At 33.2% G+C, this 121,104-nt stretch overlaps 3 protein-coding genes across 10 annotated transcripts; 1 reads left to right on the top strand and 2 right to left on the bottom strand.

Annotated features, from left to right (window-relative positions):
- Positions 1–1,540: 1,540 nt before the first annotated feature.
- LOC128246689 (claudin-10-like) lies at positions 1,541–21,081 on the bottom strand. Of its 2 annotated transcripts, XM_052965039.1 has the most exons (5): positions 19,787–21,079; positions 13,636–13,795; positions 12,709–12,858; positions 10,086–10,312; positions 1,541–3,231 (listed from the first exon to the last, which is right to left on the bottom strand). In XM_052965039.1, exons 1-5 carry the CDS (start codon positions 19,853–19,855, stop codon positions 3,157–3,159), a joined length of 681 nt encoding a protein of 226 aa, XP_052820999.1. In that variant the 5' UTR covers positions 19,856–21,079; the 3' UTR covers positions 1,541–3,156. The 2 variants fall into 2 exon arrangements, with proteins under 2 accessions (XP_052820999.1, XP_052821000.1); XM_052965040.1 differs by lacking the exon at positions 1,541–3,231 and having other exon boundaries at positions 9,428–10,312; positions 19,787–21,081.
- A 7,977-nt stretch (positions 21,082–29,058) lies between these two features.
- LOC128246688 (forkhead-associated domain-containing protein 1-like) lies at positions 29,059–76,355 on the bottom strand. 7 transcript variants are annotated; one of them, XM_052965032.1, is made up of 31 exons: positions 76,001–76,355; positions 69,891–70,097; positions 68,444–68,476; positions 64,771–65,030; positions 64,070–64,134; positions 63,807–63,827; positions 62,888–62,920; positions 58,610–58,725; positions 58,054–58,161; positions 56,618–56,746; positions 54,726–54,905; positions 51,317–51,481; positions 50,790–50,885; positions 50,225–50,341; positions 49,492–49,731; positions 49,076–49,274; positions 48,374–48,562; positions 47,902–48,029; positions 47,371–47,478; positions 46,775–46,994; positions 45,013–45,142; positions 44,434–44,540; positions 43,638–43,797; positions 42,796–43,067; positions 42,250–42,479; positions 41,661–41,881; positions 39,995–40,046; positions 38,455–38,568; positions 37,783–37,995; positions 36,353–36,378; positions 29,059–31,880 (listed from the first exon to the last, which is right to left on the bottom strand). In XM_052965032.1, the coding sequence occupies exons 1-30, from the start codon at positions 76,106–76,108 to the stop codon at positions 36,364–36,366; spliced, it is 4,236 nt and encodes a 1,411-aa protein (XP_052820992.1). In that variant the 5' UTR covers positions 76,109–76,355; the 3' UTR covers positions 29,059–31,880; positions 36,353–36,363. The 7 variants fall into 7 exon arrangements, with proteins under 7 accessions (XP_052820992.1, XP_052820991.1, XP_052820997.1 ...); XM_052965031.1 differs by lacking the exon at positions 36,353–36,378; XM_052965037.1 differs by lacking the exons at positions 36,353–36,378; positions 54,726–54,905 and adding an exon at positions 53,817–53,879.
- Positions 76,356–76,537: 182 nt separating this feature from the next.
- Positions 76,538–81,915, top strand: LOC128202907 (Parkinson disease protein 7 homolog). Its single transcript, XM_052904081.1, has 5 exons — positions 76,538–76,733; positions 77,030–77,191; positions 78,868–78,937; positions 79,455–79,538; positions 80,952–81,915. Exons 1-5 carry the CDS (start codon positions 76,575–76,577, stop codon positions 81,110–81,112), a joined length of 636 nt encoding a protein of 211 aa, XP_052760041.1. The 5' UTR covers positions 76,538–76,574; the 3' UTR covers positions 81,113–81,915.
- The last annotated feature ends 39,189 nt before the right edge of the window (positions 81,916–121,104 follow it).

Here is a 121,104-nt window from a genome sequence, read left to right as displayed (position 1 = left end):
TCGAAGTGTTTGAAGAAACGAATGAACTCATCAAATTTCGGAAACAAAACAATTGTGGGGCTCTTTAAGCGGCAAAGACTCCCCGTTGTTTCATTTAAAATGGTTTTGTAAATGAACAGTTACCTTTGATTTAAGTCTTCGTTTTAAGCAAATTATTGCCTTCCGACGCAGCATATATAACGTCATTTATCACGTGGTATACAAACACTGTGTCAGGGGATATAAAACATGATTTAAACACGATTCAAACATTTTCCAAGAGTTACATTAAGGTCTGATATCGCTCACCTGTCCTCAAACCACTTTGGTCACACCGCGAAGATGTACTGGGAATGATACGAATGAAGGGGGGTGTATGAGCACATCACAATTCAATAAAAAGAACACTCTTAGGCCTAAAAATAATTGTTTGGTTAGGGTTACATCCTTTTAAAAAATAGGTAGGGTAGGTAGGCTTATTTTTTTATTAGGCTTTATATAAGAATGTCATTTCATCATTGGAGAATGGTGTTAAAGTAATCTTCTGTATAAGCATTTAAGGTTTTCAACAACAAAGTGGAAAGCAATTTAGAAAAAATATATATACATTTTTTTTTTAGTTTTTTAATTTTTTTTTAAACTTACTATAAAAACGGTAGGGTCGGCGCCTATTCCGTAAGTATGGTCGGGTTACCCGAACCAAATGTATTTTTAAGCCTTACTGATATTCAAGAACTTAGTTTTTATTAAGTGGCAACGTACTGAACTTGTTCGTCTCGACTTGCGTAGTAATACACGAACATGCATGTGTCTAGCATAAAAAGCAAAAATCCTTTTCTACTGATCCAAATATTTGGCCTTGCGGTAAAAAAAATCCCATCTCAGATAAGCAGATCCAAAAGTTTGGACATGCTGGAAATACTTTACTTATTCACGGGCAAGTACCTGGTACTCCATTTTTATTGTCATCACAAAACTACCTCCCTTGTTGAAGACCGTCGTCTGTAGCATCATGGAAACCTTGTCTTGTGTCAATATTTAAAATCCAAACTAATTATTTCTCGCTTCAAATGGCACCATAAAATAGTATCCAAGCACTATTCAAGAAATAATATTGCATTCTTCTCAGAATTATTTAAAGAACGATTTGAGTATTTACATAATCGGAATCACTGCACGCATATCCATGACAACCAGGAATGGTCACTCATAAATATATATATACTCAAATTATATTCACTACGTACTAAAGATTTCCAGCGGAAGGAAAACCCTTTTCACGTTATTTTGTTTAACTGAAGTGTGAGAATAAAATATTTCATGGCCGAAAGTGTAAGATGATTCCATTCAAATCCTCGTACAGTTTGTCCTGCGGAAACTCGGGAAACCTCTTTTCCGCCAAACACCATAAGCTCGGGCTGGTATGTACCTATCTCTCATCCTCGACCGTAATGGGCAATGAAAGATACCTTTTATCCTGGGAGTTGCTGGTTTGTTGCTTTATTTTATTTTGAAATTTTATAATAAAATCGAATGTTGGGAGTAATGATAAACTAGGTAATTGTTTAATAGCTATCCAGTTTATTTTGTTTAGCAAATGAAGGCAACAATGGACATGAAATGAAACAGATCGCTTTCATGTTGTTTTCTGTTGAAAACAACTCTTTCATCGGGATGAATGCAATGGTCTTATATTTATATTTCATGAAAATGTCAAAAATACTTTTTTAAATATTTCCAAATCTCGCTCATCACACAATCAATAAATGTCGATATAAACTATGATATAAAATCCAAGAAACTGTTAGCGTTACATAATAATGTACTAGCGTACATATTGTTCATGTTTAGCAATGCAACTTAAATATTTACTTTGTTTATATATATATATACATAAATTGTCAGGAGAGTTTTAAAGCTCCACTCTCGCAGATTTCCCGTTTTTACAACTTTTCTTTATTTTTGTCTTGGAATGAGTGTATATATCTGCAAACCAGTGATAAAAGACTGTTGGTCAACAGTCAGATCACAGATTGTCATATTTCCGTTTGAAAGTTAATGGGTTTTTTATTAAAAGCATTACTAACGGTTTAAGAAAATGCATAAAACAGCATTTTTTTCAACTGAAATATAAAAATTGGCGATCCATTTTTGTCAGCAGTCTCATGCCACTGGTTTACATGCATTTTCACATGAATTGGCTCGTTCCAGGACAAAAAAATAAAAGTCAAAACATTCAATCTGTGAGAGTGCAGCTTTAAGGGATGACCCTTTAATAACACTATTTACATAACACTTCAAAACGTTCATATATCGAGTCCACCAGAACTGTTTATAATAACGGCCAGTGACATTATTCATTGGCATTTCTGTGTTTCCTTTAATATAAAAATATAAATAAACATGTTTAACGAATGGTGGTCAACGATTCATTCCCATTCTGTCAACGATATATTCCAATATGGTTACATATTTTTAATCATTTTCTTTTCATGACGTCACAATCATTGTCCAACATTCCTGTGTTTTCAGGTGTTTCAAAAATAACTTGACCGGGCCTTGTCGATGTACACATGTTGGTGCCTCAAAAATAACTTAAAAGAAGGAAGGTCTACCCTTGACCGGGCCTCGTTGTTTATAAAATCCTTGTCGATGTACACATGTTGGTGCTTCAAAAATAACTTAAGAGAAGGAAGGTCTACCCTTGACCGGGCCTCGTTGTTTATAAAATCCTTGTCGCTGTACACATGTTGGTGCCTCAAAAATAATTTAGGAGATGGAAGGTCTACCCTTGACCGGGCCTCGTTGTTTATAAAATCCTCGTCGATGTACACATGGTGGTGTTTTAAAAAATAATTTAGGAAATGAAAGGTCTACCCTTGACTGGGCCTCGTTATTAAAATAAAATCCTTGTCGATATACACATGTTAAGAGAAGGAAGGTCTACCCATGACCGGGCCTCGATGTTTATAAAATCCTTGTCGATGTACACATGTTGGTGCTTCAAAAATAATTTAAGAGAAGGAAGGTCTACCCATGACCGGGCCTCGATGTTTATAAAATCCTTGTCGATGTACACATGTTGGTGCCTCAAAAATAACTTAGGAGAAGGAAGCTCTACCCTTGACCGGGCCTCGTTGTTTATAAAATCCTTGTCGGTGTTCACATGTTGGTGCTTCATTTGAAACACTCGTCCGCATAAGCAATGTCGGATTCAGTCTCGGATCTGGCAGAATCACTCTCAGTCAGTTTCTGAAGGTAAACAAAAAACTGGCATTAATTTTTAGAAATTGAATCATCAAATTTCAAATATTGGAGTAGATTTTTTTTTAAATATTGACTTTGAGGACTTAATATTTTTGTCTTAAAATCGAATTTCCTACAGAAACACCGAGAGTGATTTAACCAGCCGTCGTGAAACCTTTGTTTCTTTGTGCAATCTTACCAGCAGTTTTTTAAGCATTTGGTAAAAAAATCCTGACGAGGACTGAAGTAACAATGATTGGACGTTTAGATAATTTAAGACAAATATAAAAAGAGTTTTTAGTTATTTTTGGACAACAGTGTAATAACTTAGTAACTGTATAAAGAGTGATTCGGATTTGGGTTCGTAGACAGTTCAGTTTTGAATGATATTTGCTTATTAAAGTTCAGCTAATTTGTAGTGTTATGAATTATGTTCTGTCATTACATTGATTTGTTTTATTTGAAATTAGAACAGTGTTAAGAGCTTTTTCTTATCAAACATGGACAATTCTTTATAGAAATATCCACAAAACATAACCGTCTACTTTGTAGATTTCATTCAAAACATTTCATTAAATGGAAAAGGAAAAAAACAGACAATTGGAGTAGAGGTTCATAGAAATAAACTTCAAACGCATGTTCATTTTAACTATTGGTAGCAGAACAATTTAAGACATAACCATACATTCGAGATATAACAGTTCGACATAACGACTCATTCGAGATATGAGAGTTCGATGAAACGAAACATTGGAAAAATAATAATTCGACATACCGATACTTTCGAGATGTGGGGGTTCGACAAAACGATGGTTTTCGAGACACAAGAGTTCGACATAAGGAGTATCCATTGTATTTTTATTTGAATGATAATACTCAAACAATCTTTGAAAGCAAATCAACGGTAAACATGGAATACAATCGAGGTAGTGACAAAATGCATTGGCGCCGGAGTAACAAACTTCCAAACGTTGTTTTTGAAAAAAAAATCTTATTATTTCCAAACAAATATTACAATATCAAAAATATAAATCATTATAAAAAAATATGTTTTTCATAAAGATACAATGGTTCTGTAATTGGCAAGTAAATATAGACAGTAAAGGGAGTAAAAGCAACATGTCTATGTATTATAATATAGTCGAAACCCCGTTGGCTCGAACTCGTTTGGCTCGAACTCCTCGTTGGCTCGGACTGTATGTTAAGGACCGATTTCTTTATTCTGAAGGTGAGCATTTCTGTTTGGCTCGATGTATTTTCGTTGGTACCTGGGAGCTCGAGTCAACGAGGTTCGACAGTATTTTACATTTTTGATGTTGTAATTTTTATTCAGAATTTTTCAATATTTTTTTTAATAATATTTTGACGTTTTTTACTCTGGTACCATTGACAAACTGGAATCAAACACGTCTGCAAACATTCAACTGAAATAAAACGTTAACTTCTCCAACATGAGTTATTTATACGTATATATTCTATCGTTTTATGACAAGCGTTCATATGTCACGTTCTTAACAATAAATTGCATAATTAAAAAGAGTTTAAACATATGTATATATTTAATATATATAGCTCTAATTAATGTCGGTTGTCACTCAAACGTGATAAAACTACTAGAACCAAAATAGAAAACATTTCAAGCAAAACCGGTTTAGATAGATCGTATTTATTTTTCGAACTTAGAAGCCGTTTTCTCAGAAACAGAAACATTCGGCTTGCGGAAATAAGCCGATGATGTGTTTTGGAGCGAATGAAAAAGGGCCATTCTTACATATTTACATGAGGCCTAAAAAAATGTCTGTTTCGGGTAACCCGACCCTACCTATAAAAATGCGCCGACCCTTATTATTTTTTTCCGTTTCTGAGCAAAAAAAATATTCGTTAGCGAATAGAGAGTTACAAAGGGCGGATAAACGCAGATTTTAATCAGAATTATTGTTTATATGATAAAACAAAGTCAGGCAATGACAGTAATGTAGAGAAGACTGCCATGTGCAAGAAAACACTCTGAACTTAAGACAGATTTTGAAAAAAAATAATCCCTACCTAACTAGAAATTTTGGGAAGGTTACCCTAAACAAACAATTATTTTTTTGGCCTGATGGAATTGTAAAACTTATGTTCTTGAGCAAGCAGGTGTACCTACATAATAAATTACATAAATATAACACAACAAAGGCTCATGATTGAGAACAAAAAGATATGATACATGAGTATATTGTAAATAAATAAAATAAATGAAATTAGGCCTGGAGTAAAAGAAGTTATATTGTGTATATATATATATGATAAATGAACTAAGGCCTGGAGTAAAAGTAGTTCTAGTGTGTATACATATTATAAATGAAATTGACCTTGGGTAAAAGTAGTTCTATTGTGTATTAAGATGGTAAATGAACTTAGGCCTGGAGTAAAAGTAGTTCTATTGTGTATAGATATGAAAAATGAACTTAGGCATGCAGTTAAAGTAGTTCTAGTGTGAATAAATATAATAAATGAAATTCGGCCTTGGGTAAAAGCAGTTCTATTATGTATAGATAAAAATTATAAAAAATGAAATTAGGTCATGTGTAAAAGTAGTTCTGTTGTGTATAGATACGATTAATGAACTTTGGCCTGTCGTAAAAGTAGTTCTAGCGTGTATAAATATAATAAATGAAATTCGGCCTTGTGTAAAAGTGGTTATATTGTGTATAGATAAATAAATAAAATTAGGCCTTGGGTAAAAGTAGTTCTGTTGTGTATAGATATAATAAAAGAAATAAGGCCTTGGGTAAAAGTAGTTCTCTTGTGTATAGATATAATAAAAGAAATTAAGCCTTGGGTAAAAGAAGTTCTATTGTGTATAGATATGATAAAAGAAATTAAGCCTTGGGTAAAAGAAGTTCTATTGTGTATAAATATGGTAAATGAACTAAGGCCTGCAGTAAAGTAGTTCTGGTGTGTATTAACATAAGAAATAAAATTAGGCCTGGAGTAAAAGTAGTTATTTTGTGTATAGATATGATAAATGAACTAAGGCCTGCAGTAAAGTAGTTCTGGTGTGTATTAACATAAGAAATAAAATTAGGCCTGGAGTAAAAGTAGTTATTTTGTGTATAGATATGATAAATGAACTAAGGCCTGCAGTAAAAGTAGTTATTTTGTGTAGAGATATCATAAATGAAATTTGGACTTGGGTAAAAGTAGATCTACTGTGTATAGACAGCATACGTAAATTCAGGCATTCGGTGAGGAAGCTCCAGCAAAATGTTATTTTGGCAATCTGCTTGGAGTAAAATTATTCCTTTGGTGTCTTGCTTTTATTAAAGAATTAATATTTCTTTGTTCGTTTTGTTACTTGCTTTTAGTTGAAGTAGTTAGTTTGGCAATTTGTTTGTAGTAAAAGTATTTCGTCTGGTAACTTGCTTGTATCAATTTTGGCTGTTTGCTTGTAGTAAAAAAATATTTTGGGAACATGCTGGTATTAAAACTTATCTGCTGTAAGTGATAAAAAGAGTTAGTTTTGCAACTTGCTTGTCTTAAAAATTGTTCTTTTGGCAATTTGCTGTGACTTAAAAGTGTACAAGATATGTCTGTAACACACAAATATTGCAGAAATATCAGTACAAATCAATGCAATTATCGTTTTCAACAAAAAATATAAATCATACGACGGCACCCCATTCAATCTGTATATCAAAACCAACATAATTTTAAACAACAAATATGAAAATCAAATGGCACTTGATTTCGTGAATTGTGGTGTTGTGACAACCATAGGCGGCAGTATAAGTCATACATAATAAAAATTATAGTTGAGGATATGATAACATTATGTTATAAGAAGGCCCCCCAAATGGGTTTACCCTCGTCCAATAAATCTAAATGTTTCAAATATTTAAAATCAAAATGAGCACATTTGCATGGATGCACAAACTTTTTCGCGAAAACTGTGCTTAAGAATACTAAACACTTCGAGGAAACTCGAACGTTAAATAGTATGTTTATCGTTTTAATATTTAGCGAGCAGTTCGGTTTTCATCATCTTTATCTGATACTACCACCTATGGAAACAACTTTGTACATCCAAATACCTCCTATGGTTTGATGATAATCATAAAGATGATTGAAAATAAGTTAAAGGTAAACAAATATGGCGAAAGTGCATTTTAAAGCTGCACTCTCACAGATTGACCGTTTTGACAATTTTCATTTTATTTTTTTGTCTCGAAATAAGCAAGATTTTGCGAAAATGTCTGGAAACCAGTGATATAATACTTCTGACATACGATCAGATCGCAGTTTTTTAATATTCACGTTCAAAATTTCATTTTTAAGGCTAAAAGCGTTACTAACGTTTTAAACATAATGAGTTTAGTTTTTGTCATAAAACATTATTTTTAACGTAAATATGAAAATCTGCGATCTGTTCTTTTGTCAGCAATCTTATCTAACGGGTTTCCAGACATATACGCAAAATTTGGCTCATTCCAAAGCAAAAAAATAAAAAATGGCAAAACGGTAAATCTGTGAAAGTGCAGCTTTAAACTTCCGGGTCTGTGAACGCGGTTGTGTCTTGGGATATGTAGCACAAATAAATGGTGGGAATGTTGTAAGTCATAACAAGGAAAATTCGGAAGAGTGAAAGTCGCAAATAAATCATGGCCTCAATATCACATACATGTAATTAATCAATTCTCAAGGTCAACTCATTTCACCACATACTAGCAAAGAAGGGCTCGAATGGCTATGTTAAATTCCTTATTAAGGTGCATTTATACACACAGATTATGTAAATACAAAGTTTTTATCATAATGGTAAAAAAAAAAATTTCTAGAGTTAAACATATTCTTAATAATTTCACACAATAATGCATTATACCCAATTGGTTTATGCATAATGAGTTAACATAATTTTAACACTACACAACCATTTCATACTTTAACAAATTGGCTTTTAAAAGAAGAAATAACATGCGAATGTTTATTCCTTTTCTGCTGCTTTTCTGTTGTAATATATGAACAGAACAGAACTGAACATTATTAAGAAATCAGATAAAATGGATTGAGAATGAGATTGAGAAATGATTTCTGTATTTTGTTGTTACGGAGTTCAGGGACAATATTACACAGGAATCTTAAATTGAAAATCTACATTTTCCACAATTTCAACAATTCTTCTTCACACTAATTTCCTTAAGATGCCTCTGTAATGGTCACCCTGTCCCTGGCTTTATAAAGGGACTAGGCACCATAAGATTAAATTGCAAGAAAAAAAAAGAAAATTGTCAAAAACTTACATAAAATTGTTAATTATCGATGTGTACCACACATTCAATATTACTTACTGGTTTATCACAACGCGTACGACACATGTATCTTTCGCATTTTTATCCAATTCGAAATTTACTGGGTCTGTCTAACACGTAAATCTTAGTAAATCTAAATTATCGTCTTTATAGACTCGGATATTCACATACTAAATATACACACCACTGTATACTTGGAAAGCATTATGCGTTATCTTAAACGAGTAAACTTAGCTAAGACGGCGACAAAATAGTACTTTAATCATGTTAGATAATGTATAATCGGCCTCATTCCAGCTCGTATTGATACTTCTAGGCTTGTTTTCAGAAAATATTGAATTTGATGATTTTGGAATCATATGGTGTTTAGTCCCTATAATATCTCTCAGAATCACTTCCGCTCAGTACACATATAAAACATGTCAAAAAAAACACTTTAAATCAATGGTTATCAAAAATGGTAAAAAAATAAATAAATAAAATGTTCGTGATTTAAGAAATGGAATATATATGGAATCAGTACATCAATTTATAGCAAGGGAGACAATGTTCCACACAAAAAAATCATATCCATTCGCAGACAGACATAAATAATGAAGTTGATTAAATGTATATGTAAGCAGTAGTTTTCTTCTTAAGTGCTATGAAGGGAGACAAATGTTCCACACACACACAGACACACTATCATGTCTATTCGCCCACAGACAGAAAATAAGAAAAATTAATTAATCCCAAGTCGACCATTTTGTTACAAGATTTCTTAACTTGTAATCACGCAATATTCAACTCCGGTATAACTGATTATAGATCTAAGGCAAATCTGTTTAATCACTGACATCTTGAGGAAGATAGGGTAGGTACGTCGGCATAACTTTTTTTTTTTTTTTTTTTTTGGGGGGGGGGGGGGGGGGGAGGGAAACCGTGATTATGTACTAAATTTTATGACCTATATCACGGTATATCTCTATTTTAGAAAATATTAAATATAAATGGTCAAATTTTAACATGTACACTCAAATATTCATTCATTTAGAAAATAACTAAATAAATCTGCTTTTCGAGCAAAAAAAGGGTGTTGGGTCAAAAGGGAAAAAAGTTGGTCGGGTTGGTGGGAAAGGAATTTTTTTTGCTTAACTTCATATTAAGACTTTTTTCGGCGTCTAAAGAATCGTGTCTGTCTGCAGTCTAGACTAAATTAATTTAGAAAGACTGGATTTTACTTCCAGGATATCTCTGAATATGCTCAATAATTCGATAGAATCACGTTCCAAACTTAGGCAGAATTTGATTTTATCTGATAAGCCAATCTCTCGGGAAAGTTGATGTTTTCCAACTAATTAATTTCTAACATGCTATGATTCATCTTTTTTTTCTTAACCTTAACTTCTGAAAGACACTGGAATCGAGCATCCGAACAAATATTTATAAAGAACGGTAGTTGAGAAATACCAGGGACTTGGACTCACAAGTGGGCGGTTAACCAGTCTGCATTTCGCGCCAAAAATAATTTTGGTTATCAATAAAATATTCATCATAAAAATTGCAAATCTATAAGCCCTAGATAATGACCTCATCATCATCTTCGATTCCGTTCTCATATTCGACCTTCTCGCGATACGTGATTTCGTCGGCGTCTTTGTCCAGGCACAAAAGTAGGGCACTGGTCAGCATGAGTCCAGCAACTAGCCAGCCGATCCAATATGTCCAGCCGACTGACCACACCTCGCCCGCCCGCTCGCCCATCGATTCCGAGTACTTTACAGGGAAGATTATAAGCGCAGTGATGTCAAACATAACTGAAAAGAGTAAGGAAATTACGTCATCAATTTCAGTACCACAACAATCCCCACAGATATAAGTATTAGTATATTTTTGGACCGACTTTGACTTTAATTAAAGCTGAACTCTCACAGATTTACCGTTTTGATAACTTTTTTTTTTTCTTGTCTTGGAATGAGCCATTTTTTTCGTTAAAACTAAACATCATATAAAACTACTGGCAAAAGATCAGATCGCAGATTTTCATATTTCCGTTCGAAAATTAATGTTTTATGACTAAAAGCGTTACTAACGGTTAAAGAAAAATGCATAAAACATCCTTTTTTGAACTTGAAGTATGAAAATCTGCGATTTGATGTTTTGTAAGCAGTCTTATATCACTGGTTTCCATGCATTTTCGCATAAATTGGCTCGTCCCACGACAATATAAAGTTGTCAAAACGTTCAATCTGTGAGAGTGCAGGTTTTAAAGATGAAGTTACTCAACGCAGACTATATGTTCATAGGCACAACGCTTTAAAATCATTATTGCAATCTGTACGTGCATTAAAAGTGAAAAGAAAAATGCATTGAATGATGTTCAGCGTCAGACAAACATCCATTCGGAACTCCTCGGCCATTTTCCAACGAAATCAACCTCGGGTGTATGCCGGTAGTAGAAGTAGTTCGTTAAATTTTTAAAAAATAGTATTAATTAATTGAGTATTAACGTGACGTGTATTTTGTATTATTAAGTCTAAATTGAATGCCATTGACGTGTATTATTGCATAAATAATTCTAATTCCTAAGAGTTAGGTTATTAAGATGAAATGACTACGCGATCTACTTGCAGCGTAGTTGAAGTGTTAAGATTTCTGACATTGTAAACCGTCCATTTACAACCGATGTTATTTTCGATGAAAAATGGCCGAGGGGTTCCGAATGACCAACACCCCGTTGTTACAGCTGAAGTAACATTTTTGGGACAACCCTCGTTTAAAACGGAAATAATAAAACTATTGGAAAAAAGAAAATGCTGACGCATTATATCATGGATTCAAATCACTTTCAGACAGTGCAGTATAAAGCGCTTGTCATTCAAAACCATTACGCAATCATACTTGGAATGCAATTGCATTTGAATGATTTATGAACAACGGTAATTAAATCGGATTTTGAAATGAATTGCATAGGGTAAAAAACACAAATTCTGCTAAAAATGTCTACTTAATTTGAAACCAAATGTCTACTTAATTTGAAACCAACAGCATATAATCTTGCCATGTCATGTTATGGCGTTGTTTATTTCGCATTTATCATAACACTATCTAGAGTAAACAACAAAACATAAAATCTTGCAAAGGAAAATGTCTGTTAAGACGAAAATATTAGGAAGTGAAATCATTTATAGTTGTAAACACTAAACAGTTTATGATCGAAGAAAAATTTATCATGTCTTTATCTCTGGGAAAAAAGTTGCGTATATAAATATATTTTATATAAGATATATATTTCTTGCAAAGGTTCGGTCAAAATTAAGAATACTTCTAGCACTCTTCAACTATCAGTTTTCGAAGCCTTGTCCATTTACAATATATGATATTACCAAATTATTAGATTAACTAGATTATTATAGAAACTATAAGGCTGTCCTGTTAGAGCAGTGGTTAGCGCACTCGCTTCTCACTTAGGCGACCCGGGTTTGATTCCCGGCCTGGGCGCGTGTGAGGTTGGTTTGTGGTCACCAAGCTAGACTTAGTGGGCTTCCTCCGGGTACACCGGTTATCAACACATAACGAGACCACTCTCTCGCATGCCAACGAGATGTTGTTACACCATGTTTCACAATCGTTGTAAAATATATATGTTTAAACTGACTTAAATATTCAACTAACATTACCAGTGACTGCTGGTACTACTTAACCTACACCCAGGCGCATAGCTAGCCCTCTATTCATGATGGTTCATAATTGTGTCAGGGGGTCGGATAATTTTGAAATCCATATTGCATTCTGTGCGTTCTGATGTGCTTTAAAACTGGAAAATGGACAATTTTAGGATCATGTGGTCAAGTACGCATACTGCAACTTTGGCGGGTTTTTTTTTTTAAAAGAGGGAAAAAAGGTCAGAATCGTGTGGATTCAGCGTTTGCTATATTTTCAACCAGTAACCCTATTGCACATACAATAAGTTAGCATAAAAATGTTGTCTACAATGCAACCCCGTAGGTCCGAACTCGCTTGGCTCGATTTTCTCACTGGCTCGAACAGGATGTTTAGGACCGATTTTATTCTGTTAAATGTAAGGATTATCGCTTGGCTCGAATTTTCTGAGGCTCGATGTATTTTACCGGATCCTATGAGCTCGAGCCAACGGGGTTCGACTGTTTTTACAAAAAAAACAACAAGAATGATACATCTTAGTACGACTTACCTCCTAGAAAGTAAACTAGCATGGCGATAAAGTAGCACCGGTACCGCGTGCTCATTTTCTCATTATTGAGGCCCCGACAGACGGTCACACTTGCTATAAACGTCATGATGAGGCCCAGGATGACAAGTCCTCGACATGCGAACACGTATACTGAAACAATTCAATAACATATCATAGATACTTAGTAAACTATATGTGTCATTAAAGTGGCTATTAAGGCCCCTAATATCCCCTCGACCACCCTTGCTATGAATGTCATTATTTGGTCCTTGCAGAATAACCAAAGATACCTGTAGACCTCATGAAAAATTGCTATCAGTTCAATGAGTTATAATATGTTTGAAACTCAATTACTAAAAATACACTATGGATACAGTTATTAATTGCTATTTCTATTTTTGTTGTTCATGTTAAATGAAATCATGCGCCAACGGACATATGCAATCTTTTAAGGTCAAAAAATTAATTCATAATATATTTCTCGATATAAAGGAAACACATTAAATAGTTTAAGATGGTTTCATGATGTACGTCTTTATTTTGACGGTCATTTTCGTCGATTCCGAGAAATACACATTAAGTGATATTTATCGCGATATTTAGTGCCCGGATAAAAATATTAGCCTTATGATGACCTAGATTTTGTAAAAAATAACAATATGACATAAGAAACATATTGAATATTCCATTTTAATACACTTTATGTTAAATTAAACAAATTAATCCATTTGCCCATAAAGTCTATGTTTATACAAAAACAAAAGACATTATCTTCTATGTGATTGGATGATTTATGCCACTCTGTGATTGGATGGTTCATGCCAATCGGTGATTGGATGGTTTACGTATATGCAAATTTAAAAAAAGTACAATTGACAATGCCTTAATACATGTTCATTCGTCGAAACCAAACCTTGAAATTCTTACCAGGCGGGTTGAACTTTGTACAGTTCACTCTGCCGGGGGATGTTTCAATGCATTCTTCCCAGAGGCCCTGTCGCCAGCCGTCTTGTTCAATCCAGTCTGAGGCCCCGATAAACAGTCCGCTCACCAACATAGAGACGAACCCTATAATTGCAGCACCAACCTGAGGAGAAGGGAACATAAATGTATGTATAGTTTTCATGATGTATACATATATCTCTACCAAGTATATGTATAGCTCCAAATCGATATTTAGTTTTCGGACTATAAAGCCCCTCTAACGCCAATTTTTGGATCCGCCCTAATAAAATATTTATATACAATACTAAATACAAATAAGTAAAGTTGACAGCATTCAATCATATGAGTTTTACTCGTTTTTTTTTCTTCATGCCACGTGCTCATGTGACGTGCTTTTATACGATGCCTTAATGTTGAAGTTGTTGACGCCGATGGAGAGGAAAAATTTACTACACCCATAAAAAGAAGGTGTAAAAGAAATAAAGTTTGTTTACGGTTTCCCGGATCCCCCACCCCACCCCTTAAACCTTTTTTATTGCTTTGAGAAATATGTTTTATCCTTTATTTGATATTTTCTTCTTTTAAAAGTTAAAAAAGAAGGGGTCTTCGCGTCTAACGATACTAATACTGATTATATAGTATTTCCTAACATTTAATTTATAGTTTTTGTTAACAGAGCAATCTAAGAACAAACTATTTTCCTTATGAAAAAGTACCATACATTTATTTTTATAAGTTATTGAAAATGTACACGTGCGTTAGGAGTAGTGGGTGACACTGTTTCAATAACTCAGGTTAGGCGTATAATATAATAGAATGGAATCCCGTTTCATGCCCATAGAACACTCTTATTTGTGCGCAATGTTTTCAGGGACACCGTTCAATGTCTAGCGTGTGGTGGTGGTGGTGTTAGTAGTTTATACTCCGGGTCCCGGCGTTAGCACATTGAAGGGTCCCAGAGTGACAGTTCAACCACCGCAGAACAATCCTGGGCAGAACCAGTACTAGGTGCCTTCACCCCTGCAAGGAACTGACAACTTCTTTACATGCCAGGGGCACTGGTACAGTGCGAATGGTCGTAGAAAGGATTTCATAACCAATCACAACAGAAGTAACCTGGTCCGCCCGGGAATCGAACCCGGGTTTGTCCGATTTAGAGTCCAACGCTCTACCGATATGTCTAGCGTGTGGTATGAGTCAATATTCTTGTAATTGATCCGCATGCTTGTTACTGAACGGTTAAGCTCCGCCTTCTAATAACCGTTCCGATATGGGAGTTAATTTATAGACGAAAACAAAATTTCATTATCAAACATGGTAGAAGAGGTAATTAGCTTGTCGTTTAAATGAAGACACAAATCGTAATATGTTGTTACTAGCCCAAGTGTCGTCGGCGTCAGTGTACAACGCTTTAACACCAACACTCAACAACCCTTTAAGATATGCACATGGAACGTAATACGCATGTTACAAGAGGCAATGCACACGTGTGAAGCAAAGTCTATAACTCTGGCTATTATAATCGTCGAGTTACGCCCCTTTTTCACTTCACAACAGATCAGCATTACCATACGCTTGTCATGCTCTTAGTTTGACAATTGCGGTGGTTGCCATGGGTGGGTCTAGGATTTGGCTTTAGAGGGAGCACAACTTAGTGGACGCAGCCTTGAAGGAGCTCGCCCTCCCCCTTTGAACCGAAAAATGTGCTTGAACATTTCGGCGCCTGGGTGCACCTTCCCACTCTTAAAACCGATATTGATTGCGGTACATGGTGTTTGCTGTGTCATAATACTGATATTTTAGCGGTACCTGATAAAAGCACCATAGAAAAAAGTCATTGAATCTATACTATCAACATCTATGTGCGTTTTCACCTTTAACTATTCCCACGTTGATGCCAGAGATGCACGTGTAGATGGGATTATTTGTCAAGCTTTCAACATGAGCACGTGGCTTTCATTTACCTGTAATTTCCTACCTGTCTAGTTTATTTCTCGGATCACCGACTCAATGTTAATGCCTGCTATATTGCATACAATGACTGGATTGTATGTGAAAGTATGTTAATGTTTGCCGCATTGCATACAGGGACTGGGTTTTATGTGAAAAGAAAGGCATGTAGCCGACTTCTACACACGCATGCATGCACGCAAACAGATGTATAAAGCTTTACTTTCACGGCACCCCGGTTGCCTGCCAAACGATCGATGGTTTTTCTGGCCCATTACCGAGAAATAAAGACATGTGCTGTGGGTTTATTATTTATTCTTTGGTTGAGTCACTGCATGTTTGCTGAGAAATCCTAACCACTCAATGGTAAAAATGCCTGAACAATGTAATAATACCTGAATGTTTGGTTAGGCGAAAACAGTATGGTTTACGTTTGGGTTACATCCTTTTCATAAACATGTACGCTAGGAAGGCTTTTTTAGTTAATTTTAAAATTATTCATATAACAACGATTGTGAAACAAGTAAGTACCGCATTATTTATATTTATCACTCTCGTTGGCACGATGTTGCACGATAGTGTGGTCTTGTGTTGGGGGTTGTGGGGTGGCTGGGGCGAACCGGAGTACCCCGAGGAAACCCACGCTCGGGATAGGGTACGAATGTTACACTCAGCCTGGCTGTTACTTATTTGTCTTTGGTCAAATATTGTTTAATATGCTGATATTTTGCTCCGAAAATAGTTCTGACAAAATGGCGGTCTCGCCGAATCGTCCATTTTCCAAACTCACATGCGCTTTTTTTAATAATTAGACATTATGCCGGAAGGTAATTTTCATCATTGGGGATTGGTGATTCAGTAATCTTCTTTATGGAGCTTAAAAGGTTCCTAAACAGCATATTAAAATACGCACATTTTAACCAACGGACTATAAAGACGGTAGGTTCGACGCCTAATTCGTACGTAGGGTCGGGTAACCTGAACCAAATATTGTTGTTTCTTCGGCCTTAGCTAAAATAAAACCGGGCGTTGTTGAATGAATGAAATTGATCGTTGCTGTAAGGACTTACTCGATACAAAAGGAATAGAAGGTGAAAAACAAGTCACAAACTGACTAACAGCCAATAATTGGCAAATAATTCCAATCTGGGCATATAAAAGTCCATTGGCATTGTTTATTTTGCTGTCCAGATTTCAGTCTATTACAAGAATATGGATTTGTTGCCCGTTCTCTCTGATGACATCTTAATAAAAGTGAATATATGTGCCCTGAGTACGAAGTTAGAACAAAAGGCCGTATCAAAAGTTTTCGACGTTTTTTTCGAAAACGGAACCCAAAACATATGGTCAGTTAAGTACGGCCTTTTGTGTAAGTAATGATCTATGAGTTTACCTGCGGTAATGTACGCAATGACAAACACGCCATGACCAACAGCTGCACTGACGCTAATACATTCAACATGTTGCCGACAGGGGCGTCCAGAATTGGACCCCAGAGAAGAGTGACTCGAGGGGGAGAAAAAAAGTATGCTTTTAACGTAGTTCGGGGATGAGGTTTGGGTATACATATTTTGCTGATTCCAGTCCAAGCTGGTGTTTCTGCTGTGTTCTATTGCTAAAGTAGGTAATTATTTAATTGATATAAACAATTCACTTGGACAATTTAAGGGCACCTGACGGACCCGCTAGTGCTCACAGTTTAATTAAGTAATCATGCTTTGTGAATACCCAAACTACAAAACTCTCTGCAGACGACTTGCTTTCATGTTTAACCATATAAATACTTCTGATTATAACGGCTGTCAGAGGACACTTCTTCTCATTGAATGTTCGCGTAAATCACACAGGCAATATGACTTCACATTACATAGTTGTTAATTAAATTCCATTACATTTGTCCTCGCTATACAAACCCTAATATTATTTTACAAATAAGAGCGATTTTGAAACTATATAATTTTTTTAAGTGACACTCTTATTCAAAATCAATACATACACATAAATAGCAAACATACATTTTGAGTTATAAACCTTTAACTACTTCCTAAATAATGCATTTATGGAAAATATTAATTACTGATAACAAGATTGTAACCGTGTATTTATTAGCTAATAAAAACGTTGAAAAAATATTAAATGATTGGTGAGTGATAAAAGATTTATTGTGATCTTCTATCGTCTCACCAGGTAGAGACCTATACCTTTCTTTGAAATTCAACACGGCATCCTTCATAAAAACCATTTTTTTCGACATTGATTCATTTTGTGTTGTAAATAAAAACAATTGTATTAATGGTGAAAATATATCGCATAACCATAAACAACCTACTAGTACAACTCCAATGGTATGGTATGGTATAGTATGGTATGGTGTTGTGTTGTGTGGTATGGTGTGGTGTGGTGTTGTGTGGTGTGGTGTTGTGTGGTATGGTATGGTGTGACGTGGCGCGGTGCTGTTTCGTATAGTGTTGTATGGTATGGTATGGTATGGTATGGTATTGGTATGGTATGGTATGGTATGGTATGGTATGGTATGGTGTGACGTGGCGCGGTGCTGTTTCGTATAGTGTTGTATGGTATGGTATGGTATGGTATGGTATGGTATGGTATGGTATGGTATGGTATGGTATGGTATGGTATGGTATGGTATGGTATGGTATGGTATGGTATGGTATGGTATGGTATGGTATGGTATTGGTATGGTATGGTATGGTATGGTATGGTATGGTATGGTATGGTATGGTATGGTATGGTATGGTATGGTATGGTATGGTATGGTATGGTGTTGTGGTGTGGTGTGGTATGGTATGGTGTGACGTGGTGCGGTGCTGTTTCGTATAGTGTTGTATGGTATGGTATGGTATGGTATGGTATGGTATGGTAAAATGATATTTCGTACAGCACAGCGCAGTGTTTTAAAGACAAGTGTATATAATGGTTATGTTGTACAGTGTACCATGGCGTATGTACAAAACAGTATAGCAGTGTACAATGTATACAGTATAGTTCAGTGCATTGTTATGTAGTGTACGTATAGTTTAGTGCATTGTTATGTAGTGTACGTATAGTTCAGTGCATTGTTATGCAGTGTACGTATAGTTCAGTGCATTGTTATGTAGTGTACGTATAGTTCAGTGCATTGTTATGTAGTGTACGTATAGTTCAGTGCATTGTTATGCAGTGTACGTATAGTTCAGTGCATTGTTATGTAGTGTACGTATAGTTTAGTGCATTGTTATGTAGTGTACGTATAGTTCAGTGAATTGTTATGTAGTGTACGTATAGTTCAGTGAATTGTTATTTAGTATATGTATACTTGAGTGCATTGTTATGTAGTGAACGTATAGGTCAGTGCATTGTTATGTAGTGTATATATAGTTCAGTGCATTGTTATGTAGTGAACGTATAGTTCAGTGCATTGTTATGTAGTGTACGTAAAGTTCAGTAAATTGTTATGTATAAGTACAATGTAGCGTAGTTAAGTGGCGTATAAACGCCAGTAAGTAATATGAAGTACAATGCTGTTTAGCGTAGTGTAGTGTAGTGCATTGTATTGTAGTGTAGAACAGTTATATGAAGTACAATGCTGTATTGCTTAGTGTAGTGTAGTGTAGTGTAGTGTAGTGTAGTGTAGTGTAGTGTAGTGTAGTGTAGTGTAGTGTAGTGTAGTGTAGTGTAGTGTAGAACAGTATTATGAAGTACAATGCTGCGTAGTGTAGTGTAGTATAGTGTAGTATAGTGTAGTGTAGTGTAGTGTAGTGTAGTGTAGTGTAGTGTAGAACAGTATTATGAAGTACAATGCTGCGTAGTGTAGTGTAGTGTAGAACAATTTTATGAAGTACAATGGTGCGTAGTTTAGTGTAGTGTAGTGTAGAGTAATGTAGTGTAGTGTAGTGTAGTGTAGAACAGTATTATGAAGTACAATGCTGTGTAGCGTAGTGTAGTGGATTATAGTGTTGTGGATTGTAGTGTAGAGTAGTAGTGTAGAGTAGTAGTGTAGTGTAGTGTAGTGTAGTGTAGTGTAGTGTAATGTAGTGTAGTGTAGTGTAGTACGTACAGTGTAACATAGTACGGTGCTGTCGTGCTTTGCTCTGAATAGCAAATATATAGTTTACTGACTTAGTTGTATGTAAGCCCAATCCAGACGTGCCAAAATATTTGTTTATCAAAGCTACAACATTACCTTAAATGGTCGGATGATCATCACAGTTTCCATAGAAGCGGTCGGTGCCATTTTCTCCGTCTCACTCATATTGGCTGATTAATCCGCTGTCAAATATTGTCAGGTTCTAAGAAATTACTTATATCTGCCTATGTCCCAAGCACTAGTGGTGGATTAATATGATATTAAACCACCTCTTTCAAGTCTTAGAAGTTCTGTAATATCCCAAGTAATTGTGTAATCTCCTGTCAAATAATCCTTTGAAAGTTTCGACTTCTACACTACAATATCCTACAAGTGTGTCAGTTGTATTCTAATCCAGCAGCGCCAGCAGATTTACCGATTCTACTCAACTCGCCTCAAAAGTTTTCTATACAATTACACCTATTGAACTTATTTTTCCTTAGCACCTTTTCATATTGAAATACAGGATCTTACGTCTCTGCATTGAGTTCGACTTGTGCTAGTGAAAGTCGAACACTTAAGCCATCGATTTTGCCTAGTTTCTTTTTCAAGGAAAGTCATAAAAGAACACAGCTCTCTTAATGCTCTATTCTCCTAATGAAAATGTCACAGAGAAAAGAATAAATAGCAGGCACAAATAAACCTGACCCCCTATGGAGTGTTAACTTCTTACCACAAACACATACTACTGATAACGGTAGTCTAATGATAGTCTGGTAGTGATTTAGAATATAACTTATGAGGAATTACCGGTAACAGTACACGAGATTTTCGTCAGAAACATGATTTGGCTTCAAGACTCACGAATGTTTGTACAGAGCCAGCGAGCAACACAATTATATTCTATTATACTACCTGCAAGAATTCCTCAGAGTTCCATAGTCTTTCCCCGCCTGTCTGTTTCTAATTAACACCACCGCATGTACAAATATAAGACATCAACCTTGGCGGCATGTGGTAAACTATTGGCCACATTATCTTTATCCGTATCAAGATCTGTAGGTCTTATTTGTAGGTCCGTTAATTAATCATTATTTCATCACTCGATGCAGTAGGTATGTAAGCCGTGTTATTCATCATTTTCGCCGATATTATGATCTAGATTTGTCGGTCAATTGTTAATATATCATTAATTTCACTGCAGTTGTGTTATACATAAACATGTTTTGTACTTTCAACCGAAAAATGAAACGTTGCACCAGATTTGTCGATCAATATCTGCTTGCAGATATCTTGATTAATGACTATTTGTATCGCTTTGTGCAGTGAAATTATGTTATATATGCACTGTTTACCGAAACTCGAACGTTAAATGAAATCTTTTGATTATATCAACTTTAATTAATCACTTATTCCATCATTTTTTGCATATTCACTTTTCACCGAAAATCAAATGTTGCCAGAAATATGTCGATTAGATCAACTTGGAGATATATAGATTAATCACTAATTCCATCGCATGGTGATGTAATGTTATTGCATATTTACTTTCCACCAAAAATCAAACGTTGGATGAAATCTGTCAATCAATACTACAGTAATCGATTAATCACTTATTCCATCGCATAACGCAGTGAAGTTGTCTTGCGAATATTAATTTCAACCGAAAATTAAATGTTAAATGAAATTCGTAGTTAAATTATGTTGAAAGAAATGTTGATAACTCACTTATTGTATCGGTCCGTGTAGCAAAGTTAGCTGTGTTTTACATATATACTTTACAATGCTATTTGTAAATGGTCTGGATCTCTCGATCTGTCATGTTGACAGCCGTGTTAATATTATCATTAATTCCGCCGCTTCATTCCATTTAGTTTTATCTATCCAGACATATAACCATTGAAGAAGAAACTCCTATCAACTATTATTTATTTCCGTTCTTTTGGGGCTAAGGTTGCTCTTGTTTGATATGCACCCTTTTATTAATGACACACCTTATATTCAATCCGATGCCTAAATCCTCCCCGATGTCTTCAAATTTAAAGGGACTAGACACCAGATTGTCCCAAAATCGGCAAATACAGTATTTCCTCCAAGCAAGCCAAGATTTATCAATACGAACTTGAATAAGGCCGGTAAATCATTGTTTTTCATGATTAAAAGAATTTTTCGTCGCTTTCTCAGCTGGGTTAGCCAGTTTAAAAATAGCGCTTAATGATTTCCCAGTATATAGTGTGTATGTTTAGCGTGTGAAACTCACGTGAAAACGAAGTACAGCTACATATACTGACGCTATTTTTAAATTGACTAGGATTTACGTGGTAGTCAGACCCAGTAAATTTTGCGTTTGAAAGATTTGCAAAAACTGTGAAAGATACATGTGTCTTAAGCGATGCGATACATCTGACAGAAGGTAAAATTCAATGCGTTGTTAAAGCTGCACTCTCACCGATTTACCGTTTTTACAACTTTTTTTATTTTTTGTCTTGGAAAGAGCAAATTTTTGCGTAAATATTTGCAAACCAATGATAAAAGATGCTGACAAAAATCAGAGCGCAGATTTGCATATTTCCGTTAGAAAATACATGTTTTATAGCTTAAACCGTTACTAACGGTTTAAGAAATATGCCTAAAACATGATTTTTTTTAACTCAAATATAAAAACTGCGATCTATTTTTGTCAGCAGTCTTATATCACTGGTTTCCATGGATTTTCGCCAAAAATGGCTCGTACCAAGACAAAAAATGAAAAAGATGTCAAAATGTTCAATCAGTGAGAGTGCAGCTTTATAAACGATATAAATATCATGTAAGTTTTTACCATTATTCTCTTTTTTCCTTGCAATGTTATCATCTGGTGTCTAGTCCCTTTAAGGAACATATGTCACTATTTCAAGGCAGGTTTCTTTATGTGATTCTTAAATGATTCATGTTTTTCTAAAATAAATCCCCCGCGATTTCTATGAAATTAAGAAACATATGTTTCTATTTCAACGCACTCGAGTATTTTTCTGACGCCACGAATATTATTTCTGACTATTAGAATGTTAATACTAACGTTATGAATGTTATTTCAGACGCCAAGAATGTTATTTCAGACGCCAAGAATGTTATTACTGACGCTAAGAATAGTATTGCTGGATTGTTAATTGTATCTACTGATATACATGTCAGTAAATCGTCAATATTATATACATGGCTGGAAAAATCTATGATTGCATACGGAAGAAATCATTAGGTATTTCTATATATACCAGGTGTCTCTGTTTTTGCAAATCCAATAAGAGCCTTCGCGTACAAACCATGATTAATTTAGTCAATTTACCTAGGAAATCATTTACGATGAAGCAGAATTCTTCTGTAAGTATTTGTTCAGACAAAACATTTCTTTTGCGGTATTTGGGGAGCCGTTTGTTCCCAGGGGCGTAACTATAGGCGGTCTTAATTTCGGTACGCCCGAACGAAATGGCAAGCGCATAAATCTGGGCATAGATCATAAAATGCAAAACAAAATCGAAGGTTGTGTGGGTGTGTATAATTATGAATCAGGGCTGTAGCAAATGACAAACACCGTACAGGTATTCATTGCATTTTGCAGTTTCCGTTTAGCAATATTCCGCATTATAGCCGAACCCCGTTGGCTCGAATACGCTTGGCTCGAATTCCCCGTTGGCTCGAATTGGATGTAAATGACCGATTTCTGTAAACTGAAGGTAATTAAGTATTCCCGCTTGGCTCGAATTCCCCGTTGGCTCGAACTGAATGTAAATGACCGATTTCTGTAAACTGAAGGTAATTAAGTATTCCCGCTTGGCTCGAATTTATCGAGGCTCGATCTATGTTTCCGATCCATGTGTGTTTTATGTCAATGCCAGATTTTATTCTGATGTTTGACCGGACAGAAATCTTTGATTAAACCTATTGCGATTATAATATCGATATGATAGAAACCTTATTGTGATACCAATTCGCCAGACAATCGATCGATGGATCGATATATCGTAGCAACCCTAATATACATTTAAAATTCAGCTGTTTATAGTTTTATCGTAAGTTCACTGAATGTCGGGGTTCAAAATGAATGATTGAATATGATTCTTTTATTACTGTACTCCCGTGCCACACTCGGAACACCTCGGCCATTTTCCATCGAAAACAACCACGGGTGTATGCCGGTACATTAGTTGAAGTAGTTCGTAAACTTTATGATAATACTATTAAGCAAATGTATAATTTAACTGTTACTTGTATTACTAAGTTCTAACTGATTCAAAGTGAAATGTATTATTGTATAAATATTTAAGATAATTTAGAGTAACTTAGGTACATAATTAAAATTAATACGCGATCTACTTGCAGCGTAGTTATACGTAAAGAGTTTAGACACTGTAAACCGTCCATATATATCCGAGGTTGTTTTCGATGGAAAATGGCCGAGGTGTTCCGAAAGCCCGCACCAAAATGAGACCAAATTTAAGTCCATGAACTCACTCAAGTTAACGAGTGTACATTTCAAAATTCTTTATGTACGCCCCTGGTTCCTGTAATATTTATACGCCAACATTGGACCATAAAAGCCACTGCCGTCTGCTGCACAATAACATTCACATGAAAGGCCTTAACAATTAGCGTTGATTTGAAGGTTGTCGAACAATACAGTGCCCCTGAAGGCTCTCAGAACACTCTTTAAAATGTTGGTTTGTCAATTGTTATATGACAGAATAATTGCCGCCATTAAACTTGACTATAAATTAACCACTGGCTATTTAATATCTTTATACAGCTCAACCGAAATTCCAATATATTTTCGTCTTATACAAGCTGGGAGTAGGATTTGTAAAGTTACGCTCTTATTCAAAATGGATACATACACATTTGTAACAAATCAATATTGACTGATAAACCTTTAACTTCTTACTAAATAATGCAATTATAGAAAATTAAATTACTGAAAACAAGATTGTAACTGTATGTAATAGCATGAAGCGCAAAAAAATAAATGATTGGTGAGTGCTAAAAGATTTACAGTGGTCTACTATAGTCTCTTAATGTAGAAATACCGTGTTTAATGCACATTTCTTTCGAATTAAACTCGGTATCCTTCATAAGAACCATTGTTTTTCGTTATTTATTTATCCATAAAGGAATATTAAAACAATACAATTTATTGTGTTGAATCTTATTTGGGATTAAGAGTGCATCTTTAATGGTCCCAGATACAAGTATGTTTACTATGGCCAGTGTCCTTGATTTTGGACCGATACTATTTTGTAAATAAAACACGGTGTTTTGCTTGCAACATCATGGTCATCAAATTTTGTAAATAAAACATAGGGTTAGTCATGCACGCATGGTGATGGTTGGTCTAACAATCGCACGGTTGGGCATGCACGCATGGCTTAGGTTGGTCTGACTTCCGCAGGATTGGTCATGTATGCATGGCTAAGGTTGGTCTAACTTTCGCAGAGCTGGGCATTCACGCATGGCTAAGGTTGGTCTTACTTTCGCAGAGCTGGGCATTCACGCATGGCTAAGGTTGGTCTAACTCCCGCAGAGCTGGGCATTCACGCATGGCTAAGGATGGTCTTACTTTCGCAGAGCTGGGCATTCACGCATGGCTAAGGTTGGTCTAACATCCGCAGAGCTGGGCATTCACGCATGGCTAAGGATGGTACTATTTCCGCAAGGTTAGTCATGGCATGGCTAAGGTTGGTCTTACTTCCGCGGGGTTGAGCATGCATGCATGGCTAAGGTTGGTCTAACATCCGCAGAGCTGGGCATTCACGCATGGCTAAGGTTGGTACTATTTCCGCAAGGTTAGTCATGGCATGGCTAAGGTTGGTCTTACTTCCGCATGGTTAGTCATGCACGTATGGCTAAGGTTGTCTTTTTTTCGCAGGGTTAGGCATGCACGCATGGCTAAGGTTGGTTAAACTTTCGCAGGGTTAGGCATGCACGCATGACTAAGGTTGGTTTAAACTTTCGCAGGGTTAGGCATGCACGCATGGCTATGGTTGGTTAAACTTTCGCAGGGTTAGGCATGCTCGCATGGCTAAGGTTGGTTAAACTTTCGCAGGGTTAGGCATGCAAGCATGGCTAAGGTTGGTTAAACTGTCGCAGGGTTAGGCATGCACGCATGACTAAGGTTGGTTTAAACTTTCGCAGGGTTAGGCATGCACGCATGACTAAGGTTGGTTAAACTTTCGCAGGGTTAGGCATGCTCGCATGGCTAAGGTTGGTTTAAACTTTCGCAGGGTTAGGCATGCACGCATGGCTAAGGTTGGTTTAAACTTTCGCAGGGTTAGGCATGCACGCATGACTAAGGTTGGTTTAAACTTTCACAGGGTTAGGCATGCACGCATGGCTATGGTTGGTTAAACTTTAGCAGGGTTAGGCATGCACGCATGACTAAGGTTGGTTTAAACTTTCGCAGGGTTAGGCATGCACGCATGGCTATAGTTGGTTAAACTTTCGCAGGGTTAGGCATGCACGCATGACTAAGGTTGGTTTAAACTTTCTCAGGGTTAGGCATGCACGCATGGCTATGGTTGGTTAAACTTTAGCAGGGTTAGGCATGCACGCATTGCTAAGGTTGGTTTAACTTTCGCAGAGTGAGGCGTGCACGCATGGCTAAGGTTGGTTAAACTTTCGCAGGGATAGGCATGCACGCATGGCTATGGTTGGTTAAACTTTCGCAGGGTTAGTGCACCATCTTGCACAATTTATGTCACTTTGCTTCTGCAGCGGGTTTATTTGTCAACAAAATATCTCCACTGATCCTTATCCAAAGAAAGTTTTGAATCAAGCATTGTATGTTTACCGTCACCGTAGCTTTAATATTAGAAAGAAGGCTCTCTCTGGTAAACACATTCATGTTAGTGGAAAACATAGTCTTCAACCGAATATTCATTAGTCTGGTGATTGTGTCTCAAACATCTGTAGAAGGTAGACAGGCCGCAGTGTGGTCAATATTTAAGCCTAGAATTTGGGCTCCCTTTTCGTCTTTTTTCCAGCACATTGCAATCTGCACTTACATTTCATTTTACATAGCTATTCCTATGATGTTGTTTCTAATGAAGATTGTTTTAAGCGAACAACAGAGAAGCAAATAAATTACAAGCATATACTTTCATAAAAACATTTTCAATGATTTATGCAATATATCATTGTACATATATTTCATATACCATTTGGAATGCATATAATTATTTCAAATAAACTAATGTGTTTATTTTTCAACAAACTCAAGAGAGCAAAGAGCTCTCTTTTTGGAGGGAATGTGGCTTGTTGAGAGATCTCTGTGGAGCAAGCGAATCTTATAAGAGTGTGTCTCTTTGAGCAAAGAGCTCTCTTTTTGGAGGGAGTGTGGCTTGTTGAGAGATCTCTGCAGAGCAAGAGAAACTTTAAAGAGTGTGTCTCTTTGAAAAAGGAGCTCTCTTTCCGAAGGGAGTGTGGCTTGTTGAGAGATCTCTACGGCGCAAACGAATCTTTAAAGAGTGTGTCTGTTTTAACAAAGAGCTCTCTTTTTGGTGGGAATGTGGCTTGTTGAGAGATCTCTGCGGAGCAAGCGAATCTTTAAAGAGTGTGTCTCTTTAAGAAAAGAGCTCTCTTTTTGGAGGGAGTGTGGCTTGTGGACAGATCTCTGCAGAGCAAGCGTGTCTTTGAAGAGTGTGTCTCTTTGAGCAAAGAGCTCTCTTTTTAGAGGGAGTATTGCTTGTGGAGAGATATCTTTAGAGCAAGCGTGTCTTTGAAGAGTGTGTCTCTTTGAGCAAGGAGCTCTCTTTTTGGAGGGAGTATTGCTTGTGGAGAGGTCTCTGCAGAGCAAGAGAGTCTTTGAAGAGTGTGTCTCTTTGAGAAAAGAGTTCTTTTATGGGAGTGTTGCTTATGGATAAATCGCTGCGGAGCAAGCGAATCTTTGAAGCGTGTGTCTCTTTGAGAAAAGAGCTCTCTTTTTGGAGGGAGTGTGGCTTGTGGAGAGACCTTCGCAGAGCAAGTGTGTCTTTGAAGAGTGTGTCTCTTTGAGAAAAGAGCTCTCTTTTTGGAGGGAGTGTTGCTTGTGGAGAGATCTCTGCAGAGCAAGTGTGTCTTTGAAGAGTGTGTCTCTTTGAGAAAAGAGCTCTCTTTTTAGATGGAGTATTGCTTGTGGAGAGATATCTTTAGAGCAAGCGTGTCTTTGAAGAGTGTGTCTGTTTTAACAAAGAGCTCTCTTTTTGGTGGGAATGTGGCTTGTTGAGAGATCTCTGCGGAGCAAGCGAATCTTTAAAGAGTGTGTCTCTTTAAGAAAAGAGCTCTCTTTTTGGAGGGAGTGTGGCTTGTGGACAGATCTCTGCAGAGCAAGCGTGTCTTTGAAGAGTGTGTCTCTTTGAGCATAGAGCTCTCTTTTTAGAGGGAGTATTGCTTGTGGAGAGATATCTTTAGAGCAAGCGTGTCTTTGAAGAGTGTGTCTCTTTGAGCAAGGAGCTCTCTTTTTGGAGGGAGTATTGCTTGTGGAGAGGTCTCTGCAGAGCAAGAGAGTCTTTGAAGAGTGTGTCTCTTTGAGAAAAGAGTTCTTTTATGGGAGTGTTGCTTATGGATAAATCGCTGCGGAGCAAGCGAATCTTTGAAGCGTGTGTCTCTTTGAGAAAAGAGCTCTCTTTTTGGAGGGAGTGTGGCTTGTGGAGAGACCTTCGCAGAGCAAGTGTGTCTTTGAAGAGTGTGTCTCTTTGAGAAAAGAGCTCTCTTTTTGGAGGGAGTGTTGCTTGTGGAGAGATCTCTGCAGAGCAAGTGTGTCTTTGAAGAGTGTGTCTCTTTGAGAAAAGAGCTCTCTTTTCGGAGGGAGTGTTGCTTGTGGAGAGACCTATGCAGAGCAAGTGTCTTTGAAGAGTGTGTCTCTTTGAGAAAAGAGCTCTCCTTTTGGAGGGAGTGTTGCTTGTGGAGAGATCTCTACGGAGCAAGTGTGTCTTTGAAGAGTGTGTCACTTTGAGAAAAGAGCTCTCTTTTTGGAGGGAATGTTGCTTGTGGAGAGATCTCTGCGGAGCAATCGTGTCTTTGAATTGTGTCTCTTTGAGAAAAGAGCTCTCTTTTTGGATGGAGTGTTGCTTGTGGAGAGATCGCTGCGGAGCAAGCATGTCTTTGAAGAGTGTGTCTCTTTGAGAAAAGAGCTCTCTTATTGGAGGGAGTGTTGTTTGTGGAGAGATCTCTGCGTAGTAAGGTGTCCTTGGAATGAGTATCTATTACAGTATAGATATGTCTTCTTCAGAACAGATGTTGATTTTACGAATGTTGCTTAGTATATAATTCGCAACCTCAAATAACCTTCAGGAATATCAGGTGTTTACTTCATGTAAGTCAAATTGTTATATTTTAAGCCTCTCTTTATCATGTAATAGAAATGAAGAAAACAATTTGTTTCTACAAGATTTATTTCTGTAATAGAAGCAGGTTCCAGCAAGATATATTAGTACCAACTATTGACTAACAATGGATGAAAACTGATGATAATAATAAACAAATTAGTTAAGTCTAAAATGAATGGTCAAATATAAAAACTGGGGGTTAAAATAATAATGGAAGCTATACTTTATGTAGTATTATTCCTCCCAATATTATTCCCAGGTAAAAGTCATGATAAATGGTCTGCATATGTATAATTCAATAAGTAGCCAATGGCATTGAACTGGTTAAATCTTTGGATTGGTTATAGTAAGCCAAACTGTTTATTGATTGGTCAATAGTTATCCAATTATTTCTGTCGACCAATGAAATTGCTTCAAACTAGAAACAAGCCAAAATATAACTTGTGGATAACTTACTTATCCAGTTTTAAACAATAAGCTGCTGAAGATATTGTAAAACTAATACTTTTTTATTGATTTATACCTGCAGCTTATTGTATATAACTAAGAGATGTTGTCCACATGTTTACCTTTCGTCTAGTTTGCACATTTTAATACATGATTTGTTAGCAGTAATTTTTAGATAAATATTAACCAATCAATAAACAATTTGACTTTTTTAACCAGGCAAAAAAGATAACCAGTTTATACAATTGGCTTCAGATGTTGTTTTAGAAATAAATAACTTTTAAAACCATAGGTGAAAATAACTCCTATTTCATCACATATAAACACATTTAAATAAAAATACAAACTATAATTAACAATCTACCCTATGTTGTTTTTTTTTTGTAAAAAAATGAACAAGGTGAAATGGACACATACAAATCAAGTTATCACAATTCTCACATTTACAAAAATATGCAGTCTTTCTTGAAGCACTGACTATATTTTAATTCATTCATCCTATTTCTAAACAAGTGAAGTTTCAAAAGTTCTTAAGGAACTAAAAAGAAATATGTGTGTTTATATACAAAAAACATTGTTGCCTTACGAATGTAAGTATTGGATACGCTTCTATGTAAATTTTAAAAGCACATAAAAATCAAATATCACAGTTGAAAAATAAAATACAATCTACCTAAATATCTAAGAAATAAAAATAAAAAATAACATCCTCCGTACCTTTGTAAATGTTTATAAAGCAGGAACTTAATATGTTTTATGTAAGTTGCGGTTATTAAATTAGTTTTCACATATGTAATCATAATTATTAAAACTTTATTTTTGGCCAATGACTGCTGCAGATTTAGAATAAATAAAATCGGTCATCCATAAACAAATATAGTAGTTACAAAAATAAACATTTTATATACAATGTACTTACATCTTACAAAATCTTACAAATAGCTGGGCAGTGTTTGAGTGTTAAATTCATTTTTACAATCAGATTCGAAATAATAATGAAATTGCATTAGAAAATATGTCTTTGACTATAAAAGATACAAAATTCAGTCATGTTGAAAATAAATAAATATACAAAAACATATTTAAAGTAAAAATGTAACTTTGTTCATAAAAAACTACTCCCCGTGACAAATAGGTCTTGCCAAAGTTGAAAAAATATTTTCAAAATTAGAAAATAAATGCGCTACACATTCTAAAATTTTCCTACTTGAAAACAGCATCAATTTTATATTATTTTAATGCTTAATAAAAACTCATGAATAATTTTGAAATCTGCACCTTAAAACCCTCCTATAGCTACTTTCTAAGAAAGTTCTGGAGTATTATAAATAATTGCTTATAAAAAGCTTCTAAAAGCATGCCTGAAAAAAGTTTGTATACATCAATGCTAGTTTAATTTTGTTGATTTTAAAAATATACATTGTTTACTCATTGTCATTTTATCAACAATGCTAACACAATATTTTTTTCTCAGTAAATGAAATTATATATATATAAAACTTAAAAATCACATGACCAAATAATTTGAATAAAAATAAATAATCTGATTGTTCAGTTGCAAAGGAGGAAATCTTTTAATGTTTAAAATAATTATTATACCTCTAAAATAAACAGTATTGTCATATAGTTCAACATTGGGGCCTAAATGTTTCATTGACAAATCTTAGTCAGAACCTCAAAAACTGATGTCCATAGCAACAAAATTCTGCAACAAGATTCAGACACGTCTTCAATTTGTTTGACACTGTTTTCAATTTACATCTCATACAATGCTTATCCTACAATGAATGATAAAAGTCATGTGACCAGTTGCAAAACTTGGTTACTACATATACATGATATTATGGTATTTAACGAGGGGTGTTTAAAAAAAAGATGCTTTGGCAATCGGACATAATAGATGACAATTTGGTCGTGTTTTGTGGTGACATTTCCATATAAACTTTTATTCCACTTATAAGAACACCTATGACCATTAGTTTTGTTTCATCAATATGATTGATCTACATATCACGACAGTTTCAATGTTTTTCGATTATTTTTGAATATTATAAGAGCAATTTTTCCAGATAGTTTTGAACACCCCTTCATCAGTATGCTATATTCTTATTGATCTACATATCATGAAAATTTTAATGTCTTTCGATTAATTTTGAATAAATAAATGCAGGAAACTTTTGAACACCCCTCGGAAATGTTTATCAATCAATCATCATTTGTTGTCAGCTTGGTCAGATAACTATTTCATAAATTTAATTCATAAATAATTTCAAATTAAGACTCTTTTGAAGCTATGATTAAACTTGTCCATGAATAATAGGCCCCAGAACATTAAGTGTCAGATCTGTGAGCTTTTTGACTATTTCTACACTGAGGGATGATCACTTTGAAGTCTAGTCTTCAACAACTATTTCAGTCTCTTCTACATCCTGAAAAATACAATAAAGCGCCAATATAACATCACTATTACACTCAAATCAATAAACTATTTCATTATGTTGAACTAACAATAACAACCCTGAAGCCTGTTCAAACCAATTTGTAATGAAAATAGGATTAGATCAACAATTATAGGTTCCTTTGAACACAAGAAGTGATATATTGTTTTTGTTTTGAAAATAGATATGCATATTATGTTGCATTGAACAAAAGATGTGGACATAGTATGTTTTAATGTTGTGCTGACAACAGTAAAAGTAGAATAACCATGTACTTTTGAGGATAATAAATGTCCACAACTTTATTCCATTAAACCGTATCATGTTGTATTGAAGATAATAATTGATTATACTATGTTGTCATGCATTGCAGATTATAATTGGCCATTTTATGATGCATTGAAGATAATAATTGATTATACTATGTTGTCATGCATTGCAGATTATAATTGGCCATTTTGTGTTGCATTGAAGATGATAATTGATTATACTATGTTGTCATGCATTGCAGATTATAATTGGCCATTTTATGATGCATTGAAGATAATAATTGATTATACTATGTTGCCATGCATTGCAGATTATAATTGGCCATTTTATGTTGCATTGAAGATAATAATTGATTATACTATGTTGTTATGTATTGCAGATTATAATTGGCCATTTTATGTTGCATTGAAGATAATAATTGATTATACTATGTTGTTATGCATTGCAGATTATAATTGGCCATTTTATGTTGCATTGAAGATAATAATTGATTATACTATGTTGTCATGCATTGCAGACTATAATTTGCCATTTTATGTTGCATTGAAGATAATTATTGATAATAATTGTATGTTGTCATGCATTACCGATTATAATTGGCCATTTTATGTTGCATTGAAGATAATAATTGATTAAACTATGTTGTCATGCATTGCAGATTATAATTGGCCATTTTATGTTGCATTGAAGATAATAATTGATTATACTATGTTGTGATGCCTTGAATATATCAAGTTTCAATAAAGATAAGAATTGGTCATGTTATATAGCATTGAAAAAATGGCCATTTAATATTGCATTGAAAATACATAATGATAATATTATGTTGCATTGACAATAAAACAATTTCAAGACAGGGTTAAAGTTATGTACACACTGCTAAGGTTGGTCTAACTTCTTTAGTATTAGTCATTACATATGAGGCATTACACATGAGGCATTACGGAACAACTAGTGACAACTATAGGTACTTTTAAAAAGGAAAGGTGACTTGAGGCATAATTAAATTTTGTAATATCATTGTAATTAACAATTATTAATGGAGAACATACAGGATATTTCAAACTTTATTGACATATTTTTTCTATTGAATAATTGTGTTATCATCTAAAAGGACCCTTATCATGATCTTATGTTTGTACACAATCTTTAGATACTTTATCTTTTGTATGAAAATCACAAGAATTCTCCAAAACAAAATAATTCTGCAAAACAAAATAGATAAAAAATATTTCTGGATGCAATAAAAAGTATCATCTAGAGTCCAGGTATAAAATAAGGTATGTTGGGAAACTAGAAACAAACATCATTATTTTTTTCGCCTTATAGGAAAATATCCCTGAAATTGGTATAACTTCTATCTTATTTATATCTAATTAAACTGTTGAGTGTATAAATAGTTTTTACTGGTCCTGATAAAATCTACTTGTAGATTAACTTGTTTGAAAATCGTAGGCAATAAAAGCTGCGTCCAATGATTTATTAAAAGATTTTTGGATAAATCGACTACACTCGAGGGCCTCAAATATTTGTATCAGTAATTGGTGAAAAGCAAGTAATTCATGAGTCTGTCCTCAGTACTAGTAATAATTGGGATATTTCCCTTTTAAACTTCTGCGGATGCTTTATTTTCAGTATATGTAAACTTTTCATATTGTTTGAGTATACATACTTTACTAAATCTGGCTAATAAGTACACATAAGATAAGAAACATTATATATACATATTTGTGACCTTACCTGCTAACGTTAACTGTACTAATTTCACACGTCTTTCTCAGAATACCATACATATTTCAATAATTACTTTTGTTATTAGGAATACAGGTACTTGTAATGTAATAAACTGGGGGACTTTGTAAGATAATCGTTTGATGCAGGTAATATAAACCTAATATATGATTTGTTATTAGCTTTAAATCAGTTTCAGAAAAACTTCAATCACTCGAGGATGCCGGGGACCAAGCCAAAACCTCGAGAGAACCGAAGTTTCGAACAACCCAAATTTCAATTTTCCAGTCTGTTTTGAAATATCTTTCAGTGTATTTTAAGTTTGAAGTCGTCAAACCGACTGTTTACTAAGACACCGATTATGTGTTGCATTGTGGAAATCCCTCATATGTTCAAAGGCTGTGGTATACTTAATGTATACTTAATGTAAAAGAAATATCAAGAAATGAAATGTGTATTTTTACAAAATTGCCATATTGCAAAGCAAAGTGACAAGAAGGAATTCTTTTCCGAGATTCCGATGTTGGATCGATATGGTAGTGTTTATTCATATTTCTATTACTCATTTACATTTCTCACAATTAACTTATCGTCATTAACTTCTCATAATTATCTTCTCAAATGACCTTATCAACTACTATCGGTCATGCGTTAAAACAGTGATAAACGGTTTTTCACACCTTATCAAATTGCCTTTCAACTGTCATTGTAATTTTTACAACTTGAGAAAATTTTAACACCTAGCAATTGTTTGTTTATTTTGTAACACGCGTTTGAAAAAAGTGTGAAATTATGACCTCGTGGGAGCCATAAGGTTTTGTGCATGATTTGTGTACTAGGGACCGACTATATTGCTCGACTCCTCAACTTATTTAGGTTTTGATGCAGCGTAGGTATATTTTATATGAAAATGGAAGGAATAATATTCGGGACCAAGCTCTGACCTTGAGGGACCGCCGGTTCTCGAACCACCGCTTGTTCAAACGACCCCAAATTTACTGTATAAGGTTTATTTGGTGTAATCAAAAGACATCTTATGCATACAATTCCTGAAGTTAATCAGTTTTCTTAATTTAATGCATCAGTAAATTGTAAATCAACACCCCCACCACCCATCCCCCACCCCCGTCCCCGGTCCGAGGAATAGCGGGGACTTTGACTTTCAGTCCAGCTATTAGGCCCATTCCCCGCTATTTTTGACGTGAAAACAAAACCACCACATTCACTCGGCACTGCGGGCCACCTGGAAAGTAAAAACAAGGCCCATTTCCCCAGCTTTTCTCGGTATACCCCCGGACCTGAGGGGCTGTAGTTACAAATTGACTGTGGCATAACTAAAAGACATCTTATACTTACAATCCCATGAAATTAATCACTTTTCTTTTCATTAAGGACTACTTTTTTATCAATTAGGCTAACTATAAAAACTGAAGACAGTTATTGACACAAGACCTGAGAAATTCTTTTTATTTTTGTGCTTTACATTTTAATTAGCAATCTCATAGCAAGCATATTAAAAGCAGCCATCTGAAGCCAGATGAGGTTCCCTTTAATTTCTTTAGAATCCATTATGATACAAAGAACGTTTCGATTTACAATTAATTAGAATGGGAACATTGCGTGAAAGTCTCCTGCCATGATGACTTTTACTCTCTTTATTTTTTTACTTCAAGTTCTGGAATAAGGCAATAAAAAGTTCTCTGTTTCCATTTATATCTCTATTTCTTTTATGAAATATTGAATTTGAAATGCCACCAGCGGTCTTTGGTTGTTAAATTTGTAACTGAAATATTTAACGATTACCGATAAGCGGATAGATAATACTCTTCACTGAAAATGTAGGCTATAATGTATACTGTGTAAAAATAAATTTAAAATAAGTATAAAGTTAGAAAGTTCAATTAATCTCATTGCGTCAAAAAAAAATAGTTATATGGCTCAAATGATAGTAACATATCAAGGCCAGGTCCAGTATTTGAGGGGCGTAACTTCGAGGGTATGCTTTTTACTTGGTTCAATTTAATTACTGGAATTCAGGGTGCGGGGTGTTCTAGGTACTTCCAACCACTCGTAGTCCAAAATAGTATAGTTTGGGTGAATCTTATTACTTTTTTCTCCCATATTAAAATAAAAAGTAAACTCCGACAGTTTTAAGGCGGGGGGGGGGGGGGGTGGTGCGCACGCCGGATTCCCTAGTGAATATACCTGGTAATTTGGAGACCAAAAAAATGTTACTTCAGAATGTTAGTGTACATTGTTTAAAAGTATTAGAGCAAATTATAGTCTGTGAGTGACATTCAGGTTTATCTTTGATACTTTTTGGCGCTGTTACTTTTAGTACATATCATACTACACAAATTGGTTATGCAGACCTGGTTAAATACACAATTGGGTTAGATAACATGCAATTATTAAGTATTGAACTAGGCTAGATGACATGCATTTTGTTAAAAAGATCTTACCATATGAACACTTAGACCTTTGAATACTGCAAAATATAATTGTGAACAATTCATTTTGAGAATTTTATATGAAATACTTTTTTTTCTGAGGGAAACCTTTAGGATATGACTTTTCCCTTGGAAATGAAATAAAAACATATCACATTTAATACATTTATTCTTGGTTTCTGCGCTCAAGAAGGAAATTGTGTCCTATAAATTCTAGAGAATTTCAAACCTTTATGGAAATATTGAAAAAGTTCTATTTTAAGAACCAAGTTCTTCAAAAAAACAAGGAAACTGGAGTATCATTAACAGCCAGGTTGTAACTACATGATTGTATGATTGGGGATGTGATTGACCTGAAAGTCGAAGGGCTGAAACCATTTCAGGCGACGGGTTCTTGGGGGCACATTAGGTCCCTTAAAAAAGGGGGTCAAAGGGGGTGACGCACCCTGCCGCAAAAGCCCCTTTTAGGGATTTTCTGACTTCAAATTAGAAGCAAACTTACATCAAATAAAGTAAAAAAAAAAAGCAACCAGTTCAGTTTTTTTGATAAAAAAAATAAATAATAAATCCTTTTTAATTTGTTATTCTTTTTTTTGTAGTATTGTTTCAGGAGCTATTGAGATCCGCCAAAATCCATGAATCTCTGATCAAATCACATCCCTGAATTATTTCACTTTCTTCTCAGACCAATATTTTTAATTTATTTGCATTGCAAAAGGGAGAATAAATATGCAATGTGAAGAATTGTGTATAATAAAGGCATAAATACGGCAAACATTGTTTTTTTATTTGCAAAGAATCAAAACAGAATATTGGTAATCTTTTACACAGGCCATGAATAACAAACAATAGCTTCTTGCGAAAATAAAATTATAGCTTTAATAAAATTTAGCAAAAAAATTAAAAATATTATTTAAAACAACAGAAGACATATTTGATATATATTTTGCTAATCTGTTCTTTGTTTTTAGTCACAAAAGGGGAATAATTCAACAATTATTAAAGCAATGAGAGTTATGTGCCTTACTATGTACATGTGCATTATGACCCTAAATAATTGAGTACATAGTTTAATTTGAATATCTTGAATAATATTATCCACAGAACATGAGTTATTGCACAGCTTTATTTTTAGGATGTCAGGGATGTCAGGGCCATAAATAATAACAACCAGGGCGAGAGTGGACTAGTGGTATAGGTGTTCGCCACTCACCCAAGAGGTTGTGGGTTTGATCCCCACCAGGGGTACTTTCTCATGGCCTCTCAAAAAGGACACAGAACTGGGGTCTACCCAGGAAATGGACTTGAGAGTGATTTTATAAGCTTTCCTCAAAATCAAGCTAAAATAAATTAGTATAGACCAATACCCATCAACATTTTTTTCCTTCGAAAAATAGAAAAGCTAATAATTATATTTTTAATCAAAAACAAACTGTACCCACCTGACTATGTGAAAGAGTATAGAGCCTATTCTGAGCATCAAATAGATTCCTCTCCTTGTCCGTGAGTTCTGTTTTCAGCGTTTTAATTTCGTAGTTCTTCCTTTTGAGCACATCGCGTTCCCGTTTTTTCTTCAACACTGCACGAGGGTCCTCCGGTTTACATCGGTGCGAGGCTGGGGCCAGGTGGACCTTTTCATTCTCAAGGTGGAAAGTCTAGAGGGGAGGGTAGATAAAAATTAGGGAATCATACTAATTTTTGGGATTTTAGTCTCTTTAGATAAATAAATGACATGTCATCATTTCTCGAACATTCTTTAGCATCACAAGCTTAAGCAGCTAATTTCATTAAGCCAAATTTTATACTTTTATCTTGATTTGACTTAAAAAGAGTAAAAATGAGCCTAGCTTCATCCTGTTTATGGGGCCCGGCCAACAACCAAAGATGAAACAGTTATTTTACTTAAGTATGGCTTGTTTTCTTTTCAAAAGTTCTGAGATGATTTTTTAATATACGGCAAGAATCTGCGTATACTTATTAATTCGAATGGTTGTCATAACTACACTACAGTAAGTTGCAATGCCGATTTCAAATGGCAAAATTGTAAGCATGAAAGCAATTATCTACTTGTAAATACATTTCTTATAAAGCTTCGTTTATCTTGTCATTGGTACCTTGCGTTGTTTAATAGCGGTGTTGAGGCGTTTTTCCTGGTCCAACTTGTCTCGGGTCTGATGTAGCGACTCCCGGAGGTACTGGGACTCTTCATGCTTACAGCGTACATCATTCTGAAATACATATATATTATATTTCCAGGTCACCAGGTCATTGTTACGTTTTGATATGTATGTTTGCTTTTCGATTTAGAAAATAGCTCATTGAGCTAATGTTTCTTGTTATCGTTTACCCGACTTTTAATAATGATTCTTGTATCTTGTATCTTGTATCTTATAAGCTCCAACATGTGCTGAATTCTAATAGTGATAATACACAGGATAAAAAAACACTAAGTGTGACCTTGACCTTAGAGGTAGGGACACGGGTCTTGCACGCCACACGTCATCTTGGTATGTGGAACACATGTAGCAAATTATTTTAAAATCTGTCCATACAAGAGGAAGTTACAGCCCAGACCTGAGTTATTGAGCCAGACACACAGACAAACGAACAGACGGTGCAATTTTAATATGCCCACCTTCGGAGGCATAAAAATGTCAAAAAATAAAGTAAAGAAGATTTATTATTACGATTTGTACACAGAGAAAAAAACGAAATTGAATTTTTCTATTGCTCCTCCTTTTATATGAACTATAGTATGCTGCCAGTATTTTTTTGCTTTGTACCGAAAATTTGGTATTGTACCGAAAATTCGGTATTGCAGATTTTCCATTTTTACAACTTTTTTATTTTTTGTCTTGGAAAGAGCAAATTTTTGCGTTAATATCTGCAAACCAATGATATAAGATTGCATGCTGACAAAAAATCAGATCGTAGATTTTCATATTTCTGTTCGAAAATTAATGTTTTATGGCCTAAACCGTTACTAACGGTTTAAGAAAAATGCATAAAACATCATTTTTTAAACTTAATTAATCTGCGATGCAATTTTTTGTCAGCAGTCTTATTTAACTGGTTTCCATAGATTTCCGCAAAAATTGGCTCGTTCCAGGACAAAAAAATAAAAAAGTTTTCAAAAGGTTCAATCTGTAAGAGTGCAGCTTTAAAAGTCATGTTGCTCAAAATTTAGGTCTAGTTCCAACTATATTCCTAATGAACCCTTTTCTCACAGATATAACCAAATTCTTTCGAGATTTCTGTTGAACTGTTGAAGATATTATTAATATCATAATGGTTTGATATCCGCAAATTTTCACAGATCCAATCACCATTTTACAACCAAGCGAAAAAAAAAGGCAATCATGCGTTGCAAAATTTAAATCTCGCTAAAATTGCCCAACACAAAAAACTATATATAAAAAGGTCCTTGGGAAATTAAAACAATTTACAGTTACAAAACAAGAATCATTTTTCAACCACTCTAGTATTTCATCTATCGAGGTATTTTGTACTTTTGATGTTGACAGTTCTAAATGTAGAATACTCCTATTAGCTGTATTATTCTCCTATAAGCTGTATAATACCCCTATAAGCTGTATAATACCCCTATAAGCTTACATAAGGTATGTCATCATGTAATTACAAAATCATACTTACAGCCAGAGTATCAAGTTGAACTGACTTCCTCTCTGCTAGCTCTTGTGCTTGCCTGAAGAAATTAAGGTTGAACGTTAACTTAAATAATTCAATATTTGTGAACAAATCTTATTTCCAGAATTTACAGAAAAAATGTCATTTTTCACATTTGCGTTAAAGGCGCACAATATAAAATGATGCAAACATTTTTTTTATAAATTTTAATGCGTTATTATGTTTAACTAATTTGTCTTAAAGCTACACTCTCACAGGTTGAAAAGCTTAACAACTTTATATTTTTTGTCTTGGAACAAGCACTTTTTTACATAAATATCAATAAAAAAGTTGGAAAAATGGTAAATCTGTGAGAGTGCAGCTTTAATTGCCTTTATAAATGATTTTTGGGGGAATTAGGTACATAGTCACTAGACCACAAATTTGCTAGTCAAAAAAGTGCCAAAAAGTGACTACTAATACTTTATGAATTTCTTGTTTTGATCATTTAAGTCAAATGTCAGTTGAACACGATAATGCATTAAAAGAAGACAATTTTTCTTTGAATCAACCTAAATATTACACCTTTAAAGACATTCATGATCTACCACCATGTAGTTTTAAGATTTTTTTTTACTTAAAATCTTAATAAGTGGAATTGAAGAGTCATTCATCATGATTAACCTCATTTACAATATGTGGTAATGCTGAAATTCAGAGGGAAACATCAAGAGGAATGGAAGTCTAATGGAAAAATAAAAATTTGCACGTTTGTTTTATTATGTAACAGCCAACATGCATGAAATATAACGTGACATCTTAGACCAATTCCATTTATCTACGCCAAAAAATTACCAATTTTTTAAGCAGAAAAATGAAAGATCATTTATTTTCCTAAGGTTGACATTTATCAGACTTGACATTTCAACGATTATAGTTCAGTTCCGAACCAGTCTGCTATTTTTTTTTTTTAATTTAGTGTCATTCATACTTAAAGCTGTACTCTCACTGATTGATAATTTTGTCTTTTATATTAATTTTATTAATTTTATATTTAATCTCAATTGTTTAAAAAAATGCTGAATAACTCCTTTTTCTTAAAGCGTTAGTAATGCTTTCAGCTATAAAACATAAATTTTATAACATAAAGATGAAAAACTGTGATCTGATCTTTTGTCAGCAGTCTTGTATCACTAGCTTACAGACATTAAGAATGCAAAAATCGGCTCCTTCCAAGACAAATATTAAAAGGTTATCAAAAAGGTCAAGCTGTGAGAGTGCAGCTTTAAAGCAATGTATTCATCTATATCAGTTTCCAAAGGAATTATTTTCTTTCTTTTTTTCAAACAGTAAACCATGTGTGATTGGTTTGGTTGGTCACCAAGTCGGACAAATCGGTTTTCTCCGGGTTCTCTGATTTCCGCAAAATCACAAGACCACATTAGTAAGGCAACATAGTGCCAATGACAGTGACTTAGCATAAGATAATATAACTTTCTCCACAATTGTTGTAAACAAAATCATGATTAAACTAACAGTAAACCAAATCTGTTAAATTAAATCATGTGTACTTAAATTGCAACCAAATCACAGATCCAAGCCATATTTGGGGAGACTTTCAAAGAATGCCTTAATTTTATAATTTAGTATACTTCAATATTATTCAAATCATGACCAACATAACAAAGCTTACCTCAGTTTTGCCAAGTCCCGTTCATAACCCTGTAGTAGTTCGTCCTTGCGCGATATTCTCTCCCGATATACCCTGACCTGGTTAACAAGCTTGTCACATGACCTTTCGCGTTCCCGTAGCAATCGTTCACGCTCATCTTTCGGAATGTGACCAAGTGGTCGCAGGCCCTCGATTCCCTCGAGGTCCAGAGAGGAGGATATTGCGTTCATCGAGGTTAGGTACTGAGGAATAAAACATAAAATTCATATCAAAATTTTAATTCAGATAAAATCTAACTCCATTTTTATTTAGTTCAAACTTATTTTGTTCATTTTACAATGATTGTGAAACAAATTGTTACAACATCACACTTATTAATCACACTTGTTACATGAGGGCATGGTCTTGTGTAGTGGGGAGAAAATGGAGTACCCGGAGTACCTGAAGGAATCTACTCATCTGCGCTTTTAATTGATAATTGAACAAAAACTAAATTTGCTTAATACTCAAGGCTTGGAATATATTTCATTGCTATGATGATTATTTGTTTCATAAAAAGCACTCACTCAGTGTACTCAATTTCTTTGATTTGATTTTAGAAAGTACTCACAGAATTTTCACTAGCTTCCAGGGCCTCCATTGTTTCCCTGTGAGCACTTCTCTCCATCTCCGCGTCTGCATTGGTCGTCGACACCAGCCCTCGTGCACGGCCAACCTCGCGGTCAAGACTGGTAAGACTCACAATATTCTTGTCTTCTGAAAGAGCCTGATTGACTCTCATCTCAGCAAGCTCTTTCTTGAGCATGATTACTTGCTGTAATGCTTGGTCTTGGGTCGGCACTGTAAGAGGTTACATTGTACCATTAGAAATTGTAAAGCAGAATTTGCATAACAAATTATTTATTTCATTTTTAAAGAAATTGAAAATGTTTGATAAAGAAACAATGCCTCTATTATACAAGACTGAAAAGTCTCAAAAATATTGTGAAGAATTTTAAACTATTAGGAGGAAAATGGAAAAGTACACTTTTCAACAATCTAACACACAATCGACCCTACCATAGAGTTTTCCCCTCAAAACGTACATGGGTGTATGTTAAATGTAAATATTTTCAATAAGGCAAATTTGTATATCTTTTTATTCAAATATTCTTACCAGGAGGTCTGGCTACTTCCAATGTCTTTACACGAGACCTCAACTCTGCCAACGCCTCTCGCTGTCTGGCGATCACTTGTTCGTGCCTCTCCCCTCGACACTGCGCCCCAAGGGCAGTTAACTCTGAGGTTATCCGTCCCTCCTGGTCCATTAACTCCAGTTGTTTCGCCTGTTCATTCTTCTCAATGTCCAAGCTCTTCTTGAGACTTTGTATCTTCTTGCATTCTTGCTCCGCCTGGCTTTTGTATTTGTTGGAGATGCTTTTCTCCTTACTGAAATGGAAAATATTTAAACTACCAACCCAGTAGTAGCAAATAATCTTAAGCATAACTCTTTTCATTCTTTTTTACGTAGAAAAATTACTCTCTACAACTTGATTTTATAAACCAAAATACAGTTTATAATGATACTGTAATTTTTAAAAGAATTTCCTTAGAAGTTTCTTTAACTCTTCAAAAGTAGAAAATTACACAGTCAATAACAGAGCTTACTGGGACCATCATAAGGAAATATTTAAAGAAAACAGTAAATAAAAGAACCATTTTCGAGCATTTTAGAGGCCAATATGCAGTAAAATTACAACAAAATAAACCAATTAATTTGTACAAGAATAAAAAACTTTTTTACTCTTTCATGTTTATACCTAATTTGGATATTACAAAATAAGTTGATGCACTATATTTTGCTTTTAATGCATTATAATGCTTAACTCACTTGACCTTTTTAATTAAAACAAAAATATGTATGTGATTTAGGTACAAATAAAAAAATAGTGATATTTAGGCGCTTTCTAACTGGGGTATTTGAGTCTACGTAGCTATTGATTAAAAAAAAAAACTCACCTGAGCTCACACTCTATGCTCTTCAACTCCTCCTTTTGTTTGTCGATGATTCTGGACAATTTAGCCAGCTGCTGCCTCATTTCAACAACCTCTCTCTCTTTGTGGCTGACAACCTCTTTCAGTTTTTCGACTTCTTGCTTTTGACCCTCACTTAGCTCCCCTGAATGGTAGTAAATAGCAGAATTAACACCCCTGATTTAAAGATCGCATGTTATAATCATTCGGGGCAGTTTAGCAAGCTGCTGTCTTATTTCAACAACTAAACTTGGTAGCTGACCACCCCTTCCTATGACATATTTCTGACCCTTACTAAGCTCCCCTGAATGGTAGAACATAACAGAATTAACTCCCCTGATTTTTTTTAGAACAATTATTGCTGTCTCATCTTATTAACCTCTCTATCTCTCTATGTGGCTGACCACCACCTTCAACTTTTTTAACCTTGAAATCCATTTGAATAAACATCTCTTTCAATATTTCCCTTAATTTCTTGTTCAAATGGCTTTTTGTATACAAGCTTATATTATACACATTTTGGCAGGTTGAAATCTTGTACTTCTTCAATATAACACAATCTGTCAAATTCATAACAATCATGTTCTTTACATGTAAAATAAATACTTAGCGTGATCATTTACTCAAGTAAATATCTGGAACAGCTTTCCAATTAATGATGTCGAAGGTTTCAAGTTTTGCCAGAAAAAGATGCCAAAGACTTGCCGAACACCAAAGCTATGACAATAATGCAACCTTTTTCTATGAAAAAAATCCTGAACGAGCTAACAAAATAATTTACCAGTGATGTCAGAAAGTCTTGCAGATGCCCCGACAAGGTCTCGCCTCAGACCCAGAATGACGTCATCTTGTTCCTGCATCCGTGTCTTCACTTCAGCGTTCTCTTTCCTGAAATGATGACAATCATTCCCATTTTTATCTCTCATCTTGATAATACGGATAAAATTTTAATATTATTGTCATAATTGTGCCAGGTCCTTTTTTTATAAGGCCAATCTCGTGCAGTTCAAAATTTTCCACTACACCCTGTCCTTCTTTAGAAGCAACCTTCTGCCCTCATGTAAATCAGCATGGGCCCCATTCTGCCTTCATAGAATAAAATGCTAAAAAATGCCAATCATTTCTTTAGTTTTGATTAAAACTTAAAATATTATTATCAATGCTAGAAAACTTAACATATGTTGCAGTTGAAACTTACTTTGAAATCAATGAAATGCAATTCCTAATATTTCCTGTCAAATTTATAGTGTTCAAAATCTATTCAGCCTAAAACAATGTGCCTTTTAAGCCTTAGCACCTCTTCTGCAGCACCCTGCCCTATTTAAAACCTGGCTTAAACTCTTCAGCTAGACCTACATACCTCAGAACTACAATGAGCTGTTCCATCGCCACAATATCATGTGACGGTTTCTGCACCACTGGGATGACCTTGGGTTTCGGTGGCGGTGGCGGCTTTTCTCGCTCCTTCTTGGTCAATTGTAATTTCAGTTCTGAAAATTAACGAACATTGCAAGTCAATGATTATAAACAATGTAATAATTATATAGAATTATTCTAACCTCAAGGGCAATAAATTGATTAGCTCTGGAAAGCACAATATTTAAGTGGCAAAGTTCATTATTTTGTTTAACATCAGGGTACCCGAGTTTCCAGTTAAGTAAATAGAAACTTTATGCCATATTAAATTCATAGCCCTTCAATTCCATTAAACACATAGACAATTTTTTTTTTTAAAACAAAAAACAAAAATTTCTTCACATTTATTTTCCAGCTTTCAATAAATAAACGTTTATACATATTATGTATTCTCCTTTTATATCCTAAACCATACACATTTATAATACAACTACCTTAAATTATGTCTTTAAATAATCCCAAATGTAATTCTCAATCACCTGTGATTAAACTTCAACTTAATGAGTAGGTATTGAAACAGAATGTAAAACACATTCATGAAGTCTTGATCAAACATAAGAGTTCCATACCAGATATAATTGAGTCTTTTGTATCCTATCAAGTCTTGCATACAGTGGCATATATGGATAGACACTAAAAGCATTTTGAACGTTATCTGCCTGTTACAAATGCATTTATCATGTTAATCTTGATAACAAGAGATAAACTATAATTTTTGTGCCATTAATCTTTTCCCAATCAATAAACAAAGTACTTTTATCTCCCTTCAAGAACTCTTACAAAGCACTTGTCATACATGTCATCCACATTTAAGTCAATCAGACTAGACGGTATTTACTGCATTAAATGTAAGTACTGAGTTTTTACAAGGATTAGTTACACCTTACCATGCGTACCATGTATATTCTACTCAAATAAGCATATTGCACCTACGGTACTTTAACTATATTGCACCTAATGCACCTTTGTTTCAACAGACATTACACCTATCAATGCATCTTGCACTAACCATTACACCTATTAATTCACCATTCATCAAACATTACACCTATTAATTCACCATTCATCAAACATTACACCTATTAATTCACCATTCATCAAACATTACACCTATTAATTCACCATTCATCAAACATTACACCTATTTATTGACCATTTATCAAACATTACACCTATTTATTGACCATTTATCAAACATAACACCTATTTATGCACCTTTTGTCAGACATTACATCTATTTATGCACCTTTTGTCAGACATTACACCTCTTTATGCACCTTTCATCAAACATTTCCCTATATTTGCACCTTTTGTCAAACATTACACCTATTAACACATCTTGCACTGAACATTACACCTATCAATGCATATTGTACCACATTACACCTATTTATGCACCTTTCAACAAACATGATACCAATTTACACACCTTGCACCATATATTACACCTATTTAAGCACCTGCCATCAAACTCACACCTATTTACGCATCAAACTTACACCTATTTACACCTTGTATTAAACATGACACCTACTTTTTCACCTTGAATCAAACATTAAACCTATTTACACACCTTGCACTAAAGGTTACACACTACACCTATTTATGTTCCTTGCACAAAATATTACACCTCGTTTAGCACCTTGCACCAAAACGTTACACCTAATTACGCACCTTGCACCAAAACGTTACACCTAATTACACACCTTGCACCTGTTTCCTGTACGTCTCCATCTCCTCCTGGCTCTCCTTGTTCTTCTTCATCACCTTGGAGATCCTCTCCTCCATGGCACAGATTGTTACAGAGTGTTGTTTGATCTGCTCTTTGTAGCCTTGAAGATCGGACTCAAACTTGTGCTCCTTCTCCACAAGTTCTGTAGTAAGCTCGGTGACCTGTTCATTTCGGTCGACTTCAAGTTTGGACACCTGAAATGATTATTACATTTACAATATTGAACCTAGAAATTTATATTGATACTTTACAATGGGTACCATAAAATATATTAAGTTATATCTGTTATTGTAAATTGGTCATACAAATATGAAGTTGGACCACAATTGTCAGGAACTCAAGTTATGAATAAAGAGGGCCTCCTGTCTGGCCTCTTGTTTCAGAAACCCTCACCTTAGTCAACAATTTACGAACTCTTTTCAACAATATCCTCAAAATTAAGAAGTACCTGATCTTTGAGTTGGGATGCAAAAGTATGTCACTCCTTCAGCAGGTAAAGGGCTTCTTGACCAGCTCTTACTTTGAAAACCCAATATAATATTCAACAATTTGTTCAAATAATAGAAGTACCTGTTCTTTGAGCTGGGCCTCAATAGTCTGGTACTCCTCCACAAGTGAGAGAGCCTCTTGCCCGGCCTCCAACTTCTGTTGCTGATCTTCGTTCTTCTCAGACAGGTTCTGCAAATAGACATTCATCAGTTGAACCCATTTTATACTTTTTCAAACATTATGTTATACGATCATTTTGTGATACTTAATACTTAAGAAGAAAATAAACCACCTGAGCACAAATTAAGCAAAACCAGTATAGTCAGACAAGAGTAATAGGCTTTTAGGAACATCATCTGGCTTCTTCTTAAAATAATCGAGAGTTAAAAAACTAAGGAAGATCTTATTTGTAAATGTCATTCATTACCTCACAAAAATATTTAAACAATTAAAACTTTCATTAAAGAAACCATGTGTATATTGAAATCAATTTCATTTATTTCTCATCCAAACACCTTAATCTAAAAGCTGGAAATTCAACATTTAACCTTCTAATATCCATTCTCAAACTTTCTAACATTCTAATATGATAACAATTATTTCTCCACTTACATATCTTAGTTGTTCTATGGTTGTTTCCAATTCTTCGATCTTCCTCCTCTCAGCCTGTAGGGCGCTGTCTAGTTTCTCCTGTTCAACCGCCCGAATATCATCTATTGCCCTGTTCATACGCTCCTCAACTGAAATATTGTACATCAAATAAACGACTACATATACATATATTTTACATCCCTCAATTCAAGGGCTGAGGTCAAGAGTGTTTTCATGCCCTCTATTTGTTAATGAGTTACAACTCTTTTGCACTAAGCCCGCAATATAAGACACATAGGCTTGCCTGCTATGCCGATTTAAATTACATAAAAGGCACTTTTGATTAAGTAGTGTAGTACATAATGATTGCCTATCTGCAATTTTATTGGTTGAAAAAGTAGCTTGTATTCTAAAGTAGTGTTATTCTAACAGAAAAGAACACTAAAATTGATATTCGAAACATATTTGCCCTTAAGACCGCAAAATGACGAACCTTCAAGTTTTGCTTTTTCCACAGCATCAGAAACCTGACCATCAAGATCAGTTTTCTGCTGTGAAATTTGCAATTCAAGCTCCTCCTTGTGTCGGACTTCTATTTCACTCATCTGTTTCACGAGACGCTCTTTGTCACTTATAGCAGACTCCCATTTGGCGAAAAGGAGGTTGATATGCTTGCTGGGTTCTGAAAAATAATGATCACTGGATAATGTTATGTCATTTTTTGTCTAAATATTCTGATCTTCAATTGTTATCTTTAAAACCAAAATTTAAAATGAAGGAGCACTTCTTGGCATACCAAAAAGTCATCTTAAAATCTGTTTTTAAAATTTATTATACATGTACCAGAAATAGATTGCTTTTTGAAAATATTTATTGCTCATTTAGTTTTACTACCATATCAAATCATAAATTGTCTAAATAAAACTTGATAAGCTAATCTTGTGCCTCTTCCTACCAGAGGATTTCTATGTAAAGAAACACCAAATATTGCTCTTACATGGTTTTCGAAACTATCTTAACTGTTACTGCACTGGTCAGTTACAATGACCAAACCGCCCTGAGTTATGCAATAGGGGATTCAAAACCAAACAGTTTGCTAATGTTTGCTTAAAAATTAAATGTTTGCCTTAACTGAGCTCAGGGCAGTTAACATACTAATATATATAAATATATATATATAAACTAGGTTAGTTACCATCATTAGTCAGCTTCAAATTGACCCCACATTTTTCAAGGGCATTCTCAATGTCCGTTTCCCATGACAACTCTCCCTGCAGGAGCCCCACAGTGACCTCCTTGACCCAGGCCAAGTGGTCATCAACGGATACAGACTGGAGTAAACCTATCTCCTCCTTCAGAGAGCTGGACAAGCGGCCATTTTGTTTAAGATGAGCCTGAAAACAATACAGATCAAAGTTAGCTTATACTTAATTTCTTTTAGCCTAATTTGTGATAAAAGCTTTTTTACATTGAACTTCGAAAGTAAATCATTAAAAGTGACGTCACAGCCTAATATATGGATCGGCTCAGTCACGTTCACCAACTAACAGAATACAGTGCATGAAATACTTGGTTTTGATTGGCCAGTTTGAAGAGATGAACTATAAATACCTTTGCATTTTGAACTCCCTTGCGTAGGTCATGCACATTTTTCTGGAAGTCTTTACTGTTAGTATCAGCCATTTTCAACTTCTGTTCTAGCTCTTTGATAGTCCTGAACGAGTTGGTTCTTTCATCGATGATCTTCTTTAGTGTTTCTAGAAGGTCATCGTCGCTGATTTCAGTGTCTGGAGCTTTGATTCCCGGAGTCGAAAATGTTGTCTGCACCACTCGATTTCTGAACCTTTCATTCTGCAAAAATATCAAAAGATTTGTTATTGTTGATTACAGTTAATAGTGTTTAAAACAATGATGTTATACCAAAAAATGATCAGATGAACACCAAACAAAGCTTTTTCTTTTGTCATTAACTACGGGCTAGTGTTTGCTAAAATATGCATTAATTTTTGCATTAATTTTTGTCAATTTAAACATTGTCAGGCGCATTTGTGCGACCACTTTCAATACCTAAATTTATATTTACATACAATAACCGACTTGATGAAAATCATTTGCGGCTGAGTGCTGACTAACCAAACCAAATGTATAGTATGGCAGATTTGAAAAATACTGCCATTATATTGGACAACATATAATTTTGAACACTAAATATAGAAATGCATACCTTCTTAGAAATTTGGATTTGTGGATATGTCAATTTAACAATAAAATCAGTATGGTCACAGGTACAGTTATGGGTCAGACAGGAGTATTTTTTTAGGTCTTTCAATAAATATATCTATACCTTCTTGGAAACTTGTTCTAAATCCACTCGGACGAGCCTCTCAGCCCTTTCCAGGTCCTGGGCTTGAGACTTAGCCTCGTCCAGTGATGACTGAAGTTTACGCTGAACATCTTTCTCCTGTATAAGTGGAAACAAAAACAAAATGAATTTTGTACATAGTATTAAGTTTTGCATGTGGTTAGATTACACTAATTTATTTTTGCTTAATTGCAAAAACAGCTGTGAAGCTAATATAATTGGTAGTAGTCAGTTCCCTTAATAGAAATTAAAACCAGGTCCAGTGTTCAATATAATTCTTATCCTTAGACATGCCTCAGTGATTCCATTAAGTCTATTGGCCAGATATTTTTACTGTCCAATCAAAACACTCAGATTCTACACTTAACTTCAAGTTAAATCTTAGTTGGTTATAAAATACAGCCACATATGTCCTTTTGAAACACCAAAAGATCATTGGGGTTTAACCCGCAACCTCTCGGGTGAGAGAGAGAAATTATATATATGCCTTATTTTGTTGTACAACATTTGATTCTTAACAGTTACTATATTTTTTAACCATACAAACCTGGAAGAGGGAAGCCTTGGTTTTCTCCAACTCAACTCTCAGATTGTCAATGAGTGTCTGCTGGTCTGACACTTTGTTTTCTGTGACCTTGAATTTCTGCAAGGTCAAAAATATATATTTACATCTGTGCTTGATTTTCTTTTCAATAAAATTTGCATTCCTTTTGCATGAACTAGTCAACCTTTCCTGACCTCTGTAGGTGGAGTTTCACAAGAAAGACCTGGGTCATGCATATATAAAACATGAATTAAATAATATCAATAATCTTCTAGATAGACTCAAAAATTACTGCAACCAAATCATTATTACCACAAAAAATGTGATGTAGAGGGGAATATGTAAATATAAGGATTGATTCTTATTTTTATACGGTCATGTTCAGCCATGATTTTTTAAATTTTTCAATTTTTTCAATTTTATTTTTGTTATTGTTGGGGCTTTCTGTCCAAAGAATAACAGTTTAAAAAGTATTTTCTAGTTTAAAATGTATATAAATTAATAGAAACAAATATTGATTTCCTCCATACCTGTCTAAGACTAATAAGTTCACGCTCTCGTGCGTCCCGTTCTTCTGTTTTCGGTTCCTTGAGCTTATTGACGCTGGATGTCATCACCTTAAGCTGGGAATCTTTCTCACGTAGCTCTTTCTTTAAAGCCTCGATTTCACGAGTGAGCTTGGATATTGATGAGTCCTGAAAAGGCGGCAAATTTGCAATCAAAATAGTGCAGGTGAAGGTTTTTCACGAGTGTAATTATCTGAAGATTTGAGACAACATTTGTATCATGCTATTAAAAAACACAAATTATGGTAAATGAAATATCTTTTCATGCTTTTACAACTGCTGAAATTAACGTCTTAAAACAAAACAATGTTTCATAATTTGTATAAAACATGCTAGATATTGCAAAAGAGAAACTCATGTACAATAATTAAGTAATAAAGATGCATGCTATCAAAATTGACCAAATTGTACATTCTTTTTACGGTAAGCTATCAGTTACAACATTTCATGATTTTTTAAAATATATATCTGACCTGCTCGGGGTGAGTGAATGATAAAAACATATTTTATTAGCAATCAGCATGCCTTAAACAGTATAGATCATAAAATTCATTCAAAAGCTAAAGCTAAATAAACGGATTTTATTCAGATTGTATTTTTTCTAGTCTGATTTTATATCTCATAATACAAAATCAAACATAGCTACACCCCTACAGGTGACATGTTTGGAAAAAATACTCCATTGTTTTGTCTTCTCTTTCATAAGAAGGGAGATAACTCTATACTAACACATAAGGTAATAGAATGCAAAGATGGCGAGAAAGTGAATCAATTTCGTAAGAAAAGCAATGATTAAGCAAATGTAAGATTTTCTTTTTTTTAATTCAACAGAGAAATGAAAAAAGAAATATAACAAAAAATGAAAAAAAAAAAATAACAATTAATCTATGCCAAAGCATAAAAACAAAGATTTAAAGACGTGCACGATATTAGCATTGTTAATAACAATAAGTCCTTGTTATCGCTTGACAATAGCAATGTACATTTCAGTAAATCCATGCTACAGTTTAAGAACAAGGGTTAAAATGTGCAAGACATTAGCATAGATATTAACAACAAATACAAGCTAGTACTTGAGAACCTGGCCCAAATTTCTTAAAACATCTTAAGCGTACTCACTTAAGTATAAGGTCCTTATAACTGGATCAAGCTCAGCACGCTTTTTTGGGGTTAGCATAAATTGCATTATTTTCTGTTTTTAAAGAGTTTTTTGGCTTTTAAAGGAAATGATATTTGGGATAAACAAGATAAACAAGCTGATGTTCCATTAAATCATATTTATGTCAGTAATATTGCTCAGTAAAATTAGATACTTAAGTGAGGTACGCTTTAGAATTTTCGAGAAATATGGGGCCATAAAAGTCAATAAATTTATGCTATTGTTGAGAACAAGGATTTGGATGTGCAAAACATAAGCATAATCCATGTTTTTGTTGAAAACTAGGATTAAGACATGCAACATAAGAGAACAAGAAAACATCAAAAGACAATAATTGTTGTGCCCTCTACCAAAGAAGAACAAAATTGTAACCATATTGTGAAAACCACATGTTCGTAATTATATTTCAGTGATTAAAACTCAATTTCAAGAATCGTTTTATAACTGTAACTCATTATCATTATATATACAGGTGTGTTGATAAAAGTTAATAAAAATGTTTAATCAATAAAACATTAAAAAAAAAAAGTGCAAAGATTTCATAAAGACTAGATCATTTCACAAATCTGATGTGTCGCAAGTGGGAAGCGCCAATTCTTTTTCAAGTAAGGTCATCATGACCTTGACCTTTTAACCTAAAATTGATAACGGTCACCAACTGACCATGACCAATGTGTATACAAGTTTGAAGACTCTACAACAGGTTGCTCAAAGGCTTTTAATCAGAAAAGAAATTGTGACGCTGTCAGTTAAACACCTCTAGCAAGGTTATCCCTGTTTGTCTGACATTATTTGCAAGCCAATTAAAAACGATAAACAGTTAATTCCGATGAAAAGAATTCCTATGGCTGCCACATTAGGGCATCTGCTTACATCATGCATATACAGAAAAAAACATACAATGATAGCCAGGATAAAATTGCTAAAAGTTGGGTATTGATATACTGTAGCCATGTATTCAGAGGACCATTCTACTGATTTACAAAGAATGAATTGTTTACAGCAGCTACAATGCAGCAGATACTCAGATGTTTTTTTCACGTTTTTGACTTCAATTTAGCGGATTTAAAAAAGGTTGTTTTTCAGCGCGCAGGGTTCTTAAAAAAACACTCATCCTACTCATTTAATAGAACACCTACGCTACTTAATATTTCTTCTATGACACATAAGCATTAATTTCTAGCTACAACATGTATAGAAATAATTTTAAAAAAGTTTCTTTTAAAAGTATAAAACAGTGCAAAATAACCACACCAACATACATATGAATCACACGTAAAATCAAAAAATCGTACGAATCATCACCTTATGGCATTTATGATTATACGGAGGTGTGTCCAGGGGTACGAAAAACGCCTTCTGGGAAAGCTGAATATGAATTAATGCAAAAGCATTCAATTAATGAAGTTTGAGTATAAGATTGATCAGATATTGCTGAAATATTTTCTGTTTATTTGTTGTAACGCGTGAACATCAATAAATCAAACAATGATCAGTAAACGCCTCAACAAGCATTTTGCTGACAATGATCAAATTTTAAATCCCGTTACTTAAAGCCTTATTTGTTTCCAGCAAGAAAAATGTAACTTGCTTTTTCCACCTTCAAAAAAAAATGGTAGATCGTAACCTAAAAGTAGCCCTGTATGGCTTATTTTCATTCGTTTCACAATATGGTTACATTCCTGGTCTAAAAGTGATTCTTGATTAACTAGTTCAAGACAAGTATATCACCAAACTCCAGAGACTAACAGTAACAGTTTGAGATGTAAGTTTCGTGCAAATACTGTATAGTGTCATAATTTCGCAACGATTTTTTTCGTTATCTTTTAAGTCTGCAAATTTGTGACTTATATATTTTCGAAGCGTGCCATTGTTTAATCATAGACAAAGACAATTAAATTAATATTTTCAGCAGGTTTAATTTTACAACTAGCAACAAATTGTATAAAACATTGATTAGTTGTCGAAAAGTAATCTTTTGGCTTATTTTGCACACTTAAATGATTTGATTGGTCCATAATAATAATTCAATAAATATTGACCAATCAACGACAACTATTTTTGACTAACCCTAACCAAACCAAAGAAATAACCAGTGTTTATACAATTGACTGTTTTGATTGCTTTGCAAAATATTGCAAAAAATATTAAACCCTCGCGAAATTACAACAACCAACAGTACACAAGACGTTATATTTAAGCTGTTTTTCTTACTTTACTCCCCATGTCTCTTTGCATTTGGGTCACAAGACCAGATGTTATATTTTTATCCTTTTTAACCCTTTCAAGCTCATTTCGCATGTTATTAAGCTCTTTTATTTTTTCACTGAGCTCTGCGCGTATATTCGCAGGGTTTTCAAGGTCTATAACAGCCTGCGCTTGAAGTTGCGAAAGCTGAAAATGAAAACACTAGGTTGTTCATGCATCGGTGACTAAATCAAGGTATATATAAAGTGATCTAATTTTCCTGGTACAAATTCTACAAATTTGTCAGATTTCCATCCAACTTCTATGAATTTCTGAATATCTGTGTGTGAATTTCTACATAAAACATATAGTTTATCAAGGGTCATCTATTTCATTTTTTTTTTTTTAAATTTCATTGATTAAAGGTGGGTTTAAAAATCAAACTAGAACTACATTTGTTCGAGAGATGTTTTAGTAATCATGCGATATTTACAGCTACAAAATTCAAAGTCTGAACATTTTAACATGCATTGACATTCATGCTCATTCGAACAAATTAGAAAAATAAAAATAATTTAATTATCCGTTCATTCGATAAGTTAACAATATCTATTTCTAACTTTTGCAAAAACTTTTTTTATCATGTGCATTCAAAATGAAAACAATATCCTAAAAGGCTTAAAAAGCATTTAAATTTTATTAAAATACTGCAGGGAGTTATTCATAAAACGTTTCTTAACTTAAGTCATTTCCTAACTGAAGTCATATTCCTAATATACGTATGTCACTGGCCATGGTGAAATTTTAATATTACTTGGTAACTTCTGAAAAAAGTTTAATAATATATATTTTCATTACTTTTCTTGAAAACACATATACCGTTATGCTAAAAAATAATAATATACATTTCTTTTAATTTGATATTTATTTTGTTTTCAAATTGACTTCATCAATTAAAATAAACTAGAAAATGTCTTAAGATGTTTTATGAATACTAGCCCCAAAATCAAATTTATCAACAAAATGATAAATAAACTGAATATTCGTTTTTTGGCAACAAGGGTAACCAGTCTATTTTTCAAAACAAATTTTAACTGAAAATATTAATAAAATTAAAAAATAGCTTAGATTATTTGTAAATGTTTTAATTTACTATTGTCTGTATAACTTAAAATGTCTAATCACACATCTAGGATGAGCTACTATACCTCATGTACAAATTCATCATCATCATCAGCCTTTTATTGCAATATATACGGTAAATTATACATATCGTTCAAAAGTTAAACATAGAAACAAGTTGATTTAATGTCAACACTTATGCTGTCACTTAAATGGGGCACAATATATAATATTACACATGATTATAGTTAAAACTAGGTAATCAGGTAATTTCAAATTAGCATTGGAATTTGGCAAATTTAACATTATATATACATTAATATGGACCAATCATAATGTAGTCATTATGGCTTATACTTTTTTTACCCTGCCTCCGCAAATTTTTTAACCATAGAAAAAATTCTGGGTATGTCAACTGGTCTTACAAACTAACGATTTCTAAATCAACTTACACATGAATGCGAAACATACAACACAGAGAAACGTATCTATTAATAGAATCTTAAGTATCATCTATTTTAGTTCAAATAATAAACAAACAAGGCCACTATTTTTAAAAAATGTTAGTTTGCGGTGGCTCGACCCTTTTCTTAGGGGTGGTCTTAATTATATATTTTTTAAGACCCAGTAATGACTGAATACTTAACAAGCGAAACACATAAGTCAGATTTTTGTTTGTTTAACTTAAAAGGTCATAAAAGATTAGAAGGCAGTGCATTTTAGGCGAGGCCGTCATTCCACTGCAAACAAACAGTATTTTAAAGAAGGCCTTACATAAACAGTTATAGGACACTGACCTGTTCTCTAAGATCCAGAATCTCTTGTTTTTTATTGGACACCTCAGCCTCAAATTGTAGGAGTTTGTTAGTGACATCAGGGTCACTGCCAACGACCATTGCTTGTTGCTGCGCTTGACATTCGGCCATCTGAAACAACAGAGTCAACATTTGATAACACTTATTCTCTTCAGTGTAAAAGGTTATTTGTATCATCTTGGTGAATTCAACTATTAGTTGTTGCTGTGCTTGACCCACGTACGGCCATCTTTAAACAAGGCACTAGATTATATAAAAGTCAGATTTTTTGTTTGACGATGCAATTTTACAAACCAAAGATCTGAGCTTGTGACCTAGTTTTTTTTTAGTTCAGAAAACCATAGTTATACTTATCAGACATAAGTTCATACAAATAACCTTATCAGATTTCATTAAGATCAACAAAAAAACTATTTCATTTGTTTGAGGAAAATTGAACATTTTATAAATGCATCACCTTTTTCTAAAAGATAAGTCCCAGAGACATATTTTTTGACCCCAGATGACACACTTTATAATATAAGATTTCATGCTCACAAATATTTTTAAAAAGTTAATTAAAATTTTAATTTTAAACCTAAAACAGGGAAAAATGTTTCCAAGCATTTTACCTAATGACTTATTTTTTCACCCAAGATGAATCATACTCACAATAGCTTTAGATACAATGCAGATAAATGTTCAGAACAAGTTTTATAAAGATTTGATTAAAACTTTTGAATTTATGACATGGGGGAAATATTTCCTAAGCTTTGACCAAGTGACCTAGTTTTTTACCTGAGATGACCCACATTCACAAATGTTCAGGACAACATGTAGGCAAGTATTCTGACAAAGTTTCATAACAATTGGCTAAAATCTATTGACTTTATGACAAGGAATAAAAACTTTGACAGTAGAACTGCTAATGTATGTCTAAAGTTGTGATCTCAAAGAACACTATGGCCTTTAACTGGTGAAGCATATTTGTAACACTTGAATTCATGTCTTTCAATACTTCCTGGAGTAAATGGGTAAGAGTATGTAAGTTTATAACAGAATGTCTTATGTTATTATAGACATCAAGTTTTACTTTAAGTGATTGTTTTATCACGGACATTGCTGTCTACCACAACTGGCTGACCTTAAATCTCTGTTAAACCAAATGTGTTCCATCCAAAGTCTTATGGTATATCACTCGATGTTTTGAGGCAAAAAAGAATTAATTTACCCCAAAATAATTCAGATCCCAGACCTCTTAAGAGGCCAACTAAAAACATTAAAATGAACAAATAATGTCTGTCACAATGAAATTCAATTGGCAAAGACATTATAGAATGATACAAAAGCAATTTGCTGACCTTTTTATCAGTCAAAGAAGTTTACATTCAAACAATAACAGCAACAATTTTGTGTCAAAACATCATCATCAGCACTACCTGTAGTTGTTGCTGCATCTGTTGTAACATCTGGTCCTTCCTGCTGACATCCATCTCGACATTACGTAACCTTGAAACCTCTTCAGACAACTCCCGAATCTTGTGCTCCTGAAATGATACCACAATATCTGGATGACATCGCGAAATTTAAATTTTTACCAAAAGTACTTTATTTACAATTAAATTAAGTGCATTTATCGTTCTGCATTAAGGTTGAATTCTCTAGGGAAATTTCAGTTGCAGAAATCTTTTCTAATGATTCAAGCACAAAAAAAATATCAAAGTTATGACATGATTTGACATTTACTTTGGTGAATCTTTTTTAATATGTCTGTCTGGCAAAAAACACCCTTGATATTTATTAATGCAACGGCAAATCTCTTTACATTGTCTTGTAACCTAGGAATTTTACTATATAAAGTTCTGTACAAACTGAAAAAAAAGATGTGACATTTTAGCAAACTTTTATCAAGGGATTTTTTCTAGACATTTTTTTTCAAAATCCGTGGGGCAGGATTGCGATGGTGATAGCGGCCTTATAGGATTTTGAATTAACCTTTTCCTGGAGTAAGCCCATTTCAAACTGGCCTGCCTGTTGAGGGCTGGGAGGGGGAGGATTGAACTGGCTTGTAACCACACTGCGTCCTGTACCTCCATTCATCCAGCCTCCGCCTGAAATCAGGGGGAGATAATTCTGTTATAATCAGTTGTAATGATTTTTAAAATAATCAGAGTGGGGATTTTCACTGAAAATAATTCTGCTGTTATCAGTTGAAATAATTCTAAAAAATATGGGGGTTAACTTAATTCTTATCAGGGGGAATAAGTCTGCACTATTCAGGGGGACTAACCCTGTCATGATCTGGAGAAACTTATTATGTACCTTGCACTTGTACAAAAACATGATTTTCAAACAATAAGGGATCATTAGTTAATGATAAATGAGAATTAAACATGAACCTGTAAGTCAAGGTCAGGACAAAATCAAAATTATGATAAACAGGGCAACAACTGTGCCATATTTGGTCAATGAATACAAATTAATGGGCAATAACTCTGTATTAACATGGAAAAAATACTTGATGATGTCATGAACACTCCATTAAGTCTGTATTAATTAAAGATATAACTCTGAAATAAACAGAGGCAGAAATTGTTTAAAAACTTAAGGACAAATACATATTGCACATTCATATTTTATAGTGTATCAGATAAGAGCAATCACTCTGTATAAACAGGAGAAAATGACCCTGAACCAGAAAATGGACAACTCTTGTTATAAACAGGGGCAATAACTGAATAAACAGGGGCAATAACTCAATGGTAACTTGGAAAAGCATATTATGCTTACATGGTATAAAATTTTAAGTCATAAATTTGCTGCATTAGTATGTTGTAAAAAGTTAGTTTGTATGAAAATATAAACAATGTCTTCTTAATTCCAATAACTGACAACAAAATAAAGTTAAGAAATACATGAAATAGTACGGCATGGTGAAATGAAGCATTATTCAAATCTAAAGTGATTTGTTTTTGATAGTCTATCATAAATGGAAAAAAACATCTTTTTTTGTATTTTACCTTAGTCAAATTCATGTCTAACTGTTCTATAAATTATTATATCCAACTGAAATATACCATATCAGACAGGTTTAAATGCAGTCCATTGGCAATCTCTTACAGGTGACAATTTTTTGAAGCTGGATTTTTTTTGTTCAAAAAGCAAAATATTGGGTCAGAGTAATGAAAAAAAAAATCTTGCCTATATGAACACTGGAATTAAAACAGTACTGGAATGGATTTGTTGAATAAATATAATGACAGGCAGTTAAGTAATCATTAATTGACTTGCTGTATTATTCAAATAAGCAATAATGGTATCATAATTTGTTCAGAAGAAAAACACTTGAAAGAAAACTATTTGTATTAGAATGCAAATATAAAGCCAATAACTGCAATTCATACTCATTTGTTCATATAAGTTTCTAACAAAACATCACTTAATGCAGGGGGTGAATCAAAGCACTTGGAGGGGGCGCAACTGGTAGTACAACTTTGAACATGTGCCTGCTGCTCTCCTCAAGAACGAAACTGTATATGAATTTAATGTTGATAGGGGCTTTTAAAGGTCCTTCCCCAAAAGTTCTGGCTTTTTTTAGTTTTTTTTCGATATTGACATATAACACAAGTAAACTTGGCATTTATTTCCCAACTTAATCTGCTAAAATTGAGCCGAGATATTCTATATCTTCTGATGCACAACATTTATAAGATTTTTTATTATTGATATTATTTTCTGTTTTAACACATTCTTCTAAAAAAATTTATTAACACTGTAACGGTGCTCTGGATATAGAAATGTGTTGTTAGTGCTTAGAACTTAAGAATTTCTTAATAAGATGTGTCACCTGACGGTAGCGCACATCATTTTGACAATTCAAGGGCCATAACTCTACAGTAAAACTCAGGCAGTCTGACTGGTAATCAAACTCAGTGAAGATAATATGCAAATAAGCATTGCTGCCAAGTTTTGTAAAGATTTGAAAAAGATGTTGAGAGAAAAAAGTCAGGCAGAAAATTAAAGTATATTCTGTGGACGACAAAATCAGAGAATGACGAAACTTGAGAAAGACGAAGTCAGACAACATGATCCCTATGTTTCTACCATGAGACTCGAGTGACACAAAAATCTTTTCAAAATATGAGAATTGAGTAACAACTCCTCTATTCTACCACAACGCTGTTACAGACAATCTCATACAAGCATTTTCAGGGGAAAAGATGGTCAGCCTTAAGCTAGCAGAATATGAAAACCTCTTTTTATTTTAAACTTCTTAACAGCATCAAACTGTAACGGGTGTTAGAAGTATTATAGTCAGTATTATTTTTATTCCCTACAAAATCTTTTAAATCATAACGGTGCATCACATTCCTTATATCACAACACTCGAATCCTAAATACAGTCGAAAACCATTGGCTAGACATCCCTGGGACCGGCGAAAATACTTCAAGCCTTAAAGCTTGTGGATATCAAACCAAGCAGGAATTCTTACAAAGAGTAAAACAAAATGGATCCTTTACATCCAGTTTAAGTCAACAAGGATTCGTCGAGGCAAGTGATTTCGAGCCAGCAGGGTTTGACTGTATTGTTTTTATCTACAGTCATATGAATACAAACACATGGGACAAGAACACGTAACAGTATACGTAATAAATCTATTGACACATATACTTTACAGTACACTTTTCTATGAGTTTTAAATGATAGAATATTAACTGTGACACACTAGTCTTATAGTCTCATATATTGTGCAAGACACTTACATATGTTTAAAGCACATGGTCTTAACATTAATATATCTTATAAAAAAATCAATAATGTTTTGAAGATAACCAAAATCAATCCAATATATTCTTTCCATCTTCTCATTGAGAGCATCAAGTGCATATATACCCTTTTCGAAACTTACAAGGCCATACCAAGTCAATTCTATGCTTAACGTCAAATTATAATTTCAAACAACCAACCCGGAAAAACAAAGAGCATTAGATGCTACCAAATGTTATTCTATTTACAACAAATGTCCTTAATTGCAGTCTAATGAATTGTCTAATAAAAACCATATTGAAAACATACACATTTGCAGGACCATACATATAGAAAATATGAATTTCTCCATGTATAGGATATTTATATCTTGGCAGAGATTATTGTAAATTCTTTATATCAAGCACTAGAAAACATTATCTTTGGGTGAATTTTGATTATATTACAGGGTAAAATACGATTTTTTAAAGCAAACAACTGCAATTGAAAAATCTATTTTTAAGCATAAATTCCTTTCAAAATGTCACTAAATGCAGGCACAGATTTTTTTTATTTTTATTTTTATTTTTATACAAAGTCTGCAAACCTTATGGCTCGATGACAATAAACATAGAATCAATTTAGAATGGCGGAAGCCTTAACCATAGCAGCAAACTTTTGACAGAAATGTGTAAAATTCTAAGACAGAAGAAACACCAATAGTCTATCTTATCTGTTTTTTAAATAAAAGTTATTTTTACAATATTGGAATGTGTTTTTGTTTGTTTTCTTGCATTCATAATTCTCAAATCTGTTAGAACAGTAAACATGAAGCAGAGTTCTTACCGTGCGATAATTAGCATGTGGATAAATTACAAAACTGTTCTTATATTATGCATGCTATTTATTGAACCCTGTATTTGACAATATGGTACAAACTAAATGATTCACCCAATATTAAGCTTAACGATTGAACTTTATAATTATACAACTCCTGTTTTGTGCTAGTGTATAAATCAATAACTCGGGTAGCCGGTATTATAGTGTATGTATGTAATTATAGTTACGACACCCACAAACTGGCTTTCAGTGAGAGTGAATTATTTCAATTACATGGGTATAAGTCAGAGTGACATATTTGTACCAGTCCTGTTTTGTATCATGTTGTCAAGGACAACATTCAATAACTAGCATTTTTGTAAGTGAATGACATTGCAATCTATCGCCATGCGGTTATAGCACTGTTAAGTATCGCTTTCTTGTAACTGTTCCATTATGAAATTTAAAAAAGTACAGAAGAAAACAAAGAAAACCATCTCCAACATGGTACAATAAACCATTACAATTTTCTAAACGTCCCCATATTCAACATTATGACAGCTAAAATAACCAGCACCAAAAATACCCTATAGCTTGCTACCTGAAAAATTGTTCAAAAAAGCTCAGCTCGGAAAAAGGGGTCAAAACAAGGGTGAAAAGTCTTGATAAGAGTTGAAAATGTCAAGAGCATGTTTTGCTTCCTATACCTTGTACACTCCAGGTCTTTGTAGTCATTCCTGCTGTAAAATTTGGTTAAATACATATAAATATGAGAGAGATTGTAAAAAAAATATTATGCACAAGTCAATTGTAACCCTCAATCCAGGGAATAGCAGGGACTTTGACTTTCTGTCCAGCCAAGCCCGGGTAAAATCCCCGCCCTGTGGGGACAAACTGATGGTAAGGCCCATTCCATGCTATATTTGGTGCGAAGACAAAACCACTGCATTCACCCGGCACTGCTGAGCCACCTGAGCTGAGGGAAGGTAAAAACATGGCCCCTTTCCCCGGTATACCCCTGGACCTGGGGGTTACAATTGACTGGTGCATTTTAATGAGAAGTGTTTTATGTAGAGCAATGGTTGAAAAGTAAACAAAGTCATATCATAAGTATTGTAAACAGTTAAAGCAAGTTGATGTTGTTTTGATATGTGTTGTTGTTGTTGTTTTTAAATAGTATTTATAAAAAAACAAAAACACTTTCGCCTATTTTTGCATTTTAATCGGTATAAAACATTAAATGATATACTATTGTATTTTACTGTGTAAGAAAACAAATCTACCCCAACTTAGAAATAGCCCGTAATTCCAACCTAGAAATACCCTGCAATGTTATTTACCACTAATGCCTCTTGGAATATTATTTCCATATCAATTTAATGTATAAAAAATAAATAAAAATTAACTTCAAAGAATTCAAACCTTGAAATAAAGACATTGATATACTAGATTGATCAAAAATATAATTTGCAGAATTCTACACCATACAATGTGCTGTTTTAAATAAAAAACAATATTGTGCCACCTTTAACAATAAGTATAGAATAGCAATTCAAAAGAAACCTAGCCAAATTAATCATTTGTGCACCATATTTATACTATGCAATTTCAGTGTATAGATTTTACCATATCTACTTGTAGCTTCAACTAGAACATAAATAGAATGCAAAAATGGTATTTATATTACGAGCATATGTTAGTTAAAGCATGTTAATAAACCTTAATTTCGGTTGAGAACTTCCAGCTCTTATCCTTCTTAATTTTAGTAAAAGAAATGGAAACATTTAAATTATTTACAGACATTTAATCAGGTTAAAACATAAACTGTATGATGACAATGGCACAATTGAAGGTAAATGGTGGTTTTGCTTCCAAGGGAAGTAACTTACTTCTTGGCAAAGGTGAGGCAACATTGGTTGTGGCTGACTGCATGGTACATCCTATTGTCTGCAACCTAAAGGAAAACATACTGGAATATAATACAAGTGTTTGTTTATTGATAAAGCATTATTTTTGTAAACAAAAAAATGAATGGCCCACAAAATTTAAAATGCATAAAATATTAACAGCGCCAACAGTATTGGTACCAAACTACTTAAAGCATCATGAAAGAACCATATCATCTGAAAAAAAATATTGATTGTCAAAAGAAAATGCTGTCTTTTTTTCTAAGCTCATCTATATAGAAGCACATTGAGAAAAAACGGCCCTTTTTATTCACTTTAACGAGCTTAAAACACATACAAAGCATTTGATGGTATTGCATTTATCTGGTTACAAGTTTGTACTCGCCGAAACATTTCCAGCCCACAGGTACCCCAGTACTAATCCATACCCTACAAACTACCACTGTTTGTTGTACCTACAACTTATCTGTTGACAAGCATCATAGTTACTAAGGATTATATGCCCTTAATTATTTCTTAAAACATTTTTTTTACATTTTCCTTTCTCCTACATTTTACTGATAGCTGATTCAAAGCCTGTCACTCCAGCGCTAACATACTTCAATCAAATATTCTTATTCATATAAACCTCATTCAAAAACCACGATCATATCCTAAACATATAATACAATACAATTTCAAACCTGTCATAAGCTGAAGCAGGTCTTCGCTGTGCCCCAGCGCTCAAGGGTCGTGATCTAAGAGGTGGGCGGGGCTGTGGAATCTGGGGGCCTGCTTGGGCAACAGGCGTCCAATGAGTTGCAGGGACAGTGAGGGTGGGTGTGGTGAGATATGGGAGCCCCGGGTTTTGGTTTGCCTGGGTGTTGCACATGTTTCGGTCGTCTGTTAGAAGGGCGAGGCTGCCGGTCCAGGCAGGTCGATGTTGAACGGGTGGGTATGCAATCTGGAAAAATTGCAAATAAGAGTTTTTAAGGTGATAATAAATCAAAATAAATTAATATTCGTTAATATTGCTAGTCTAAAAACAAGAGCTTCGGAGCAAATGATTGCCTTTTATGTCAACCAATCAAGTTTTACCATTAACTTTTTTTCTCCCAAAATTGTCAAGCTTAAAATGATCTGTTTATTGAATTACACTAAGTTGGAAGTAGGATATCAATGAATTTATTAATAAATATATATTACATATATTCATGCAAATATAAAATCAATTAATCAATTAATAGCAATCAGTACTATTATTAAGCAATTACTATTGTTTTATATAATTGAAGACAATCATTAAAATTGCATACCACAATCACAGTTGACATGCGTAAAAAAGCTATGGTATTTTGTTAAAATGTTTTATCAGTTTCCCGTTCATGATTTCAATCAGTGTGCTTTTTGGCAACGAAAAACTGCATTCATCATGGTACTTGACATGTATAATATTACAATATACTGAAACCTGATATTACCTAGAAAATCAAAGTTTAAAATTGAGATCGACAAAAAATAATATAATTATTTAAAAGAAAACAGATATCATCAAGATTTCCAAAGGGTTCTAGTAAAAAGTATATAATAATCAAAGGTCCCCTAATTCTAAATCTCTGGAATGTTTTATGTGTTCTTCATTTATATAAAGCAAAGTATGGAAATATATATGCTTTATAATATAATATTATACCTGTATTGTAATATTCAGCATGCACAAAATACATAATTATTAATCAACTATTACGTATTTGACACGACATGGTGACAATTGTGGTACCAATACCAAACAATTGAGAACATTATACGCCAAAACTCAGCCAATCATCATCCAAACTCGACCAATATCAGTTTCCGCTGTTTTGATTGGCTTAAAAACTCGCCAAATATAGGAACTGTTCTTAAGGGTTCAGGCAAATATAGCTAACCTCGGACAATATGAAATCCCCTAATTAATAACATTATAATATAAAGTTTAATGATGGCATGCATTTCAGTCCCTTTTTCTATTTAAAATAAACTACAGCATTTTTTTCTGTATGGGGACCAAAGTCCACCCAATTCCCTATGCTTAAGCATCTCCTTTTAATCTAATGTGAAAATCCAATTCCAAAATTTATGTTTTTAAAAAAAGATGAAAAAAGAAAGAAATGGACTGATTAGTTTGGATGAAATGGCATTTAAAAAATTTTTTTTTATAACATTCTATTATCTTTTTTTGTCCTTTTTTTTAAAAGTAGTTTCAGTTCATTTCTAGGCAAAATTATAATTCCAAATATCGTCAAAAAAGGCCCTGGCTCTTTTTCAAAAAAATAATTTGGTTTGCATGCACTGTCTTGACTTTTTTTCTCATTAAACCAATTGCCTCTGCATAACTTACAATTAATAAATTCAATAGGCTAAAATTTATTTCTTATATTGTTTAATTAGCATAAAAATTATATTGAAAAAATCTAGAAGCTGATACAATATGCATATAATATGACTCATGGGCCTTTATATCATCGGTAATCTTTGGCTAAATATTTATTAGATTTAATTCATTGATTTATGAGATTAAAAGTCAAAAGATCATGCCTTTTTTGACCATACTAAGCATACAATAATGTATTCATGAAATAAATTTGCAGCTGAAATTTTCAACATTCTCAAGATGTTCAAAACTTATTGGAGGGGACGCGAAACTTTTAAGTGTACATGTGAATTCTGCAGCTAAAATTTACAGTATTCTCAAGTTGTTCAAAACTTATTGGTGGGGTTGCGAAACTTTTATGTGTACTTGTGAATTTCGTCTTGAGTGCTTCATCATCATAGTATGTACAAGTTTAAAGCGACTGTAGTAGATATGCATTACACATGAAAAAATTGTGATCTACATGACTCAAATATGAGTAGGTTCGTGCAAGATAAAAAGTAATGACACCTAAAAATTCATGAGGAAAATGTTTTTAATGCAAGAGTCGTTGATCGTACCAGCGCATACAGAAAGGAGGATTTAGCAAACGTAATTTTACGACCCAATGCAATATGTACTTGAACATATAGCTTCGTGTACAAGTGGAAGAACAAATCATGTTTCGCAACCTATTTTAGGTCATGGGGGGGGGGGGGGGAGTGTAACAGAAGAAAGTACCATGGTTACCAAAGCTGGGTTCTGTCTTGTCATGCAAAAAAAGAAAGAAAAGGTATCCCAGACTTTCATTAAGTTTCTGTGACAATATGTTTTATGAATTAAACTAATTTATCTTGTATCATAATAAAACGGAAATTTGGTTGTACAGTTAAGCACAGTGGTAAGCGCACTCGCTTCTCATCTAGGCGACTCCGGTTCAATTCCCAGTCTGGGGTTTCCATGGCAACGTTAGACCTCACTTTTGATTAATATTGTGCCAAAGAGAGTGATTAATATAATGTTGTAATTACTTGATTTTCTCAACGTCCTCAAATAAATAAGTTTCAACTAAACCAAAATGGAAATTGAGCATATTTTCTTAATTAAAATGTTTCAAAATGCATATCATTTACTCATTCAATGCAAAATGAATAATAGAGCTTTAACAAATTGTATTATAAAAACTCAACTTAAATTCAGTACCAAATGCAGTTCTCACAAGCATTCATTTAAACTGTCTAGCGCAGTATAATGAAATATTAAGCTTATACCTCTTGAAAAACTCCCATTCATTAATAAATGTTTAAAAAGAAATCTAATTCCAGTACTTAAACCAATAGTGAAGCCGGTATTTGCTGAAGGACTTCTGAAGAGTCAAAGCATTGGGGTTTATTGACATATAACATTAAAACAAACCTGGCCTCCCGATCTATATACTTGTACATTCAACACAGACAAGTTGTCATGGGAGCTCTACTGCAACAAATTTAGCCAAGGTGTGAATACACTTTGCTTTTGTAATTATTTTGTTTAAATTTAAAAAAAAATAACAACCTTTTAAAGCCCTACTTAAAAAAATACCCCAATTAAAACAGCAACAATGTTCATGTACCTTTTAATTTGCTATCTAATACACCCAAATATGCATATTCCAAGACTACGGATTAAATATATAAATTTAAAAAAAAGAAAGAAAAAGCAAGCTAAAAATATATAGCGAGCATGCAGTATATATGTAACTCGATAACTATTTAACTTTTAAAACGCCTGGAATAAAAAAAAGCAAGCTAAAATATATAGCAAGCATCCAGTTAAACTGGATAACCAAGCTAAAAATATATATAGCAAGCATGCAGTATAACTAGATAACCAAGCTAAAATATATACTTTTTCCTTGCATTAACAAAATGAACAAAATAACTAGGACAGTTACTATGGTTACAAGGGTTGCTATGACTACAGCGGGTGGGTTGGGGGATACCTACATTGTTTGTGTGATATGTTGTCACCATTTGGGGCTGTTGCCATGGAAACACAAACAATATTATTACACAATGAATTACTGATGATATATGGTCATATCTATACATGTTTCATAATAAAAACATGGACAATCTGTCTAGTAAAGAATAATTATTTGATATTTATATATTCTGTGATATTTTATTTAAATCTGTTTAATGTAAGAGCTTTACAAAAAAGATTGCTGATTTCGGGTCCTGCATTGGAGGATTTTTTTTGCATGATCCAGTGTGGATTTAATTTGCAGTGGCACAGACATTAAATTTCGATAATATGATATTATGATACACATGTATAAGGTATTCATGACAGACACAATAGATGTATTATTAATTTGGTCTAAAACACATTTATATAATCTAGTCTAGAAAATTAGCATATATCATTAGTAACATAAAATTGTTGTGATTTTTGTCAGAAATAATATTACCCAGAGTCGACTAATTTTAATTAATTTTCAAAAATAAAGATTGCTTACTAATAATTCAGTGACTAAATATAAAATTCAGTGACGAAAGATATCAAAAAACACTTATAGTTTTGAGATAGAACAAAGCCATGTAGTTCTTTTACAGATACTGCCTATTGGCGCATTTTACGTTGCGTAATTTTGCCTGGAAAGGTCAGCTACTGTTTCTACACTGAACGAAATAGTGATTAACACTTTCCAGATATCAAATGGATAGTAGTTTTAGTGATTTGGGTGCAAAATCTGACAATAGAAGGAGCTGTTTTCAACCAAGCCAATTTACTAATAGTTTGACAAGAATCACAACACAAGCTTTACACAGTACATATTTTTTTGGATTGACTATTCAAGAACAGCAATTGACATGAGGCTGAAATCAGAACACGTCTTCCCTTCAATAATTACTTAGTAGTTAAACAAAAGAATATTTTGAAACCAAGTCAACGTGCATTTGTTGGTCCAGGTCATCATGTGACACAAGTTTAATCTAAATGAATCTCTCCATTGTCTTTACAGTCATTTTAATATCAGGGTGTTTCAGCTTCATGTCAATAATGTGTACGTTTTGAAGCTAAAAGTAAAATAATGCACGCAAGCATTGGAATAAAAACACTTGCTTAAAAACACACTAAACATCCCATTGTGCAATAAATACAACACTGTGAGTCCCCAATTTCTCGAAATATCTTAACCATAACAGGTAAGCCATCTTACTTGTTTAAACTAAATCTTTAAAACCAAAATTTTTTATCATGATTATTCTTTAAATAATTTCCTTGAGCTAAGCTTCATCCTGTTATAAGAGACTTAAGATTGTTCGAGAAATGGGAGCTAATTATTTAACTGCTGTTAATATGTACATTCGTATATTTCATACAGTAGAACACTCTTATGACAAAAACCAACATATTAAGTTTCCCTGTGACAAAAAATCGACCTACCGGTGGAGGGTTATCGATGTTAAGTTCATAAGGCTGTCCACAGTAACCGAATCTGATGACGTCACCTGGGGCAAGACGAACAGCGGCATTCTGTACGCGTACATCGTTAACGTAGGTCCCCTGCCCACTATTGAGGTCTTGTAAAACATAACAATCCTCTTGTTCACTGTATTCGATTATCGCATGTTGTTGGTCAACGCCGTTTGTCTGAAGATAGAAAAAAAATTGGTGATCAAGCATATATATATATATATAGATATATACAAAGATGGATTAAGCAAAATCTTTAAAGCAGGGATTAAAACATAAATCATGTATGTTTCTGTAGTACATAAAGGGACCATAAGATAAAACTGCAATAAAAAAAGAAAATTGTCAAAAACTTACACAGAAATATTCTGTGAAGTATTATCAGCCTCCTACTAACACATATTGACAATTCTAGGCTTATTTTGAGGAAATACGGTATTTGACGATTTCGGGACCATCTGGTGTCTAGTCCCTTTAATGCCACATCATTCTGCACACAGTGCAGATTGTCTTATTCTCATATATCAAAACACATCCCCTTAAACAAGATAAATAGTTGTGATAATCCTTCAATATTTTTTGCCTTTGGATTTCTAATTCCTATTTATTTATTGTATCTAGATTTGGATGACAACTGTAAGCTGAAGTCCATTTTCTTGAATAAACCAGTACTGTTACATTTTTTAGAGGGAATAAGCATACCTCTGGTGGGGATCGAACCAGCAAACTCTTGAGTAAGAGGAGGACAGCTTAAACTCTCTACCACTCTCACTCTGGTGGGGATTGAATCCACAACCACTTGGCTGCATGAGTGGTGGACAGCTTAAACTCTCTACCACTCTCACTCTGGTGGGGATTGAAACCACAACCTCTTGGCTGAGAGGTGGACAGCTTAAATTCTCTACCACTCTCACTCTGGTGTGGATTAAACCCACAACTTCTTGGCTGAGAGGTGGCCAGCTTAAATTCTCTACCACTCTCACTCTGGTGGGGATTGAACCCACAACTTCTTGGCTGAGAGGTGGACAGCTTAACCACTGGACCACTCTCACTCTGGTGGGGATCAAACCAAGAACCTCGTGGCTGAGAGGTGGACAGCTTAAACTCTCTACCACTCTCACTCTGGTGTGGATTGAATCTATAACCTCTTGGCTGCATGAAAGGTGGACAGCTTAAACTCTCTACCACTCTCACTCTGGTGTGGATTGAATCTATAACCTCTTGGCTGCATGAAAGGTGGACAGCTTAAACTCTCTACCACTCTCACTCTGGTGTGGATTGAATCTATAACCTCTTGGCTGCATGAAAGGTGGACAGCTTAAACTCTCTACCACTCTCACTCTGGTGGGGATTGAACCCACAATCTCTAGGCTGAGAGGTGGACAGCTTTAAATACTCTTCAAATCTCACTCTGGAGGGGATTGAACCCACAACCTCTTGGCTGCATGGGAGGTGGACACCTTAACCACTGGACCACCCTCACCCTGTTGGGGATCAAACCAACAACCTCTTGGGTGAGAGGAGGACAATGTAACCACTACACCACTTTCAACCTTTTAGATATTTGTGCGTTTTTTTTTTTACAAAATCAAGTGCAATCTATAATTTGTATGTACATACAGAGATACCTAAATAATGTGTGCAAGTTTGTATTTCATTGCTAAAAAGTGTGAAACAATACAAAATTTGATATATATGTAACATATATCATACAACACTGTACTGTAAAAGAGTACATAGAATATACAGTTTAACATACATTGTAAATGCAGCCTAAAGGCCAAAATTGTTTGAGGTTTTGCTTTGGTTTAGGGTACACAAATACCACATCAATACAAAGTATAATGTCAGTCAAACAAAGCTACATGTAATATTAATGGCTAAGTTTTCAGAATTTTGTCTAAGTTAACAACGTTGTTAACGTCATCATTGTTAACTTTCAAATCTGTATTGACCTGGAAGTTAAATGTATACACTTCAGTGTGTGTATACCACGTCATAAATTAGGTCATATATGCTACGTCGGAAGGCAACATTTAGCTTAAAATAAAGACTTAAATCAAAGATAACTTTTCTTTTACTACACCATTTTTAATAAAACAAAAGGCAGTCTATGCCGCTTAAAGAGCCCCGCCTTTGTTTTATTACCGAAGTTTGATAAGGTGACCTAAGTTTCATCAAACACTCCGACAAACCTGTTTCCAAAACAATATTTTGCCAGTGCTCCGTCAGACGGCCGTATTGTGAAAAGGTTTGTCAAAGTATTTTAAGAAACTAAACTCTTAATCGAACTTAAGTAAAAGACCAAAGGCGGGGCTATGCAAGAGGCGTAGACTGTGCTATGTTTCATTTAAAATGGTGAAGAAATAGTGAAGTTATCTTTGTTTAAAGTCTTCATTCCAAGCAAAATATTGCCTTGCGATGTAGCATTTATGACGCAATTTATCACGTTGTTTACACACACTGAGCTATAGCTTACGGAACGTCACTGCACTTGTGATCTGCAGTATTTCTAACCAGATTTGAGCCAACTGTTTCATCTTTACTTGTTTTATTTAAATAGATGAGCACATCATCAACTAGTTCCATTTAAAAGCTAACAACAATTTTGTTAATCATATTGTTAACTTTAACAAAGTTTCGAACAATCAGCCAAATAAACAAGTTATTATTATATACAATTTCAAAGCAGAACCTCACTGCATATTTTAGCTTTCTCACCCGTTTCCACATTAAAGGGTTAACTTTTCTTGCGTCATATGATAACTACAATGTAGAACAGTATATCTTTGTAATGTTAAAGCTGCACTCTCACAGACTGAACATTTTGACAACTTTTTTTATTGTTTGTCTTGAAACGAGCCAATTTTTGCAAAAAGATCCATAGAAACAAGTTATATGAGACTCCTGACAAAACAATAGATCGCATATTTTTATATATAAGTTCAAAAATTGATGTTTTATGCATTTTCCTTAAACCATAACTAACTAACGGTTTAAGCCATAAAACATTAATTCTCAAACGTAAATATGAAAATCTACGATCTGATTTTTTGTCAGCAATCTTATATCAATGGTTTGCAGATACCTTCGCAAATATTTGCCCTTTCAGAGACAAAAAATAAAGAAGTTGTAAAAATGGTAAATCTGTGAGAGTGCAGCTTTAAATGGGAGAAAAAAGAGGACAGAATATTATTATTAAGTTCATATACAACCTGCATACCAATAAAATCATTTGTATCCCTGTCATAAATTTACCATCGTCAGATACTCTTCGTTGTTTATAATATATGAAGTGTAATGGAAAATGTACTGTGGTTGGTGACGATGTGAATTTACATAAGGAGGGAAGTGTCAAGAGGTTATTTTTCAAAATTGTTTTTAAAGCTGCACTCTCACAGATTGAAAGTTTTGACAACTTTTTTTATTTTTATCTCGGAATGAGCAAAAGACTGATGACAAAAGATCAGATCGCACATTTTCGTATTTCCGCTCCAAAATTGATGTTTTATGCATTTTTCTTAAATCGGTTTAATGATTTAAGCCATAATTCATTAAATTTGGAATGGACATATTAAAATCTGCGATCTGATCTTTTGTCACCAGTCTTTTATCACTGGTTTGCAGATATTTACGCTCATTCCAAGACAAAAAATAAAAAAGCTGTCAAAACGTTCAATCTGTGTGAGTGCAGCTTTCATAAAAACAAAATGTAATACAAAATGTGACAAGTTATTCTCTATTTTACCAAAAAGCATAAGTTACAATCAAATTAGGCTTCACTCAGGAATTACAATTTCTTATCAAATAAGTATCTGACAGTTACTAGGTTTTTTGTTCATAAAATGAAATAAAGTATCAACAATTTTAGAAAAAAATTGCTGTCAGCTAGTCCATTTAAAACTGAACAAATTAGCTCATTCTGATGAAAAAGTCCACCAATATTTCAGAGATTGTATAATTGAAACAAAAAATATTGTTTATGCAATTCTAAAAAAAAACACATATTTTAGAGGCCGAGGCCTACAACAATTGCCTCACAACACTGGAATAACTTCATCAAATACAACATCAATTATTGATGGAACACTTAAAGTGACACATAACTGTGGTCACATCTAGGGAATGGAAATGGATTAATCAAGATCACATCTACATGGAGGTTAATCAATATTAATGGGCTACTGCTACAGATGGTGCGTATGCCAAGTTTATTTACTACAGAAATTATACTCCGGGAAACAAAAAATATATGAATGAGTGCACATGAAGCAGTTATTTAAAGTAATTATCTCATGACATCTGTTCCATATCTAAATAATGTCATAGAATGATATGGATAAAAGTTTTGCCATGAAAATCTTAACAAACATGTCTGGAAAAAATACAGTTTTAAGAAAATGTCAGTATTTACAAGCCCTTATATAAAAGCTTATAAGATAAAAAGATAAAAATGATGCACCCACAAAATACAAACATACATGATAAAGGGGGGTAACCCTTGAAATGATTTTCGCCAAAGTGAAAGGATTTATTCTATGCAATTTTGTATCTTACGTGCATGTTAAAATATTTTATAGAGATTTTGCATTCAGATGTTTACACCCTTGTATACTTAAACATCAGATGGTACTGGAAAAATTAGGTGATCAGTACTACTTGTAATATATAACCAAAAGGTATTGTCTACTGCTGTATATATTTTTGACACATGCACATAGTGTTGCTATTGCTTAAGAGAAACACATGCAATAGTGCTCGAGGGAAAGCTATGAAACTTTGTTGACTTTCTTTCTAATTTTTGTATTTACACATGTACACAAGATTGATGTAAAAAAGTCATCCAATTAGGTATTTTAAAGTCTATTGGTGCTGATCATTCAGAAATTCAATTTGTAATTGTGTATTCTTAGCAAAATGAAGTGTACAATTACGTCATTAACAATGTATGCTAAATTTAGAATGACAATGGTTTTTATGCTTCTCACTTATTATTCACACTTGGTTTTAAATATACAAATGGGTTACAGGAGAAGTTTTTCCAACACAAAGTTGTACCACTGTAAAGTTGTACCATGATTAGCGACATCATCCCATTTATGTATTCCCTATATATAATATATATGTGTCCTACATAGTCAAACATTACTGAAGATCATGATAATATATTTAGACCATGGTTTAAAAAAAACTAATCAGTAAGAACACCAAAAATAAATGATAGTTTTAAGGGAGAAATTCCTATCAAATGTCTCTGTATTAACCAGTGTGCATGTGTTATCTTCTAAAGAACTCCCTTAATAGAGCCAATTGATGACTGAATGGAAATTTGGAGGTTGCTTTCATTACTTAATGGAAATTTGGAGGTTGCTTTCATTACTGAATGGAAATTTGGAGGTTGCTTTCATTACTGAATGGAAATTTGGAGGTTGCTTTCATTACTGAATGGAAATTTGGAGGTTGCTTTCATTACTGAATGGAAATTTGGAGGTTGCTTTCATTACTTAATGGAAATTTGGAGGTTGCTTTCAATACTTAATGGAAATTAATTGCCATTGTTACCTGGTTTATTGGATGCAGTTATAATGCCTCTATAATGTTAAATCCAGTCAGTTCTCAAAAAACAACTCCTGCAAAGCCATTTTGCATGACTGTTCATTGCCAACCTTAACCATTGCACAATAAAGTAAACCTGGGAGAAAAAAATTGTGCCAAATGGTGGGCTTGAATCCACATTGCCGGAACACTAGCACAGTGCTCTAACCAACAGAACGTAGTGTGTGGCTACACTCTTAACCCCATTTACCTTCCGTGCCTATCCATGAACTCTTGTCTTTTACTTCCGACACTAGAAAAGTGCATTAATTATAAACCTCCAGAGTGGAAAAGTGTGTCTGACGTACGGCCCAAACCCACACCCGCCACAAAACAAGCATGAGGATCTACCAAACATACTGAGCTTACCAGGCGGCAGGCTCTAACCCACTCACAATATGCATCTTCACGCGTTCATATAAGTAAGTAAACTAAAACGTGATAAAACATATATATCAAGTGGTAAATATAAACATGTATAATACCTGCAGGAGGATATCACAATTTTCCTTCCCAATGGTTGTCACTTTCGGGGCGAGCTGATAGTAAGCTCCATCACCGGACTTCAGGAATGCCTTTGTATTTCTACTCATCTTTCTGTTATCACCGCATGCCAATTATTAAAAAAAAAACAGGTGCCCGCCGAAAACGGTTAATTGGAGAAATAAAGCCTTAATACACACTTTTTACCCTATCCGAACAATACGACACTTGGCTTAATTATATCTAAATTGTATATGTGTTGTTTTCCATCGAATTATTGAACCGAAAGATGTTGATGAACCTGTTTATTGTTGTCAAAACTATCAATTTTCACTTTGACAGGTTCGAGCATAACAACCAAACAACAATAGTCTCCAACCTAGTGACTGGTATTTACTTTTCTTCTTTTAGTTTTAAACTTAAAATTTATTATTACTGGATATATGCTTTAAGTAATAATCTATTGTCTTTAAACTAAAATGAGATAAATCAAACGTATTTAGAAAATAATTTATACCGAAAATAACCATTACAGAGTAGAGATTAAACTATTGGATAATTGACACTTCCGGTTTGATGTTATTGCGGAAATTAAGCACAAATATCCGTTTTTTCCAGCAAGTACGAAGATTTTGCGCAATTCAAGCTAACATGACGAAGGCCCTGTTGATACTCTCCGAGGGGGCAGAAGAAATGGAGACTGTCATTAGCGTGGACGTGCTTAGAAGGGCCGGGGTAAGTCAAGAATGTCACCTCAAACATTGAGTTTTCTCCCTTGCGTTGTAAAAATCTTGAAGAGTGGTCTCCCTTCATGTACTTTATTTCTGAAAAATAAATTTAACATAAATACAATTCCGCACTTTCTGAAAGTGTTTACTTAAATATTAGCAGTTGTTTTGCATAACTCTACACCGGTCCAGATTTCAATGTTGAAAGTTTGAAAATAAATGAAAAAAAGAAATCATTTGCAATTTCATCTATTACTACAAATGCCTGAAATATTTTGTTATTACATATTTTTATGCTTGCAGATTGATGTGACTGTAGCTGGGCTGAACAGCGCAGAGGCGGTTGAGTGTAGTCGTAAGGTGAAGATTGTACCCGACATGTCGCTTGGTGAGGCCAGCAAGCACGGGCCATATGATGTCATCGTCTGTCCTGGGGGAGCTCAGGGTGCTAAGAACCTTGCTAGTGTTAGTAAAACTAAATTTTATTAGTAAATTCAATAATTTTTCTTCTTCAATCCTGATTAGTTTTAAACTTATTTATTTTTTATAATGATTTTGAAACAAGTTATTTCAACTTATACCAATCACTCTCATTGGTAGGATTTTGTGCCATAGTATGGGTTTGTGTTGGAGGGGAAACTTGAGTACACAGAGAAAACCCACATGTCCAACTAGGTGACCACAAACCAACCTCACATGTGCCCAGGCTGGGAATCAAACCATGCGCTAACCTTACAACCAAAATGTTTAATGAAATGAGTACAGTGAATGCATTGCCAGTTGAAAAAAAAATTAAGGTTAAATATTTATTTTATTCATCTAGTATGTAAGTCTTTTTGCTGTTGGAAAAAAGGAAGCAGGGGCCGTGTCAAGAATGACTGTAGACTGAAGATCATAAATTTCAAGATATTACCTTTATTATAACCTAAAAAATATTGTATCATAAAACTCAGGCACTTGGGTCACAAGAAAGGTCAACAGTCCAAAGTTGATTCACTGTCAAGATATACATGTATGCTGCAGAAAAATACTTGTATAATGCTCAATACTGGTATACTGACTTGACAATGTTGAACTACAATTTTTTTCATACCATATATATATATATATATATATAGATATATAGCAATATGTTTTAATAGAAAACCTTCTTGTCGTGTAAAACAAATCACATTTGTTGAATGCAAGGTTGGTACCAGGTAAAACATTTTGTAAGGTTTGATGCAAACATAATATGTTAAAATTTAGTTTTTCTAATAGCTCATTCAATATAAATTTTAATGGTTCATGTGTTGAAAAAACATTAATCTCATGGTAATTGACAGTAAATAATTTGCCATTTCAAAGTAAAGTTAAGAATATATTGCAATATTCTGCATTACAGGCGCTACACATTGCAATAGATGTTGTTGTTATTTTGTGTATTGTTGCAGCCCTAATATGCAGATACTTAGGTAGATTTGAAAACTACATTGCTTTTGTGAGGTCTTTTACATCATGGTTTAAAGCTGCACTCTCAGAGATTGAACGTTTTGAAAACTTTTTTATTTTTTGTCTTGGAATGAGCCAATTTATATGAAAATGCATGGAAACCAGTGATATAAGACTGCTGAAAAAAGTCAGATCACAGATTTTCATAGTTTAGTTCAAACATTGATTTTTTATGTACTTTTCTTAAACTATTTAATAGTAACACTTTTTAGCCATTAAACATCAATTTTCGATGGAAATATGAAGAACTATTATATCACTGGTTTGCAGACACTTAAGCAAAATTGGCTCATTCCAAGACAAAAAAAAAGAACGAAAAATTGCGAAAATCCATGGAAACCAGTTATATAAGACTCCTGACAAAACAATAGATCGCAGATTTTTATATTTAAGTTCAAAAAATGATGTTTTATGCATTTTTCTTAAACCGTTAGTAAATCATAAAACATTAAGTTTTGAACGGAAATCTGATAGTCTACGATCTGACTTTTTGTCAGCAATCTTATATCATTGGTTTGCAGATATTTACACAAAAATTTGTACTGTTAAAATGGTAAATCTGTGAGAGTGCAGCTTTAAAGCTCTCACCAGTACTGTAGGAACTTTAATTATGGTTTACTTAAATCAACTTCTGTTTATTTTTACTACAGTCTGCAGAGGTTGGACAGATCTTGAGTGAGCAGGAGAAAGGAGGCAGACTGGTAGCTGCTGTCTGTGCAGGTTTGTTGTATTCTTAAATGTTTAAGGATTATTGTCATTTGTTCCCAAGTGTTTATGCTGTTTAAAAGCAGGAGAGCATGCAAGCAATTTCCATGAAGTATGCCAGCCCTTTTTGTGTAAATGCTAGTGTACCTTTCTGTGTTCAAATTATTACAGCATGAACACATGAGCATTTTGAATAATTATGCATCACTTTTAAGGTAAAGATATGTAAAAACTCCTGCACAAATTCTTTATCGTTTCCAACATGGCCATATATTTGGATCTACTTATCAGGGGTGGGAGAAAATATATTCGCGTCTTCTCAAAAGGAGCATCAGTGCTGGTTTCTACCCAGGCATTGCACATAAGAGTTATTCCCTGAAATCCCATGAACATAAGCTTACAACTGTCTACACAGTGAAATAAATTGGCACCATTGCTGCACACGATATTTTGATTGGTCAATCTGTTATAGGCTTTAAACATAATGTTCTGTTTTCTTTGTATTCTCTGTATTGAACCTGTTTTTTTCTAGCCCCAATCGCTCTTGCCAGCCATAAAATTGGAAGTGGAAAATCTGTGACCTCGCATCCTAGTGTCAAGGATAAAATGACTTCAGGTTTGTATATTACATTTCAGATGCATGTTCATACATGTATATATATTCTAATGTATCTAACTACAGAAAAATGTGTATGCCAGATACGTACTTTCATATGTGTAAACTACAGATATATATACATTCATGTGTACACTACATGCATTAATCATATATTTATACTACATTCAAACATTCGTAGGTTCACACTAGACACTCATTTAATATATATTTCAACTAGACACACATTTGTATGTGTTAATGCAATGTTTGGATTATCAATAATCAATATACATCCCAGCATGTAATATGTGAGGATAGTATCTTCTCCCACCTCAGACAAGTAGATCCTATAATTTAACCATGCTAGAAATTCTTACCTTGCCCACGGGCGAAGATAAAATGCCCGTATGGAACTCCTTTTTTAATGGTCACGACATTGTAATTACCTCCCTTGTTGAAGACTGTCGTCTAGCATAATGGAAATCTTGTCTTGTGGCAATATTTAGAACGCTAATGAATTATTTCTCGCTTCAAATGTCACCATAAAACAGTTTTAATGCACCTTTCAAGAAATAGTGCTTCACTCTCCTTAGAACTATTTAAAGATCGATTTGACTATTAACATAGTCCGAATCAATGTGCGCATATCCATGACAACCACGAATTATCGCATACTCATACACAATTATTTTCACTAAGCACAAAAGAGTTCCAGCAAAAAATACATTTTTACTTAATTTTGTTCAACTGAGGTGGGAGAAAAAGCATCTGCCATAGCCGCTCGTGTAAGATAGGTTCATACCGACCCTCGCGCAGGGTGTTTTGCGGAAACTCAGTAAACCTCGTTTCTGCAAAACACCCTACGCTCGGGTTGGAATGAACCTATCTAACACTCTCGGCCATGGAAGATACTTATAATCCCTGTTGCTCAAAGAAAAAGGTCCAGGTATTTTCATAGCCTTGGTGGCGTTTTGACAGCATCATCAGCCGTGTTATGCGAAACCTTGTTCAAATCTAGAAAAATGGTAATTGTTGCGTATGCATGCCAGAGACAATAGGCAAGGGTTCAAAGCAAGGCCCAGCACTCTGACTTTTAATTTTTTGAGTTATGTCCCTTGATAGAATAGAAAATAAGGACAAGCATAGGAGTTCATTCCGTTACACATTTTTACTTTAAATTGTTATTTGTAGCCTAGCTTTCCTAAGTAATGTTCGACTTGCAATAAATATTATCTAACTGCGATACTTTAGGATTTAGTTGTGACATAACTGGTTGAATTATGATTTCATTTTTTTTTTCATTTTATTAATTTTTTGATGTAAAAAATGTAAAATTGATCCAAAGTCTGGGACCAGGAATGGCATTTTAATCTCTCATAGAAAGTGGTGATATTATATTAATTATATTTGTTTATTTTTCTTTGTTTAAAGCTGGGTACCAGTACTCCGAAGACAGAGTGGTACAAGATGGAAAACTGATTACAAGTCGCGGACCTGGTACTACTTTTGAGTTTGCCCTGAAAATTGTGGAAGTCTTGCTCGGAGCTGACAAAGCCAATTCCCTTGTGCCACCAATGCTTTTAAAATTGTGAAAAGGTGACTTTCGCGAAAACAAAGCCATAAAGGGCATACCTGAAAGGATCCCTTTTAAAAAAATAATAATTCTGGTGCCATTTTTGTTTTTCTATGAGTGTGATAGATGACTTAAGCTCAATTTAAAATGTAAATGGCTAACCAAAACTGGTCCCTTTTAATTTCTCTTCGCCGGTGACATTTTTTTATTTCTAAGAGTGTCATCTATAAAGTTCTTTAGCTCAATTTAAACTGCAAATGGCTTACCAAAAAGAATCCCTTTTCGTTTTCTCTTTGCTGGTGCTACATATACTTTTGTAACTATGAAAAGTTTTTAACTTAAAAAGTAATGGTAAAATTGCAATTCTTATTTATTGCAATTCTTTTAACAGATCAGTGATCCTTTTGTTCCCAAAGTAAAGTGTGTAGTATAATAATATAACGGTACAATTTTGTTTGAACCGGAGGGGGTGGGAATTATCTTTGGAAAACCAGATTATTTATAATCCCGATCTGCAACTATTCCAGTGGATATATAATGTTGGAAGAATCTCTTAACAGCAGTTTGCCATAATTGTTTTGATGTATAGTATGTAGATATCTGTGCAAAAAATGTTGCAGATTGTAAAATGATGTGAAATCCTGTATGTTTGCAGTTAATTGACCCATATTGCTTTTTAGGATATGTCAGTATATGATATTATGTACTTGATTTATTGTTAAGCATTAACTTGGCACCTTGGCATTTTAAGTGCAAATTGTTTTTAGTTTGTAAATTGTTTTTGAAGAAATAAAAACTTTAAAAAACTGTTTTTGTTATATTTATCTATCATATATAAAGCCACATCACACACTTTTGGGACTAAGTACATATTTATTATAAACAAAAATTTCTTCCAAACTGCTTAAATTAAATATTGATTATATCCCAACTTATTCTTACTGCATTAAAAGTGTTGATTTAAAATGGCCCTATAGTTTAAAGTGACACTCGTATTGAAAATCGATACATAAACATGTATAACAAACTTAAATTCAGAGTGATATACCATTAACTACTAACTAATGCATTTATGGAAACAATTACTGATAACAAGATGGTAATTTAATTGCGGAAAACACAAATATTTAATGACTGGTGAGTGCTAAAAGATTGACAGTGATCAACTATCGTCTCATAAGGTAGAAATACGTTGTTTAAATTAAACACGCATCACACTATGTGGGAATGACAGAGGCTCGCATATATCGCCGTCGGGGTGAGCGGAACAATGAGAAATGTCTGGTAGAATTGGATAACTTCGGGGATGGATCCATTATGCTGTGAGCTTGAGTTTCCGCGAATGCACACAAAAACTCATTCAAGGAAACATGAACGTGATGAGGTATCAGAATGGTTTCCAACATGCGGTGACGGTGTCGGTGGAGGAGGACGTGTTTTAATATCACTGTTTTATTCTCAAAATTTTATGTTATTTTATACTCACGAAGATTAATAAAAGGAGGAGGGCGTACATACATAAACCTACGCGATAGCATTTTAAATCCTGTGAACTCTTAACATAATATGTGCGTACATAAACTGTGATTCGTATATATAATTGACATTTTACGGGCGAAGGTGAATTTTTACTACGCACACCGTGCGGTTCTCCTAAGAAGGAGGGACAAGATATACAACAACAACAACAACAACAATGACGTCATTCAGCCGGTTCTTCTACCTCATATCAGTGCCAATCGCGGTATGGTGGCACCGGATAACGCACCATATCACGCGACTAGAAGCACACAAGTTATGCTTGTAGCAAACAACGTACGAACACTCCAATGGCCGGCAAAAAGTCTGGATTTAAATCCAATCAAGCGCGCGTGGGACCTTTTGAAGAACAAGGTGCGTGCCCAGCCGCTGCAACCAAATCTCAGGGTGCTCACGCGTGTTTTTCACTACATTTGGGCAGCCATTCCACAACAGTATCTTCACAAATACATTGTATCAATGACAAGGTGCCTCGCTGTAATTTGCTGCTGCAGGTGGACATACAAAGTATTAAAACAGAATCAAATACGACGTGATTTAATCTTGCAGTTTTTGTTTTAAGGGTGTCAATGTTAATCCTCTGTATTAAGTTTGTTCCCGTGATCAAATTTCAATGAAGTTTTGTTTTACGTGTTAGGAATAAATCGTGTTAAACTTATATTTGGGTATTTGTATTTTTCTTCAAATACTTTTCCTAAAGTATGATAAAAACTAGGCCAATTAGAAATTCGTCGTTGTGTATATATACTTCCAACAAACGTAGTTATACTCTCTAGCTTTTCAAATTTTATAGTTTTTTGTGAACCCGTAAATGATTTTTGTTAAAGGCAAAGGTTTGGTTTCATGCTGTAATCTAATCTAGTTTGTAATGTTAGATATACAAATTCCATGATCATAATTGCGACACACTCCGTGAAGCCCTGATCAAGTTTGTTTGTAGATTTAAAGTTCCTACAGTAATGATTGAAGAAATCTTAAAAACTTATTAACTTCAAGCTGCACTCTCACAGATATACCGTTTTTACAACTTTTTATTATTTTTTGTCTTGGAAAGAGCAAAGTTTTGCTCTTACTAACGGTTTAAGAAAAATGCATGACACATCATTTTTCGACTTAAATATAAAAACCTGCGATCTAAGTTTTTGTCAGCAGTCTTATGTAACTGGTTTCCATGCATATTCCCAAAAAAATGGCTCGTTCCAAGACAAAAAATAAAAAAAATGTCAAAACGGTATATCTGTGCGAGTGTAGCTTTAAAGTAATGATTTTCCGCGTCCAAAGTAAATGCACAACCATTTGCCTGTCGGGGCGGCCACTAAAAAACGTCACAAATGGCAAGTCGATTTTATATACCACCAGCTCAACAGGTAAAGAAGTATAATATGTCATGTCACATTTTGTCATTTACTGTATGTCACATGTTTTTATCGCATGTAGCGCCAAAAGTGTTGCACCTTCACAAATGAAACTTCATACAAATGCTTGTCAGCATGATTTTAAATTTCTTCAAGTAGTTTTTGCACTCTAATTGCATCATCAACAAAATAGACAAGGGGAGATAATTTTACTCTGCAATACAGTGCCCCAGTATAACTTTCCTACACCATCAAGTTTCTATTCTAAGTTTCAATCAAATCCTTCAAGCAATTTTCGATTTAGTGGCAGGACAAACTACATTATAACAAAAAGCTAAACGCAAACATCTCTCCCGTTCTGGGTAACCAAGTGAAACTTTGACCTTACTCAATACTTAATAATAAGCCGAGTACTCAAACAATATATATTTAGCTAAATCATTACTCATCGAAAAAGTAGACAAAGAAAATAATCGTTTAAGCATTTATTACGTACAATTAGAATTGTGTTGTATTATAAAAGTTCAAATACAGAAAAAAACAACTGCTGTATTGATACGCCATAAAGATACATTCACTTTGATATCACGAGTTTTAACCAGTAATGTATATAATAAAAGGGTTATTACTACTACGTTTTGTTCCATATGTCATGTTCTACTCTTGGTGTTTTTTTTATCAGATTTCGATTTTCCCCCAGCTATTGCCCCGTGCAATCCGAAACTGAACAATCTATTAGTGTCCAATACACCCCCTGGGATTGAAGCGCAGTAGTAATAATACTAATTTATAATAAATTATTTTCTAAATGATGAATTTGAAGTCAAATAAATTGTTCTTGGTTTATTTTGTTTTAACTAAAAACAACACAAATATAAAATACCAGACAAGTAGTTTATTAAGAGATGACGTGCAGCCGACAAAGAAACACATGTAGAGATTTGTACAACAAGCACACTATAGCCCTGAAGAAAACACTGGCTACAAAAGTCCTGAGCTGTGCACATGTCAATATATGTAAAACAAGCACACTATCACCGAAGCAAACACTGGCTGCAAAAGCCCTGAGCTGCTCTACCGACCGGCCAGGCAAAACCAGAGACGGTTAACTCTGGAAACCTGTGCTCATTTGCCAAGTGTCGGCTCACAAAGTATGAATGTCGAGCCTCATTCATTTGTCTGGTTTCAAATTTATGATACACATACAATATTATATTAAATATACCCTTTGCAATACAAAATGAATTAGGTGTATACAGCGGGAAGTCAGTTGACCAAATCACAGTGAGTTGATGGGTATGAACTCCAGCTTTGGTGTCATTTGACCTGTACCAAATTTAGTGACATTTAACCTAAAATATATTTTTTTTATTTTCAGATTAATCAAAGGGGTCACTCCTACCGACTATCTAGCATAAAATAACTATGAATTACTGCGATTTAACAATGTCAGAAAATCGCGAAATGCCTCAGTAGAGGCCTCTATTTAGGCATTAATATATTTAAGGTTAAATGCCACTAAATGTTGTACAAGTCAAATGACACCAAAGCAGGAGTTCATTCCCATCAAATCACTGTGGACCAAAAAACAATTTATATCTGAATGATAAAATCCTTATGCAAGCCCAACACAAGCCCCGAACATATTATGTCAAGGTTTTGAAAGTGTTGTTTCCATTCTGTTTCTCGTGTTTCCAGTGAAAAGGCATCCACTATTTTCTCTGAAAGAGAAAAAAGAAAAAAACATGAGAATATTCATAATGTCTTCCTTAACATTTCAAAAAGGTATTGTTTCCCTCCGTCTGCAGATAGAGTTGGGATCTCTAAGCATTGAAGTACTTGGGGTTTACCTTTTCATTTTTTATTATTATTTGTTTTATTGATAAGTTTCCTCAAGTTGATGTATACTTTGATAAGATTTATCTTTTGCGTGTTATCTTTATTAAGAATTGTTGGGATAAGAGTGAGGTTTGCACATAAACTGGTTTAACCTCCCAGTAAATTTACATTTTACTGACCGTTCCAAGGCGGTACTTAACAATTCTTGATAAACATACCAATTGTATATATATATAGTATTTATGCACTGTGCTGTTTGTAGAGTTGTGTGCTGTTCTATGTTTCTTGTTTGTGAATTTGTGTTCTATGTCTTTGGCGTTGCCCATTGCCACTAAACCGTGTTTATGTTTAAACTTTTTGCTACTGAGCATGTTTTTGTAGCTTTTTGCATATATATTGGGACCACAAAAAGGTCAAATTTCCATGCAGAGTATCCAAATAAAAGATATTGCCGTTATTCAAGACCATTAAACACTATCCATAACATAATAATACTATTATACTTATTAAACATTTTTTCTCAATATCAGCCAATATCATTGTATTACCATGATAAAGTTTCATAAATATTTCACACCTATCTGATCCAATCCAGCAAGCATACCTTTGTGTCATCTGTGAGGTGTCACCCATTGTATCAACTGTGAAGTGTCACCCATTGTGTCATCAGTGAGACGTCACACATAGCCAACTCCAAAAGCGCATTATACGAAAGCCAGGTCTGTGTTTTGTCCTTGGGGCTAAAATTGAATACAAAATCAATTCAATAAGGCTTTCCATCGTGTTTATTACTATGTTCCTGCAAACTTGATAGCGAATGAATACCACTATCATCATCCTTTAGAGTAACAGCAACAACAGAACATACTAGTATTCACAGTCCATTTCATACTCAACACTTGTACAGTGACTCATTAATATTACCATATCTATGTATTTACCAATAAACACAAGGTTTCATACACTATTCTCACCTGTCCAAGTCCAGCAATCAAGCCACTGCGTCATCTGTGAGCCAACTCCACTGCAAGGGACATCTCTTCCGGTCGGATGGTTGAACACTTCCGGTACCATGGATACTGAAACATTGAACCAAAGCATTAGATTCATTCAAAATAAAGTTTACATTTCTAATAATAAAAACAAGTCTCGGAATCGATTAAACAAATGTAAAACATATGAATTCAAGTGCTTATAAACAATAGTCATAACAAATATTTATAAATAGGTTTATTAAAAATATATTGCTATTACTTAAATTTCTTATATTTTTTCACTTCATGAGCCTCTCCTACCAGTCTATTATTAACAATTTTCAAACTAAAACCACAAAGCCACCCACACTATTATAATATAATGATATACATAAAAAGGGAAGTAAACATGTTCTGCTACTCGTGTTCGGTTTAAGAAATCTTGGGAAACATGCTGGTGCCTTTTGCATTTTCACTATAAGATTTCAAAAACCAACAGAAAATGCCTTTTCAATTTTTATGTATTTCCTTAGAAAGTAATTTCAGTTTTAAATAAATATATTTTTTTCTGAAAATAATTGATTTTATGATGAACATTTTATTTTAAGTTAATAGATTATAGTTTATTAATGATAAGCTCATGAAATATTAAGTGACGTACTTATTGAAAACCCTCCTTTTTAAGCTATTCTGTTGGGTTTTTTTTCAAAAAAAATACATTAATCAAGATGGTGCACATCAATTACATTTTGCCATAATTCAAAATGAATGACAAATATTTTTCAACTTTAATGAACGTATTAACGAAAGCTTCTTCAAAATACATAACTTTGTTGATGATGTTCTCCACAGGATCTGGTGTAAACAAACCTGACATTGTAGCCCCATACCACCAATCTAAATAAAATAGCTTAATTACAAAAGGCAAATATATTTTGAGGTCTCAAAGGCAAGGTAGGGGTTTAATCAATTAACAAGAGTGCCGGGAAGCGAATTCCAACGTGAATTGGTCTGTTCTTCAAAATGCAAGAAAATACTAGAAATCACCGTACATAACATATTTAACCCTTGTACACTGACTAAGCATCAGTCTCATCAATATTACCATTATCTATGTATTTACCAATACATGTTAGGTTTCATACACTATTCTCACCTGTCCAAGTCCAGCAGTCAAGCCACTGCGTCATCTGTGAGCCAACTCCACTGCAAGGGGCATCTCTTCCGTTCGGATGGTTGGACACTTCCGGTACCATGGATACTGAAACATTGAACAAAAGCATTTGATTCATTCAAAATAAAGTTTTAATTTCTAATAATAAATACAAGTCTCAAAATCAATTAAACAAATGTAAAACATATGAATTCAAGTGAATATAAACAAAAACTAGTGAAAATTATTTATAAATTTGTTTTTTAAAAATATATTGCCATAACTTAAATTTCTTATATTTTTTTTTACTTCACGAGCCTCTCCTAATAGTCTATTATTAACAATTTTCAAACTAAAACCACAAAGCCACCCCGATTATTACTATACAATGATATACATAAAAAGTGAAGTAAACATTTTCCGTTACGCGGGTCGGTTTAAGAGATCTTGGGAAACATGCTGGTGCCTTTTGCATTTTCACGATAAGATTTCAAAAACCAACAGAAAATGCCTTTTCAATGTTTATGTATTTCTTTAGAAAGTAATTTGAGTTTTAAATACAGATATTTTTTCTGATATTAATTGGTTTTATAATGAACATTTCATTTCAAGATAATAGATTAAAGTTTATAAATGATAAGCTCATGAAGTATTTAGTGACCTACTTATCGAAACATTCTTTTTTTAAACTTTTGTTTTTAAAAAAACACACACACTACATTAATCAAAATGGTGCACATTATTAACCTTTTGTCACAATTCAAAATGCATAACTGATTTCTTTTCAACTATTAACAACGTATTAAAAAAAGGTCTACAAAATACATAACTTTGTTGATGATGTTGTCCACAGGATCTGGTGTAAACAAACCTGATATTGTAGCCCCATACCACCAACCTAAATAAAATGACTTAATTACAAAAGGCAAATACATTTCAAAAACACAAAAGTAAGCTTGGGGTCATATCAATAAATAAGGGTGCAGGGGAGTGAATTCCAACGTGAACTGGTCTGTTCTTCAAAATGCAAGAAAATACTAGAAATCACCGCCCATAACGTACTTAACACTTGTATACTGACTGTAAGCATCATTCTCATCATTATTACCATTATCAATGTATTTACCAATAAATGTTAGGTCTCATACACTATTCTCACCTGTCCAAGTCCAGCAATCAAGCCACTGCGTCATCTGTTAGCCAACTCCACTGCAAGGGGCATCTCTTCCGGTCGGATGGTTGAACACTTCCTGGACCATCAATACTGAAACATTGAACAAAAGCAATTCATTCATTCAAAATAAAGTTTACATTTCTGATAATAAATACAAGTCTCAGAATCGATTAAACAAATGTAAAACATATGAATTCAAGTGGTTAAAAACACAAATTATTGAAAATTCTTTACAAATAGGTTTTTTAAAAATATATTGCTATTACTTAAATTTCTTATAATTTTTTCACTTCATGAGAAACTCCTACCAGTCTATTATTAACAATTTTTAAACTAAAACCACAAACCCACCCACACTATTATAATATAATGATATACATAAAAAACACTGCTACTCGTGTTCGGTTTAAGAAATCTTGGGAAACATGCTGGTGCCTTTTGCATTTTCACTATAAGATTTCAAAAACCAACAGAAAATGCCTTTTCAATTTTTATGTATTTCTTTAGAAAGTAATTTGAACTTTAAATAAAGGTATTTTTCAGAAAAGAATTGATTTTATGATGAACATATTATTTTAAGTTAATAGATTATAGTTTATAAATGATCAGCTCGTGAAGTATTTAGTGACCTACTTATTGAAACATTCCTTCTTTATGCTATTCTGTTTTTAAAAAAAGACACTTCATTAATCAAAAAGGTGCATATCATTAACCTTTTGGTATAATTCAAAATGCATTACTAATTATTTTTCAACTTTTAACAACGTTTTAACGAAAACGTCTACAAAATACATAACTTTGTTGATGATGTTGTCCGCAGGATCTGGTGTTAACAAACCTGACATTGTAGCCCCATACCACCAACCTAAATAAAATGACTTAATTACAAAAGGCAAATACATTTCAAAAACACAAAAGTAAGCTTGGGGTCATATCAATAAATAAGGGTGCAGGGGATTGAATTCCAACGTGAATTGGTCTGTTCTTCAAAATGTAAGAAAATACTAGAAATCACCGTCCATAACATACTTAACACTTGTATACGGACTGTAAGCATCATTCTCATCAATATTACCATTATCAATGTATTTATCAATAAATGTTCGGTTTCATACACTATTCTGACCTGTCCAAGTCCAGCAATCAAGCCACTGCGTCATCTGTGAGCCAACTCCACTGCAAGGGGCATCTCTTCCGGTCGGATGGTTGAACACTTCCTGGACCATCAATACTGAAACATTGAACAAAAGCAATTCATTCATTCAAAATAAAGTTTACATTTCTGATAATAAATACAAGTCACAGAATCGATTAAACAAATGTAAAACATATGAATTCAAGTGGTTAAAGCACAAATTATTGAAAATTCTTTACAAATAGGTTTTTTAAAAATATATTGCTATTACTTAAATTTCTTATATTTTTTCACTTCATGAGCCTCTCCTACCAGTCTATTATTAACAATTTTTAAACTAAAACCACAAACCCACCCACACTATTATAATATAATGATATACATAAAAAGGGAAGTAAACATTTTCTGCTACTCGTGTTCGGTTTAAGAAATCTTGGGAAACATGCTGGTGCCTTTGGATTTTCACTATAAGATTTCAAAAACCAACAGAAAATGCCTTTTCAATTTTTATGTATTTCTTTAGAAAGTAATTTGAACTTTAAATAAAGGTATTTTTCAGAAAAGAATTGATTTTATGATGAACATATTATTTTAAGTTAATAGATTATAGTTTATAAATGATCAGCTCGTGAAGTATTTAGTGACCTACTTATTGAAACATTCCTTCTTTATGCTATTCTGTTTTTAAAAAAAGACACTACATTAATCAAAAAGGTGCATATCATTAACCTTTTGCCATAATTCAAAATGCATTACTAATTATTTTTCAACTTTTAACAACGTTTTAACGAAAACGTCTACAAAATACATAACTTTGTTGATGATGTTGTCCGCAGGATCTGGTGTTAACAAACCTGACATTGTAGCCCCATACCACCAACCTAAATAAAATGACTTAATTACAAAAGGCAAATACATTTCAAAAACACAAAAGTAAGCTTGGGGTCATATCAATAAATAAGGGTGCAGGGGATTGAATTCCAACGTGAATTGGTCTGTTCTTCAAAATGCAAGAAAATACTAGAAATCACCGTCCATAACATACTTAACACTTGTATACGGACTGTAAGCATCATTCTCATCAATATTACCATTATCAATGTATTTATCAATAAATGTTCGGTTTCATACACTATTCTGACCTGTCCAAGTCCAGCAATCAAGCCACTGCGTCATCTGTGAGCCAACTCCACTGCAAGAAGCATCTCTTCCGGTCGGATGGTTGAACACTTCCTGGACCATCAATACTGAAACATTGAACAAAAGCAATTCATTCATTCAAAATAAAGTTTACATTTCTGATAATAAATACAAGTCTCAGAATCGATTAAACACATGTAAAACATATGAATTCAAGTGGTTAAAAACACAAATTATTCTTTACAAATAGGTTTTTTAAAAATATATTGCTATTACTTAAATTTCTTATATTTTTTCACTTCATGAGCCTCTCCTACCAGTCTATTATTAACAATTTTTAAACTAAAACCACAAACCCACCCACACTATTATAATATAATGATATACATAAAAAGGGAAGTAAACATTTTCTGCTACTCGTGTTCGGTTTAAGAAATCTTGGGAAACATGCTGGTGCCTTTTGCATTTTCACTATAAGATTTCAAAAACCAACAGAAAATGCCTTTTCAATTTTTATGTATTTCTTTAGAAAGTAATTTGAACTTTAAATAAAGGTATTTTTCAGAAAAGAATTGATTTTATGATGAACATATTATTTTAAGTTAATAGATTATAGTTTATAAATAATCAGCTCGTGAAGTATTTAGTGACCTACTTATTGAAACATTCCTTCTTTATGCTATTCTGTTTTTAAAAAAAGACACTACATTAATCAAAATGGAGCATATCATTAACCTTTTTCCATAATTCAAAATGCATTACTAATTATTTTTCAACTTTTAACAACGTTTTAACGAAAACGTCTACAAAATACATAACTTTGTTGATGATGTTGTCCGCAGGATCTGGTGTTAACAAACCTGACATTGTAGCCCCATACCACCAACCTAAATAAAATGACTTAATTACAAAAGGCAAATACATTTCAAAAACACAAAAGTAAGCTTGGGGTCATATCAATAAATAAGGGTGCAGGGGATTGAATTCCAACGTGAATTGGTCTGTTCTTCAAAATGTAAGAAAATACTAGAAATCACCGTCCATAACATACTTAACACTTGTATACGGACTGTAAGCATCATTCTCATCAATATTACCATTATCAATGTATTTATCAATAAATGTTCGGTTTCATACACTATTCTGACCTGTCCAAGTCCAGCAATCAAGCCACTGCGTCATCTGTGAGCCAACTCCACTGCAAGGGGCATCTCTTCCGGTCGGATGGTTGAACACTTCCTGGACCATCAATACTGAAACATTGAACAAAAGCAATTCATTCATTCAAAATAAAGTTTACATTTCTGATAATAAATACAAGTCACAGAATCGATTAAACAAATGTAAAACATATGAATTCAAGTGGTTAAAGCACAAATTATTGAAAATTCTTTACAAATAGGTTTTTTAAAAATATATTGCTATTACTTAAATTTCTTATATTTTTTCACTTCATGAGCCTCTCCTACCAGTCTATTATTAACAATTTTTAAACTAAAACCACAAACCCACCCACACTATTATAATATAATGATATACATAAAAAGGGAAGTAAACATTTTCTGCTACTCGTGTTCGGTTTAAGAAATCTTGGGAAACATGCTGGTGCCTTTGGATTTTCACTATAAGATTTCAAAAACCAACAGAAAATGCCTTTTCAATTTTTATGTATTTCTTTAGAAAGTAATTTGAACTTTAAATAAAGGTATTTTTCAGAAAAGAATTGATTTTATGATGAACATATTATTTTAAGTTAATAGATTATAGTTTATAAATGATCAGCTCGTGAAGTATTTAGTGACCTACTTATTGAAACATTCCTTCTTTATGCTATTCTGTTTTAAAAAAAAGACACTACATTAATCAAAAAGGTGCATATCATTAACCTTTTGCCATAATTCAAAATGCATTACTAATTATTTTTCAACTTTTAACAACGTTTTAACGAAAACGTCTACAAAATACATAACTTTGTTGATGATGTTGTCCGCAGGATCTGGTGTTAACAAACCTGACATTGTAGCCCCATACCACCAACCTAAATAAAATGACTTAATTACAAAAGGCAAATACATTTCAAAAACACAAAAGTAAGCTTGGGGTCATATCAATAAATAAGGGTGCAGGGGATTGAATTCCAACGTGAATTGGTCTGTTCTTCAAAATGCAAGAAAATACTAGAAATCACCGTCCATAACATACTTAACACTTGTATACGGTCTGTAAGCATCATTCTCATCAATATTACCATTATCAATGTATTTATCAATAAATGTTCGGTTTCATACACTATTCTGACCTGTCCAAGTCCAGCAATCAAGCCACTGCGTCATCTGTGAGCCAACTCCACTGCAAGAAGCATCTCTTCCGGTCGGATGGTTGAACACTTCCTGGACCATCAATACTGAAACATTGAACAAAAGCAATTCATTCATTCAAAATAAAGTTTACATTTCTGATAATAAATACAAGTCTCAGAATCGATTAAACACATGTAAAACATATGAATTCAAGTGGTTAAAAACACAAATTATTCTTTACAAATAGGTTTTTTAAAAATATATTGCTATTACTTAAATTTCTTATATTTTTTCACTTCATGAGCCTCTCCTACCAGTCTATTATTAACAATTTTTAAACTAAAACCACAAACCCACCCACACTATTATAATATAATGATATACATAAAAAGGGAAGTAAACATTTTCTGCTACTCGTGTTCGGTTTAAGAAATCTTGGGAAACATGCTGGTGCCTTTTGCATTTTCACTATAAGATTTCAAAAACCAACAGAAAATGCCTTTTCAATTTTTATGTATTTCTTTAGAAAGTAATTTGAACTTTAAATAAAGGTATTTTTCAGAAAAGAATTGATTTTATGATGAACATATTATTTTAAGTTAATAGATTATAGTTTATAAATAATCAGCTCGTGAAGTATTTAGTGACCTACTTATTGAAACATTCCTTCTTTATGCTATTCTGTTTTTAAAAAAAAAAACTACATTAATCAAAATGGAGCATATCATTAACCTTTTTCCATAATTCAAAATGCATTACTAATTATTTTTCAACTTTTAACAACGTTTTAACGAAAACGTCTACAAAATACATAACTTTGTTGATGATGTTGTCCGCAGGATCTGGTGTTAACAAACCTGACATTGTAGCCCCATACCACCAACCTAAATAAAATGACTTAATTACAAAAGGCAAATACATTTCAAAAACACAAAAGTAAGCTTGGGGTCATATCAATAAATAAGGGTGCAGGGGATTGAATTCCAACGTGAATTGGTCTGTTCTTCAAAATGTAAGAAAATACTAGAAATCACCGTCCATAACATACTTAACACTTGTATACGGACTGTAAGCATCATTCTCATCAATATTACCATTATCAATGTATTTATCAATAAATGTTCGGTTTCATACACTATTCTGACCTGTCCAAGTCCAGCAATCAAGCCACTGCGTCATCTGTGAGCCAACTCCACTGCAAGGGGCATCTCTTCCGGTCGGATGGTTGAACACTTCCTGGACCATCAATACTGAAACATTGAACAAAAGCAATTCATTCATTCAAAATAAAGTTTACATTTCTGATAATAAATACAAGTCACAGAATCGATTAAACAAATGTAAAACATATGAATTCAAGTGGTTAAAGCACAAATTATTGAAAATTCTTTACAAATAGGTTTTTTAAAAATATATTGCTATTACTTAAATTTCTTATATTTTTTCACTTCATGAGCCTCTCCTACCAGTCTATTATTAACAATTTTTAAACTAAAACCACAAACCCACCCACACTATTATAATATAATGATATACATAAAAAGGGAAGTAAACATTTTCTGCTACTCGTGTTCGGTTTAAGAAATCTTGGGAAACATGCTGGTGCCTTTGGATTTTCACTATAAGATTTCAAAAACCAACAGAAAATGCCTTTTCAATTTTTATGTATTTCTTTAGAAAGTAATTTGAACTTTAAATAAAGGTATTTTTCAGAAAAGAATTGATTTTATGATGAACATATTATTTTAAGTTAATAGATTATAGTTTATAAATGATCAGCTCGTGAAGTATTTAGTGACCTACTTATTGAAACATTCCTTCTTTATGCTATTCTGTTTTTAAAAAAAGACACTACATTAATCAAAAAGGTGCATATCATTAACCTTTTGCCATAATTCAAAATGCATTACTAATTATTTTTCAACTTTTAACAACGTTTTAACGAAAACGTCTACAAAATACATAACTTTGTTGATGATGTTGTCCGCAGGATCTGGTGTTAACAAACCTGACATTGTAGCCCCATACCACCAACCTAAATAAAATGACTTAATTACAAAAGGCAAATACATTTCAAAAACACAAAAGTAAGCTTGGGGTCATATCAATAAATAAGGGTGCAGGGGATTGAATTCCAACGTGAATTGGTCTGTTCTTCAAAATGCAAGAAAATACTAGAAATCACCGTCCATAACATACTTAACACTTGTATACGGACTGTAAGCATCATTCTCATCAATATTACCATTATCAATGTATTTATCAATAAATGTTCGGTTTCATACACTATCTTGACCTGTCCAAGTCCAGCAATCAAGCCACTGCGTCATCTGTGAGCCAACTCCACTGCAAGAAGCATCTCTTCCGGTCGGATGGTTGAACACTTCCTGGACCATCAATACTAAAACATTGAACAAAAGCAATTCATTCATTCAAAATAAAGTTTACATTTCTGATAATAAATACAAGTCTCAGAATCGATTAAACAAATGTAAAACATATGAATTCAAGTGGTTAAAAACACAAATTATTCTTTACAAATAGGTTTTTTAAAAATATATTGCTATTACTTAAATTTCTTATATTTTTTCACTTCATGAGCCTCTCCTACCAGTCTATTATTAACAATTTTTAAACTAAAACCACAAACCCACCCACACTATTATAATATAATGATATACATAAAAAGGGAAGTAAACATTTTCTGCTACTCGTGTTCGGTTTAAGAAATCTTGGGAAACATGCTGGTGCCTTTTGCATTTTCACTATAAGATTTCAAAAACCAACAGAAAATGCCTTTTCAATTTTTATGTATTTCTTTAGAAAGTAATTTGAACTTTAAATAAAGGTATTTTTCAGAAAAGAATTGATTTTATGATGAACATATTATTTTAAGTTAATAGATTATAGTTTATAAATAATCAGCTCGTGAAGTATTTAGTGACCTACTTATTGAAACATTCCTTCTTTATGCTATTCTGTTTTTAAAAAAAGACACTACATTAATCAAAATGGAGCATATCATTAACCTTTTTCCATAATTCAAAATGCATTACTAATTATTTTTCAACTTTTAACAACGTTTTAACGAAAACGTCTACAAAATACATAACTTTGTTGATGATGTTGTCCGCAGGATCTGGTGTTAACAAACCTGACATTGTAGCCCCATACCACCAACCTAAATAAAATGACTTAATTACAAAAGGCAAATACATTTCAAAAACACAAAAGTAAGCTTGGGGTCATATCAATAAATAAGGGTGCAGGGGAGTGAATTCCAACGTGAATTGGTCTGTTCTTCAAAATGCAAGAAAATACTAGAAATCACCGTCCATAACATACTTAACACTTGTATACGGACTGTAAGCATCCTTCTCATCAATATTACCATTATCAATGTATTTACCAATAAATGTTCGGTTTCATACACTATTCTCACCTGTCCAAGTCCAGCAATCAAGCCACTGCGTCATCTGTGAGCCAACTCCACTGCAAGGGGCATCTCTTCCGGTCGGATGGTTGGACACTTCCTGGACCATCAATACTGAAACATTGAACAAAAGCAATTCATTCATTCAAAATAAAGTTTACATTTCTGATAATAAATACAAGTCTCAGAATCGATTAAACAAATGTAAAACATATGAATTCAAGTGGTTAAAAACACAAATTATTGAAAATTCTTTACAAATAGGTTTTTTAAAAATATATTGCTATTACTTAAATTTCTTATATTTTTTCACTTCATGAGCCTCTCCTACCAGTCTATTATTAACAATTTTTAAACTAAAACCACAAACCCACCCACACTATTATAATATAATGATATACATAAAAAGGGAAGTAAACATTTTCTGCTACTCGTGTTCGGTTTAAGAAATCTTGGGAAACATGCTGGTGCCTTTTGCATTTTCACGATAAGATTTCAAAAACCAACAAAAATGCCTTTTCAATTTTTATGTACTTCTTTAGAAAGTAATAGGAGTTTTATTTTAAATAAAAGTATTTTTCTGAAAAGAAATGATTTTATGATGAACATTTCATTTTAAGTTAATAGATTATAGTTTATAAATGATCAGCTCGTGAAGTATTTAGTGACCTACTTATTGAAACATTCCTTCTTTATGCTATTCTGTTTTTTAAAAAAGACACTTCATTTATCAAAAAGGTGCATATCATTAACCTTTTGCCATAATTCAAAATGCATTACTAATTATTTTTCAACTTTTAACAACGTTTTAACGAAAACGTCTACAAAATACATAACTTTGTTGATGATGTTGTCCGCAGGATCTGGTGTTAACAAACCTGATATTGTAGCCCCATACCACCAACCTAAATAAAATGACTTAATTACAAAAGGCAAATACATTTCAAAAACACAAAAGTAAGCTTGGGGTCATATCAATAAATAAGGGTGCAGGGGAGTGAATTCCAACGTGAATTGGTCTGTTCTTCAAAATGCAAGAAAATACTAGAAATCACCGTCCATAACGTACTTAACACTTGTATAAGGACTGTAAGCATCATTCTCATCAATATTACCATTATCAATGTATTTACCAATAAATGTAAGTTTTCATACACTATTCTCACCTGTCCAAGTCCAGCAATCAAGCCACTGCGTCATCTGTGAGCCAACTCCACTGCAAGGGGCATCTCTTCCGGTCGGATGGTTGAACACTTCCTGGACCATCAATACTAAAACATTGAACAAAAGCAATTCATTCATTCAAAATAAAGTTTACATTTCTGATAATAAATACAAGTCTCAGAATCGATTAAACAAATGTAAAACATATGAATTCAAGTGGTTAAAGCACAAATTATTGAAAATTCTTTACAAATAGGTTTTTTAAAAATATATTGCTATTACTTAAATTTCTTATATTTTTTCATTTCATGAGCTTCTCCTACCAGTCTATTATTAACAATTTTTAAACTAAAACCACAAACCCACCCACACTATTATAATATAATGATATACATAAAAAGGGAAGTAAACATTTTCTGATACTCGTGTTCGGTTTAAGAAATCTTGGGAAACATGCTGGTGCCTTTTGCATTTTCACGATAAGATTTCAAAAACCAACAGAAAATGTCTTTTCAATTTTTATGTATTTCTTTAGAAAGTAATTTGAGTTTTAAATAAAGGTATTTTTCTGAAAAGAAATGATTTTATGACGACCATTTCATTTTAAGTTAATAGATTATAGTTTATGAATGATCAGCTCGTGAAGTATTTAGTGACCTACTTATTGAAACATTCCTTCTTTATGCTATTCTGTTTTTAAAAAAAGACACTTCATTAATCAAAAAGGTGCATATCATTAACCTTTTTCCATAATTCAAAATGCATTACTAATTATTTTTCAACTTTTAACAACGTTTTAACGAAAACGTCTACAAAATACATAACTTTGTTGATGATGTTGTCCGCAGGATCTGGTGTTAACAAACCTGACATTGTAGCCCCATACCACCAACCTAAATAAAATGACTTAATTACAAAAGGCAAATACATTTCAAAAACACAAAAGTAAGCTTGGGGTCATATCAATAAATAAGGGTGCAGGGGATTGAATTCCAACGTGAATTGGTCTGTTCTTCAAAATGCAAGAAAATACTAGAAATCACCGTCCATAACATACTTAACACTTGTATACGGACTGTAAGCATCATTCTCATCAATATTACCATTATCAATGTATTTATCAATAAATGTTCGGTTTCATACACTATTCTGACCTGTCCAAGTCCAGCAATCAAGCCACTGCGTCATCTGTGAGCCAACTCCACTGCAAGAAGCATCTCTTCCGGTCGGATGGTTGAACACTTCCTGGACCATCAATACTGAAACATTGAACAAAAGCAATTCATTCATTCAAAATAAAGTTTACATTTCTGATAATAAATACAAGTCTCAGAATCGATTAAACAAATGTAAAACATATGAATTCAAGTGGTTAAAAACACAAATTATTCTTTACAAATAGGTTTTTAAAAATATATTGCTATTACTTAAATTTCTTATATTTTTTCACTTCATGAGCCTCTCCTACCAGTCTATTATTAACAATTTTTAAACTAAAACCACAAACCCACCCACACTATTATAATATAATGATATACATAAAAAGGGAAGTAAACATTTTCTGCTACTCGTGTTCGGTTTAAGAAATCTTGGGAAACATGCTGGTGCCTTTTGCATTTTCACTATAAGATTTCAAAAACCAACAGAAAAATGCCTTTTCAATTTTTATGTATTTCTTTAGAAAGTAATTTGAACTTTAAATAAAGGTATTTTTCAGAAAAGAATTGATTTTATGATGAACATATTATTTTAAGTTAATAGATTATAGTTTATAAATGATCAGCTCGTGAAGTATTTAGTGACCTACTTATTGAAACATTCCTTCTTTATGCTATTCTGTTTTTAAAAAAAGACACTACATTAATCAAAATGGAGCATATCATTAACCTTTTTCCATAATTCAAAATGCATTACTAATTATTTTTCAACTTTTAACAACGTTTTAACGAAAACGTCTACAAAATACATAACTTTGTTGATGATGTTGTCCGCAGGATCTGGTGTTAACAAACCTGACATTGTAGCCCCATACCACCAACCTAAATAAAATGACTTAATTACAAAAGGCAAATACATTTCAAAAGCACAAAAGTAAGCTTGGGGTCATATCAATAAATAAGGGTGCAGGGGAGTGAATTCCAACGTGAATTGGTCTGTTCTTCAAAATGCAAGAAAATACTAGAAATCACCGTCCATAACATACTTAACACTTGTATACGGACTGTAAGCATCCTTCTCATCAATATTACCATTATCAATGTATTTACCAATAAATGTTCGGTTTCATACACTATTCTCACCTGTCCAAGTCCAGCAATCAAGCCACTGCGTCATCTGTGAGCCAACTCCACTGCAAGGGGCATCTCTTCCGGTCGGATGGTTGGAGACTTCCTGGACCATCAATACTGAAACATTGAACAAAAGCAATTCATTCATTCAAAATAAAGTTTACATTTCTGATAATAAATACAAGTCTCAGAATCGATTAAACAAATGTAAAACATATGAATTCAAGTGGTTAAAAACACAAATTATTGAAAATTCTTTACAAATAGGTTTTTTAAAAATATATTGCTATTACTTAAATTTCTTATATTTTTTCACTTCATGAGCCTCTCCTACCAGTCTATTATTAACAATTTTTAAACTAAAACCACAAACCCACCCACACTATTATAATATAATGATATACATAAAAAGGGAAGTAAACATTTTCTGCTACTCGTGTTCGGTTTAAGAAATCTTGGGAAACATGCTGGTGCCTTTTGCATTTTCACGATAAGATTTTAAAAACCAACAAAAAATGCCTTTTCAATTTTTATGTATTTCTTTAGAAAGTAATATGAGTTTTATTTTAAATAAAGGTATTTTTCTGAAAAGAATTGATTTTATGATGAACATTTCATTTTAAGTTAATAGATTATAGTTTATAATTGATCATCTCGTGAAGTATTTAGTGACCTACTTATTGAAACATTCCTTCTTTATGCTATTCTGTTTTTAAAAAAAGACACTTCATTAATCAAAAAGGTGCATATCATTAACCTTTTGCCATAATTCAAAATGCATTACTAATTATTTTTCAACTTTTAACAACGTTTTAACGAAAACGTCTACAAAATACATAACTTTGTTGATGATGTTGTCCGCAGGATCTGGTGTTAACAAACCTGATATTGTAGCCCCATACCACCAACCTAAATAAAATGACTTAATTACAAAAGGCAAATACATTTCAAAAACACAAAAGTAAGCTTGGGGTCATATCAATAAATAAGGGTGCAGGGGAGTGAATTCCAACGTGAATTGGTCTGTTCTTCAAAATGCAAGAAAATACTAGAAATCACCGTCCATAACGTACTTAACACTTGTATAAGGACTGTAAGCATCATTCTCATCAATATTACCATTATCAATGTATTTACCAATAAATGTTAGGTTTCATACACTATTCTCACCTGTCCAAGTCCAGCAATCAAGCCACTGCGTCATCTGTGAGCCAACTCCACTGCAAGGGGCATCTCTTCCGGTCGGATGGTTGAACACTTCCTGGACCATCAATACTAAAACATTGAACAAAAGCAATTCATTCATTCAAAATAAAGTTTACATTTCTGATAATAAATACAAGTCTCAGAATCGATTAAACAAATGTAAAACATATGAATTCAAGTGGTTAAAGCACAAATTATTGAAAATTCTTTACAAATAGGTTTTTTAAAAATATATTGCTATTACTTAAATTTCTTATATTTTTTCATTTCATGAGCTTCTCCTACCAGTCTATTATTAACAATTTTTAAACTAAAACCACAAACCCACCCACACTATTATAATATAATGATATACATAAAAAGGGAAGTAAACATTTTCTGATACTCGTGTTCGGTTTAAGAAATCTTGGGAAACATGCTGGTGCCTTTTGCATTTTCACGATAAGATTTCAAAAACCAACAGAAAATGTCTTCAATTTTTATGTATTTCTTTAGAAAGTAATTTGAGTTTTAAATAAAGGTATTTTTCTGAAAAGAAATGATTTTATGACGACCATTTCATTTTAAGTTAATAGATTATAGTTTATGAATGATCAGCTCGTGAAGTATTTAGTGACCTACTTATTGAAACATTCCTTCTTTATGCTATTCTGTTTTTAAAAAAAGACACTTCATTAATCAAAAAGGTGCATATCATTAACCTTTTTCCATAATTCAAAATGCATTACTAATTATTTTTCAACTTTTAACAACGTTTTAACGAAAACGTCTACAAAATACATAACTTTGTTGATGATGTTGTCCGCAGGATCTGGTGTTAACAAACCTGACATTGTAGCCCCATACCACCAACCTAAATAAAATGACTTAATTACAAAAGGCAAATACATTTCAAAAACACAAAAGTAAGCTTGGGGTCATATCAATAAATAAGGGTGCAGGGGAGTGAATTCCAACGTGAATTGGTCTGTTCTTCAAAATGCAAGAAAATACTAGAAATCACCGTCCATAACATACTTAACACTTGTATACGGACTGTAAGCATCCTTCTCATCAATATTACCATTATCAATGTATTTACCAATAAATGTTAGGTTTCATACACTATTCTCACCTGTCCAAGTCCAGCAATCAAGCCACTGCGTCATCTGTGAGCCAACTCCACTGCAAGGGGCATCTCTTCCGGTCGGATGGTTGAACACTTCCTGGACCATCAATACTAAAACATTGAACAAAAGCAATTCATTCATTCAAAATAAAGTTTACATTTCTGATAATAAATACAAGTCTCAGAATCGATTAAACAAATGTAAAACATATGAATTCAAGTGGTTAAAGCACAAATTATTGAAAATTCTTTACAAATAGGTTTTTTTAAAAATATATTGCTATTACTTAAATTTCTTATATTTTTTCATTTCATGAGCTTCTCCTACCAGTCTATTATTAACAATTTTTAAACTAAAACCACAAACCCACCCACACTATTATAATATAATGATATACATAAAAAGGGAAGTAAACATTTTCTGCTACTCGTGTTCGGTTTAAGAAATCTTGGGAAACATGCTGGTGCCTTTTGCATTTTCACGATAAGATTTCAAAAACCAACAGAAAATGTCTTTTCAATTTTTATGTATTTCTTTAGAAAGTAATTTGAGTTTTAAATAAAGGTATTTTTCTGAAAAGAAATGATTTTATGACGAACATTTCATTTTAAGTTAATAGATTATAGTTTATGAATGATCAGCTCGTGAAGTATTTAGTGACCTACTTATTGAAACATTCCTTCTTTATGCTATTCTGTTTTTAAAAAAAGACACTTCATTAATCAAAAAGGTGCATATCATTAACCTTTTTCCATAATTCAAAATGCATTACTAATTATTTTTCAACTTTTAACAACGTTTTAACGAAAACGTCTACAAAATACATAACTTTGTTGATGATGTTGTCCGCAGGATCTGGTGTTAACAAACCTGACATTGTAGCCCCATACCACCAACCTAAATAAAATGACTTAATTACAAAAGGCAAATACATTTCAAAAACACAAAAGTAAGCTTGGGGTCATATCAATTAATAAGGGTGCAGGGGATTGAATTCCAACGTGAATTGGTCTGTTCTTCAAAATGCAAGAAAATACTAGAAATCACCGTCCATAACATACTTAACACTTGTATACGGACTGTAAGCATCCTTCTCATCAATATTACCATTATCAATGTATTTACCAATAAATGTTCGGTTTCATACACTATTCTCACCTGTCCAAGTCCAGCAATCAAGCCACTGCGTCATCTGTTAGCCAACTCCACTGCAAGGGGCATCTCTTCCGGTCGGATGGTTGAACACTTCCTGGACCATCAATACTGAAACATTGAACAAAAGCAATTCATTCATTCAAAATAAAGTTTACATTTCTGATAATAAATACAAGTCTCAGAATCGATTTAACAAATGTAAAACATATGAATTCAAGTGGTTAAAAACACAAATTATTGAAAATTCTTTACAAATAGGTTTTTTAAAAATATATTGCTATTACTTAAATTTCTTATATTTTTTCACTTTATGAGCCTCTCCTACCAGTCTATTATTAACAATTTTTCAACTAAAACCACAAACCCACCCACACTATTATAATATAATGATATACATAAAAAGGGAAGTAAACATTTTCTGCTACTCGTGTTCGGTTTAAGAAATCTTGGGAAACATGCTGGTGCCTTTTGCATTTTCACTATAAGATTTCAAAAACCAACAGAAAATGCCTTTTCAATTTTTATGTATTTCTTTAGAAAGTAATTTGAACTTTAAATAAAGGTATTTTTCTGAAAAGAATTGATTTTATGATGAACATATTATTTTAAGTTAATAGATTATAGTTTATAAATGATCAGCTCGTGAAGTATTTAGTGACCTACTTATTGAAACATTCCTTCTTTATGCTATTCTGTTTTTAAAAAAGACACTACATTAATCAAAATGGAGCATATCATTAACCTTTTTCCATAATTCAAAATGCATTACTAATTATTTTTCAACTTTTAACAACGTTTTAACGAAAACGTCTACAAAATACATAACTTTGTTGATGATGTTGTCCGCAGGATCTGGTGTTAACAAACCTGACATTGTAGCCCCATACCACCAACCTAAATAAAATGACTTAATTACAAAAGGCAAATACATTTCAAAAACACAAAAGTAAGCTTGGGGTCATATCAATAAATAAGGGTGCAGGGGAGTGAATTCCAACGTGAATTGATCTGTTCTTCAAAATGCAAGAAAATACTAGAAATCACCGTCCATAACATACTTAACACTTGTATACGGACTGTAAGCATCCTTCTCATCAATATTACCATTATCAATGTATTTACCAATAAATGTTAGGTTTCATACACTATTCTCACCTGTCCAAGTCCAGCAATCAAGCCACTGCGTCATCTGTGAGCCAACTCCACTGCAAGAGGCATCTCTTCCGGTCGGATGGTTGAACACTTCCTGGACCATCAATACTGAAACATTGAACAAAAGCAATTCATTCATTCAAAATAAAGTTTACATTTCTGATAATAAATACAAGTCTCAAAATCGATTAAACAAATGTAAAACATATGAATTCAAGTGGTTAAAAACACAAATTATTGAAAATTCTTTACAAATAGGTTTTTTAAAAATATATTGCTATTACTTAAATTTCTTATATTTTTTCACTTCATGAGCCTCTCCTACCAGTCTATTATTAACAATTTTTAAACTAAAACCACAAACCCACCCACACTATTATAATATAATGATATACATAAAAAGGGAAGTAAACATTTTCTGATACTCGTGTTCGGTTTAAGAAATCTTGGGAAACATGCTGGTGCCTTTTGCATTTTCACGATAAGATTTTAAAAACCAACAAAAAATGTCTTTTCAATTTTTATGTATTTCTTTAGAAAGTAATTTGAGTTTTAAATAAAGGTATTTTTCTGAAAAGAAATGATTTTATGATGAACATTTCATTTTAAGTTAATAGATTATAGTTTATGAATGATCAGCTCGTGAAGTATTTAGTGACCTACTTATTGAAACATTCCTTCTTTATGCTATTCTGTTTTTAAAAAAAGACACTTCATTAATCAAAAAGGTGCATATCATTAACCTTTTGCCATAATTCAAAATGCATTACTAATTATTTTTCAACTTTTAACAACGTTTTAACGAAAACGTCTACAAAATACATAACTTTGTTGATGATGTTGTCCGCAGGATCTGGTGTTAACAAACCTGACATTGTAGCCCCATACCACCAACCTAAATAAAATGACTTAATTACAAAAGGCAAATACATTTCAAAAACACAAAAGTAAGCTTGGGGTCATATCAATTAATAAGGGTGCAGGGGATTGAATTCCAACGTGAATTGGTCTGTTCTTCAAAATGCAAGAAAATACTAGAAATCACCGTCCATAACATACTTAACACTTGTATACGGACTGTAAGCATCCTTCTCATCAATATTACCATTATCAATGTATTTACAATAAATGTTCGGTTTCATACACTATTCTCACCTGTCCAAGTCCAGCAATCAAGCCACTGCGTCATCTGTGAGCCAACTCCACTGCAAGGGGCATCTCTTCCGGTCGGATGGTTGAACACTTCCTGGACCATCAATACTGAAACATTGAACAAAAGCAATTCATTCATTCAAAATAAAGTTTACATTTCTGATAATAAATACAAGTCTCAGAATCGATTTAACAAATGTAAAACATATGAATTCAAGTGGTTAAAAACACAAATTATTGAAAATTCTTTACAAATAGGTTTTTTAAAAATATATTGCTATTACTTAAATTTCTTATATTTTTTTCACTTTATGAGCCTCTCCTACCAGTCTATTATTAACAATTTTTAAACTAAAACCACAAACCCACCCACACTATTATAATATAATGATATACATAAAAAGGGAAGTAAACATTTTCTGCTACTCGTGTTCGGTTTAAGAAATCTTGGGAAACATGCTGGTGCCTTTTGCATTTTCACTATAAGATTTCAAAAACCAACAGAAAATGCCTTTTCAATTTTTATGTATTTCTTTAGAAAGTAATTTGAACTTTAAATAAAGGTATTTTTCTGAAAAGAATTGATTTTATGATGAACATATTATTTTAAGTTAATAGATTATAGTTTATAAATGATCAGCTCGTGAAGTATTTAGTGACCTACTTATTGAAACATTCCTTCTTTATGCTATTCTGTTTTTAAAAAAGACACTACATTAATCAAAATGGAGCATATCATTAACCTTTTTCCATAATTCAAAATGCATTACTAATTATTTTTCAACTTTTAACAACGTTTTAACGAAAACGTCTACAAAATACATAACTTTGTTGATGATGTTGTCCGCAGGATCTGGTGTTAACAAACCTGACATTGTAGCCCCATACCACCAACCTAAATAAAATGACTTAATTACAAAAGGCAAATACATTTCAAAAACACAAAAGTAAGCTTGGGGTCATATCAATAAATAAGGGTGCAGGGGAGTGAATTCCAACGTGAATTGATCTGTTCTTCAAAATGCAAGAAAATACTAGAAATCACCGTCCATAACATACTTAACACTTGTATACGGACTGTAAGCATCCTTCTCATCAATATTACCATTATCAATGTATTTACCAATAAATGTTAGGTTTCATACACTATTCTCACCTGTCCAAGTCCAGCAATCAAGCCACTGCGTCATCTGTGAGCCAACTCCACTGCAAGAGGCATCTCTTCCGGTCGGATGGTTGAACACTTCCTGGACCATCAATACTGAAACATTGAACAAAAGCAATTCATTCATTCAAAATAAAGTTTACATTTCTGATAATAAATACAAGTCTCAGAATCGATTAAACAAATGTAAAACATATGAATTCAAGTGGTTAAAAACACAAATTATTGAAAATTCTTTACAAATAGGTTTTTTAAAAATATATTGCTATTACTTAAATTTCTTATATTTTTTCACTTCATGAGCCTCTCCTACCAGTCTATTATTAACAATTTTAAAACTAAAACCACAAACCCACCCACACTATTATAATATAATGATATACATAAAAAGGGAAGTAAACATTTTCTGATACTCGTGTTCGGTTTAAGAAATCTTGGGAAACATGCTGGTGCCTTTTGCATTTTCACGATAAGATTTCAAAAACCAACAGAAAATGTCTTTTCAATTTTTATGTATTTCTTTAGAAAGTAATTTGAGTTTTAAATAAAGGTATTTTTCTGAAAAGAAATAATTTTATGATGAACATTTCATTTTAAGTTAATAGATTATAGTTTATGAATGATCAGCTCGTGAAGTATTTAGTGACCTACTTATTGAAACATTCCTTCTTTATGCTATTCTGTTTTTAAAAAAAGACACTTCATTAATCAAAAAGGTGCATATCATTAACCTTTTGCCATAATTCAAAATGCATTACTAATTATTTTTCAACTTTTAACAACTTTTTAACGAAAACGTATACAAAATACATAACTTTGTTGATGATGTTGTCCGCAGGATCTGGTGTTAACAAACCTGACATTGTAGCCCCATACCACCAACCTAAATAAAATGACTTAATTACAAAAGGCAAATACATTTCAAAAACACAAAAGTAAGCTTGGGGTCATATCAATAAATAAGGGTGCAGGGGATTGAATTCCAACGTGAATTGGTCTGTTCTTCAAAATGCATGAAAATACTAGAAATCACCGTCCATAACATACTTAACACTTGTATACGGACTGTAAGCATCCTTCTCATCAATATTACCATTATCAATGTATTTATCAATAAATGTTCGGTTTCATACACTATTCTGACCTGTCCAAGTCCAGCAATCAAGCCACTGCGTCATCTGTGAGCCAACTCCACTGCAAGAGGCATCTCTTCCGGTCGGATGGTTGAACACTTCCTGGACCATCAATACTGAAACATTGAACAAAAGCAATTCATTCATTCAAAATAAAGTTTACATTTCTGATAATAAATACAAGTCTCAGAATCGATTAAACAAATGTAAAACATATGAATTCAAGTGGTTAAAAACACAAATTATTGAAAATTCTTTACAAATAGGTTTTTTAAAAATATATTGCTATTACTTAAATTTCTTATATTTTTTCACTTCATGAGCCTCTCCTACCAGTCTATTATTAACAATTTTTAAACTAAAACCACAAACCCACCCACACTATTATAATATAATGATATACATAAAAAGGGAAGTAAACATTTTCTGCTACTCGTGTTCGGTTTAAGAAATCTTGGGAAACATGCTGGTGCCTTTTGCATTTTCACTATAAGATTTCAAAAACCAACAGAAAATGCCTTTTCAATTTTTATGTATTTCTTTAGAAAGTAATTTGAACTTTAAATAAAGGTATTTTTCAGAAAAGAATTGATTTTATGATGAACTCATTATTTTAAGTTAATAGATTATAGTTTATAAATGATCAGCTCGTGAAGTATTTAGTGACCTACTTATTGAAACATTCCTTCTTTATGCTATTCTGTTTTTAAAAAAAGACACTACATTAATCAAAATGGAGCATATCATTAACCTTTTTCCATAATTCAAAATGCATTACTAATTATTTTTCAACTTTTAACAACGTTTTAACGAAAACGTCTACAAAATACATAACTTTGTTGATGATGTTGTCCGCAGGATCTGGTGTTAACAAACCTGACATTGTAGCCCCATACCACCAACCTAAATAAAATGACTTAATTACAAAAGGCAAATACATTTCAAAAACACAAAAGTAAGCTTGGGGTCATATCAATAAATAAGGGTGCAGGGGAGTGAATTCCAACGTGAATTGGTCAGTTCTTCAAAATGCAAGAAAATACTAGAAATCACCGTCCATAACATACTTAACACTTGTATACGGACTGTAAGCATCCTTCTCATCAATATTACCATTATCAATGTATTTACCAATAAATGTTAGGTTTCATACACTATTCTGACCTGTCCAAGTCCAGCAATCAAGCCACTGCGTCATCTGTGAGCCAACTCCACTGCAAGGGGCATCTCTTCCGGTCGGATGGTTGAAAACTTCCTGGACCATCAATACTGAAACATTGAACAAAAGCAATTCATTCATTCAAAATAAAGTTTACATTTCTGATAATAAATACAAGTCTCAGAATCGATTAAACAAATGTAAAACATATGAATTCAAGTGGTTAAAAACACAAATTATTGAAAATTCTTTACAAATAGGTTTTTTAAAAATATATTGCTATTACTTAAATTTCTTATATTTTTTCACTTCATGAGCCTCTCCTACCAGTCTATTATTAACAATTTTTAAACTAAAACCACAAACCCACCCACACTATTATAATATAATGATATACATAAAAAGGGAAGTAAACATTTTCTGCTACTCGTGTTCGGTTTAAGAAATCTTGGGAAACATGCTGGTGCCTTTTGCATTTTCACGATAAGATTTCAAAAACCAACAAAAATGCCTTTTCAATTTTTATGTACTTCTTTAGAAAGTAATAGGAGTTTTATTTTAAATAAAAGTATTTTTCTGAAAAGAAATGATTTTATGATGAACATTTCATTTTAAGTTAATAGATTATAGTTTATAAATGATCAGCTCGTGAAGTATTTAGTGACCTACTTATTGAAACATTCCTTCTTTATGCTATTCTGTTTTTTAAAAAAGACACTTCATTTATCAAAAAGGTGCATATCATTAACCTTTTGCCATAATTCAAAATGCATTACTAATTATTTTTCAACTTTTAACAACGTTTTAACGAAAACGTCTACAAAATACATAACTTTGTTGATGATGTTGTCCGCAGGATCTGGTGTTAACAAACCTGACATTGTAGCCCCATACCACCAACCTAAATAAAATGACTTAATTACAAAAGGCAAATACATTTCAAAAACACAAAAGTAAGCTTGGGGTCATATCAATAAATAAGGGTGCAGGGGAGTGAATTCCAACGTGAATTGGTCTGTTCTTCAAAATGCAAGAAAATACTAGAAATCACCGTCCATAACGTACTTAACACTTGTATAAGGACTGTAAGCATCATTCTCATCAATATTACCATTATCAATGTATTTACCAATAAATGTTCGGTTTCATACACTATTCTCACCTGTCCAAGTCCAGCAATCAAGCCACTGCGTCATCTGTGAGCCAACTCCACTGCAAGGGGCATCTCTTCCGGTCGGATGGTTGAACACTTCCTGGACCATCAATACTGAAACATTGAACAAAAGCAATTCATTCATTCAAAATAAAGTTTACATTTCTGATAATAAATACAAGTCTCAGAATCGATTAAACAAATGTAAAACATATGAATTCAAGTGGTTAAAGCACAAATTATTGAAAATTCTTTACAAATAGGTTTTTTAAAAATATATTGCTATTACTTAAATTTCTTATATTTTTTCACTTCATGAGCTTCTCCTACCAGTCTATTATTAACAATTTTTAAACTAAAACCACAAACCCACCCACACTATTATAATATAATGATATACATAAAAAGGGAAGTAAACATTTTCTGATACTCGTGTTCGGTTTAAGAAATCTTGGGAAACATGCTGGTGCCTTTTGCATTTTCACGATAAGATTTCAAAAACCAACAGAAAATGTCTTTTCAATTTTTATGTATTTCTTTAGAAAGTAATTTGAGTTTTAAATAAAGGTATTTTTCTGAAAAGAAATAATTTTATGATGAACATTTCATTTTAAGTTAATAGATTATAGTTTATGAATGATCAGCTCGTGAAGTATTTAGTGACCTACTTATTGAAACATTCCTTCTTTATGCTATTCTGTTTTTAAAAAAAGACACTTCATTAATCAAAAAGGTGCATATCATTAACCTTTTTCCATAATTCAAAATGCATAACTAATTATTTTTCAACTTTTAACAACGTTTTAACGAAAACGTCTACAAAATACATAACTTTGTTGATGATGTTGTCCGCAGGATCTGGTGTTAACAAACCTGACATTGTAGCCCCATACCACCAACCTAAATAAAATGACTTAATTACAAAAGGCAAATACATTTCAAAAACACAAAAGTAAGCTTGGGGTCATATCAATTAATAAGGGTGCAGGGGATTGAATTCCAACGTGAATTGATCTGTTCTTCAAAATGCAAGAAAATACTAGAAATCACCGTCCATAACATACTTAACACTTGTATACGGACTGTAAGCATCCTTCTCATCAATATTACCATTATCAATGTATTTACCAATAAATGTTAGGTTTCATACACTATTCTGACCTGTCCAAGTCCAGCAATCAAGTGCAAGGGGCATCTCTTCCGGTCGGATGGTTGAACACTTCCTGGACCATCAATACTGAAACATTGAACAAAAGCAATTCATTCATTCAAAATAAAGTTTACATTTCTGATAATAAATACAAGTCTCAGAATCGATTAAACAAATGTAAAACATATGAATTCAAGTGGTTAAAAACACAAATTATTGAAAATTCTTTACAAATAGGTTTTTTAAAAAATATATTGCTATTACTTAAATTTCTTATATTTGTTCACTTTATGAGCCTCTCCTACCAGTCTATTATTAACAATTTTTAAACTAAAACCACAAACCCACCCACACTATTATAATATAATGATATACATAAAAAGGGAAGTAAACATTTTCTGCTACTCGTGTTCGGTTTAAGAAATCTTGGGAAACATGCTGGTGCCTTTTGCATTTTCACTATAAGATTTCGAAAACCAACAGAAAATGCCTTTTCAATTTTTATGTATTTCTTTAGAAAGTAATTTGAACTTTAAATAAAGGTATTTTTCTGAAAAGAATTGATTTTATGATGAACATATTATTTTAAGTTAATAGATTATAGTTTATAAATGATCAGCTCGTGAAGTATTTAGTGACCTACTTATTGAAACATTCCTTCTTTATGCTATTCTGTTTTTAAAAAAGACACTTCATTAATCAAAATGGAGCATATCATTAACCTTTTTCCATAATTCAAAATGCATTACTAATTATTTTTCAACTTTTAACAACGTTTTAACGAAAACGTCTACAAAATACATAACTTTGTTGATGATGTTGTCCGCAGGATCTGGTGTTAACAAACCTGACATTGTAGCCCTATACCACCAACCTAAATAAAATGACTTAATTACAAAAGGCAAATACATTTCAAAAACACAAAAGTAAGCTTGGGGTCATATCAATAAATAAGGGTGCAGGGGAGTGAATTCCAACGTGAATTGATCTGTTCTTCAAAATGCAAGAAAATACTAGAAATCACCGTCCATAACATACTTAACACTTGTATACGGACTGTATGCATCCTTCTCATCAATATTACCATTATCAATGTATTTACCAATAAATGTTAGGTTTCATACACTATTCTCACCTGTCCAAGTCCAGCAATCAAGCCACTGCGTCATCTGTGAGCCAACTCCACTGCAAGGGGCATCTCTTCCGGTCGGATGGTTGAACACTTCCTGGACCATCAATACTGAAACATTGAACAAAAGCAATTCATTCATTCAAAATAAAGTTTACATTTCTGATAATAAATACAAGTCTCAGAATCGATTAAACAAATGTAAAACATATGAATTCAAGTGGTTAAAGCACAAATTATTGAAAATTCTTTACAAATAGGTTTTTTAAAAATATATTGCTATTACTTAAATTTCTTATATTTTTTCACTTCATGAGCTTCTCCTACCAGTCTATTATTAACAATTTTTAAACTAAAACCACAAACCCACCCACACTATTATAATATAATGATATACATAAAAAGGGAAGTAAACATTTTCTGCTACTCGTGTTCGGTTTAAGAAATCTTGGGAAACATGCTGGTGCCTTTTGCATTTTCACGATAAGATTTCAAAAACCAACAGAAAATGTCTTTTCAATTTTTATGTATTTCTTTAGAAAGTAATTTGAGTTTTAAATAAAGGTATTTTTCTGAAAAGAAATGATTTTATGATGAACATTTCATTTTAAGTTAATAGATTATAGTTTATGAATGATCAGCTCGTGATGTATTTAGTGACCTACTTATTGAAACATTCCTTCTTTATGCTATTCTGTTTTTAAAAAAAGACACTTCATTAATCAAAAAGGTGCATATCATTAACCTTTTTCCATAATTCAAAATGCATTACTAATTATTTTTCAACTTTTAACAACGTTTTAACGAAAACGTCTACAAAATACATAACTTTGTTGATGATGTTGTCCGCAGGATCTGGTGTTAACAAACCTGACATTGTAGCCCCATACCACCAACCTAAATAAAATGACTTAATTACAAAAGGCAAATACATTTCAAAAACACAAAAGTAAGCTTGGGGTCATATCAATTAATAAGGGTGCAGGGGATTGAATTCCAACGTGAATTGATCTGTTCTTCAAAATGCAAGAAAATACTAGAAATCACCGTCCATAACATACTTAACACTTGTATACGGACTGTAAGCATCCTTCTCATCAATATTACCATTATCAATGTATTTACCAATAAATGTTCGGTTTCATACACTATTCTGACCTGTCCAAGTCCAGCAATCAAGTGCAAGGGGCATCTCTTCCGGTCGGATGGTTGAACACTTCCTGGACCATCAATACTGAAACATTGAACAAAAGCAATTCATTCATTCAAAATAAAGTTTACATTTCTGATAATAAATACAAGTCTCAGAATCGATTAAACAAATGTAAAACATGAATTCAAGTGGTTAAAAACACAAATTATTGAAAATTCTTTACAAATAGGTTTTTTAAAAATATATTGCTATTACTTAAATTTCTTATATTTGTTCACTTTATGAGCCTCTCCTACCAGTCTATTATTAACAATTTTTAAACTAAAACCACAAACCCACCCACACTATTATAATATAATGATATACATAAAAAGGGAAGTAAACATTTTCTGCTACTCGTGTTCGGTTTAAGAAATCTTGGGAAACATGCTGGTGCCTTTTGCATTTTCACTATAAGATTTCAAAAACCAACAGAAAATGCCTTTTCAATTTTTATGTATTTCTTTAGAAAGTAATTTGAACTTTAAATAAAGGTATTTTTCTGAAAAGAATTGATTTTATGATGAACATATTATTTTAAGTTAATAGATTATAGTTTATAAATGATCAGCTCGTGAAGTATTTAGTGACCTACTTATTGAAACATTCCTTCTTTATGCTATTCTGTTTTTAAAAAAGACACTTCATTAATCAAAATGGAGCATATCATTAACCTTTTTCCATAATTCAAAATGCATTACTAATTATTTTTCAACTTTTAACAACGTTTTAACGAAAACGTCTACAAAATACATAACTTTGTTGATGATGTTGTCCGCAGGATCTGGTGTTAACAAACCTGACATTGTAGCCCCATACCACCAACCTAAATAAAATGACTTAATTACAAAAGGCAAATACATTTCAAAAACACAAAAGTAAGCTTGGGGTCATATCAATAAATAAGGGTACAGGGGAGTGAATTCCAACGTGAATTGGTCTGTTCTTCAAAATGCAAGAAAATACTAGAAATCACCGTCCATAACATACTTAACACTTGTATAAGGACTGTAAGCATCCTTCTCATCAATATTACCATTATCAATGTATTTACCAATAAATGTTATGTTTCATACACTATTCTCACCTGTCCAAGTCCAGCAATCAAGCCACTGAGTCATCTGTGAGCCAACTCCACTGCAAGGGGCATCTCTTCCGGTCGGATGGTTGAACACTTCCTGGACCATCAATACTGAAACATTGAACAAAAGCAATTCATTCATTCAAAATAAAGTTTACATTTCTGATAATAAATACAAGTCTCAGAATCGATTAAACAAATGTAAAACATATGAATTCAAGTGGTTAAAAACACAAATTATTGAAAATTCTTTACAAATAGGTTTTTGAAAATATATTGCTATTACTTAAATTTCTTATATTTTTTCACTTCATGAGCCTCTCCTACCAGTCTATTATTAACAATTTTTAAACTAAGACCACAAACCCACCCACACTATTATAATATAATGATATACATAAAAAGGGAAGTGAACATTTTCTGCTACTCGTGTTCGGTTTAAGAAATCTTGGGAAACATGCTGGTGCCTTTTGCATTTTCACTATAAGATTTCAAAAACCAACAGAAAATGCCTTTTCAATTTTTATGTATTTCTTTAGAAAGTAATTTGAGTTTTAAATAAAGGTATTTTTCTGAAAAGAATTGATTTTATGATGAACATATTATTTTAAGTTAATAGATTATAGTTTATAAATGATCAGCTCGTGAAGTATTTAGTGACCTACTTATTGAAACATTCCTTCTTTATGCTATTCTGTTTTTAAAAAAGACACTACATTAATCAAAATGGTGCATATCATTAACCTTTTTCCATAATTCAAAATGCATTACTAATTATTTTTCAACTTTTAACAACGTTTCAACGAAAACGTCTACAAAATACATAACTTTGTTGATGATGTTGTCCGCAGGATCTGGTGTTAACAAACCTGACATTGTAGCCCCATACCACCAACCTAAATAAAATGACTTAATTACAAAAGACTAATACATTTCAAAAACACAAAAGTAAGCTTGGGGTCATATCAATAAATAAGGGTGCAGGGGAGTGAATTCCAACGTGAATTGGTCTGTTCTTCAAAATGCAAGAAAATACTAGAAATCACCATCCATAACGTACTTAACACTTGTATACTGACTGTAAGCATCCTTCTCATCAATATTACCATTATCAATGTATTTACCAATAAATGTTAGGTTTCATACACTATTCTCACCTGTCCAAGTCCAGCAATCAAGCCACTGAGTCATCTGTGAGCCAACTCCACTGCAAGGGGCATCTCTTCCGGTCGGATGGTTGAACACTTCCTGGACCATCAATACTGAAACATTGAACAAAAGCAATTCATTCATTCAAAATAAAGTTTACATTTCTGATAATAAATACAAGTCTCAGAATCGATTAAACAAATGTAAAACATATAAATTCAAGTGGTTAAAAACACAAATTATTGAAAATTCTTTGCAAATAGGTTTTTAAAAATATATTGCTATTACTTAAATTTCTTATATTTTTTCACTTCATGAGCCTCTCCTACCAGTCTATTATTAACAATTTTTAAACTAAAACCACAAACCCACCCACACTATTATAATATAATGATATACATAAAAAGGGAAGTAAACATTTTCTGCTACTCGTGTTCGGTTTAAGAAATCTTGGGAAACATGCTGGTGCCTTTTGCATTTTCACTATAAGATTTCAAAAACCAACAGAAAATGCCTTTTCAATTTTTATGTATTTCTTTAGAAAGTAATTTGAGTTTTAAATAAAGGTATTTTCTGAAAAGAATTGATTCTATGATGAACATATTATTTTAAGTTAATAGATTATAGTTTATAAATGATCAGCTCGTGAAGTATTTAGTGACCTACTTATTGAAACATTCCTTCTTTATGCTATTCTGTTTTTAAAAAAGACACTACATTAATCAAAATGGTGCATATCATTAACCGTTTTCCATAATTCAAAATGCATTACTAATTATTTTTCAACTTTTAACAACGTTTTAACGAAAACGTCTACAAAATACATAACTTTGTTGATGATGTTGTCCGCAGGATCTGGTGTTAACAAACCTGACATTGTAGCCCCATACCACCAACCTAAATAAAATGACTTAATTACAAAAGGCAAATACATTTCAAAAACACAAAAGTAAGCTTGGGGTCATATCAATAAATAAGGGTGCAGGGGAGTGAATTCCAACGTGAATTGGTCTGTTCTTCAAAATGCAAGAAAATACTAGAAATCACCGTCCATAACATACTTAACACTTGTATAAGGACTGTAAGCATCATTCTCATCAATATTACCATTATCAATGTATTTACCAATAAATGTTAGGTTTCATACACTATTCTCACCTGTCCAAGTCCAGCAATCAAGCCACTGAGTCATCTGTGAGCCAACTCCACTGCAAGGGGCATCTCTTCCGGTCGGATGGTTGAACACTTCCTGGACCATCAATACTGAAACATTGAACAAAAGCAATTCATTCATTCAAAATAAAGTTTACATTTCTGATAATAAATACAAGTCTCAGAATCGATTAAACAAATGTAAAACATATGAATTCAAGTGGTTAAAAACACAAATTATTGAAAAATCTTTACAAATAGGTTTTTTAAAAATATATTGCTATTACTTAAATTTCTTATATTTTTTTCACTTCATGAGCCTCTCCTACCAGTCTATTATTAACAATTTTTAAACTAAAACCACAAACCCACCCACACTTTTATAATATAATGATATACATAAAAAGGGAAGTAAACATTTTCTGCTACTCGTGTTCGGTTTAAGAAATCTTGGGAAACATGCTGGTGCCTTTTGCATTTTCACGATAAGATTTCAAAAACCAACATATATATTTCTGTAGAAAGTAATTTGAGTCTAAATAAAGATATTTTTTCTGAAAATAGTTGATTTTATGTTGAACATTTCAATTTATGTTAATAGATTATAGTTTATAAATGATAAGCTCATGAAATATTATGTGACCTACTTATTGAAAACACTCCTTTTTAAGCTATTCTGTGTTTTTTTTTAAAAAAATACATTTATCAAAATGGTGCACATCACTTACATTTTGCCATAATTCAAAATGAATAACAAATATTCTTCAACTTTTATGAACGTATTAACGAAAGCTTCTTCAAAATACATAACTTTGTTGACGATGTTCTCCACAGGATCTGGTGTAAACAAACCTGACATTGTAGCCCCATACCACCAACCTAAATAAAATAGCTTTATTACAAAAGGCAAATATATTTTGAGAACACAAATGTAAGCTTTGGCTCTTATCAATAAATAAGAATGCTGGGGAATGAATTCCAACGTGAATTGGTCTGTTTTTCAAAATGCAAGAAAATACTAGAAATCATCGTCCATAACATACTTAACCCATGTACACTGACTGTAAGCATTAGTCTCATCAATGTTACCATTATCTATGTATTTACCAATAAATGTTAGGTTTCATTCACTAGTCTCACCTGTCGAAGTCCAGCAATCAAGCCACTGCGTCATCTGTGAGCAAACTCCACTGCAAGGGGCATCTCTTCCGGTCGGATGGTTGGACACTTCCGGTTCCATGGAAACTGAAACGATGAACCAAAGCATTAACTTCATCCAAAATAAAGTTTACATTTCTAATAAAATGGATTAACTACAAAAAAGGCAAGGACATTTAAAACATGAAATGTTATGTAGGGGACTATTTGATAAGCCGAGAGCAAATACAAAAGTTGATTGGTCTATCCTTCAGCCGTAGATGGGTCATAACTCAAGAATTATTCAAGTCAGAGAAATTGTTCTCTATACATGTGATTATTGTTACTATTAACATATGCAAAAATCAATTATTGATTTAGCTATGAAATTCATCATCTTCATCATCATCATCCTCATCATACTTCATAAATTTGGACTATGAAAAACTCACAACCCACCACGGCAACCACCGTCACATCATCATCACCACCAACAACAACATTAGCAGCAGCACCACCATCACTACTACCAACATCATGACCATCATTATCCATATTATCACCATCATCATCATCACATCACCATCACCATCACCATCACCATCATCATCATCATCATCATCATCATCACCACCACCACCACCACCACCACCACCACCACCATCATCATCATCATCATCATCATCATCACCATCATCACCATCATCACCATCATCACCATCATCATCATCATCATCCATCATCATCACCATCATCACCACCATCACCATCACCACCATCATCATCATCATCATCATCATCATCATCATCATCATCATCATCATCATCATCAACACCATCATCATCATCATCATCATCATCATCATCATCATCATCATCATCATCATCATCATCATCATCATCATCATCACCACCATCACCACCATCACCATCACCATCACCATCACCACCATCATCATCATCATCATCATCATCACCATCATCATCACCACCACCATCATCATCATCATCATCACCATCATCATCATCAACATCAACAGCACCACCATCATCCATATTATTATCATCACTAACAACAACATAATCAGCAGCACCACCATCACCGCTACCACCATCATCCTCATCATTATCGTCACCGTCGTCACGATGTCTTTAATCACATTTAATAACTTCAACAAAGTTCTGAACAATTGGCCAATTGTTAAATCATTTCTTCGATACAATAAACTCACCTAAATAATCCAGTCAAGCCATCAAGCCATTGCGCCATCAATAAAGTGTCACTTATTGCGTCTTTAGCCAACTCCACTGGAAAGGTTTCACTTCCGGCTGGATGGATCAACGCTTCCGGTACCGCGGACGCTGAAACATTAATCGAATGAGTAGTCTTAAATGTCAATATGGAGTTTGTATGCTATACATTAACGCATAATTAAACAAAGACATGTTTAAGATTATTTAAAGCGGTAACACATTAGTCAAATATAGATTCATTTAGATATGGAGTTTGTATGATATATAATTACAAGCAAAATTAAACAAAGATATGTTTAAGATTTGGTTCGATTAGAAAACAATATTGGGGAAAAAACACACGCCTAATACAATTCTTACTGTAATATGCCTAAAACTAATAGAAAATGCCTTTTTGATTTTCCTTTTTTAATTTAGTTTCAAGCTCACCTTGTAGGTAAAACTGTCAAATTTCAACATAATGAAAGAGAAGAATAGATAGAAATAGAAAAAGATGGAAACTAGACACGGTCGTGGGTTTGCCATAGATAAAAAGGGGGAAGAAAAGAAAACACAGCTGTAATACTCCGTTGAGACTGGAAGATTGACCTCTCCGGCTTGCATGGCGCAGCCAAGGACAAGTACCCGCCGGCACAGCTCGAGGCTTGTTGGCGATCACTCAACCGTAGATCTTCATTAGAAGGGCTGGGGTGGGGAACTTCTTCTTGAAAAGTACCAAGGTGGGAGCCTCAGCCACTATGGTTGGTTGTCCGTTCCTCTGCTGTCTTGTCTTCGGAAGAAGCTGAACTTGAATTGATCCTAAAATGGTTGGTAGAGGCTGAACTGGGTATAATGCTTTGATCTGAGCGTGGACGTTGACCATTTATTCATGTACTTAGATGCTGCTATA

This window comes from Mya arenaria, chromosome 9 (assembly GCF_026914265.1).
Source record: "Mya arenaria isolate MELC-2E11 chromosome 9, ASM2691426v1".
In the NCBI taxonomy this organism is placed as follows: domain Eukaryota; kingdom Metazoa; phylum Mollusca; class Bivalvia; order Myida; family Myidae; genus Mya; species Mya arenaria.
This window is presented reverse-complemented; position numbering and strand designations above follow the sequence as displayed.

Excerpts from the sequence above, each read along its gene's own strand:
- LOC128246689 (XM_052965039.1), bottom strand. The coding sequence starts at position 19,855 with ATGAGTGAGACGGAGAAAATGGCACCGACCGCTTCTATGGAAACTGTG. Across the intron at positions 12,859-13,635 it reads TACAAAGTTCAACCCGCCTG|TATACGTGTTCGCATGTCGA; the intron begins GTAAGAATTTCA and ends GAATTGTTTCAG. Across the intron at positions 3,232-10,085 it reads GAATCGAAGATGATGATGAG|AAACTGACTGAGAGTGATTC; the intron begins GTCATTATCTAG and ends GTTTACCTTCAG.
- LOC128246688 (XM_052965031.1), bottom strand. The coding sequence starts at position 76,108 with ATGAGTAGAAATACAAAGGCATTCCTGAAGTCCGGTGATGGAGCTTAC. Across the intron at positions 58,162-58,609 it reads TGGGCTTACTCCAGGAAAAG|GAGCACAAGATTCGGGAGTT; the intron begins GTTAATTCAAAA and ends GTATCATTTCAG. Across the intron at positions 51,482-54,725 it reads AAAGAGACATGGGGAGTAAA|GACTCATCAATATCCAAGCT; the intron begins GTAAGAAAAACA and ends CCGCCTTTTCAG.
- LOC128202907 (XM_052904081.1), top strand. The coding sequence starts at position 76,575 with ATGTTATTGCGGAAATTAAGCACAAATATCCGTTTTTTCCAGCAAGTA. Across the intron at positions 78,938-79,454 it reads GGTAGCTGCTGTCTGTGCAG|CCCCAATCGCTCTTGCCAGC; the intron begins GTTTGTTGTATT and ends GTTTTTTTCTAG. Across the intron at positions 79,539-80,951 it reads CAAGGATAAAATGACTTCAG|CTGGGTACCAGTACTCCGAA; the intron begins GTTTGTATATTA and ends CTTTGTTTAAAG.